Source organism: Oncorhynchus mykiss, chromosome 24 (assembly GCF_057628025.1).
Source record: "Oncorhynchus mykiss isolate SJ-2025 chromosome 24, ASM5762802v1, whole genome shotgun sequence".
In the NCBI taxonomy this organism is placed as follows: Eukaryota; Metazoa; Chordata; class Actinopteri; order Salmoniformes; family Salmonidae; genus Oncorhynchus; species Oncorhynchus mykiss.
Genome location: NC_143045.1, coordinates 12715393 through 12838253, shown reverse-complemented (window position 1 = coordinate 12838253; position 122861 = coordinate 12715393). Strand labels below are relative to the sequence as shown.

The window sequence follows — 122861 nt, the reverse complement described above, 5'->3', positions numbered from 1 at the left end:
TGGTGTAGTATGATTCAATCTTAGCCCTGTATTGACGCTTTGCCTGTTTGATGGTTTGTCGCAGGGCATAGCAGGATTTCTTGTAAGCTTCCAGGTTAGAGTCCCGTACCTTGAAAGCGGCAGCTCTACCCTTTAGCTCAGTGTGAATGTTGCCTGTAATCCATGGGTCTGGTCGGGGTATGCACTTACAGTCACTGTGGGGACAACGTCCTCGATGCACTTATTGATAAAGCCAGTGACTGATGTGGTCTACTCCTCAATGCCATCGGAATAATCCCGGAACATGTTCCAGTCTGTGAAAGCAAAACAGTCCTGTAGTTTAGCATCTGCTTCATCTGACCACCTTTTTATTGACCGAGTCACTGGTGCTTCCTGCTTTAAGTTTAGCTTGTAAGCAGGAATCAGGAGGATATATTTGTGGTCGGATTTACCAAATGGAGGGCGAGGGAGAGCTTTGTACGTGTCTTTGTTTGTGGAGTACAGGTGATCTAGAATTGTTTTCCCTCTGATTGCACATTTAACATGTTGATAGAAATTTGGTAGAACCGATTTAAGTTACCCTGCATTAAAGCCTCCGGCTACTAGGAGCGCCTCCTCTGGGTGAGTAGTTTCCTGTTTGCTTATTTCCTTATACAGCTGGCTGAGTGCGGTCTTAGTGCCAGCATCTGTCTGTGGTGGTAAATAAACAGCCACGAAAAGTGTAGCTGAAAACTTTCTAGGCAGGTAGTGTGGCCTGCAATTTATCACAATATACTCTACTTCAGGCAAGCAAAATCTAGAGACTTCCTTAGATTTTGTGCACCAGCTGTTGTTTACAAATATGCACAAACCGCCACCCCTCCCATCTTACGGAGTGTGCTGTTCTATCTTGCCGGTGCAGCGTATATCCCGCTACTTGAATATCCATGTCGTCATTCAGCCACGATTCCGTGAAACATAGGATATTACAGTTTATGATGTCCCGTTGGTAGGACATTCGTGATCGTACCTCGTCTAATTTATTGTCCAATGATTGCACGTTGGCGAGTAATATTGACGGTAACGGCAGCTTTCCCACTCGCCTCCTGCGGGTCCGGACGAGGCATCCCGCTCTGTGTCCTCTATACCTGCGTCTCCTCCTCTGGCAAATAACGGGGATGTTGGCCATGTCAGATGTTTGGAGAATGTCCTGTGCTTCCTGCTTGTTGAAGAAAAAATATTTGTCTAATCCGAGGTGAGTGATCGCTGTCCTGATATCCAGAAGCTCTTTTTTTGCCATAAGATACGGTTGCAGGCCAGGGGAAGCTCGGGCGGGTAGCAGTGAACCAGGAACTGAGGCTGGGGCAAGGGGAGTAGGTCTGGAGCAGAATTCAAGGAAGCAGTAGAGTGGGGGCAGGGAAGCTGGACTGACGAGACGAGGGACTGGAGACAGGGACCAGAGTCAGAGCAGACGGAACTGTAGTGGAGAGAAAAGCAGCATCAGGCTAGGGAAACAGGCACAAGAGGATAACATGATCTATGCAGGAACAAACGGCTTGAACCGCAGACTGACTGAGCAGAGGCTACGGTCTGGCCGCGTGGAAGTGGCAATCACATACACCCACACAGAGAGAGAAAGGGAGAGAGCACTAGGGGAGACACAGGATGAAAATAGTGCCCCCTACCCTACAGAAGTTAGGGAGACACCGGATGAGAAGTAGAGGGCGTGGCAGGAGCAGATGTAACAAAGTCCAACAGGTCATCAGGTGTACTGTGATTCATATAACATTTGTTATGTTCATGGGGAAGGAAAACTGGGGGGGCACAAATTCTATCTGGGGGGGTCCATGCCCGGCTTTGCCACCTTGTAGAGTCGGCTCTGTGTACAGTGTTGTTCCCTGAGGTAAAAAAAGTCAAAAAGGTACACATATGAACTCACATGGTACAACCTCAAGTGAATCTTCCAGCAAGACAATATCCCCAAGTACAAATCAAAATCCCCCAAAAAGGGTTAATTGACCACAAAATCTACATTTTGCAATGGCCATCTCAGTCTCCAGAAATCAATCTGTGGTTTCAATTGATAAGGAAAGTCCATAAGCACAGATGAAGGATATCAAGAATCGGGAAACATTCTGTATGGAGGAATGGTCTAAGATACCTCCCAATGTGTTCTCCAATCTCATAAGGCGAGGGTGCTGGATTATTGAAAACAGGGAATCCAATCCTTTTCACCCTTATCTTTTTGAGATGATTGGTATTACTTGTTAAACAAAATATATTTCTCTGAACAATTGTATTAGTATAAAATAATATAATTGTTTAAAAAAAATGCTTACCATATACAGTTGCGAGAAAAAGTATGTGAACCCTTTGGAATGACCTGGATTTCTGCATAAATTAGTCATACAATTTGATCTGATCTTCATCTTAGTCACAACAGTAGACAAACACAGTGTGCTTAAACTAATAACACACAAATTATTGTATTTTTCTTGTCTATATTGAGTACATCATTTAAACGTTCACAGTGTAGGTTGGAAAAAGTATGTGAGTCCTGTCAATGAGAAGAGATTGGAGATGTTGGTTAGAGCTGCCCTGTGCTATAAAAAAATACTCACAGAATTTGAGTTTTCTATTCACAAGAAGCATTGCCTGATGTGAACCATGCCTCGAACAAAAGAGATCCCAGAATAATTGTTGACTTGCATAAAGCTGGAAAGGGTTACAAAATGATCTCTAAAAGCCTTGATGTTCTTCAGTCCACGGTAAGACAAATTGTCTATAAATGGAGAAAGTTCAGCACTGTTGCTACTCTCCCTAGGAGTGGCTGTCCTGCAAAGATGACTGCAAGAGCAAAGGGCAGAATGCTCAATGAGGTTAAGAAGAATCCTAGAGTGTCAGCTAAAAACGTACAGAAATCTTTGGAACATGCTAACATCTCTGTTGACAAGTCTACGATAAGTAAAACACTATACAAGAATGGTGTTCATGGGAGGACACCACGTAAGAAGCCACTGCTGTCCAAAAAAAAACATTGCTGCACGTCTGAATTTTGCAAAAGAGCACCTGGATGTTCAACTGTGCTTCTGGCAAAATATTCTGTGGACAGATGAAACTACAGTTGTGTTGCTTGGAAGGAACACACAACACTATGTGTGGAGAAAAAAGACACTGCGCTCCAACATCAAAACCTCATCCCAAATGTAAAGTATGGTGGAGGGAGCATCATGGTTTGGGGCTGCTTTGCTGCCTCAGGGCCTGGACAGCTTGCTATCATCGACGGAAAATTGAATTCCCAAGTTTATCAAGACATTTTGCAGGAGAATGTAAGGCTATCTGTCCGCCAATTGAAGCTCAACAGAAGTTGGGTGATGCAACAGGACAACGACCCAAAACACAGAAGTAAATCATCAACAGAATGGTTTCAACAGAAGAAAATACACCTTCAGGAGTGGCCCAGTCAGAGTCCTGACATCAACCCGATTTAAAATGCTGTGGCATGACCTCGAGAGCAGTTCACATCAGACATCCTAAGAATACTGCTGAACTGAAACAGTTTTGTAAAGATGGATCGTCCAACATTTCTCCTGACCGTTGTGCAGGTCTGATCCGCAACTACAGAAAACGTCTGGTTGAGTTTATTGCTGCCAAAGGAGGGTCAACCAGTTTTTAAATCCAAGGATTCACATACTTTTCCCACCCTAAACTGTGAATTTTTACACGGTGTGTTCAATAAAGACATGAAAACGTATAGTTGTTTGTGTGTTGTTAGTTTAAAAAGACTGTCTGTCTAGTGTTGTGACTTAGATGAAGATCAGATCAAATTTTATGACCAATTTATGCAGAAATCCAGGTAATTCCAAAGGGTTCACATACTTTTTCTTGCCACTGTAGCTCAATGTTTGTAATATTTATTTATATTATTTTTATTTATAGTCTTTTTTGCTCATCTTTATCAAGAGATCCAATCATTTTTGAACCCACTGTATATTATAAAGGGGCGGCAGGTAGCCTAGTGGATAGAGCGTTGGGTCAGTAACCGAAAGGTAGCAGGATTGAATCCCCGAGCTGATAAGGTACAAATCTGTCATTCTTCCCCTGAACAAGGCAGTTAAACCACTGTTCCCTGGTAGGCCATCATTGTAAATAAGATGTTCTCAACTGACTTGCCAAGTTAAATATATATAGATATATTTTTAATATGGACTAAGTAAAAAACAGGCATTGCATGCAAACTATTGAGATGTAATCAGGTCATAGTGCAAGCCAATGTCCTGCACTGTACTGTAAGTATATTGATGGTGCATGTGTAGTCTCCATGCCAGAGAATCTGTCAATCACTGAAAATCACTGTTGTTGACACAAATTGGTCAAACATTCACAAGACTTTAACTTCAATCATTCCTCCTGGCTACACCAGTTCCCCTGCTTGTACTCTACACAGTGCAGTAGGGAAGTCTTGCCAGTAGGAATACTGGGACATAGGCTGACTTTTTATTTCTCTCATTGAGTCATGGTTCCTTCTGGGCTTCATGTTTGGAGATGGATACTATTTGCCTGCTTTCACTGGCTTTGTTTCTGTCAAGAAACTCCAAGACCGTAAGTAAACCTGCACAGTCAGTTAGACTTTAGTAATCAGATGTGGCGTCTCGTCCTGAGCAAATGTAGAACTGTTTTTCATCTACCCTTTCTGCAGATATTTGTTCTGTGTATTTCACCTATACGTATAGGCTTTTTAAAAAGGAATCTTTATTTTTTTATCTTAATTATTATTATTATTTTTTTGGCCCGCCCCTCCTCTTTGGAGGACAAAATAAAGGTTTTTATTTTGTTGTTACATGTACTCTGTACACACATTTTACTTGCATGGCGCCGCAGGAAATGCAGACGAGCATTGTGTTTGACATAAATTAATTGAAAACCTGCACTAACACATATTATGTGTTAGTGCATTGCACTTTTCATGCAACCTGTCTACTTTTGTCCAGATAATTGCGGAATCACATATCAAGCAACATTATGGACAAAACATTCAAATCGTGTTGCTGCAGGATTATTTTTGCTATAACAATACTTGTGAAATTAAGATTCTACATCTGTAGTTTCTTGTTTAGAGGTGCACTCTCATTTTGTACTGATTTTCCTGTATGTTTGCTGCTGTGCTGGCATATGTTCTCTCTAGGGTTTACATGGTAGCCATTCCTGCAGTGATCCAGGCAGGCTCAGAGGCCAAGCTTTGTGCCAGTCTTCTGCAGCCCAACGAGACCCTGGTCATGACCATATCTCTGATTGTTGATGAGCAGAGCAAAATTCTTCTCCAAGAGAGTTCTGACCAAGAGTTTCACCGCTGCTTCCAGTTTCAGGTCAGCCAGCACTGGTCGACATCCAGAACCATTCCAATAAGAGTACACAGTACTTCTCAGCTTTGTGATGCATCTCTTCATTTTAGTGCAATGCTATCTTATTTGATGGGAAATATCAATGTGGTGGCTTTTCTGGAATTCTGGCTGAAATTTGACATAAAAAGATGACATTAAGTACTAAAGAAAAATAATTTTAAAAACACACTGATGAAAGGAGAAGTGATTGAATCTTCACAACCTTGACATTGTTGCAGCACGTTCTTACCAACTAAGCCACACTGGATCATATGTCATTGGTTCATTGTCTCACTGACAGGCCCCTCAGGTGGAGAGTGACCAAGTGCAAAACTTTAAGGTGGAGGTTCGAGGTGAAACGTTTCTATCGACAGAGGAGAGAAAGGTCATGATCAAACCCTACAGTCCGATGACATTCATCCAAACGAATAAACCAATCTACAATCCAGGACAAACAGGTAATTTTACACAGAGCCAGGGACCTACACAATTAGTTTCCTTGCTAAGAAACAGGACAATTAGGTGGGAGCATGTTTCTATGATGGTTTGCTCTGTCATCCCAGAGACACTTGAAACAGCACCATCAGGTGCAGATCAAGAACAAATCCGCTGTGGGTTCACTCAGAATATGTACACTGGCATTTGAGGCAACATCACATGTTACAAACTGTTCTTCTCCTGGACATTATCCGTTGATTCCAATTGGCTCATTCATCACTCCTACTCTCCCCTGTAACTATTCCCCAGGTCGTTGCGGTAAATGAGAATGTGTTCTCAGTCAACTTATATTGACAGTGTAAATATTTTCAGCGAACTCAGTGCAGTTTTCCTTTAACTGCAATTGATTGAATTGGGGCCTTAGTACCAACAGTGTAAAATACTATCCAGAGTAGCTGTCAAAAGTTTGTCTTGCAAAATTCTGGTAACTTTCACAAAAATCCCAGGTTTTACAGAAATCCTGGTTGAAAGATTCCTGGAATCTGGGAATCCTTCAACAGGGATTTCTGGAGAATCTGGGAAATTTAGCTAAATTATGCTTCTAAATTTCTCATTGAGTGCTTGTCTTTGTCTTTTCATTGTCTTTTTACAGTGCAGTTTAGAGTGATCACCTTGGATACCAATTTTAGCCCTGTCAATCAGCTGGTGAGTCTTGAAAATGATTGAATATTGAAAACAATGACATCTATTTCATCTTCATTTGGATCAGTATCTCAACTACTTAAAAAAAATGACAAATACAGAAGAATCTCAAGGATTGTTTCACATTACTGTCTGATAGATGTAGCAATCAGGTATCATGTAACACTATGTATGATATTGTCCAACCAACTCAACTCTACGGCCTTGTGGTTAGTGTCCTCCTTGAGAATGGAAGATTTAGGGTGTCAAGCCTTACCAAAGAACGGGATCAGATGCCTCTCTACTTGGCACTGAACATTAAGGAGATGGATTGAGGTTAATGCCCAGCAATAGACTAGCATCCTGTCCAGGCTCCTTCACTCTACAGAAACAGGACATAGGCTCCTGCCTTATGGACAGGGACAAGGCTTATGATGGACAATATACTGTAAATGATTATTTTAATTCAGTAATCAACTAGCCACAACATGTTATACACATCTCGTTAGTACTCCATGAACAATAAGACTTTGGAAATGGGAAATGTTTTGAACAACTATGGGGCAAAATCCAAATCTTTAGGCCATGTTTGTTTGATAAGGCTACACAAACATTTGAGACCCATAGCACTCAGTGCAAAGGTTCTGCAGAGGTTCTCTAAATAAACCTGCGTGTGTGTATTTTAGGGTCCTCAAACATTCACCACAGGACATGGGATTTTCAATTAATTTACTGTAGGTCAGATTGGAATGTATGGGATTTTTTTCCTGAGATTGAATTAATCTACTGAATTTATTTTAAAGTCCCAGTGCAAATACTACTTGTGATATTTAGTTGAGGAGACAAACCCAAGCACCTGCCTAATTCCTATAGTTGCATACAGCTTTGTTCCTCAGTTCATTTTGGGGGAATTTTAGTTATTCATAAAACATTAACCAACCTTTTGTCTTTGTCCTTCACAGTACAATGTTGTGGAACTTGAGGTAAGACCCTTATTAGTCTGTCAAAAATACTACAACATGATAAGACGATGACTCCACCAGCTAGGTAGGTCATCATTCATTTCCACATGGCAGTTACCAGAAGACTCCATATCAGCTTTATGTGAACACATCTGGGCCACCTTCAGAAAGCAAACTTCAGAACATTGCAGATAGAAATGTCATGAATAGAACTGACGTGACTCCTTATTCTACATGTCAGACAGGCATGTTTGGCTTACATAACATGTTTGTATCTGAACGTTCCACAGTCTTGTGCCCTGCTAAATGTGTCCCTTGTTCTATGAATAAACAGGATATTCGTCAGAACAGGATTGGACAGTGGGTCAATACATCATCTAGCGGCAACATTCTGCAGCTTTCACACCCCCTGAACTCTGAAGCACCCGTAGGATTATATGCTATTGTAGTGTGGATTGGTGATAACAAAATATACCATAACTTCAAGGTAGAAAAATATGGTAAGTTGAGCTTCTTTATTTACCTTTCATGCTCGGTAATATTATGGATATGGCAGTTGAATCATTAAATCACTATCCAGGAACATTCATGAGTTAACTGCTGTTCTATTATATCTAGTTTTGCCAAAGTTTGAGATCAAAATGAACTTCACCGATGAGATCAGCATTGTTCAAGAGGAGTATAAATTAGAAGTGTGTGCAACGTGAGTCTACACTATCGCCGTTTTGCAATGCACTGTTGTTATGTGTAACTCCACTCATGTCACTGTCTAATTAATCGCATTGCGCAAATGCAGACTTTGAGTCAAATACTAATTTAATTATTTGAATTACTTTTGCATACATCTCAAAATAAGTATTTACCGAGTGGCGCAGTGGTCTAAGCCATTGCATGTCAGTGCAAGAGGTGTCACTGCTGTACCTGGTTCAAATCCAGATTGCATCACATCTGCCTGTGATTGGTCCCATAACGTGGAGCACAATTGGTCAGGGTAGGCAGTCATTGTAAATAACAATTTGTTCTTAACTGACTTGCCTAGTTGAATAAAAAGTAATTCAGTATTGGAATGTATTTGGAAATACAAACATTTTAATCCTCCATACATTTGTCTGTTTGGTCCTAGGGGTATTTAAAATAGTGTATTTGGAAACAAATACTTAAATATGCATGTATTTGGGCCTCTCGGGTGGTCTAGAGCACTGCACTGCAGCGCTAGCTGTGCCACCAGAGACTCTGGGTTCGCGCCCAGTCTCTGTCGCAGCCGGCAGCGACTGGAGGTCCGTGGGGCGACGCACAATTGGCCTAGCGTCGTCCGGGTTAGGGAGGGTTTGGCCGTTAAGGATGTCCTTGTCTCATCGCGCACCAGCGACTCCTGTGGCGGGCAGGGCGCAGTGCACGCTAACCAAGGTTGCCTGGCGCACGGTGTTTCCTCCGACACATTGGTGCGGCTGGCTTCCTGGTTGGAGGTGCGCTGTGTTAAGAAGCAGTGCAGCTTGGTTGGGTTGTGTTTCGGAGGACGCATGACTTTCGGCCTTCGTCTCTCCCGAGCCCTTACGGGAGTTGTAGCGATGAGACAAGATAGTAACTACTAACAATTGGATACCACGAAATTCTGGAGAAAAGGGGATCATATTTAAAAAATAAACTATAAATATGCATGTATTTGAACCCAGATCTGTGCTAATGACAAAAACTAAATGAAGACCTACAATGCTACTACTGCTCAAAGTTATAAATTGCTTCTAATAATTTAAAAGTTTGAGACAGTGGCATTTACATGAACAGCTGGGCCTTTAGTAATAAAGCATCTCAGAGTAGGATTGCTGATCTAGGATCAGGTCTCCCCCTATACATGTGACACAAACGATTACACTGATCCTAGATCAACACTCATACACTGAGAGGCTTTATCTTTACAGGTCTAGATGCATTGACAATGTTGAAAGTACTTGACTTAAAGAAAGCCTGCAGGTATAATGCATTTGAACTTGTTGTAAGCAGCATGTATGAGCCTTTGTAATGTCTCATATGAGGTTTATAATATACTATGTCTCTCTAAGTAGGAAATCTGTTGTTTTTGATGCTTTTCATTATGAAATAAAATCAGATACACGTATGGACAGCCTGTACCTGGAAAAGCAGACTTAGAGTTGTGCCGACCTTTAAGGAACGATGTATTCATATCAATGAGAATTGATGAGGAAACTCATCGAGTAGTTCCTGATTATACAGCCCCCTGCCACAAAGAGTCAATAGAGGTCTGTATGCTTTCCTGAAGAAACTATCATCAGTATAATTGTTTTTACCAACATATTACATTTGAATGTGATGTGGTTAAATGTATTTAAATCAGTTCTTAATGTCTGTGGTTTTGCTTGCTTTTCCCAGATGGACCAAACTGGCTGTGCTTCTCATGTCTTCAACATGTCCATTTTCACAAAGAATGGTGGAGAGAAAATGCTCATAGACAGGTTTAGTTTTAATGCAAAAGTAGAGGAGGAGGGGACAGGCAAGTAATTTATCACAAGAATTTGGAGTTGGGAAAAGTGATGACAACATTTGCCTGCAATCACATGAAAACACATTTTTTGAATTGAGAGTGAAAGGCATGATGTCAATATGTTTAATAAGATTGTGGAGACCTGTGTTTGACCTTCGGTGCTACACCATAATGTTATATACAGTGGGGCAAAAAAGTATTTAGTCAGCCACCAATTGTGCAAGTTCTCATACTTAAAAAGATGAGAGAGGCCTGTAATTTTCATCATAGGTACACTTCAACTATGACAGACAAAATGAGAAAAAAAAATCCAGAAATCACATTGTAGGATTTTTTATGAATTTATTTGCAAATTACGGTGGAAAATAAGTATTTGGTCACCTACAAACAAGCAAGATTTCTGGCTCTCACAGACCTGTGTACCTCTTCTTTAAGAGGCTCCTCTGTCCTCCACTCGTTACCTGTATTAATGGCACCTGTTTGAACTTGTTATCAGTATAAAAGACACCTGTCCACAACCTCAAACAGTCACACTCCAAACTCCACTATGACCAAGACCAAAGAGCTGTCAAAGGACACCAGAAACAAAATTGTAGACCTGCACCAGGCTGGGAAGACTGAATCTGCAATAGGTAAGCAGCTTGGTTTGAAGAAATCAACTGTGGGAGCAATTATTAGGAAATGGGAGACATACAAGACCACTGATAATCTCCCTTGATCTGGGGCTCGACGCAAGATCTCACCCCGTGGGGTCAAAATGATCACAAGAACGGTGAGCAAAAATCTCAGAAGCACACGAGGGGACCTAGTGAATGACCTGCAGAGAGCTGGGACCAAAGTAACAAAGCCTACCATCAGTAACACACTACGCTGCCAGATACTCAAATCCTGCAGTGCCAGATGTGTCCCCCTGCTTAAGCCAGTACATGTCCAGGCCCGTCTGAAGTTTGCTAGAGAGCATTTGGATGATCCAGAAGAAGATTGGGAGAATGTCATATGGTCAGATGAAACCAAAATATATATTTTTGGTAAAAACTCAACTCGTCGTGTTTGGAGGACAAAGAATGCTGAGTTGCATCCAAAGAACACCATACCTACTGTGAAGCATGGGGGTGGAAACATTATGCTTTGGGGCTGTTTTTCTGCAAAGGGACCAGGACGACTGATCCGTGTAAAGGAAAGAATGAATGGGGCCATGTATCGTGAGATTTTGAGTGAAAACCTCCTTCCATCAGCAAGGGCATTGAAGATGAAACGTGGCTGGGTCTTTCAGCATGACAATGATCCCAAACACACCGCCCGGGCAATGAAGGAGTGGCTTCGTAAGAAGCATTTCAAGGTCCTGGAGTGGCCTAGCCACCAACCCCATAGAAAATCTTTGGAGAGAGTTGAAAGTCCATGTTGCTCAGCAACAGCCCCAAAACATCACTGCTCTAGAGGAGATCTGCATGGAGGAATGGGCCAAAATACCAGCAACAGTGTGTGAAAACCTTGTGAAGACTTACAGAAAACGTTTGACCTCTGTCATTGCCATAAAATGATATATAACAAAGTATTGAGAAACGTTTGTTATTGACAATACTTATTTTCCACCATAATTTGCAAATAAATTCATACAAAATCCCACAATGTGATTTTCTGGATTTTTTTTCTTCTCATTTTGTCTGTCATAGTTGAAGTGTACCTATGATAAATTACAGGCCTCTCATCTTTTTAAGTGGGAGAACTTGCACAATTGGTGGCTGACTAAATAATGTTTTGCCCCACTGTATATATGTTTTTAATCATGTTTTAAAATATTGTGTAAACTGCACTGCAATTGACTTCTGCATTGTGAACAGTCATTGTGCATCATGGTGGCATGTGTTCTTGTTAAATAAACCATCCTATTCTCATTTGTTTTCCTTTGACAGGTATTACACGGTCAGAGGAAAAACACATAGCGGTCTCCTATGTGATTGGAAAACTCACGTTTGTCGACACACCCAAAATCTATGAGCATGGATCAATTATCGAGGGCAAGGTAAGTCCAGATCCAGTGTTATTGTTCCTTGAACTTTGTTGAATTGTGGATGCCATTTGTTCTTTGACATTCCTGTTTACTTAACTACTAATGGTAGGTAACAGTGACAAACAGATGTAGCATGACATTACTCCTTTTTTCCTCAGATAAACGTTGTTCACTTCAACAACACACCTATCTCTGACATGTTAGTCTACCTGTTGGAGAAGAAAGGCTGGTCCTCACATCATCTCCAGAACCTAACCACGGACAGTCATGGTATTGCCAGTTTCTCCCTCAACACAACCACTATGCCCAAAGAGGATATTAACCTCATAGTAAGTATGATTCCTTCTAAGGGTTTGAAAGATTCTGAGACTCTTTATGCTCCATCCCAAATCACCCCATTGACCCTACACCCTGAGGTCTATCATGCTCTTGTGAAGATCTGAGAAGATTCCATTGGTATAATAAGCAATATGGTGAAACTTCCACCTATCCTATCAGAGGGTGAGGTGGAGCTCTAAGGGTCGATTTGGGATTGGGCCTTTCGTTATACTCTCTCGTCCCTCTGTTGCTTTCCAGGTTAGCAACACACCAGAAGCAGAGAACACTAGATACAGGGTCCCCTATTTCAACAGGGGGCACCACGTACTCTCACTGATCCAGCCCACTGCCCCTCACAGTAAAACATCCAGCTCTCTGGCTATTCAGAAGACGGAGAAACCACTGGCATGTGGGGAGGAAGTGTCAATCACCATCCAGTATGCTATCGTAGGGGAGACCGTCCCAAAGGGCTCCGTGGATGTCATCTACCTGGTGAGTAGAACCAGAAACAAGTTGTGACAAGCTGCAAACCCAGGGTGCATCCGAAATGGCACCCTATTCCATAGTGCACTATTTTGAACAGGGCCATTTCAGACATAGTCCCAGCCTCTCACCTTTGAAGGAAGGATGTCCCTATACAACACCAATACTCCTCATCATCTCCTTATTCCTGACTTGATGGGAAAACTGTTTTTCCCTCCTCCAGGCCTTATCCAGAGGGGCGATACTTCAGCATGGACATATGAAGGTTACTGTACAGCAGGGGAGTCCTGGTGAGGATGATTTATTAAGTAAGTATGGACCTACTGAGAGGTGCTTGATGACAATGACAGTGTGTAAGGTTACATACGCACAATAATGCGATTATTGTGGCTAGACAGATTAATATAACACTTAGATTAAAACGTTTACATGCTTTGCAAGAAGAACACTTTCCCTAATAATCCTGTTAACATGGAAGTCTGAAATCAGGCTACTGATAAATAAACGTTCAGCCAAGTTTAAAATAAACTTTTTACCACAGCCACCATGCTATTTTTGGGAAGCATATTTGATTCTGAGTTCGGACATTTATAGTGTGTATGTGAAAACGACTTAGAAAACACATACATTCAAACTCACTTCCCTTGCGCTAAAGAAGGCAGATCGCTCGGCTGGTGCTAGCAAATGAGCAGATCAAATACACTGCTGGAACACCATTAAGGTGTTTACATGTTTGCATCACCGAATAAGGTATTTATAAATACTAATAATTTGAATGATTGTACAGAAAACCAGGGGCCTCATTCATAACCGTTGCGTAAATTTAACACTAAATATCTGCGTGCACCATTTCTGAAAAGACTGCACATACACACACAAATATTGAGATACATAAACTTGGTGCATGCCATACATAAGCATGTTTCTGATTATACATCAGACCTGTTATAAAACTGTGCGCGCATCAACGAGCATTATAACTCCTCCTAGAAAACGCTCATCGTTCATCTTTTAAGGTATTGGAATTAGGCCAAGACAGTAGCTACAGGAAATAGTAATGTTGAACTTGATCAAATGTCTTTGGAGGTGTTGCCAGAATTATTTATTTTGCAGTGACATTTGCTGTAATCTACCAGGCCATTTCTGAAAGACAAAACCAATTGAAAATTGTTGTGGACCTCTAGAGAGATCACAGGTCGCAGTTGTAAATGAGAACTTGTTTTCAACTGGCATACCTGGTTAAATAAAGGTTAAATTTAAAAAATATTGTTTGAATGCATCAATGTTTTGCATAATTTTTTCCCTAAACATAAATATGCTGCACTGCTCACGAATTCTGAAACATTGTCTAAAATGAAAACAGTAGGCCTACTTAGTGGTAGCCTACACACTTCAATACAAACAATCAACTGCTGTTCACCTGTTAAATACTGTATGGTATAAACTTCGCTCCCTGTCCAATGCGAAAGTTAAAAAACGTGAAATTACAGTATAATAGCCTATCTAATAAGCCCAATTACATGTGCGATGCACATGGTAACTTCTTGTGTGGCTACTTCGGGAATATGAACTCATTATGGCCAGAAAATGTGATGAATTTATTCTGCATGATTATTGTATTGTGTTTGAGAAATTCAAGTAGCCTATCCTAGGCCTATAGGCTATTTCGTGGGTAGCCTATGAAACCATCACAGCCAGAAAAGGTGAGGATTTATTCTGCAATGATCATGGTAATGAAATTAATCATTAGAAATAGGCATCTTTCAGAACACAAAGATAAAATACATCGATTTTCGCTCTTCTCGCTAAGGGAAAATTATTATTATTAGTAGTATTATTATATTTAGCTACCTGTTTTTTGTTATGAATAAGAGTCATATATTCCTGCACGAGGCTACTTTTGCCATCTTGCAATGCAGTACTTCAACCACTAGAAACTGTGCGTACGCATGGTCTGAAGTTTACAGGAGGACAGGCACATTCCCACTTCAACTTTTGAGTGAAAACTGGGCATGCATGTTTAGGGGCATATTTTGTGCATACCCAACGTTTTATATGCCCCTGGTGTTTTAATCGGTTATTGAAGGAATTTAATTCCTCTGTTTTAATTCCCAATTAAAATTAAACACTCTGTCAATTCATAAGAATTTGTATGATCCTTATTTTATAGAAATAGACAGAGCCCGGTCTTAAAGTCAAATAGCAGCCTTTATTCACGAGAGTACTGCCCCTTACACATTTTACTACAGGTTATAAACTGAAAATGACGTCAGCGTTTACTAAATTTTCCGTCTCTTCTTGACACTGGTAGAAAGGCTCTATAGTTCTCAAGAGTTCCCTCCTCGCCTAGAGCCAAGGTCAGCCAGTGTATTTAAGCATTCTAGTCAGTCTGGAGATATAGTTAATTCATTTCTACCAAGGAACAGACTGTCATTGATCTCATTCTTGATTATTTGCACACATTATATTCAGAACTAAGATTAAAAAGAAAGTTCATACATATACAGTAACATAATAGTATTCTGATTAGTACATATACAGTAACATAATATTATTCTGATTAGTACATATGCAGTAACATAATAGTATTCTGATTCGTCAGGCCTGGTTGAAATGTATACATAATTAGTCATCATTGATAAAAATCCCCTTAACATCGGTGTATGCTTTCTTTGAGTTTGGCTTCACACCGATTAAGATAAAGAGTAAGGTGACTATTGCATAATCTGTTTTCAGCCATAATCCGTTTAATATCGAATTATTACGGTGCATGTAAACGTACTCAGTGTGATATGCTCTTGCTTTGCAGTAACTGAGGGTGAAGTCACCTTGAAGTTGGCCGTGGTTCCAGAGATGACGCCGTTGGTACAGGTCCTGGTGTACAGTATGCTACCCAGCGAGGCTATAATCGCCCACAGCATGAACTTCCCCACTGAGAAATGCTTCAGACACAAGGTGTGTGTGTGTGTATGTATGTGAAAAATATGGGTTGTTTATGAATTCGAAGAACCAATAAAAAAACGTAGGTGCTGGATTTTAGGCTGGAAGCAACCACCACAGGTGTCCGTTCAGAACACGAGCAGGAAGCAGTAGTTCTAGTTCTAGGGTTTAATGAAGATCCACACAGAAATACAACACCACCCTCTCTGATTCTAACGTTAATTGTGGTTTTGTAATAGAACATATAGGACAACTTAGGCTATAGCACAGTATGGGAAAAATATGCCTATTTGCATGTCAACAAACTAAACTGGACCCAAACACATGCTAGATGCACAAATAAACAATGGAGCAATGTAGAAAGATCAACACATTATAAAACATAATAAGCATGAGCGACCTACAACCGAAAATTGCCTAGCACAACAGACAAAAGCTAACACATGCTAATCGCTAATAAGCATGCTAAATAGTAATGCATTCCCGACGACAATGCTCATGCTGACGCTAAAGGGAGTACACAAGCTAGCTAGCGACCATTTTAACACAAATGGTACATATTTACAACAGACACTAAAGGTGTATCATGTACACCTATGCATGTCCTGTGTGCCAGGTGTTTGTGGAGTTCTCACCCTCAAAAGCAGTCCCAGGGGAGGAGACCACCCTGCAGCTCTCGGCCCAGCCCGGCTCCCTCTGTGGCCTCAGTGCTGTGGACAAGAGTGTTCACATCATGGAACCAGGGAAGAGGCTGGATGCTAACAAGGTAACAGAGCTTACTGAAGTGAATGTCAACAGTCATACCACCATATAAACAGCTTTTGTGGTGCTGGCCACAACAACCAGCTTCAGGGGAATAAGAAGTGACTACAGCAGATATGGAGTGGGTGTGTTCACAGTGGGCCATTTGGTGTGCTGGAAAGCATATCCATATTGGTACTTAAAGTGGAAATGTGAGTTATAGATCTACGTGAATGCAAGTCTAAGAAGCAGTATATCTGTTCTGTGTGCTATTTCTTTTTTACTTTTGGTTTTGTACACCATCTTCAAACAGCTGAAACACCAATATTTCACAGTGGTTTAGATGGTACAATGATTCTCTACACTATACTCACATGAGTCAGCGGCATACACTACCGTTCAAAAGTTTGGGGTAACTTAGAAATGTCCTTGTTTTTGACAGAATCACTTTTTTGTCCATTAAAATAACATCAAATTGATCAGAAATAGAATGTAGACATTGTTAATGTTGTAAATGACTATTGTAGCTGGAAACGGCAGATTTTTTTATGGAATATCTACATAGGCGTACAGAGGCCCATTATCAGCAACCATCACTCCTGTGTTCCAATGACACGTTGTGTTAGCTAATCCAAGTTTATCATTTTAAAAGGCTAATTGATCATTAGAAAACCCTTTTGCAATTATATTTGCACAGCTGAAAACTGTTGTGCTGATTTATTTATTTATTTTTATTTCACCTTTATTTAACCAGGTAGGCTAGTTGAGAACAAGTTCTCATTTACAACTGCGACCTGGCCAAGATAAAGCATAGCAGTGTGAACAGACAACAACACAGAGGTACACATGGAGTAAACAATAAACAAGTCAATAACACAGTAGAAAAAAAAGAAACAATAAAACGTGTCTTCTTTAGACTAGTTGAGATTGAGAATCTGTAGCATCAGCATTTGTGGGTTTGATTACAGGCTCAAAATGGCCAGAAACAAAGGACTTCTGAAACTCATCAGTCTATTCTTGTTCTGAGTAATGAAGGCTATTCCATGCGAGAAATTGCCAAGGAACTGAAGATCTCGTACAAAGCTGTGTACTACTCCCTTCACAGAACAGCGCAAACTGGCCCTAACCAGAATAGAAAGAGGAGTGGGAGGCCCCGGTACACAGCAAGAGGACAAGTACATTAGTGTCTAGTTTGAGAAACAGACACATCACAAGTCCTCAACTGGCAGCTTCATTAAATATTACCCGCAAAACACCAGTCTCAACATCAACAGTGAAGAGGCGACTCCGGGATGCTGGTCTTCTAGGCAGAGTTCCTCTGTCCAGTGTCTATATTCTTTTGCCCATCTTAATATTTTATTTTTATTGGCCAGTCTGAGATATGGCTTTTTCTTTGCAACTCTGCCTAGAAGGCCAGCATCCCGGGGGTTGCCTTTTCACTGTTGACATTGAGCATTTCTTATTAGACAAGTCCAAGTAGTCACTGCCTTCTGTTTGGTGCCCAATGAACAAGGTCATTTCATGTCTCCTTATTATCTCATTCCAGATATTTGATTTGTTACCAGTCAAGGAGACAACACACATTCCCTACGAGCTTGAAGATCCAGTGTCATGTTTACGTGTAAGACCAAGGAGATATGTAATACCATACCCAGATGGACCAACTGACAGAAAAAATGAACCTTTTGAAGTTTTTCAGGTAACTTCTGCCTTGTTTTCTCTTAACTTGAAGCCTGTTTTCACCTCTCATAAGAATCAGTTACCATTCCGTTACCATGCATTCATCTTCTTAAATTATACATTTCTAAAATAGCCTTTTTGAGGCAAAAAATACATATAGAATAGAAAAATTAAACGGAGACATTCATTAATATTGAACTCTCTTGTTTGTGATTCTGATATTTCTAGAACCTAGGACTGAAGCTGGCAACTAACTTGGTTATAAGAGTACCTTCCTGCCTAAGTTACAAGGGGAATGAGTACCATCACTCCTATGGTGAGATGTTCTCCTTACCACATCTTTGGTGAATCTTGGGAAATGTATGGTTTTTGTTATTCTAACATAGCTTGTGTTAGGTTCTAAACAACAGAGTAAAAACGGACAACTATGAAAAGCTCAAGCCAAGTTTCAGCCATAGGGTCAGACAGCTGAACAGACAAAGACATAGTCACACAAATCAAATCAAACTTTATTTATCACATGCGCCGAATACAACAAGTGTAGACCTTACCGTGAAATGCTTACTTGCAAGCCCTTAACCAACAGTGCAGTTCAAGAAGAGTTAAGAAAATATTTACCAAATAAACTAAAATAAAAAATGATAAAGTAACACAATAACATAACGATAATGAGCTATATACACAGGGTACCGGTACCGAGTTAGTGTGTGCGGGTACAGGTTAGAGGTAATTTGTACATGTAGGTAGGGGTGAAGTGACTATGCATAGATAATACGCAGCGAGTAGCAGCAGTGTACCAATCAGATGGGGGGGTCAATGTAATAGTCCGGTGGCCAATTGATTAATTGTTCAGCAGTCTTATGGCTTGGGGGTAGAAGCTGTTAAGGAGCCTTTTTGGTCCTAGACTTGGCACTCCGGTACCGCTTTCTGTGCGGTAGCAGAGAAAAGTCTATGACTTGGGTGACTGGAGTCTCTGACAATTTTATGGGCTTTCCTCTGACACGCCTATTATATAGGTCCTGGATTGCAGGAAGCTTGGCCCCAGTGATGTACTGAAGATGCCGAGAAGTTGCCATACCAGGCGGTGATGCAACCAGTGCTTTCGATGGTGCAGCTGTAGAACTTTTTCAGGATCTGGGGACTCATGCCAGATCTTTTCAGTCTCCTGAGGGGGAAACGGTTTTGTCGTGCCCTCTTCACGACTGTCATTGTGTGTTTGGACCATGATCGATCGTTGGTGATGTAGACACCAAGGAACTTGAAACTCTTGACCTGCTCCACTACAGCCCCGTCGATGTTAATGGGGGCATGTTCGGCACCCCCCTTTTCTTGTAGTCCATGATCGGCTCCTTTATCTTGCTCACATTGAGGGAGAGGTTGTTGTCCTGGCACCAGTTCTCTGACGACCTCCCTATATGCTGTCTCATCGTTGTGATCAGGCCTACCACTGTTGTGTCATCAGCAAACTTAATGATGGTGTTGGAATCGTGTTTGGCCACGCAGTCGTGGCTGAACAGGGAGTACAGGAGGGGACTAAGTACATACCCCTGAGGGGCCCCAGTGTTGAGGATCAGCATGGTGGATGTGTTATTTATTGCCTACCCTTACCACCTTGGGGTGGCCCGTCAGGAAATCCATGATCCAGTTACAGATGGAGGTGTTTAGTCCCAGGGTCCTTAGCTTAGTGATGAGTTTTCATGGGCACTATGGTGTTGAACGCTGAGCTGTGGTCAATGAACATCATTCTCACATAGGTGTTCCTTTTTTTCCAGGTGGGAAGGGGCAGTGTGGAGTGCGATTGAGATTGCTTCATCTGTGGATCTGTTGGGGCGGTATGCAAAATGGAGTGGGTCTAGGGTATCCGAGAGGATGCTGTTGATGTGAGCCATGACCAGCCTTTCAAAGCACTTCATGGCTACGACGTGAGTGCTACAGGTGGTAATTATTTAGGCAGCTTACCTTCGCTTCCTTGGGCACAGGGACAATGTTGGTCTGCTTGAAACATGTTGGGATTACAAACTCAGTTAGGGAGAGGTTGAAAATGTCAGTGATGACACTTGTCAGTTGGTCAGTGCATGCTTTGAGTACACGTCCTGGTAGTCCATCTGCACCCGCTGCTTTGTGAATGTTGACCTGTTTAAAGGTCTTGCTCGCATCGGCTACTGAGAGCGTTATCACACAGTCATCCGGAACAGCTGGTGCTCTCGTGCATGCTTCAGTGTTACTTGACTCGAAGCGAGCATTAACAGCATTCAGCTAGTCTGGTTGGCTCGCGTCACTGGGCAGCTCGAGTCTGGGTTTCCCTTTGTTGTCCGTAATAGTTTTCAAGCCTTGCCACATTCGACGAGCGTCAGACCCGGTGTAGTAGTATTCAATCTTAATCCTGCTTTGACGCTTTGCTTGTTTGATGGTTCGTCTGAGGGCATAGCAGGATTTCTTATAGGTGTCCGGATTAGTGTCCCGCTCCTTGAAAGCGGGACTCTACAGTCCTGTAGAGTAGCATCTGCGCCATCTGACCACTTCCATATTGACCGAGTCACTGGTACTTCCGGCTTTAGTTTTTGCTTGTAAGCAGGAATCAGGAGGATAGAAGTATGGTCAGATATGGCAAATGGAGGGCGGGGGAGAGCTTTGTATGCATCTCAGTGTGTGGAGCAAAGGTAGTCTAGAGTTTTTTCCCCCCCTCTGGTTGCACATGTGACATGCTGGTAAAAATGTGTTAAAACTGATTTAAGTTTGCCTGCATTAAAGTCCCCGGCCACAATGAGCACCGCTTCTGGGTGAGCATTTTCTTGCTTGCTTATGGCCTTATAGTTGGTTGAGTGTGGTCTTAGTGCCAAGATCAGTCTGTGGTGGTAAATAGATGGCTACGAATAATACAGATGAGAACTCTCTTGGTAGATAGTGTGGTCTACAGCTTATCATAAGGTACTCTACCTCAGGCGAGCAATACGTTAAGACCTTAATATTAGACATCGCGCACCAGCTGTTAATGACAAAAAGACACACACCCCTACCCTTTGTCTTACCAAAAGTAGCTTCTCTGTTCTGCCGGTGCAGAAGTGAAACATAATATATTATAGTTCTTAATGTCCCGTTGGTAGGATAATCGTAATCATAGGTCATCCATTTTTATTTTCCAAAGATTACATGTTAGCAAGAAGAATTGATAGAATTGGGAGTTTACTCGCTCGCCTACGGATTCTCAGAAGGCAACCTGATCTGCGTCCTCTTTTCCTCTGTCTTTTCTTCATACAAATGACGGGGATCTGGGTCTGTTCCCAGGAGAGCAGTATATCTTTCTCGTTCGACTCGTTAAAGGAAAAAGCATCTTCCAGTCCGTGGAGAGTAATCCCAGTTCTGATGTCTATAAGTTATTTTTGGTCATAAGAGAAGGTAGCAGCAACATTATGTACAAAATAAGTTAAAGCATAAATTACAAACGCGAAAAAATGAACGAAATCGCACAATCAAATCAAATCAAAGTTTATTTGTCACGTTCGCCGAACAGTGAAATGCTTACTTACAGGCTCTAACCAATAGTGCAAAAAAGGTATTGGGTGAACAATAGGCAAGTAAAGAAATAAAAACAACAGTAAAAAGACAGTGAAAATAATAGTAGTGAGACTATATACAGTAGCGAGGCAATAAAAGTAGCGAGGCTACATACAGACACCGGTTAGTCTAGATTGAGGGCATGTAAAACGTCAAACATCCTCTTCGGCACCACAAGCATTGGTATTTAACCCTTCCTCCTATGCTGGGTCTCCTCCTTACACATCGGAACAGCCAGTTGCTAGACAGAACTTTAGTGATATTTGTTCTTACTCAATTCATCTGACCTGATCTCAGCCCAAATACCTCACTCCTCCCCAACTCACGGCTGTCCTGTTGACTTGTACCAGACTGTGGCCCTTCTCCTTCCCATGGGATTCCTGATGTCAAACAATAACATATTCTCACAGAATGGAAATGTTCTACATTCCCCTCTCTCCCTCAGTGATATGGATATTTCATTTTTTCAAGTTTAGAAGTCAGAACCCATCACCTGATTAAACCAGTCCGAACACTCTACGCATCACCGTTGAAAGCGGCATTCAGTCTGGTTTGACCAGGCTGACTCTAACACGAGAATGACTGTTTTGTTTTAGAAGTATCCTACAGACAGTACTCCGATCCTATAGCCATGTACAGCCTTGTGGATCAAGTTGGACTTGGTGGAGTACCCGGTGATGGATTTAGTGCCGCTCCAGCTCCACCACCCATACAGACAGTCCGTACGTTCTTCCCCGAGACATGGATATGGGATCTTATGGAAGTTGGGTAAGAGCACTGCACAGTGAGGCTGTTGCCTTATAGATTGGATGGCAGGACATCACAAAAAATAATGCTTGTGCATCGTTGAGGCAGAAGGCTGTGTGATGTTATCATTCTGAACGGTCAGATAGTTAGCAACAATGACAAGATGCTGCCATGTGGGGAATAGTCGGTGGCTCGTTTTAGCTCGTTGTATCTTGTTATTGATACCATGTTTTGAGTCATGTCATGTCTATGCTAATATGGCAAAAATTATTTAGCTAGCTAACCAACAACTGTAACGATGCATTTGAGATACAACAAGTTCTCATTGTACAAATGTATTTACGTTTTCAATAAACATTTGGAGGCAAAATATAGTTTACTTGTTGTCAACAATCTAAGCCAACACCGTCTGCTTTGCCCCATAGTTGCGTACGTGTCGGTTTTGTTGCAAAACAACCAACCCGCCTATATCAAAACATACATTAGTGGTCCAGATTAGGAACCTGTACCTCATTAAACTGCAGTACAGAGTAGGGGTGCGTGGTGTAAATTTATACATTTTTTACATTCAACATCACTCCGTAAAGGGACATCTAGTATTCTTTCTACCAAAGATATCTTCATATATTTCAGGATGTTGTGTATCCCTGGAAATAATCAGAATGAATGTAAACATTAGAGTATTGAAAACAAAGCTTGTCCCCCAAAAAATGTACTCTTGGCACAATTTACCCCACAGTACAGGGTAAGTAAGCTGCCTACACATTTCTGTACTGAACAAAATATTACCACTACCTTTTTAAAACCATAGCTAGGTTTCCATCCGATTGGGGACAGATTTCCATGCAAATATTTTAAAAACTCTGCATAAAAACAACATGCATATTTGCCCACCAGAGATGTTTCCATCAAATGTACTATATGATGAGATTATTATGGACATTATTTTTATTTGTCAAATGACGGCCAAGCATCGATCATCATGTCACCAGAATAAAACCCTCAATATTTATTGTAAAAGAGCATCAACCCCATCACCATTTTATGAAGTTCTTCATAATTTATTTCATCTGTAGCCTAATACTTTCCCTAGTCGTAGTGGGAGGACCGCGTGATTCCAAGTTTTACTTAGATATGATGGTTATTATATCAATATTTGCGCATAAAAGCGTTTCTACCGCCATTTCTCGCATAATTTGTTTTACTGACACAAAAAGGTCCCACCTTGTCTAGCATATTTATTTGGGTCAACAATTTAACATTTTTACAGACAAATGATCTGTTTCCATCAGGCCATACATTTTTTTATCCGACGTACTTTATGCGCGCAAGACGGTTGGATGGTAACTTGGTTCATATCTCTCTATTTCCGAAACACAATTCAACACAAACACAACATCTTTGTCTTTTAAGCGTTTTAAGCATTTTTTAAAACCTAACAAACGCTTTGTACTTTAAAAAAAACAAACACTTTTAACACAGGCCAGGCCTGTTACGTCATATCCCAGCGATAATCTTGCATTAAGGTTTGGGCGGATTACTTGAAAAATGGAGTCCGTTACAGTACTTGAAAAATAAATTCATCAGCAATGTAATCGATTACTCAAAATGAGTAACGTAATCCGATTGCCTTTTAATTACTTTTGGATTACTTTCACTCCTAACACCAGATATTTTAAAACGTTTAAAAACATTAATCTAATACAGCATTATTTTATTTATTAATGTGAGTATTTCCAAATTGGGAACTAGTGTGCTATATATTCGATGTAGCTTGTAGAGACCCCAAATTATGTATAGAACAATCTTAATTATCTGCTTTAGATACAAGGATCATGAAACCTATAACACAATAAATTAATATATGTTTTTTTGACATAAGTTGCTTGCCACTTTTTCCATGTGGTTTCTTCCTTTACAGACTCCATCAAATGATTACCTCTTACTAAATATTTGGTCAAATTATACATTTGGTGTATGGGTTCCTAGAAACAAGTGTGCCTCAATTTACCCATTTGGCTAAATGTTTCTATTTTCACTTAGTGGCTTTCTGTTTGACCTTTGACTTCTTTATTACAGGGAATCTGGAACACTAGACATTCCCCTTACAGTCCCAGACACTATCACCACCTGGGAGACAGAGGCATTCTGCCTGGCCCCTGACGGCTTCGGTCTGGCTCCTCCTGTGGAGATCACTGTCTTCCAGCCTTTCTTCCTAGAGCTCACCCTGCCCTACTCCATCATCCGTGGAGAGCATTTTGAGCTGAAGGCCACTGTGTTCAACTACCTGTCCAAATGCATCATGGTACGGCACTGCATCATGATCGTTTCTTGAGTTGTTTCATGAGTTTCTCAAGTTGTATAAAATGTTGTGTTTTGTTGCAGTTTGCCTAGTCAGTGTTTATTCATGTTTTATTACACCCAGTGTATCAGTCTTAGGTTTTCCATGTTTTCTTACAAGTGTTCCTCTTGGGCAGGTTTCTGTGACTCCGGCTCCTTCCTTAGACTACACTCTCACACCCCTGAATGATGTCCAGTATTCATCATGCTTGTGTGCCAATGGACGAAAGACCTTCAGTTGGACAATGGCACCCTCTGTACTGGGTAAGTCACCAGTCTCCATTCAACTGTTCAAACAGCTGAATGGATGTTAATCTGAGTTGTGTACTCTCAGTCACCGTATTGGATGTTGTGTAACCTGTGTTGTGCTCTGTTTGTCAATGTGTGTGTAGGGGATTTGAATGTGTCCGTTAGTGCAGAGGCTGTCCAGTCCCACACTGCATGTGACAATGAGATTGTGAACGTACCAGAGAGAGGACGTATCGACACAGTTACAAAGAGCCTGCTAGTGAAGGTATGTAGTCTACTGCTGTTATGGAACTTACTGATGTACAGATACCATCTAGTGCCTTTGACTGAAAACAATCTCCTCTCCTCTCAGGCAGAGGGAACAGAGAAGACCGACACCTACAACTGGTTGCTGTGTCCAACTGGTCAGTAATGCATGAATGTTGAATGTTCACTTTGATTGAACTGATCATCTCCATTCATCTTATCATCTGTGTCCACAGGAGAAACTCTGACAGAGAAGGTGGAACTGCAACTCCCCAAGAATGTGGTAGATGGTTCTGATCGAATTTCTCTCTCAGTCCTGGGTAATATACCATTGTATCATTTAGAGGTGTAGTGAGTTTTTTGAGGCATAGTGGTGGGAAAAGCAACCCTTCTCCAGCGATAATGCTGCTGTTTGCTAAAGAGGTCAGTCTTACAGAAGTCCCATGTTTCTCTGTAGGGGACATCCTGGGTCGGGCCCTCAAGAACCTGGATGGACTGCTGCAGATGCCGTATGGGTGTGGAGAGCAGAATATGGCCCTCCTCGCCCCCAATATCTACATACTCGAGTACCTGAGGAACACAGAGCAGCTCACTCCAGCAATTCGAGACAAGGCTAACAAGTTCCTCACTAGTGGTAAGAGTCCCTCAACATATAGATCGTATTGATTAGACACCAAACGGAAGAAAACTGACTGAAACAGGGCTGGATTTGTCCAATCAGAACCTTTTTTTTAAAAATTGAATAAAAAAAAATTACGTTTCACCACAGTGTGCCCTAATGACTGTGACCCTGCTATCATGTAAATGATAGAGCTCCAGCAGAGATGACATCACAGTGTCTTATCGACAGTGCCTCACTGACCCAGCACATGTAGGGACTTCGGGATGTTTTCCCACTGAAATAATTTGATCAGAGAATATTGAGGATGCATCCCAAATGGCACACCCAGGGTTGGGGAGTAACTGATTACATCTATAATCTGTTCCTTGTAATCTGATGACCAAAAAAAACAGTCACTGTAATCAGCTACCAGCTAAAATATTGTAATCAGATTACAGATACTTTTCAAAATCTAGATTATTACCAATTTAAATTCAGAAAGAATGTCTGCTGAAAAACACATTGACACCTTCCTGTTTCCTCAATGACATTCAATTCAGCATTGAAAAGGCTGTTTGAGTTTGTTCCACCTGAGCATGTCTGACCACAAGTCACCAAATGTGTTTGATGGATACTTTATCTTCTATGCTTCTTAAGGGGAAAGTCATCCAAAAGTAACAAAGTAATCAGATTACGTTACTGAGTTTGGGTAATCCACAATTTATGTTACTGATGACAATTATGGACAGGTAACTAGTAACTGTAACGGATTACCTTTTAGAAAGTAATCTACCCTACCCTGCCTATTCCCTACATAGTGCACTTATTTTTTCCTGGCAAAAGTAGTGTACTATATACGGAATAGAGTGCTACTTAGGGCAGACACTCAGTGACTATAAAAAACATTTGGTCACTTTATTGTTCACTCTAAAAACACACCGACAGGTTACCAAAGGCAGCTGAACTACAAGCATTTTGATGGTGCATACAGCACATTTGGACAAGGCTCGGGGAATACTTGGTGAGTATAGTGTTTTTCAACTACTGGTAAACACATTATAACTGTTTGTTTCAATTAAGTATTGACCAATCAAATGGCATTGTCTCTGACAGACCATGGATGTGACATCAGTTCAAATAAGCTGTCATTGCATGTAATGTCAAGCTCTAAGTCATGTTATTGACAACCTTATGTGGGTATTATGACGGGACATTCAAATCAAGTTTTCTTTCCTCAGGCTGACTGCTTTTGTCTTGAGATCCTTTGGCAAAGCACAGTCTTTCATTTATATTGACCCGGCGCAAATGACAGATTCCACGAGTTGGTTGGAAAGTCAGCAAGGCAAACATGGGTGTTTTGTCAGATTGGGGAAACTCTTTAATAACAGAATGAAGGTACTTATTGATATCAAATGTATAATTGATAATAAACTGAAGGAAGATGGAAGAAGATGTAGTTGTGTGTCTCATCAGACCAGCCATGAAGTTGTGAATGATGCTTTCAACAGAATTGTAGTTTAATACACATTGTAGTATTTTGACATTGTTTTATAGGGTGGGGTGACGGATGAAGTCACACTGACGGCCTACATCACTGCTTCAATGCTGGAGCTCAACATGTCAGTGTCGGTAAGTAGCATCTCCACAAAATATTTTTAATCTGGAAATAGCCAAAGAAATAAGCATAAGAATAGGTGTTACCGTTAGCAGATCTGAGACCAGGCTAACATGTCTCTTAATGTGCTGCTCTGTTATTTTGTGCTCCAGGATCCTGTTTTGTACGGCAGTTTGTCTTGCCTGAAGAACTCCACCAGTGATTTGTCCAACACCTACACTACTGCTCTGCTGGCCTACACCTTTACCCTGGCAGGGGACATGGAGACCCGGGCCCAGCTTCTGCAGCACCTGGACACGGTCGCAATACGAGAGAGTGAGACATATCCTTTTTTTGGGGGGGGGGGGGGGGGGGGGGTAGATCAGCTTACAGATAGATTGTAGCTTCCATCAATGTAATTGTCTGCATTATTTCCAATCCCCTATATATTGTTTTGTAAATATATAAAGTACCAGTCAAAAGTTTGGACACACCTACTCATTCAAGGGGTTTTCTTTTTGTTGTTGTTATTTTCTACATTGTACAATAATAGTGAAGACGTCTTCAAAGCTGAGGAGTTCACTTCTAGTGGATCGTGTTGATACTAAGTAGAATGTAGAATAATAGTGAAGACATCAAAACTATGAAATAACACGTATGGAATCATGTAGTAACCAAAAAAGTGTTAAACAAATCTAAATATATTTTATATTTGAGATTCTTCAAAGTAGCCACCCTTTGCCTTCATGACAGCTTTGCACACTTGGTATTCTCTCAACCAGCTTCATGAGGTAATCACCTGGAATGCATTTCAATTAACAGGTGTGCCTTGTTAAAGTACATTTGTGGAATTTCTTTCCTTAATGTGTAGTTTTTTTAATCAATTAGTATATTTGAGTTTAACCACAGTATTTGTTGTATTATATGTTCTGTCTATTCTGGTGGTTTAAACTGAAATTACAAACAACTTTCTATGGCTTGTTTTAAAAATTGTGATATTTTGGAGATTTATTTAATTTTCAAATAACCGAAAGTGAGAGGTTGTAATCTGAATAAAGGGAATAGGCCATTATTGAACATGGGGTGAGACATCCTTACTAATCTGATAGAGAACCAGTTCGGAACAAAGTATAACTTTTGTATGACTGACGCCTTTAATGAGAGGTTTGATGCTTTGATATTTAATCATTTCTGTCCTCCGAATTCATATTCATTATATACAGTGCCTTCGGGAAGTATTCAGACCCCTTGACTTTCTCCACAGTTTGTTAGGTTACAGCCTTATTCTAAAATTGATTAAATCATTCCCACCCACATCAATCTACACACAATACCCCATAATGAAAAAGCAAAAACAATTTTTTAAATATTTTTGCTGAAATTAGAAATAGAAATTAATTAGATATCACATTTACATAAGTAGTCAAACCCTTTAATCAGTACTTTGTTGAAGCATGTTTGGCAGCGAGTACAGGCAAGAGTATTCTTGGGTATGACGTTACAATCTTGGCACACCTGTATTTGGGGAGTTTCTAACATTCTTCTCTGCAGATCCTCTCAAGCTCTGTCAGGGTGGATGGGGAGCGTCGCTGCACGGCTATTTTCAGGTCTCTCCAGAGATGTTAGATCGGGTTCAAGTCCGGGCTCTGGCTGGGTCACTCAAGGACATTCAGAGACTTGTCCAGATGCCACTCCTGCGTGCTTAGGGTCATTGTCCTGTTGGAAGGGGAAACTTCACCCCAGTCTGAGGTCGTGACTACTCTGGAGCAGGTTTTCATTAAGGATCTCTCTGTACTTTGCTCCATTCATCTTTGCCTCGATCCTGACTAGTCTCACATTCCCTGCCGCTGAAAAACATCCCCAAAGCATGATGCTGCCACTACCATGCTTCACCGTATGGATGGTGCCAGGTTTCCTCCAGACGTGACACTTGGCATTCAGGCCAAAGAGTTCAATCTTGGTTTCATCAGACCAGAGAATCTTGTTTCTCATGGTCTGAGAGTCTTTAGGTGCCTTTTGGCAAACTCCATGCGGGCTGTCATGTGACTTTTACTGAGGAGTGGCTTCCGTCTGGCCACTCTACCATAAAAGCCTGATTGGTGGAGTGCTGCAGAGATGGTTGTCCTTCTGGAAGGTGGCCAGCTCTAGGAAGAGTCTTGGTGGTTCCAAACTTATTCCATTTAATATTGATGGAGACTACTGTGTTCTTGGGGACATTCAATGCTGCACAGATGGTTGTCCTTCTAGAAGGTTCTCCCATCTCCACAGAGGAACTCTGGCGTTCTTTCAGTGACCATCGGTTTCTTGGTCACCTCCCTGACCAAGGCCCTTCTTCCCCGATTGCTCAGTTTGGCCGGGCAGCTAGCTCTAGGAAGGGTCTTGGTGGTTCCAAGCTTCTTCCATTTAAGAATGATGGAGGTCACTGTGTTCTTGGGGACCTTCAATGCTGCAGACCTTTTTTTGGTACGCTTCCCCAGATCGGTGCCTCAACACAATCACGTCTTGGAGCTCTACAGACAATTCCTTCGACATCATGGCTTGGTTTTTGCTCTGACATGCACTGTCAACTGCGGAACCTATTATAGACAAGTGTGTGTGCCTTTCCAAATCATGTCCAATCAATTGAATTTACCACTGGTGGAATACAATCAAGTTGTAGAAACATCTCAAGGACGGTCAAGGACGGTCAAACAGAATGCATCTGAGCTCAATTTCGAGTCTCATAGAAAAGGGTCTGAATACATACATAAGGTATTTCTGTTTATTTTTAATAGATTTGCAAAAATGTCTAAACCTGTTTTCGCTTTGTCATTATGGGGTATTTTGTGTAGATTGCTGTAGTGTAACAACATTTGGAAAAAGTCAAGGGGTCTGAATACTTTCCAAAGTCTGGCTTGCCATTTCAAATAATATTGAATTTATTTTGCTAATAATTTTAAAGACAGGTCACTAGGTATAGGCAAGACCATAAGCAAATAGGTTAACTGGGATATGACTGAAGAGTTAATCAGGGTTATTTTTCCACAAATAGACAGGTATTTTCCTTTCCATGGTAGCAAGATCTTATCTATTTTTGCAAACTTTCTATAAACATTTATTGGAGTGAGAATTTCTTTCTTTCTGGATATGTATACCGAGTATATGTTTTTTAGTGGTTACTGGAGGTTGATCTGAAGAATGAGTTCCACATCATCGTCAGACCATTTTATTGGTAAACTACCCAGTAATGTAAAAGTTGTATTTTTTTAGGGATGAAATATGTAATATAGTTCACATAATTTGGTTGTAATCCAGAGAGGTTTGTGCTGTCTTGCCTTGATTGATATTACCTGGGCAATGGAGTAATCACAAAAGTGCAAACCATCCGCAAATCTGGCACATTAGTCTCAATTAAATTAGTATTTCAAAGAACTCAGGTGTCTGTCATATTATGTATAATGATGAATAAGCTAGGCTCTGTGTCTCTCTCTGTCTCTGTGTGTTCCTCATCCCTCAGGGGGTCTCCTGCACTGGACTCAGACCTCCTCAGAGACCTCAGCCTCCCTGGCAGTGGAGATCAGCTCCTACGTTCTGCTGGCTTCCCTCAGTGCCTCCCCTCTGTCTACCACTGACCTGGGCTATGCCTCCCACATCGTCAGGTGGCTGGTGAGGCAGCAGAACGCCTACGGAGGCTTCTCTTCCACACAGGTATACTTCCAAAACACATTTGGTCCGAAATGGCACCCTGTGCTGTGCACTAGTAATGAGGCATTATTACCTTGATTTCACCACAGGCATGTTATGTGCTTCTTGTCATGTCAAGCCAGGTGGAACTAACTTCCGCTGAAATGGAGGCAATAAATGATAATGAATGGATATGAGAAATAGCCACTCTTGAACTGAACTAATGTTTAAATGAACCTTTCTGTAAAATGGGATAGCGCCATTCATTTTGAACACATTTGTCTGTTGTTTGTGTTTAGGACACAGTGGTAGCCCTCCAGGCCCTGGCTCTCTACTCCACCAGGGTGTTCAGTAGAGAGGGCACCAGCACAGTGACAGTACAGTCTCCCAGTGGGGGACAGCACCTCTTCAATGTGAACCAAAACAACAAGCTTCTCTACCAGGAGAGTGCGCTGCAGGACACAGAAGGGAAGTACACGGTGGAAGTGAAGGGCAGTGCTTGTGCATCAGTGCAGGTCAGTGAAGACACTCCTCCCAATCCTATGTTGCAAGATCTGATTTATATATTACTGTGAAGTCCAAACATTAAAGAAGCTTTGTCTGGCTTGATATCTAGTTTATGAAAAGTTTTAAAAAATCAAGCTTGTAAAATGTATATTTTTAGACAACCTTGTTCCCCTGACCACTTCTTCCCTCTTTCCCAGGTGGCGCTCCACTACAACATCCCTACTCCTACTGACAGCACAACGCTCAGCATCCAGGTGAAGACAGAGGTGGACTGCAACAGCAACTCTTTAAGACCCAGAGTCACGCTGAACCTCGAGTCTCAGTAAGAATGAATGACACATTTGCGTTTACTGAAGCTTTATTTCAATCAGGTCATTGATGACACTTCAAAGTGTTATTATAGAGCATGTCTAAAAATGTTTTTGACCCAATTCTATTGGTGTTTTTATACCTACAGTGCCCTTCATAATTATTGCGACTAAGAAACATGTTTTTCTTATTTTGGCTCTATAATCCAAAAGTGTGGATTTGAAGTCAGGGTATTTACAGCACTTTTTGTACATAGTCCACCTATTTTAGGACACCAAAAGTATTGGGACAAATTCACTTATGTGTATTAAAGTAGTAAAAAATGAAGTACTTGGTCCCATATTCACTCTACAAATTCGTTGGATGCATTTTCTGTTGGTTTCAGATTATTTTGTGCCCAATAGAAATGAATGGTAAATAATGTATTGTCATTTTGGAGTCACTTTTATTGGAAATAAGAATAGAACATGTTTCTAAAAACGTGCATATTAATGTGGATGCTACCATGATTACAGATAATCCTGAATGAATAGTGAATGATGATGAGTGAGACCGTTACAGACGCACAAATATCATACCCCCAAGACATGCTAACCTCTCACCATTACAATAACAGAAGAAAAAATGGGGGGGTGATATTTTAGCATCTGTAACTTTTGTGTCTGTAATATAGATGTGTTTAGAAAAAATATTATATTCTTATTTGTAATTAAAGTTACTCTAAAATGACACAATACATTTCTATTGGGCACAAAATAATATGGAACACAACCAAAACAAACAGCAAATGAATCCAACACATTTGTTGTGACAAGGTTGATGTAGTCATTATATGCTCTGAATATGGGACCAAATACTTAACTTTATGCTACTTTAATACACATATGTACATTTATCCTAATAGCCTACATTTGGTCCCCTAAAATGGGGGGACTATGTAGAAAAAATGCTGTAATTTCCAAACGGTTCACCCGGTATGGATGCAAATACACTGAAATTAAAGATGACAGTCTGCACTTTAACCTCATAGTCATTGTTTGTTAAAAAAATGCTTCACTGTCCCAATAATTAGAGGGCACTATATGTATAGGTTATTTAATTTCTAGTTTGTACCTAACAGTAAGAAAACATCAGGAAACCTGGTATTTTTATTGGTAAAATAATCAAAGTATCCATTCATTTGATTTTTACAAGCACTTGTCAAAATCAAACTTTGATGTCAGGGGCCTCTTTTCTTTCACAGATATTCTGGAAAGGAGCTGACCACCAATATGATTATTGTGGATTTGAAAATGCTGTCTGGATTTGCTCCAGACCCAGACTCTTTGGAGAGGGTAAGTTTTTTTTTTGTCATAACATACTTTTATGGTGTTACCTGTGGCCTTTTTCCATGTATTGTAGCTCTTGCCTCTTTCACATGAAAATGAACTTTGTTGTCAATGCAAGATGAATAACATGTATGGCATGTCTTCACAGCTGAGGAGGTCATTTCTAGTGGATCGTGTTGATACTGAAGATGACCATGTGTTAATGTACTTGACAGAGGTGAGACCAAAACCAAAATATCCATTCTATCAACTTTGCACAACTCTTAGGGCAACATATGTTCATTGTTGTTGTCAAAATTGGTCAAGATCAGTAAATTTGGTTGTGAATTTTCTTTCACTTTGGAAATGTGATTGTTTTCAATTAAAATGGTCAATAAAATAATTGCTTCTTAGAAAATAGCAGATTCTCAAGCAAGAAAATACAGAGCAAGAAAGAGGTTAAACCTGCACAAAAAGTTTAATGTATTCGTTTTTGTTTTAGTGTATGTGTTCTCTCTCTCTTGGAAAATTTGGCAAGGATAGGAAAAAATCTAATATAAGGCAGCAAAATGTGCAAGGAGTGTGTAGACTTTCACTAGTCACTGTATATATATTTTGATGTACTTGTGGTGACATACAGTGCATTTGGAAAGTATTGACTTTTTCCACAGTTTATTACAGCCTTTTTTTTCCTACCCTATAATGACAAAGAGAAAACAAGTTTTTAGAAAATGTTGCTAATTTATTAAAAATTGAAATACCTTATTAACATAAGTATTCAGACCCTTTGCTCTGAGACTCAAAATTGGAGCTCAGGTGCATCCTGTTTCTATTGATTATCCTTGAGATGTTTCTACAACTTGATTGGAGTCCACTTGTGGTAAATTCAATTGATTGGACATGATTTGGAAAGGCACACACTTGTCTATAGTAGGTTCCGCAGTTGACATTGCATGTCAGAGCAAAAACCAAGCCATGAGGTCGAAGGAATTGTCCATAGAGCTCCGAGACAGGATTGTGTTGACGCACCGATCTGGGGAAGGGTACCAAAAAAAGTCTGCAACATTGAAGGTCCCCAAGAACACAGTGACCTCCATCATTCTTAATTGGCCACCTGGCCAAACTGAGCAATCGGGGGAGTAGGGCCTTGGTCAGGGGGGTGACCAAAAATCCGATGGTGACTCTGAAAGAACGCCAGAGTTCCTCTGTGGAGATGGGAGAACCTTCTAGAAGGACAACCATCTGTGCAGCACTCCACCAATCAGGCTTTTATGGTAGTAGCCAGACAGAAGCCACTCCTCAGTAAAAGGCACATTTCAGCCCTCTTGGAGTTTGCCAGAAGGCACCTAAAGACTCTCAGACCATGAGAAACAAGATTCTTTGGTCTGATGAAACCAAGATTGAACTGTTTGGCTAAGACTAAGAAGTCACTACAAAGTGATAATTATAACAATTGAAATGCTAATCCTTTGCACATGAATGCTCACTCATTCGGGAACAATTGCAATCAATATATATTTACGCTATCTGTGTCGCCTTGATCGCTGGTGAAAAGTTAATTTATTTTGTAGAATTGTCCATCTCTCTCCCTCTCTCTCTTGTTTGTGGTTAGAGGGTATTGTTCAGAGTGACATTTGTTATAGAATGGATGTTTTGGCGGTTGTCGTTCTTCACGTTCAATGATACCGAATTCCTAGCTGCAGACTAGTAATTAATATCAAAGACTTGTTCTTATTCTGTCGGTATCGATAGTCTAAGAGTTTAACCACGTGGTATGGTTAAAAGATTCAGCAATGGTCTACAACCTTTGTCCTCCTAATGGAGAAAAACATGGTCTGCAACCTTTAGCCATCTCGTAATTGAGGTAAGGTCGGTCTGCTGATCGAAAACCCGAGTGGGGTTTTTATTGGGAATGGCAGAAAAGGCTGTCCCAGGATGTCTGACCCAAACTGGGCTCAGGGGCGGTCCTCTGATTTAGTTCAAATCAAAAGGGAATTGTATTTTTCTTCATTTAAACAGTCCAAAATCATACAACACAATTATACAAACAGTATCATACTCACTCATTCATCTTATACAACATTAGATGTAAACCTCATATCTGAGGCTATTATATAAACAGTGTTATGGTAATGTGGCCACACCGTCTCCCATGAGCTTTCCCAAGTTGTGACAAACGGACCAGTTCGTAGCTGGATTCTTCACCGATCTTTTATACTTTCTCCAGAACATGACATTTGTTCGTACCTCAAGTTCTGTGAGGTGGAAGGATTTCCTTTGTCCTCTATGAACGTTTACTCTCTCTCGACTATGTGTCCATGTGGAGATCCTCTCAGGAATTTACAACCTCTGACCACAGCAGCCTAGTTGAAGGAGGCAGGGAGAGGGGGATGGGGTTGCAATACCCAAAGAGGCCAACGTCATGACAAGTGGCTTTGGGACAAGTCTCTGAATGTCCTTGAGTTGCCCAGCCAGAGCCCGGACTTGAAGCCAATCAAACATATCTGGAGAGACTTGGTAATAGCTGTGCAGCCACACTCTCCATCCAACCTGACATAGCTTGAGAGGATCTGCAGAGAGGAACGGGAGAAACTCCCCAAATACAGGTGCGCCAAGCTTGTAGCGCCATACCCAAGAAGACTCAAGGCAGTAGTTGCTGTCAAAGGTGCTTCAACAAGTAAAGGGTCTGAATACACTTACACATTTATTCACATTAGTGTTTTCCCTGCCAAGATGTTTCCTTTCGTTTTAAGTTTGTTTCTTAAATCCTTTGTTGTTGTAATGAATTCTTTACAGCCACTTTCATCATATTTTACATAACTTGCTCTTGAAACCTACTCCTGCATTCATCCCAGTTATCAGCAACAGAGCAATTACAACTACAATAATACTGTCAATTAAAAAGTATATAACATAAACATGCAGTTGACATGGAGGCTATAGTGTAATGGAATGTTTTGCCATATGTGGTAGGTTTTGTGGGTAATACTATTAACACGCTGGGTGTCAAGTAGAGTGTTACTGAAACAGAAACTTCTGCTCAGAGCATTTCAATAATTGTGACCCAATATGTTTTTTTCGTGTTTAAAAAATAAATAATTTAATCTCTCGACAGTTACCATCACTATTGCCTTTGAAACACACCCTGGACATCATACGGGAGCTCCCAGTACAAAATCTAAAGCCAGCGGTGGTCAAGATCTACGACTACTACCAGCCGAGTAAGTTTAAATCTAACCTTCCCCAATATGTATTTTTCCCTCTCATTTTTAGTAACATTTAGTTCATTTACAGAGACTTACCTGTCTTATGGTTTTATTCAGGTGACCAGGCAGAGACAGAATATGTCTTCCCCTGCAAGTAGAGGTTACAAACTGGTGTCCTATTTGAAATCTAGAATGATTGGTGATGTTGAATTAGTCATTTTATTTAGCTGGCCTGACCCTTATACTATATGTAATATTCCTTTATTAATTGACCTAAATGCTGGCTATTGTTGTTAGAGAATTCTTTACATTCATTGTATATGCCGCTTTGAAGATGTAAGAAGAAAATGACATTAACAGAGGTCACACATGCAACCCTTGAGGCATCTTTCAAGCTCTAAAGTAAAGGATGTAAAATTACTGGAATTAAAGTTTTTAATGAAATCCCTATTCTTGAGCATTTTTTCCAGATCGTTTTGCGTGTAGGTTTTGATGTCACACTATGGCAAGAAATTAGTGTCCAAGGTGTAGGCTCAGGAGACAAGGGGGATATTGAAAGGCTTTATGTAAGACAGTGAGTCTCTTCCTGGGCAATTAGTACCTGTGGGTGTACCTGTCCTATCCAACCATATCAAAGAGTGTTTTTGTTAAGTTCCAGAGAGCTGCAATATGCTGTTTTGCATGTTATTTTTTTCATACGTGTCACATCAGTTTGCAAACAATTAAAAAAATATATATATCATTGAGTTCATAAAGCCGCTTACAGGAAGCTTCCAAATGCAGGTGTTTCAGCCTTGCTCAGTGATTTCTGTGGTGGTTGGGCAGGCCTCCAGAAAATAGTAGCATTGCACCGTGATTGGCTCAGTGTTCTGTCACTCATGGGGACACTACATCACCCGCCTTTAAGGGTAGACATCAGGAATGTGAGCCCTTTGGGACCTGCCATAGACTTAGATTAGAAATGCCCTTCCAAGAAGGCTCAAGGTCATTGCACACAGATAAAATTATGTCAAATCATGTTATATCTACAGTTGCTTTGATTGGACTGATCATCATCAACGTCTTACTTTCAAAATCTTAGCTAGCAGTCATCATCATAAATCAAGTAAAAAATCTACTGGCAAATCCTTTCTAATCCTTGTCATATGAAGATAAATAATAAATTGAAATTATAGATAAAACATATCGGTGGTCATCAGCCATTGGACATAAACATTACACAACAAGTTGAGTTGTTTGGAAAGAATTGGTGACCGTGGCTAACCTTGGAAGTTGGGAATAAACGCCTCTCAGACTGAGAAAATACGTTTTGAACGGTCATCCAACTCGGAATTGTAAATCTTTCTCTTTCTTTGAAGACAACATTTGCCAACAAAGGACCGCCACGCACAACAGGGTGAGTCCCAAAATGTCTTATATGCTGCTGCATAAATGATGTAATATTCCAGGGAGATATGTATACTGTAATGCCTCACCCTAATAATTTGGTCTATTTTCACCACTTAATTTAGCCTAACATTACTGTTCTGACTCGGTGGTGCTGCACATATAACCTGTTTTTCAGAAATGTCATCATCTAATATTGTAAGAGGTTTCATTGATTATATGCTTATTTATCCTATGGTTCTGACTCCGAGTACAGGGAAAATACTGTAAGAGCAGCCCATGTTCTGCATTCTGTCACTGTACATTTCAAAAGTGCTGAACACATAGTTATACTGACTACGTCTGTCGTCTCTCACTCATTAATGTCTTAATCGAAATAACGGAATGCCTCATCCGCTCATCATTCCCTTATGCCATAGTTTGTACATTTCAATTGTCAGTAAAAACCACATTTGTTTAAGCAAGTCAACCATATCAGCTATGTTTTTAAAAAGGCAGTAAACGAGGCTGAATTGATTGTTTTGCTGCCAGACAAGGCTCCGCTGATGTAGCGGTGTTAAGGATTCAGCCAGGTGTAATGGTGTTAAGGATTCAGCCAGGTGTAGCGGTGGTAAGGATTCAGCCAGGTGTAGCGGTGGTAAGGATTCAGCCAGGTGTAGCGGTGGTAAGGATTCAGCCAGGTGTAGCGGTGGTAAGGATTCAGCCAGGTGTAGCAGTGGTAAGGATTCAGCCAGGTGTAGCGGTGGTAAGGATTCAGCCAGGTGTAGCGGTGGTAAGGATTCAGCCAGGTGTAGCGGTGGTAAGGATTCAGCCAGGTGTAGCGGTGGTAAGGATTCAGCCAGGTGTAGCGGTGGTAAGGATTCAGCCAGGTGTATTGGTGTTAAGGACTCACTCCATTGTGCTGGAAAGAAAGCTCTGCTGTTTGGACAGCTTTATGTAGGCCCTAACAGTTTGTAGGCACCGCTTGTCACTGTTATAGTGCAATTAATGTGTTATTTAGTGTAGTGTCTTTGGTGGCAATTGTTTTTGTTTGCCCCACCAAGATTTACATGCTAAAATCACCACTGGTCCTGGCTATAATCTCCATTATGAATATCTCCTAATAATTTATTGAGCTAATGTAGATGTAGTCAAACACAAATCCATTTAGAGAAAGAGTAACAGAACCATCAAGATAACACAAACAGATACACCGACAAGACAGATACTATAGAGCCCTGTCGTTGACAACACACACAAAAAACATGAAAACATTCATAATGAGATGATGAACAGATGAGTATACTGTGAAAAATAATCCTCATGACCTAACAATGAGAAAGAAAATACATACGTATTGCATTGCTGAAGCTAGAACCAAGTGAACATCGAAGACAGCCCTGAAATACAGTCAACAGTGACAACGGTAAGATAAGACATTTCCCTCTTGAAATATTGCATGGAAATAAACCTGTAAACCTATATTGCCTTGCATTATGTCTAGGAAGCTCAACTTACCACATGGCGATCGACTCAACTTAACCCAAGACATATTTTGACTATATTAGCCCACACAGCCACAATGATGCACTTTCATGCTAGGTTTAGGACATCAAATTGAAGTTTATAGAGATCCCAACTGATGTATAGAACAATATTGCAATTATCTACTTTGGTTTAGATACGAACATAGTGAAACCGCTAACACAATGAATTTGACCTGGTGAAAATCTGTTTTTTGGAACCAACTTTTTCCATGTGGTTTCTTCCTTCACAGACTCCATGAAATGATGTCCTCTTCCTAAAGATTTGGTCAAATGATTCATTTTGTGTATGGTTTCCTAGAAACAAGGGAGGCTCAATTTACCCCTTTGGCTCAACTTGGCCCACTTTTCCCTCGGCCAGATTTCTCTTAGGAAAGAGGTCCTCAATGGAGCAAGCTTAAATACATTTTAAAAATCTAAAGAAACATTGTTCAAAGAATTTGTAAGTCATACTCCATTGTTCTCTATGGGACACTTAGTGGCTTTCTGTTTGAACTCTGACCTCTGCATTACAGGGAGTCTGGATCAGCAGATGTGCCCCTTAAGGTTCCAGACACCATCACCTCCTGGGAGTCAGAGGCATTCTGCCTGGCCCCTGGTGGTTTCGGTCTGGCTGCTCCGGTAAAACGTACAGTTTTACAGCAATTCTTCCCGGAACTCCCCTTGCCTTACGCCATCATCCGTGGAGAGCATTTTGAGCTGAAGGCCACTGTGTTCAACTACTGGTCCAAGTGCATCATGGTACGGCACTGCATCATGATCGTTTCTTGAGTTGTTTCATGAGTTTCTCGAGTTGTATAAAATGTTGTGTTTTGTTGCAGTTTGCCTAGTCAGTGTTTATTTATTTTTTATTACACCCAGTGTATCAGTCTTGGGTTTTCCATGTTATCTTACAAGTGTTCCTCTTGGGCAGGTTTCTGTGACTGCGGCTCCTTCCTTAGACTACACTCTCACACCCCTGAATGATGTCCAGTATTCATCATGCTTGTGTGCCAATGGACGAAAGACCTTCAGTTGGACAATGGCACCCTCTGTCCTGGGTAAGTCACCAGTCTCCATTCAACTGTTCAAACAGCAGAATGGATGTCAATCTGAGTTGTGTACTCTCAGTCAGGTATTGGATGTTGTGTAACCTGTGCTGCACTCGGTCTGTCAATGTGTGTGTAGGGGATTTTAACATCCAGAGCCTGTCCAGTCCCACGCTGTGTGTGACAATGAGATTGTGAAAGTAAAGGAGAGAGGACGCATCTACAAAGTCACACAGAGCCTGCTGGTGAAGGTATGTAGCCTATTGTTGTGGTGGAACTTAGTGTTAGGTTGTACATATACCATTTTGTGTAACTGCCTCTGACTGAAAAGTATCTCCCTCTCTATTCATCTCCTCCAATTCTCTACTTTCTCTCCTCTCTCTGTGCTCTATCACTCTCTCTCAGGCGGAGGGAAGAGAGAATAACTGGTTGCTGTGTCCAACTGGTCAGTAATGCATGAATGTTGAATGTTCACTTTGATTGAACTGATCATCTCCATTCATCTTATCATCTGTGTCCACAGGAGAAACTCTGACAGAGGAGGTGGAACTGCAACTCCCCAAGAATGTGGTAGATGGGTCTGATCGAATTTCTCTCTCAGTCCTGGGTAAAATAAACCCTTCTATTGTTTAGAGAGACATAGTGAGTTTAGAGAGGCGTAGTGGTGAGATAAGCCATGAGGTCAAAGGAATTGTACGTTCAGCTCCGAGACAGGATTGTGTCGAGGCAAAGATCTGGGGAAGGGTACCAAAAATTTTCTGCATTATTGAAAGTCCCCATCATTCTTAATACATGGAAGAAGTTTAGAACCACCAAGACTCTTCCTAGAGCTGGCTGCCCGGCTAAACTGAGCAATTGGGGTAGAAGGGCTTTGGTCAATGAGGTGACCAAGAACCCGATGGTCAATCTGACAGAGCTCCGGAGTTTGTCTGTGGAGATGGGAGATACCTTCCAGAAGGACAACCATCTCTACAGCACTCCTTGGCCTGAATTCCAAGCGTCACGTCTGGAGGAAACATGGCACCATCCTTACGTTGAAGCATGGTGGTGGCAGCATCATACTGTGGGGAAGTTTTTCAGCAGCAGGGACAAAGCGCCTAGTCAGGATTGAGGGAAAGATAAATGGAGAGAGATCCTTGATGAAAACCTGCTCCAGTGTGCTCAGACCTCCGACTATGGGGACGGTTCACCTTCCAACAGGACAATGACCCTAAGCACACAGCCAAGACAACGCAGGAGTGGCTTCGGGACAAGTCTCTGAGTCTCCTTCCAACCTGGCAGAGCTTGAGGGGATCTGCAGAGGAGAATGGGAGAAACTCACCAAATACAGGTGTGCCAAGCTTGTAGCAACATAACCAAGAAGATTTGAGGTTGTAATCACTGCCAAAGGTGCTTCAACAAAGTTCTGAGTAAAGGATCTGAATACTTATGTTAATGTTTTTCATTTTAAAAACATTTGCAAAAAAATTCTAAAAACCTGTTATTGCTTTGTTATTATAGGCCATTCTGTGTCGATTGATGATGGGGGAAAAAAAAACATTTAATACATTTAAGAATAAGGCTATAACGTAACAAAATGACAAATGTCAAGGGGTCTGAATACTTTTCAAATGCACTGTATACTCAGGAATGAAAGTAGATTAAATTTCTTCCCATTACGGGACCTCCTATGTACGCACGTGCTTATGGGCCTAATCAAGTATCGTGTCTTTACTATCATTTAATTGAAGTTTTATATTTATCAAAGATTCTCTGTAATTAGTATTACGCGATCAACTTATTAATCATGTAACTGTAATTAACTAGGAAGTCGGGGCACCAAGGAAAAATATTCAGATTACAAAGTTATAATTTCCTAAAATAACTTTTCAGATATTTTATCTGATCAATTAGTCTTCGAATTAATAAATTATTTACTTTACCTCACGTTAGTCTCATTCCAAACGTCGTAAATTGTTGGTTATCTGCACGAACCCAGCCTTCACTATGAGTCATCCATACATCAATTGTCTTAGTAATAAATAAATAATTGAACTAAGTAATTCACAGAAATGCATAAACAAACAGTAAATATGGTTACAAGAAATGATAGGAGATTGTTAGACAAAAGGGGAAGTGGGGGTTGACTAAGAAGTCACTACAGAGTGATAATTATAACAATTGAAATGCTAATCCTTTGCACATGAACGCTCTCTTATTCGGGAACAATTGCAATCAATATATATATTTACGCTACGTGTGTCGTCTTGATCGCTGGTGAAAAGTTAATTTATTTTGTAGAATTGTCCATCTCTCTCCCCCTCTCTCTCGTTTGTGGTTAGAGGGTATTGTTCAGAGTGACATTCGTTATAGAATAGATGTTTTGGCGGTTGTCGTTCTTCACGTTCAATGATACCGAATTCCTAGCTGCAGACTAGTAATTAATATCAAAGACTTGTTCTTATTCTGTCGGTATTGATAGTCTAAGAGTTTAACCACGTGGTATGGTTAAAAGATTCAGCAATGGTCTACAACCTTTGCCCTCTCCTAATGGAGAAAAACATGGTCTGGTTGATAATTTCTCAAAGTTGGGTTTTATTCGGAATTGCAGACAGGGCTGACCCAGGATGCCAGACCCTAACTGGGCTCAGGGGCGGTCCTCTGATTTAGTTCAAATCAAAAGGGAATTGTATTTTCCTTCATTAAACAGTCCAAAATCATATTACACAATTTTACAAACAGTATCATACTCACTCATTCATCTTATACAACAATTAGATGTAAACCTCATATCTGAGGCTATTAGCGTTATACTTTTATACTTTCTCCAGAACATGACATTTGTTCGTACCTCAAGTTCTGTGAGGTGGAAGAAATTCCTTTGTTCTCTATGAAAATTTGCTCTCTCTGTACTGTGTGGCCATGAGGAGATCCTCAGGAATTTACGACGTCTCTCTGACCACAGCGGTCTGGAGGAGAGGTGCTGGGTACCGGTGGGGGACATTCTGGACCCTTCACTCCTGAGAGACTTCCACCGCCTCCACCCGGATCACCCGGCGCCTCGCCCTCCAGGCCGGTGGCGGCGCGCTGCGGGAGCCGGGGGGGGGGTTCTGTCACGACTCCCGAAGTTGGCTCCCCTGCCTGTTCGGACGGTGCTCGGCGGTCGTCGTCACCGGCCTACTAGTCGCCACCGATCCCTTTTCCTGTTTGTTTTGTCTTATTATTTGCACCTGTGTCTAATTGTGTTTTCCTGATGTGCTTCCTTAATTTAAGCCTAGTAAACCCACCCTTGTTTTGTGCGGGATTAATTATGTGTTACGTGTTGTGTCGTTGGGTGTGTTAGTGCTCCGGACCGTGTACCCTGTGTTTTGGGCGTTGTATTTTGGTGCCAGATTAAAGTGCACTTCTCCCTTTGGAACTCTCTGTGCCTGATTCTTACCTCACACACCCAGTCCCTCGTGACACCTAGAATATGTGGACAACTACAAATACCTAGGTGTCTGGTTAGACTGTAAACTCTCCTTCCAGACTCACATCTCCAATCCAAAATTAAATCTAGAATCGGCTTCCTATTTCACAACAAAGCCTCCTTCACTCATGCCACCAAACATACCCTCGTAAAACTGACTATCCTAACGATCCTTGACCTCGGCGATGTCATTTACAAAATAGCCCCCAACACTCTACTCAGGAAACTGGATGTAGTTTATCACAGTGCCATCCATTTCATCACCAAAGCCCCATATACTACCCACCATTGCAACCTGTATGCTCTCGTTGGCTGGCCCTCACTACATATTTGTTGCCAAACCCACTGGCTCCAGGTCATTGAAAAGTCTTTCCTAGGTAAAGCCCCGCCTTATCTCAGCTCACTGGTCACCATAGCAACACCCTAGCACATGCTCCAGCAGGTAAATTTCACTGGTCATCCCCAAAGCCAACTCCTGCTTTGGCTGTCTTTCCTTCCAGTTCTCTGCTGCCAATGACTGGAACGAATTGCAAAAATCACTGAAGCCAGAGACATCTTGTCACGTTCGTTGAATGGAGGAGACCAAGGCACAGCGTGATATGAATACATGTTACTTTTAATAAAGACGGACACAAAACAAACTATACAAAATAACAAAACGAACGTGAAGCTATCATACAAAAGTTCAGACACAGGCAACTAGACAAAGACAATAACCCACGAATTACCCAAAGAATATGGCTGCCTAAATACGGTTCCCAATCAGAGACAACGATAAACAGCTGCCTCTGAGAACCAATCCAGGCAACCATAGACATACAAAACACCTAGATAGTAAACAACCCCATAAACATACAAATCCCCGAGAAAGTACAAAAACACATACATCACCCATGTCACACCCTGACCTAACCAAAATAATAAAGAAAACAAAGAATACTAAGGTCAGGTCGTGACACATCTCTCTCACTAACTTTAAGCATGAGCTGTCAGAGCAGCTTACCGATCATTTTACCGGTACACAGCCCATCTGTAAATAGCCCACCCAACTACCTCATCCCCATATTGTTATTTCTTTGTTGCTCTTTGCAACCCAGTATCTCTACTTGCTCATCATCTTCTGCACATCTATCACTCCAGTGTTAATGTTAAATTGAATTGAAATTATTTCACCAGTATGGCCTATTTATTGCCTTACCTCCCTAATCTTACTACATTTGCAAACACTGAATCTAGATTTTTCTAGTGTGTTTTTCACTCTACGTTTGTTTATCCCATGTGTAACTCTGTTGTTTGTGTCACACTGCTTTGCTTTATCTTGGCCATGTTGCACTGGCCTACTTGGTTAAATAAAGGTGAATTAAAAAGTCTGTTTACTTTACTCACTCTTATCTCACATAGCCCTGAGCTATCCCACCCAGACCCAGCTACCTCACACTCTCACACTTTAATATTTAAACCCACACATACAAATGGTCTTACACAAACCAATACATACATACATATTTAACCTGAGTGTGTACTAGACACATAATCACACACACATTTGTTTAGAATATACATATACAGTACATCAATCAACACTCACATTCTTGAGTAAAGAAATATACTTTTCACCAAACACATTCGCCTGCTCCTCTATCTCCACCATACACATGTACATATATATCTATAACGTATATGTACGTACAGTTGAAGTCGGAAGTTTAAATGTATTTGGCTAAGGCGTATGTAAATTCAGTTTTTCACAATTCCTGACATTTAAGCTTAGTAGAAATTCCCTGTCTTAGGTCAGTTAAGACCACTTTATTTTAAGAATGTGAAATGTCAGAATAATATTAGAGAGGATGATTTATTTCAGCTTTTATTTCTTTCATCACATTCCCACTGGGTCAGAAGTTTACATACACTGACAGTGACACATGGACAGACAGTCATTAGGCCAATAGCTGCAAACAGTTTCTATTGGACAAATTCAGGTATGTTTATCCCCTGTTTTGGTATGTTGATCCCAGTTTCGTTCCATTTGCTTTCGTTTAAAAAATGTTTTACAACAGAATCGGAGGAATGAATAAACCCCTGGTCACGTGTGAACACAGTTCACATTCATAGCAGCCATGTTATATTCCTTCTTGCATCTATGCGCTCTCCTCTCACCTTTTCCCTTAGTTTGTAGATTTCAATACACAACAGATCAGCTGTATGTGACCAGGCGAAAAAAGCTTTCCAAGTCAAACCATGTCATAACCACTACACAGCCTACATCGTTGTCCCCATATTAGCTAAAGTAACGTCATAGTCAACATAGCTAATAGAACTAATGTGTTCGTAAACCCGCTACAATCATGCAGTAACTTTACAGTGTATAGTCAGTTATCAGTTCAGCAGTTACACCTGTGCGCCCAAGTGGCAATAAATTAGTAACACCAAAAGCTTACCTCGACTTGGAAGAGTTCCAGTGTTGTGTTGGATAGTCATAGCCAGCTAGCTACCATAGCATCCCTCTGAGGGTGTTTTGAGTAGGCTATACTAGCTAGCTGCATTTGCTTGCTAAGTAAGTGAAACCTACTTGCTTCTCCTTCATTTGATTAAGTTAATTTCTTCAAAACTTTTCAACTATTGTCTCTCTCTCTCTTTAAGTCTCTGATCCTTTGGTTGGGTCGACAACATGTCAGTTCCTGCTGCAAGAGCTCTGATAGGTTGGAGGACGTCCTCTGGAAGTTGTCATAATTACGGTGTAAGTCTATGGAAGGGGGTGAGAACAATGAGCCTCCAAGGTTTTGTATTGAAGTCAGTGTACCCAGAGGAGGACGGAAGCAAGCTGTCCTGTTGAGGCTACTGTGGACATTCATTGCAGAACAGTGTGTTTTAATACCTTATTTGGTGACGTGAATATATTTCGTAACATTTTATCTAAACAGGATAACTTTTGTAATGTTTTACCATTTTTATTTGTATGAAATTCCCCTTCCTCCTCTGGATATTCTCCCCTGGTGTACGTGACCTTTAACATTTAGGTCGTAAATCATGGTCATAAACCGTTCGTGTGTAGATTCTGTTACTACTACAGTGGTTCTAAACTTTTGTGTTTACTGTATCACCAATCACATATTGCACTGCCCATGAGTCTTCCCAAGTACCCCCTGTGGATAGGCCAGGTACCCCAGGATGAGACCCACTGTCTTACACAAAGCCTTTCACTATTCACCTTGTCTCCTGAGCCTGCACTTGCTTGCCATAGTGTCACAAAACTGTCTGGAAAAAATGCTCAAGAATAGGGTTATAATGGAAAACTTTAATTCCAGTTACATATTTTACTTTTGATCTTGAAAGATATGTCAAGGTTTGCAGGTGTGACTTCTGTGAATGTCATGTTCTTCTTACATCTGCAGAGGAGTGAATATATACTGTACATGTAAGGAATGAATGCTTTAACAAACTGACCAACTTTTGGTAGAAGGAATATCAACATAGTTAAACTAAATAATGTATAGAGTATGCATGTATAGTATATGGATCAGTTATTTTAAATCTAATAATTCAACATCAATATTTTCACAATTAAAATAGCTCACCAGTTTGTAACCCCTACTTGCAAGGGAAGACATATTCTGTTTCTGCCTGGTCACCTGAATGAAACCATAAGACAGATAAGTCTCAGTAAATGAATACAAGTAACCAAATGTTACTAAAAAGGAAAAATACATATTGGGGAAGGTTAGATTTAAACTTACTCGGCTGGTAGTAGTCGTAGATCTTGACCACCGCTGGCTTTAGATTTTGTACTGGGAGCTCCCGTATGATGTCCAGGGTGTGTTTCAAAGGCAATAGTGATGGTAACTGTCAAGAGATTAAATTATTTATTTTTAAACACGAAAAAAACATATTGGGTCACAATTATTGAAATGCTCTAAGCAGAAGTTTCTGTTTCAGTAACACTCTACTTGACACCCAGCGTGTTAATAGTATTACCCACAAAACCTACCACATATGGCAAAACATTCCATTACACTATAGCCTCCATGTCAACTGCATGTTTATGTTATATACTTTTTAATTGACAGTATTATTGCAGTTGTAATTGCTCTGTTGCTGATAACTGGGATGAATGCAGGAGTAGGTTTCAAGAGCAAGTTATGTAAAATATGATGAAAGTGGCTGTAAAGAATTCATTACAACAACAAAGGATTTAAGAAACAAACTTTAAAAGGAAAGGAAACATCTTGGCAGGGAAAACACTAATGTGAATAAATGTGTAAGTGTATTCAGACGCTTTACTTGTTGAAGCACCTTTGACAGCGACTACTGCCTTGAGTCTTCTTGGGTATGGCGCTACAAGCTTGGCGCACCTGTATTTGGGGAGTTTCTCCCGTTCCTCTCTGCAGATCCTCTCAAGCTATGTCAGGTTGGATGGAGAGTGTGGCTGCACAGCTATTACCAAGTCTCTCCAGATATGTTTGATTGGCTTCAAGTCCGGGCTCTGGCTGGGCAACTCAAGGACATTCAGAGACTTGTCCCAAAGCCACTTGTCATGACGTTGGCCTCTTTGGGTATAGCAACCCCATCCCCCTCTCCCTGCCTCCTTCAACTAGGCTGCTGTGGTCAGAGGTTGTAAATTCCTGAGAGGATCTCCACATGGACACATAGTCGAGAGAGAGTAAACGTTCATAGAGGACAAAGGAAATCCTTCCACCTCACAGAACTTGAGGTACGAACAAATGTCATGTTCTGGAGAAAGTATAAAAGATCGGTGAAGAATCCAGCTACGAACTGGTCCATTTGTCACAACTTGGGAAAGCTCATGGGAGACGGTGTGGCCACATTACCATAACACTGTTTATATAATAGCCTCAGATATGAGGTTTACATCTAATTGTTGTATAAGATGAATGAGTGAGTATGATACTGTTTGTATAATTGTGTTGTATGATTTTGGACTGTTTAAATGAAGAAAAATACAATTCCCTTTTGATTTGAACTAAATCAGAGGACCGCCCCTGAGCCCTGTTAGGGTCAGACATCCTGGGACAGCCTTTTCTGCCATTCCCAATAAAAACCCCACTCGGGTTTTCGATCAGCAGACCGACCTTACCTCAATTACGAGATGGCTAAAGGTTGCAGACCATGTTTTTCTCCATTAGGAGGACAAAGGTTGTAGACCATTGCTGAATCTTTTAACCATACCACGTGGTTAAACTCTTAGACTATCGATACCGACAGAATAAGAACAAGTCTTTGATTTGAATTACTTGTCTGCAGCTAGGAATTCGGTATCATTGAACGTGAAGAACGACAACCGCCGAAACATCCATTCTATAACAAATGTCACTCTGAACAATACCCTCTAACCACAAACAAGAGAGAGAGGGAGAGAGATGGACAATTCTACAAAAGAAATTCACTTTTCACCAGCGATCAAGACGACACACGTAGCGTAAATATATACAGTGCCTTGCAAAAGTATTTGGCCCCCTTGAACTTTGCGACCTTTTGCCACATTTCAGGCTTCAAACATAAAGATATAAAACTGTATTTTTTTGTGAAGAATCAACAACAAGTGGGACACAATCATGAAGTGGAACGACACTTATTGGATATTTCAAACTTTTTTAACAAATCAAAAACTGAAAAATTGGGCGTGCAAAATTATTCAGCCCCTTTACTTTCATTGCAGCAAACTCGCTCCAGAAGTTCAGTGAGGATCTCTGAATGATCCAATGTTGACCTAAATGACTAATGATGATAAATACAATCCACCTGTGTGTAATCAAGTCTCCGTATAAATGCACCTGCACTGTGATAGTCTCAGAGGTCCGTTAAAAGCGCAGAGAGCATCATGAAGAACAAGGAACACACCAGGCAGGTCCGAGATACTGTTGTGAAGAAGTTTAAAGCCGGATTTGGATACAAAAATATTTCCCAAGCTTTAAACATCCCAAGGAGCACTGTGCAAGCGATAATATTGAAATGGAAGGAGTATCAGACCACTGCAAATCTACCAAGACCTGGCCGTCCCTCTAAACTTTCAGCTCATACAAGGAGAAGACTGATCAGAGATGCAGCCAAGACGCCCATGATCACTCTGGATGAACTGCAGAGATCTACAGCTGAGGTGGGAGACTCTGTCCATAGGACAACAATCAGTCGTATATTGCACAAATCTGGCCTTTATGGAAGAGTGGCAAGAAGAAAGCCATTTCTTAAAGATATCCATAAAAAGTGTTGTTTAAAGTTTGCCACAAGCCACCTGGGAGACACACCAAACATGTGGAAGAAGGTGCTCTGGTCAGATGAAACCAAAATTGAACTTTTTGGCAACAATGCAAAACGTTATGTTTGGCGTAAAAGCAACACAGCTGAACACACCATCCCCACTGTCAAACATGGTGGTGGCAGCATCATGGTTTGGGCCTGCTTTTCTTCAGCAGGGACAGGGAAGATGGTTAAAATTGATGGGAAGATGGATGGAGCCAAATACAGGACCATACTGGAAGAAAACCTGATGGAGTCTGCAAAAGACCTGAGACTGGGATGGAGATTTGTCTTCCAACAAGTCAATGATCCAAAACATAAAGCAAAATCTACAATGGAATGGTTCAAAAATAAACATATGCAGGTGTTAGAATGGCCAAGTCAAAGTCCAGACCTGAATCCAATCGAGAATCTGTGGAAAGAACTGAAAACTGCTGTTCAAAAATGCTCTCCATCCAACCTCACTGAGCTCGAGCTGTTTTGCAAGGAGGAATGGGAAAAAATGTCAGTCTCTCGATGTGCAAAACTGATAGAGACATACCCCAAGCGACTTACAGCTGTAATCGCAGCAAAAGGTGGCGCTACAAAGTATTAACTTAAGGGGGCTGAATAATTTTGCACGCCCAATTTTTCAGTTTTTGATTTGTTAAAAAAGTTTGAAATATCCAATAAATGTCGTTCCACTTCATGATTGTGTCCCACTTGTTGTTGATTCTTCACAAAAAAATACAGTTTTATATCTTTATGTTTGAAGCCTGAAATGTGGCAAAAGGTCGCAAAGTTCAAGGGGGCCGAATACTTTCGCAAGGCACTGTATATTGATTGCAATTGTTCCCGAATGAGTGAGCATTCATGTGCAAAGGATTAGCATTTCAATTGTTATAATTATCACTTTGTAGTGACTTCTTAGTCTTAGCCAAACAGTTCAATCTTGGTGTCATCAGACCAAAGAATCTTGTTTCTCATGGTCTGAGAGTCTTTAGGTGCCTTTTGGCAAACTCCAAGAGGGCTGAAATGTGCCTTTTACTGAGGAGTGGCTTCTGTCTGGCTACTACCATAAAAGCCTGATTGGTGGAGTGCTGCAGAGATGGTTGTCCTTCTAGAAGGTTCTCCCATCTCCACAGAGGAACTCTGGCGTTCTTTCAGAGTCACCATCGGTTTTTTGGTCACCCCCCTGACCAAGGCCCTACTCCCTCGATTGCTCAGTTTGGCCAGGTGGCCAATTAAGAATGATGGAGGTCACTGTGTTCTTGGGGACCTTCAATGCTGCAGACATTTTTTGGTACCCTTCCCCAGATCGGTGCGTCAACACAATCCTGTCTCGGAGCTCTATGGACAATTCCTTCGACCTCATGGCTTGGTTTTTGCTCTGACATGCACTGTCAACTGCGGAACCTACTATAGACAAGTGTGTGCCTTTCCAAATCATGTCCAATCAATTGAATTTACCACAAGTGGACTCCAATCAAGTTGTAGAAACATCTCAAGGATAATCAATAGAAACAGGATGCACCTGAGCTCCAATTTTGAGTCTCAGAGCAAAGGGTCTGAATACTTATGTTAATAAGGTATTTCAGTTTTTAATAAATTAGCAACATTTTCTAAAAACTTGTTTTCTCTTTGTCATTATAGGGTAGGAAAAAAAGGGCTGTAATAAACTGTGGAAAAAGTCAATACTTTCCAAATGCACTGTATGTCACCACAAGTACATCAAAATATATATACAGTCACTAGTGAAAGTCTACACACTCCTTGCACATTTTGCTGCCTTATATTAGATTTTTTCCTATCCTTGCCAAATTTTCCAAGAGAGAGAGAACACATACACTAAAACAAAAACTAATACATTAAACTTTTTGTGCAGGTTTAACCTCTTTCTTGCTCTGTATTTTCTTGCTTGAGAATCTGCTATTTTCTAAGAAGCAATTATTTTATTGACCATTTTAATTGAAAACAATCACATTTCCAAAGTGAAAGAATTCACAACCAAATTTACTGATCTTGACCAATTTTGACAACAACAATGGACATATGCTGCCCTAAGAGTTGTGCAAAGTTGATAGAATGGATATTTTGGTTTTGGTCTCACCTCTGTCAAGTACATTAACACATGGTCATCTTCAGTATCAACACGATCCACTAGAAATGACCTCCTCAGCTGTGAAGACATGCCATACATGTTATTCATCTTGCATTGACAACAAAGTTCATTTTCATGTGAAAGAGGCAAGAGCTACAATACATGGAAAAAGGCCACAGGTAACACCATAAAAGTATGTTATGACAAAAAAAAACTTACCCTCTCCAAAGAGTCTGGGTCTGGAGCATATCCAGACAGCATTTTCAAATCCACAATAATCATATTGGTGGTCAGCTCCTTTCCAGAATATCTGTGAAAGAAAAGAGGCCCCTGACATCAAAGTTTGATTTTGACAAGTGCTTGTAAAAATCAAATGAATGGATACTTTGATTATTTTACCAATACAAATACCAGGTTTCCTGATATGTTTTCTTACTGTTAGGTACAAACTAGAAATTAAATAACCTATACATATAGTGCCCTCTAATTATTGGGACAGTGAAGCATTTTTTTAACAAACAATGACTATGAGGTTAAAGTGCAGACTGTCATCTTTAATTTCAGTGTATTTGCATCCATACCGGGTGAACCGTTTGGAAATTACAGCATTTTTTCTACATAGTCCCCCCATTTTAGGGGACCAAATGTAGGCTATTAGGATAAATGTACATATGTGTATTAAAGTAGTATAAAGTTAAGTATTTGGTCCCATATTCAGAGCATATAATGACTACATCAACCTTGTCACAACAAATGTGTTGGATTCATTTGCTGTTTGTTTTGGTTGTGTTCCATATTATTTTGTGCCCAATAGAAATGTATTGTGTCATTTTAGAGTAACTTTAATTACAAATAAGAATATAATATTTTTTCTAAACGCATCTATATTACAGACACAAAAGTTACAGATGCTAAAATATCACCCCCCCCCCCCCATTTTTTCTTCTGTTATTGTAATGGTGAGAGGTTAGCATGTCTTGGGGGTATGATATTTGTGCGTCTGTAACGGTCTCACTCATCATCATTCACAATTCATTCAGGATTATCTGTAATCATGGTAGCATCCACATTAATATGCACGTTTTTAGAAACATGTTCTATTCTTATTTCCAATAAAAGTGACTCCAAAATGACAATACATTATTTACCATTCATTTCTATTGGGCACAAAATAATCTGAAACCAACAGAAAATGCATCCAATGAATTTGTAGAGTGAATATGTGACCAAGTACTTCATTTTTTACTACTTTAATACACATAAGTGAATTTGTCCCAATACTTTTGGTGTCCTAAAATAGGTGGACTATGTACAAAAAGTGCTGTAAATACCCTGACTTCAAATCCACACTTTTGGATTATAGAGCCAAAATAAGAAAAACATGTTTCTTAGTCGCAATAATTACGAAGGGCACTGTAGGTATAAAAACACCAATAGAATTGGGTCAAAAACATTTTTAGACATGCTCTATAATAACACTTTGAAGTGTCATCAATGACCTGATTGAAATAAAGCTTCAGTAAACGCAAATGTGTCATTCATTCTTACTGAGACTCGAGGTTCAGCGTGACTCTGGGTCTCAAAGAGTTGCTGTTGCAGTCCACCTCTGTCTTCACCTGGATGCTGAGCGTTGTGCTGTCAGTAGGAGTAGGGATGTTGTAGTGGAGCGCCACCTGGGAAAGAGGGAAGAAGTGGTCAGGGGAACAAGGTTGTCTAAAAATATACATTTTACAAGCTTGATTTTTTTAAACTTTTCATAAATTAGATATCAAGCCAGACAAAGCTTCTTAAATGTTTGGACTATATAAATCAGATCTTGCCAAATAGGATTGGGAGGAGTGTCTTCACTGACCTGCACTGAGGCACAAGCACTGCCCTTCACTTCAACCGTGTACTTCCCTTCTGTGTCCTGCAGCGCACTCTCCTGGTAGAGAAGCTTGTTGTTTTGGTTCACATTGAAGAGGTGCTGTCCCCCACTGGGAGACTGTACTGTCACTGTGCTGGTGCCCTCTCTACTGAACACCCTGGTGGAGTAGAGAGCCAGGGCCTGGAGGGCCACCACTGTGTCCTAAACACAAACAACAGACAAATGTGTTCAAAATCAGCTATCCCATTTTACAGAAATGTTCATTTAAACATTAGTTCAGTTCAAGAGTTGCTATTTCTCATATCCATTCATGATAATTTATTGCCTCCATTTCAGCAGAAGTTAGTTTCACATGGCTTGACATGACAAGAAGCACATACATGCCTGTGGTGAAATCAAGGTAATAATGCCTCATTACTAGTGCACAGCACAGATTGCCATTTCGGACCAAATGTGTTTTGGAAGTATACCTGTGTGGAAGAGAAGCCTCCGTAGGCGTTCTGCTGTCTCACCAGCCACCTGACGATGTGGGAGGCATAGCCCAGGTCAGTGGTAGACAGATGGGAGGCACTGAGGGAAGCCAGCAGAACGTAGGAGCTGATCTCCACTGCCAGGGAGGCTGAGGTCTCTGAGGAGGTCTGAGTCCAGTGCAGGAGACCCCCTGAGGGATGAGGAACACACAGAGAGAGACAGAGCCTAGCTTATTCATCATTATACAGAATATGACAGACACCTGAGTTCTTTGAAATACTAATTTAATTGAGACTAATGTGCCAGATTTGCGGATGGTTTGCACTTTTGTGATTACTCCATTGCCCAGGTAATATCAATCAAGGCAAGACAGCACAAACCTCTCGGGATTACAACCAAATTATGTGTACTATATTACATATTTCATCCCTAAAAAAATACAACTTTTACATTACTGGGTAGTTTACCAATAAAATGGTCTGACGATGATGTGGAACTCATTCTTCAGATCAACCTCCAGTAACCACTAAAAAACCTATACTCGGTATACATATCCAGAAAGAAAGAAATTCTCACTCCAATAAATGTTTATAGAAAGTTTGCAAAAATAGATAAGATCTTGCTACCATGGAAAGGAAAATACCTGTCTATTTGTGGAAAAATAACCCTGATTAACTCTTCAGTCATATCCCAGTTAACCTATTTGCTTATGGTCTTGCCTATACCTAGTGACCTGTCTTTAAAATTATTAGCAAAATAAATTCAATATTATTTGAAATGGCAAGCCAGACTTTGGCTTCGGAAAGTATTCAGACCCCTTGACTTTTTCCAAATGTTGTTACACTACAGCAATCTACACAAAATACCCCATAATGACAAAGCGAAAACAGGTTTAGACATTTTTGCAAATCTATTAAAAATAAACAGAAATACCTTATGTATGTATTCAGACCCTTTTCTATGAGACTCGAAATTGAGCTCAGATGCATTCTGTTTCCATTGACCGTCCTTGAGATGTTTCTACAACTTGATTGTATTCCACCAGTGGTAAATTCAATTGATTGAACATGATTTGGAAAGGCACACACACTTGTCTATAATAGGTTCCCGAAGTTGACAGTGCATGTCAGAGCAAAAACCAAGCCATGATGTCGAAGGAATTGTCTGTAGAGCTCCAAGACGTGATTGTGTTGAGGCACCGATCTGGGGAAGGGTGCCAAAAAAATGTCTGCAGCATTGAAGGTCCCCAAGAACACAGTGGCCTTCATCATTCTTAAATGGAAGAAGCTTGGAACCACCAAGACCCTTCCTAGAGCTGGCTGCCCGGCCAAACTGAGCAATAGGAGAAGAAGGGCCTTGGTCAGGGAGGTGACCAAGAAACCGATGGTCACTCTGAAAGGCAACCATCTCTGCAGCACTCGACCAATCAGGCTTTTATGGTAGAGTGGCCAGACGGAAGCCAATCCTCAGTAAAAGTCAGTCATACAAAAGTTATACTTTGTTCCGAACTGGTTCTCTATCAGATTAGTAAGGATGTCTCACCCCATGTTCAATAATGGCCTATTCCCTTTATTCAGATTACAACCTCTCACTTTCGGTTATTTGAAAATGAAATAAATCTCCAAAATATCACAATTTTTAAAACAAGCCATAGAAAGTTGTTTGCAATTTCAGTTTAAACCACCAGAATAGACAGAACATATGATACAACAAATACTGTGGTTAAACTCAAATATACTAATTGATTAAAACAACTACACATTAAGGAAAGAAATTCCACAAATGTACTTTTTAACAAGGCACTCCTGTTAATTGAAATGCATTCCAGGTGATTACCTCATGAAGCTGGTTGAGAGAATGCCAAGAGTGCAAAGCTGTCATGAAGGCAAAGGGTGGCTACTTTGAAGAATCTCAAATATAAAATATATTTAGATTTGTTTAACACTTTTTTGGTTACTACATGATTCCATACGTGTTATTTCATAGTTTTGATGTCTTCACTAATATTCTACATTCTACTTAGTATCAACACGATCCACTAGAAGTGAACTCCTCAGCTTTGAAGACGTCTTCACTATTATTGTACAATGTAGAAAATAACAACAAAAAAAAGAAAACCCCTTGAATGAGTATGTGGGTCCAAACTTTTGACTGGTACTTTATATATTTACAAAACAATATATAGGGGATTGGAAATAATGCAGACAATTACATTGATGGAAGCTACAATCTATCTGTAAGCTGATCTACCCCCCCCCCCCCAAAAAAAGCATATGTCTCACTCTCTCGTATTGCGACCGTGTCCAGGTGCTGCAGAAGCTGGGCCCGGGTCTCCATGTCCCCTGCCAGGGTAAAGGTGTAGGCCAGCAGAGCAGTAGTGTAGGTGTTGGACAAATCACTGGTGGAGTTCTTCAGGCAAGACAAACTGCCGTACAAAACAGGATCCTGGAGCACAAAATAACAGAGCAGCACATTAAGAGACATGTTAGCCTGGTCTCAGATCTGCTAACGGTAATACCTATTCTTATGCTTATTTCTTTGGCTATTTCCAGATAAAAAATATTTTGTGGAGATGCTACTTACCGACACTGACATGTTGAGCTCCAGCATTGAAGCAGTGATGTAGGCCGTCAGTGTGACTTCATCCGTCACCCCACCCTATAAAACAATGTCAAAATACTACAATGTGTATTAAACTACAATTCTGTTGAAAGCATCATTCACAACTTCATGGCTGGTCTGATGAGACACACAACTACATCTTCTTCCATCTTCCTTCAGTTTATTATCAATTATACATTTGATATCAATAAGTACCTTCATTCTGTTATTAAAGAGTTTCCCCAATCTGACAAAACACCCATGTTTGCCTTGCTGACTTTCCAACCAACTCGTGGGCTCTTTCATTTGCGCCGGGTCAATATAAATGAAAGACTGTGCTTTGCCAAAGGATCTCAAGACAAAAGCAGTCAGCCTGAGGAAAGAAAACTTGATTTGAATGTCCCGTCATAATACCCACATAAGGTTGTCAATAACATGACTTAGAGCTTGACATTACATGCAATGACAGCTTATTTGAACTGATGTCACATCCATGGTCTGTCAGAGACAATGCCATTTGATTGGTCAATACTTAATTGAAACAAACAGTTATAATGTGTTTACCAGTAGTTGAAAAACACTATACTCACCAAGTATTCCCCGAGCCTTGTCCAAATGTGCTGTATGCACCATCAAAATGCTTGTAGTTCAGCTGCCTTTGGTAACCTGTCGGTGTGTTTTTAGAGTGAACAATAAAGTGACCAAATGTTTTTTATAGTCACTGAGTGTCTGCCCTAAGTAGCACTCTATTCCGTATATAGTACACTACTTTTGCCAGGAAAAAATAAGTGCACTATGTAGGGAATAGGCAGGGTAGGGTAGATTACTTTCTAAAAGGTAATCCGTTACAGTTACTAGTTACCTGTCCATAATTGGCATCAGTAACATAAATTGTGGATTACCCAAACTCAGTAACGTAATCTGATTACTTTGTTACTTTTGGATGACTTTCCCCTTAAGAAGCATAGAAGATAAAGTATCCATCAAACACATTTGGTGACTTGTGGTCAGACATGCTCAGGTGGAACAAACTCAAACAGCCTTTTCAATGCTGAATTGAATGTCATTGAGGAAACAGGAAGGTGTCAATGTGTTTTTCAGCAAACATTCTTTCTGAATTTAAATTGGCAATAATCTAGATTTTGAAAAGTATCTGTAATCTGATTACAATATTTTAGCTGGTAGCTGATTACAGTGACTGTTTTTTTTGGTCATCAGATTACAAGGAACAGATTATAGATGTAATCAGTTACTCCCCAACCCTGGGTGTGCCATTTGGGATGCATCCTCAATATTCTCTGATCAAATTATTTCAGTGGGAAAACATCCCGAAGTCCCTACATGTGCTGGGTCAGTGATGCACTGTCGATAAGACACTGATGTCATCTCTGCTGGAGCTCTATAATTTACATGATAGCAGGGTCACAGTCATTAGGGCACACTGTGGTGAAACGTATTTTTTTTAATTCAATTTTTTTTAAAAAAGGTTCTGATTGGACAAATTCAGCCCTGTTTCAGTCAGTTTTCTTCCGTTTGGTGTCTAATCAATACGATCTATATGTTGAGGGACTCTTACCACTAGTGAGGAACTTGTTAGCCTTGTCTCGAATTGCTGGAGTGAGCTGCTCAGTGTTCCTCAGGTACTCGAGTATGTAGATATTGGGGGCGAGGAGGGCCATATTCTGCTCTCCACACCCATACGGCATCTGCAGCAGTCCATCCAGGTTCTTGAGGGCCCGACCCAGGATGTCCCCTACAGAGAAACATGGGACTTCTGTAAGACTGACCTCTTTAGCAAACAGCAGCATTATCGCTGGAGAAGGGTTGCTTTTCCCACCACTATGCCTCAAAAAACTCACTACACCTCTAAATGATACAATGGTATATTACCCAGGACTGAGAGAGAAATTCGATCAGACCCATCTACCACATTCTTGGGGAGTTGCAGTTCCACCTTCTCTGTCAGAGTTTCTCCTGTGGACACAGATGATAAGATGAATGGAGATGATCAATAAAAGTGAACATTCAACATTCATGCATTACTGACCAGTTGGACACAGCAACCAGTTGTAGGTGTCGGTCTTCTCTGTTCCCTCTGCCTGAGAGGAGATGAGATTGTTTTCAGTCAAAGGCACTAGATGGTATCTGTACATCAGTAAGTTCCATAACAGCAGTAGACTACATACCTTCACTAGCAGGCTCTTTGTAACTGTGTCGATACGTCCTCTCTCTGGTACGTTCACAATCTCATTGTCACATGCAGTGTGGGACTGGACAGCCTCTGCACTAACGGACACATTCAAATCCCCTACACACACATTGACAAACAGAGCACAACACAGGTTACACAACATCCAATAGGCTGACTGAGAGTACACAACTCAGATTAACATCCATTCTGCTGTTTGAACAGTTGAATGGAGACTGGTGACTTACCCAGGACAGAGGGTGCCATTGTCCAACTAAAGGTCTTTCGTCCATTGGCACACAAGCATGATGAATACTGGACATCATTCAGGGGTGTGAGAGTGTAGTCTAAGGAAGGAGCCGCAGTCACAGAAACCTGCCCAAGAGGAACACTTGTAAGACAACATGGAAAACCCAAGACTGATACACTGGGTGTAATAAAAAATAAATAAACACTGACTAGGCAAACTGCAACAAAACACAACATTTTATACAACTCGAGAAACTCATGAAACAACCCAAGAAATGATCATGATGCAGTGCCGTACCATGATGCACTTGGACAGGTAGTTGAACACAGTGGCCTTCAGCTCAAAATGCTCTCCACGGATGATGGAGTAGGGCAGGGTGAGCTCTAGGAAGAAAGGCTGGAAGACAGTGATCTCCACAGGAGGAGCCAGACCGAAGCCGCCAGGGGCCAGGCAGAATGTCTCTGTCTCCCAGGTGGTGATGGTGTCTGGGACTGTAAGGGGAATGTCTAGTGTTCCAGATTCCCTGTAATAAAGAAGTCAAAGGTCAAACAGAAAGCCACTAAGTGAAAATAGAAACATTTAGCCAAATGGGTAAATTGAGCCACACTTGTTTCTAGGAACCCATACACCAAATGTATAATTTGACCAAATATTTAGTAAGAAGTAATTATTTGATGGAGTCTGTAAAGGAAGAAACCACATGGAAAAAGTGGCAAGCAACTTATGTCCAAAAAACATATATTAATTTATTGTGTTATAGGTTTCATGATCCTTGTATCTAAAGCAGATAATTAAGATTGTTCTATACATAATTTGGGGTCTCTACAAGCTACATCGAATAGATAGCACACTAGTTCCCAATTTGGAAATACTCACATTAATAAATAAAATAATGCTGTATTAGATGAATGTTTTTAAACGTTTTAAAATATCTGGTGTTAGGAGTGAAAGTAATCCAAAAGTAATAAAAGGCAATCGGATTATGTTACTCATTTTGAGTAATCGATTACATTGCTGATGAATTTATTTCTCAAGTACTGTAACGGACTACATTTTTCAAGTAATCCGCCCAACCCTTAATGCAAGAGGTTATCGCTGGGATATGACGTAACAGGCCTGGCCTGTGTTAAAAGTGTTGTTTTTTTAAAGTACAAAGCGTTTGTTAGGTTTTAAAAAATGCTTAAAACGCTTAAAAGACAAAGCTGTTGTGTTTGTGTTGAATTGTGTTTCGGAAATAGAGAGATATGAACCAAGTTACCATCCAACCGTCTTGCGCGCATAAAGTACGTCGGATAAAAACATTCATGGCCTGATGGAAACAGATCATTTGTCTGTAAAAATGTTCAATTGTTGACCCCAATAAATATGCTAGACAAGGTGGGACCTTTTTGTGTCAGTAAAACAAATTATGCGAGAAATGGCGGTAGAAACGCTTTTATGCACAAATATTGATATAATAACCATCATATCTAAGTAAAACTTGGAATCATGCGGTCCTCCCACTACGACTAGGGAAAGTATTAGGCTACAGATGAAATAAATTATGAAGAACTTCATAAAATGGTGATGAGGTTAATGCTCTTTTACAATAAATATTGAGGGTTTTATTCTGGTGACATGATGATCGATGCTTGGCCGTCATTTGACAAATAAAAATAATGTCCATAATAATCTCATCATATAGTAAATTTGATGGAAACATATCTGGTGGGCAAATATGCATGTTGTTTTTATGAGTTTTTTAAATATTTGCATGGAAATCTGTCCCCAATCGGAGGGAAACCTAGCTATGGTTTTAAAAAGGTAGTGGTAATATTTTGTTCAGTACAGAAATGTGTAGGCAGCTTACTTACCCTGTACTGTGGGGTAAATTGTGCCAAGAGAAAAAAAATTTGGGACAAGCTTTGTTTTCAATACTCTAATGTTTACATTAATTCTGATTATTTCCAGGGATACACAACATCCTGAAATATATGAAGATATCTTTGGTAGAAAGAATACTAGATTTCCCTTTACGGAGTGATGTTGAATGTAAAAAAATGTATAAATTTACACCACGCACCCCTACTCTGTACTGCAGTTTAATGAGGTACAGGTTCCTAATCTGGACCACTAATGTATGTTTTGATATAGGCGGGTTGGTTGTTTTGCAACAAAACCGACACGTACGCAACTATGGGGCAAAGCAGACAGGGTTGGCTTAGATTGTTGACAACAAGTAAACTATATTTTGCCTCCAAATGTTTATTGAAAACTTAAATACATTTGTACAATGAGAACTTGTTGTATCTCAAATGCATCGTTACAGTTGTTGGTTAGCTAGCTAAATAATTTTTGCCATATTAGCATAGACATGACATGACTCAAAACATGGTATCAATAACAAGATACAACGAGCTAAAACGAGCCACCGACTATTCCCCACATGGCAGCATCTTGTCATTGTTGCTAACTATCTGACAGTTCAGAATGATAACATCACACAGCCTTCTGCCTCAACGATGCACAAGCATTATTTTTTGTGATGTCCTGCCATCCAATCTATAAGGCAACAGCCTCACTGTGCAGTGCTCTTACCCAACTTCTACAAGATCCCATATCCATGTCTCGGGGAAGAACGTACGGACTGTCTGTATGGGTGGTGGAGCTGGAGCGGCACCAAATCCATCACCGGGTACTCCACCAAGTCCAACTTGACCCATGCTCTTCACAGGTTGGGGTTCTTCTCTGTAGTATACTAAAACAAAACAGTAATTCTCGTGTTAGAGTCAGCCTGGTCAAACCAGACTGAATGCCGCTTTCAACGGTGATGCGTGCAGTGTTCGGACTGGTTTAATCAGGTGATGGGTTCTGACTTCTAAACTTGAAAACATGAAATATCCACATCACTGAGGGAGAGAGGGGAATGTAGAACATTTCCATTCTGTGAGAATATGTTATTGTTAGACATCAGGAATCCTGTGAGAAGGAGAAGGGCCACAGTCTGGTACAAGTCAACAGGACAGCCGTGAGTTGGGGAGGAGTGAGGTATTTGGGCTGAGATCAGGTCAGATGAATTGAGTAAGAACAGATATCACTAAAGTTCTGTCTAGCAACTGGCTGTTCCGATGTGTAAGGAGGAGACCCAGCATAGGAGGAAGGGTTAAATACCAATGCTTGTGGTGCCGAAGAGGATGTTTGACGTTTTACATGCCCTCAATCAGCCCGACTAACCGGTGTCTGTATGTAGCCTCGCTACTTTTATTGCCTCGCTACTGTATATAGTCTCGCTACTATTATTTTTCACTGTCTTTTTACTGTTGTTTTTATTTCTTTACTTGCCTATTGTTCACCCGATACCTTTTTTGCACTATTGGTTAGAGCCTGTAAGTAAGCATTTCACTGTTCGGCGAACGTGACAAATAAACTTTGATTTGATTGTGCGATTTCGTTCATTTTTTCGCGTTTGTAACTTATGCTTTAACTTATTTTGTACATAATGTTGCTGCTACCTTCTCTTATGACCAAAAATAACTTCTAGACATCAGAACTGGGATTACTCTCCACGGACTGGAAGAAGCTTTTTCCTTTAACGAGTCGAACGAGAAAGATATACTGCTCTCCTGGGAACAGACCCAGATCCCCGTCATTTGTATGAAGAAAAGACAGAGGAAAAGAGAACGCAGATCAGGTTGCCTTCTGAGAATCCGTAGGCGAGCGAGTAAACTCCCAATTCCATCAATTCTTCTTGCTAACATGTAATCTTTGGAAAATAAAAATGGATGACCTATGATTACGATTATCCTACCAACGGGACATTAAGAACTATAATATATTATGTTTCACTGATGTTTCACTTCTGCACCGGCAGAACAGAGAAGCTACTTTTGGTAAGACAAGGGGTAGGGGTGTGTGTCTTTTTGTCATTAACAGCTGGTGCGCGATGTCTAATATTAAGGTCTTAACGTATTGCTCGCCTGAGGTAGAGTACCTTATGATAAGCTGTAGACCACACTATCTACCAAGAGAATTCTCATCTGTATTATTCGTAGCCATTTATTTACCACCACAGACCGATCTTGGCACTAAGACCACACTCAACCAACTATAAGGCCATAAGCAAGCAAGAAAATGCTCACCCAGAAGCGGTGCTCATTGTGGCCGGGGACTTTAATGCAGGCAAACTTAAATCAGTTTTAACAAATTTTTACCAGCATGTCACATGTGCAACCAGAGGGGGGGGAAAAACTCTAGACAACCTTTGCTCCACACGCTGAGATGCATACAAAGCTCTCCCCCGCCCTCCATTTGCCATATCTGACCATACTTCTATCCTCCTGATTCCTGCTTACAAGCAAAAACTAAAGCCGGAAGTACCAGTGACTCACTCAATATGGAAGTGGTCAGATGGCGCAGATGCTACTCTACAGGACTGTAGAGTCCCGCTTTCAAGGAGCGGGACACTAATCCGGACGCCTATAAGAAATCCTGCTATGCCCTCAGACGAACCATCAAACAAGCAAAGCGTCAATGCAGGATTAAGATTGAATACTACTACACCGGGTCTGACGCTCGTCGAATGTGGCAAGGCTTGAAAACTATTACGGACAACAAAGGGAAACCCAGACACGAGCTGCCCAGTGATGCGAGCCAACCTGACTAGCTGAATGCTGTTAATAATCGCTTCGAGTCAAATAACACTGAAGCATGCACGAGAGCACCAGCTGTTCCGGATGACTGTGTGATAACGCTCTCAGTAGCCGATGCGAGCAAGACCTTTTGAACAGGTCAACATTCACAAAGCAGCGGGTCCAGATGGATTACCAGGACGTGTACTCAAAGCATACACTGACCAACTGACAAGTGTCATCACTGACATTTTCAACCTCTCCCTAACTGAGTTTGTAATACCAACATGTTTCAAGCAGACCACCATTGTCCCTGTGCCCAAGGAAGCGAAGGTAAGCTGCCTAAATGATTACCACCTGTAGCACTCACGTCGGTAGCCATGAAGTGCTTTGAAAGGCTGGTCATGGCTCACATCAACAGCATCCTCTCGGATACCCTAGACCCACTCCAATTCGCATACCGCCCCAACAGATCCACAGATGAAGCAATCTCAATCGCACTCCACACTGCCCTTTCCCACCTGGAAAAAAAGGAACACCTATGTGAGAATGATGTTCATTGACCACAGCTCAGCGTTCAACACCATAGTGCCCACAAAAACGCATCACTAAGCTAAGGACCCTGGGACTAAACACCTCCATCTGTAACTGGATCATGGATTTCCTGACAGGCTACCCCAAGGTTGTAAGGGTAGGCAATAACACATCCACCACGCTGATCCTCAACACTGGGGCCCCTCAGAGGTGTGTACTTAGTCCCCTCCTGTACTCCCTGTTCAGCCACGACTGCGTGGCCAAACACGCTTCCAACACCATTATTAAGTTTGCTGATGACACAACAGTGATCACAACGATGAGACAACCTATAGGGAGGTCGTCAGAGAACTGGTGCCAGGACAACAACCTCTCCCTCAATGTGAGCAAGATAAAGGAGCCGATCATGGACTACAAGAAAAGGGGGGTGCCGAACATGCCCCCATTAACATCGACAGGGCTGTAGTGGAGCAGGTCAAGAGTTTCAAGTTCCTTGGTGTCTACATCACCAACGATCGATCATGGTCCAAACACACAATGACAGTCGTGAAGAGGGCACGACAAAACCGTTTCCCCCTCAGGAGACTGAAAAGATTTGGCATGAGTCCCCAGATCCTCAAAAAGTACAGCTGCACCATCGAGAGCATCCTGCCTGACTGGTTGCATCACCGCCTGGTATGGCAACTTCTCGGCATCTTCAGTACATCACTGGGGCCAAGCTTCCTGCAATCGAGGACCTATATAATAGGCGGTGTCAGAGGAAAGCCCATAAAATTGTCAGAGACTCCATTCACCCAAGTCATAAACTTTTCTCTGCTACCGCACAGAAAGCGGTACCGGAGTGCCAAAACTAGGACCAAAAGGCTCCTTAACAGCTTCTACCCCCAAGCCATAAGACTGCTGAACAATTAATCAATTGGCTACTGGACTATTACATTGACCTCCTCCATCCCCTTCCATTTGATTGGTACACTGCTGCTACTCGCTGCGTATTATCTATGCATAGTCACTTCACCCCTACCTACATGTACAAATTACCTCTGACCTGTACCCGCACACACTAACTCGGTACCGGTACCCTGTGTATATAGCTCATTAACGTTATGTTATTGTGTTACTTTATCATTTTTTATTTTATTTGGTAAATATTTTCTTAACTCTTCTTGAACTGCACTGTTGGTTAAGGGCTTGCAAGTAAGCATTTCACGGTAAGGTCTACACTTGTTGTATTCGGCGCATGTGATAAATAAAGTTTGATTTGATTTGTGTGACTATGTCTTTGTCTGTTCAGCTGTCTGACCCTATGGCTGAATAAACTTGGCTTGAGCTTTTCATAGTTTAGAACCTAACACAAGCTATGTTAGAATAACATAAACCATACATTTCCCAAGATTCACCAAAGACGTGGTAAGGAGGACATCTCACCATAGGGGCGATGGTACTCTTTCCCCTTGTAACTTAGGCAGGAAGGTACTCTTATAACCAAGTTAGTTGCCAGATTCAGTCCTAGGTTCTAGAAATATCAGAATCACAAACAAGAGAGTTCAAAATTAATGAATGTCTCCGTTTAATTTTTCTATTCTATATGTATTTTTTGCCTCAAAAAGGCTTTTTTAGAAATGTATAATTTAAGAAGATGAATGCATGGTAACGGAATGGTAACTGATTCTTATGAGAGGTGAAAACAGGCTTCAAGTTAAGAGAAAACAAGGCAGAAGTTACCTGAAAAACTTCAAAAGGTCCATTTCTGTCAGTTATTCCATCTAGGTATAGTTTTACATATCTCCTTGGTCTTACACGTAAACATGACACTGGATCTTCAAGCTCGTAGGGAATGTATGTTGTCTCCTTGACTGGTAACAAATCAAATATCTGGAATGAGACAATAAGGAGACGTGAAATGACCTTGTTCATTGGGCACCAAACAGAAGGCAGTGACTACTTGGACTTGTCTAATAAGAAATGCTCAATGTCAACAGTGAAAAGGCAACCCCCGGGATGCTGGCCTTCTAGGCAGAGTTGCAAAGAAAAAGCCATATCTCAGACTGGCCAATAAAAATAAAATATTAAGATGGGCAAAAGAATCCAGACACTGGACAGGGGAACTCTGCCTAGAAGACCAGCATCCCGGAGTCGCCTCTTCACTGTTGACGTTGAGACTGGTGTTTTGCGGGTAATATTTAATGAAGCTGCCAGTTGAGGACTTGTGATGCGTCTGTTTCTCAAACTAGACACTAATGTACTTGTCCTCTTGCTGTGTACCGGGGCCTCCCACTCCTCTTTCTATTCTGGTTAGAGCCAGTTTGCGCTGTTCTGTGAAGGGAGTAGTACACAGCTTTGTACGAGATCTTCAGTTCCTTGGCAATTTCTCGCATGGAATAGCCTTCATTACTCAGAACAAGAATAGACTGATGAGTTTCAGAAGTCCTTTGTTTCTGGCCATTTTGAGCCTGTAATCAAACCAACAAATGCTGATGCTCCAGATTCTCAATCTCAACTAGTCTAAAGACGACAAGTTCTATTGTTTCTTTTTTTTCTACTGTGTTATTGACTTGTTTATTGTTTACTCCATGTGTACCTCTGTGTTGTTGTCTGTTCACACTGCTATGCTTTATCTTGGCCAGGTCGCAGTTGTAAATGAGAACTTGTTCTCAACTAGCCTACCTGGTTAAATAAAGGTGAAATAAAAATAAATAAATAAATCAGCACAAGTTTTCAGCTGTGCAAATATAATTGCAAAAGGGTTTTCTAATGATCAATTAGCCTTTTAAAATGATAAACTTGGATTAGCTAACACAACGTGTCATTGGAACACAGGAGTGATGGTTGCTGATAATGGGCCTCTGTACGCCTATGTAGATATTCCATAAAAAAAATCTGCCGTTTCCAGCTACAATAGTCATTTACAACATTAACAATGTCTACATTCTATTTCTGATCAATTTGATGTTATTTTAATGGACAAAAAAGTGATTCTGTCAAAAACAAGGACATTTCTAAGTTACCCCAAACTTTTGAACGGTAGTGTATGCCGCTGACTCATGTGAGTATAGTGTAGAGAATCATTGTACCATCTAAACCACTGTGAAATATTGGTGTTTCAGCTGTTTGAAGATGGTGTACAAAAAAAAGTAAAATAGAAATAGCACACATAGAACAGATATACTGCTTCTTAGACTTGCATTCACGTAGATCTATAACTCACATTTCCACTTTAAGTATCAATATGGATATGCTTTCCAGCACACTAAATGGCCCACTGTGAACAGACCCACTCCAAGTCTGCTGTAGTCACTTCTAATTCCCCTGAAGCTGGTTGTTGTGGCCAGCACCACAAAAGCTGTTTATATGGTGGTATGACTGTTGACATTCACTTCAGTAAGCTCTGTTACCTTGTTAGCATCCAGCCTCTTCCCTGGTTCCATGATGTGAACACTCTTGTCCACAGCACTGAGGCCACAGAGGGAGCCGGGCTGGGCCGAGAGCTGCAGGGTGGTCTCCTCCCCTGGGACTGCTTTTGAGGGTGAGAACTCCACAAACACCTGGCACACAGGATACATGATACACCTTTAGTGTCTGTTGTAAATATGTACAATTTGTGTTAAAATGGTTGCTAGCTAGCTTGTGTACTCCCTTTAGCGTCAGCATGAGCATTGTCGTCGGGAATGCATTACTATTTAGCATGCTTATTAGCGATTAGCATGTGTTAGCTTTTGTCTGTGGTGCTAGGCAATTTCCGGTTGTAGGTCGCTCATGCTTATTATGTTTTATAATGTGTTGATCTTTCTGCATTGCTCCATTGTTTATTTGTGCATCTAGCATGTGTTTGGGTCCAGTTTAGTTTGTTGACATGCAAATAGGCATATTTTTCCCATACTGTGCTATAGCCTAAGTTCTCCTATACTTTCTTTTACAAAACCACAATTAACGTTAGTATCAGAGAGGGTGGTGTTGTATTTCTGTGTGTGGATCTTCATTAAACCCTAGAACTAGAACTACTGCTTCCTGCTCGTGTTCTGAACGGACACCTGTGGTGGTTGCTTCCAGTCTAAAATCCAGCACCTACGTTTTTTTATTGGTTCTTCGAATTCATAAACAACCCATATTTTTCACATACATACACACACACACACACACCTTGTGTCTGAAGCATTTCTCAGTGGGGAAGTTCATGCTGTGGGCGATTATAGCCTCGCTGGGTAGCATACTGTACACCAGGACCTGTACCAACGGCGTCATCTCTGGAACCACGGCCAACTTCAAGGTGACTTCACCCTCAGTTACTGCAAAGCAAGAGCATATCACACTGAGTACGTTTACATGCACCGTAATAATTCGATATTAAACGGATTATAGCTGAAAACAGATTATGCAATAGTCACTTTACTCTTTATCTTAATCGGTGTAAAACCAAACTCAAAGAAAGCATACACCGATTAAAACACCAGGGGCATATAAAACGTTGGGTATGCACAAAATATGCCCCTAAACATGAATGCCCAGTTTTCACTCAAAAGTTGGTATTTATAAAAACTGAATTTGAAGTGGGAATGTGCCTGTCCTCCTGTAAACTTCAGACCATGCGTACGCACAGTTTCTAGTGGTTGAAGTACTGCATTGCAAGATGGCAAAAGTAGCCTTGTGCAGGAATATATGACTCTTATTCATAACAAAAAACAGGTAGCTAAATATAATAATACAACTACTAATAATACTTTTCCCTTAGCGAGAAGAGCGAAAATCGATGTATTTTATCTTTGCGTTCTAAAAGATGCCCATTTCTAATGATTAATTTCATTACCATGATCATTGCAGAATAAATCCTCACCTTTTCTGGCTGTGATGGTTTCATAGGCTACCCACGAAATAGCCTATAGGCCTACAGCAAGTTAGGATAGGTTACTTGAATTTCTCAAACATAATACATATATCATGCAGAATAAATTCCTCACATTTTCTGGCCATAATGAGTTCATATTCCCGAAATAGCCACACAAGAAATTACCATGTGCATCGCACACGTAATTGGGCTTATTAGATGTGAAATTACAGTATAATAGCCTGTTTTTTTTACTTTTCGCATTGGACAGGGAGCGCGGTTTATACCATACAGTATTTAACAGTTGATTGTTTGTATTGAAGTGTGTAGGCTACCACTATAAGTAGGCCTACTGTAGTTTTCATTTTAGACAATGTTTCAGAATTCGTGGGCAGTGCAGCATATTTATGTTTAGGGAAAAAAATATGCAAAACATTGCATTCAAACGATATTTTTTATTTAAGCTTTATTTAACCAGGTATGCCAGTTGAGAACAGGTTATCATTTACAACTGCGATCTGTTTAAAGGTCCACAACAATTTTCAATTGGTTTTGTTTTTCAGAAATGGCCTGGTAGATTACAGCAAATGTCACTGCAAAAATCATTCTGGCAACACCTCCAAAGACATTCGATCAAGTTCAACATTACTATTTCCTGTAGACTGTCTTGGCCTAATTCCAATACCTTAAAAGGTGAACGAGGAGCGTTTTCTAGGAGGAGTTATAATGCTTGTTGATTCGCGCACAGTTTTATAACAGGTCTGATGTACAATCAGAAACATGCTTATGTATGGCATGCACCAAGTTTATGTATCTCAATATTTGTGTGTGTATGTGCAGTCTTTTCAGAAATGGTGCACGCAGATATTTAGTGTTAAATTTACGCAACGGTTATGAATGAGGCCCCTGGTTTTCTGTACAATTATTCAAATTATTAGTATTTGTAAATACCTTATTCGGTGATGCAAACATGTAAACACCTTAATGGTGTTCCAGCAGTGTATTTGATCTGCTCATTTGCTAGCACTATCCGAGCGATCTGCCTTCTTTAGCGCAAGGGAAGTGAGTTTGAATGTATGTGTTTTCTAAGTCGTTTTCGCATACACACTATAAATGTCCGAACTCAGAATCAAATATGCTTCCCAAAAATAGCATGGTGGCTGTGGTAAAAAGTTTTATTTTGAACTTGGCTGAACGTTTATTTATCAGTAGCCTGATTTCAGACTTCCATGTTAACAGGATTATTAGGGAAAGTGTTCTTCTTGCAAAGCATGTAAACGTTTTAATCTAAGTGTTATATTAATCTGCCTAGCCACAATAATCGCATTATTGTGCGCATGTAACCTTACACACTGTCATTGTCATCAAGCACCTCTCAGTAGGTCCATAATTACTTAATAAATCATCCTCACCAGGACTCCCCTGCTGTACAGTAACCTTCATATGTCCATGCTGAAGTATCGCCCCTCTGGATAAGGCCTGGAGGAGGGAAAAACAGTTTTCCCATCAAGTCAGGAATAAGGAGATGATGAGGAGTATTGGTGTTGTATAGGGACATCCTTCCTTTAAAGGTGAGAGGCTGGGACTATGTCTGAAATGACCCTGTTCAAAATAGTGTACTATGGAATTAGGGTGCCATTTCGGATGCACCCTGGGTTTGCAGTTTGTCACAACTTGTTTCTGGTTCTACTCACCAGGTAGATGACATCCACGGAGCCCTTTGGGATGGTCTCCCCTACGATAGCATACTGGATGGTGATTGACACTTCCTCCCCACATGCCAGTGGTTTCTCCATCTTCTGAATAGCCAGAGAGCTGGATGTTTTACTGTGAGGGGCAGTGGGCCGGATCAGTGAGAGTATGTGTTGCCCTCTGTTGAAATAGGGGACCCTGTATCTAGGGTTCTCTGCTTCTGGTGTGTTGCTAACCTGGAAAGCAACAGAGGGAAGAGAGAGTATAACGAAAGGCCCAATCCCAAATCGACCCATAGAGCTCCACCTCACCCTCTGATAGGATAGGTGGAAGTTTCACCATATTGCTTATTATACCAATGGAATCTTCTCAGATCTCCACAAGAGCATGATAGACCTCAGGGTGTAGGGTCAATGGGGTGATTTGGGATTGAGCATAAAGAGTCTCAGAATCTTTCAAACGGAATCATAGGAATACTTACTATGAGGTTAATATCCTCTTTGGGCATAGTGGTTGTGTTGAGGGAGAAACTGGCAACGCCATGACTGTCCGTGGTTAGGTTCTGGAGACGATGTGAGGACCAGCCTTTCTTCTCCAACAGGTAGACTAACATGTCAGAGATAGGTGTGTTGTTGAAGTGAACAACGTTTATCTGAGGAAAAAAGGAGTAATGTTACATAGTACATGCTACATCTGTTTGTCACTGTTACCTACCATTAGTAGTTAAGTAAACAGGAATGTCAAAGAACAAATGGCATCCACAATTCAACAAAGTTCAAGGAACAATAACACTGGATCTGGACTTACCTTGCCCTCGATAATTGATCCATGCTCATAGATTTTGGGTGTGTCAACAAACGTGAGTTTTCCAATCACATAGGAGAGCGCTATGTGTTTTTTCTCTGACCGTGTAATACCTGTTAAAGGAAAACAAATGAGAATAGGATGGTTTATTTAACAAGAACACATGCCACCATGATGCACAATGACCGTTCACAATGCAGAAGTCAATTGCAGTGCAGTTTACACAATATTTTAAAACATGATTAAAAACATATATACAGTGGGGCAAAAAAGTATTTAGTCAGCCACCAATTGTGCAAGTTCTCCCACTTAAAAAGATGAGAGGCCTGTAATTTATCATAGGTACACTTCAACTATGACAGACAAAATGAGAAGAAACAAAATCCAGAAAATCACATTGTAGGATTTTTTATGAATTTATTTGCAAATTATGGTGGAAAATAAGTATTGTCAATAACAAAAGTTTCTCAATACTTTGTTATATATCCTTTTATGGCAATGACAGAGGTCAAACGTTTTCTGTAAGTCTTCACAAGGTTTTCACACACTGTTGCTGGCATTTTGGCCCATTCCTCCATGCAGATCTCCTCTAGAGCAGTGATGTTTTGGGGCTGTTGCTGGGCAACATGGACTTTCAACTCTCTCCAAAGATTTTCTATGGGGTTGGTGGCTAGGCCACTCCAGGACCTTGAAATGCTTCTTACGAAGCCACTCCTTCGTTGCCCGGGCGGTGTGTTTGGGATCATTGTCATGCTGAAAGACCCAGCCACGTTTCATCTTCAATGCCCTTGCTGATGAAAGGAGGTTTTCACTCAAAATCTCACGATACATGGCCCCATTAATTCTTTCCTTTACACGGATCAGTCGTCCTGGTCCCTTTGCAGAAAAACAGCCCCAAAGTATAATGTTTCCACCCCCATGCTTCACAGTAGGTATGGTGTTCTTTGGATGCAACTCAGCATTCTTTGTCCTCCAAACACGACGAGTTGAGTTTTTACCAAAAATATATATTTTGGTTTCATCTGACCATATGACATTCTCCCAATCTTCTTCTGGATCATCCAAATGCTCTCTAGCAAACTTCAGACGGGCCTGGACATGTACTGGCTTAAGCAGGGGGACACATCTGGCACTGCAGGATTGTAGTCCCTGGCAGCGTAGTGTGTTACTGATGGTAGGCTTTGTTACTTTGGTCCCAACTCTCTGCAGGACATTCACTAGGTCCCCCCGTGTGCTTCTGAGATTTTTGCTCACCGTTCTTGTGATCATTTTGACCCCACGGGGTGAGATCTTGCGTCGAGCCCCAGATCGAGGGAGATTATCAGTGGTCTTGTATGTCTCCCATTTCCTAATAATTGCTCCCACAGTTGATTTCTTCAAACCAAGCTGCTTACCTATTGCAGATTCAGTCTTCCCAGCCTGGTGCAGGTCTACAATTTTGTTTCTGGTGTCCTTTGACAGCTCTTTGGTCTTGGTCATAGTGGAGTTTGGAGTGTGACTGTTTGAGGTTGTGGACAGGTGTCTTTTATACTGATAACAAGTTCAAACAGGTGCCATTAATACAGGTAACGAGTGGAGGACAGAGGAGCCTCTTAAAGAAGAGGTACACAGGTCTGTGAGAGCCAGAAATCTTGCTTGTTTGTAGGTGACCAAATACTTATTTTCCACCGTAATTTGCAAATAAATTCATAAAAAATCCTACAATGTGATTTCTGAATTTTTTTTCTTCTCATTTTGTCTGTCATAGTTGAAGTGTACCTATGATGAACATTACAGGCCTCTCTCATCTTTTTAAGTATGAGAACTTGCACAATTGGTGGCTGACTAAATACTTTTTTGCCCCACTGTATATAACATTATGGTGTAGCACCGAAGGTCAAACACAGGTCTCCACAATCTTATTAAACATATTGACATCATGCCTTTCACTCTCAATTCAAAAAATCTGTTTTCATTTGATTGCAGGCAAATGTTGTCATCACTTTTCCCAACTCCAAATTCTTGTGATAAATGACTTGCCTGTCCCTTCCTCCTCTACTTTTGCATTAAAACTAAACCTGTCTATGAGCATTTTCTCTCCACCATTCTTTGTGAAAATGGACATGTTGAAGACATGAGAAGCACAGCCAGTTTGGTCCATCTGGGAAAAGCAAGCAAAACCACAGACATTAAGAACTGATTTAAATACATTTAACCACATCACATTCAAATGTAATATGTTGGTAAAAACAATTATACTGATGATAGTTTCTTCAGGAAAGCATACAGACCTCTATTGACTCTTTATGACAGGGGGCTGTATAATCAGGAACTTCTCGATGAGTTTCCACATCAATTCTCATTGATATGAATACATCGTTCCTTAAAGGTCGGCACAACTCTACCTCTGCTTTTCCAGGTACAGGCTGTCCATACGTGTATCTGATTTTATTTCATAATGAAAAGCATCAAAAACAACAGATTTCCTACTTAGAGAGACATAGTATATTGTAAACCTCATATGAGACATTACAAAGGCTCATACATGCTGCTTACAACAATTTAAAATGCATTATACCTGCAGGCTTTCTTTAAGTCAAGTACTTTCAACATTGTCAATGCATCTAGACCTGTATTGATAAAGCCTCTCAGTGTATAAGTGTTGATCTAGGATCAGTGTAATCGTTTGTGTCACATGTATAGGGGGAGACCTGATCCTAGACCAGCAATCCTACTCTGAGATGCTTTATGACTAAAGGCCCAGCTGTTCATGTAAATGCCACTGTCTCAAACTTTTAAATTATTAGAAGCAATTTATAACTTTGAGCAGTAGTAGCATTGTAGGTCTTCATTTAGTTTTTGTCATTAGCACAGATCTGGGTTCAAATACGTGCATATTTATAGTTTATTTTTTAAATATGATCCCCTTTTCTCCCCAATTTCGTAGTATCCAATTGTTAGTAGTTACTATCTTGTCTCATTGCTACAACTCCCGTACGGGCTCGGGAGAGACGAAAGCCGAAAGTCATGCGTCCTCCGAAACACAACCCAACCAAGCTGCACTGCTTCTTAACACAGCGCGCCTCCAACCAGGAAGCCAGCCGCACCAATGTGTCGGAGGAAACACCGTGCGCCAGGCAACCTTGGTTAGCGTGCACTGCGCCCTGCCCGCCACAGGAGTCGCTGGTGCGCGATGAGACAAGGACATCCTTAACGGCCAAACCCTCCCTAACCCGGACGACGCTAGGCCAATTGTGCGTCGCCCCACGGATCTCCCGGTCGCTGCCGGCTGCGACAGAGCCTGGGCGCGAACCCAGAGTCTCTGGTGGCACAGCTAGCGCTGCAGTGCAGTGCTCTAGACCACCCGAGAGGCCCAAATACATGCATATTTAAGTATTTGTTTCCAAATACACTATTCTAAATACCCCTAGGACCAAACAGACATGGGTTGAAATGTATGGAGTATTAAAATGTTTGTATTTCCAAATACATTCCAATACTGAATTACTTGTATTTTTTTATTCAACTAGGCAAGTCAGTTAAGAACAAATTGTTATTTACAATGATTGCCTACCCTGACCAATTGAGCTCCACGTTATGGGACCAATCACAGGCAGATGTGATGCAATCTGGATTTGAACCAGGTACAGCAGTGGCTTAGACCACTGCGCCACTCGGTAAATACTTATTTTGAGATGTATGCAAAAGTAATTCAAATAATTAAATTAGTATTTGACTCAAAGTCTGCATTTGCGCAATGCGATTAATTAGACAGTGACATGAGTGGAGTTACACATAACAACAGTGCATTGCAAAACGGCGATAGTGTAGACTCACGTTGCACACACTTCTAATTTATACTCCTCTTGAACAATGCTGATCTCATCGGTGAAGTTCATTTTGATCTCAAACTTTGGCAAAACTAGATATAATAGAACAGCAGTTAACTCATGAATGTTCCTGGATTGTGATTTAATGATTCATCTGCCAGATCCATAATATTACCGAGCATGAAAGGTAAATAAAGAAGCTCAACTTACCATATTTTTCTACCTTGAAGTTATGGTATATTTTGTTATCACCAATCCACACTACAATAGCATATAATCCTACGGGTGCTTCAGAGTTCAGGGGGTGTGAAAGCTGCAGAATGTTGCCGCTAGATGATGTATTGACCCACTGTCCAATCCTGTTCTGACGAATATCCTGTTTATTCATAGAACAAGGGACACATTTAGCAGGGCACAAGACTGTGGAACGTTCAGATACAAACATGTTATGTAAGCCAAACATGCCTGTCTGACATGTAGAATAAGGAGTCACGTCAGTTCTATTCATGACATTTCTTTCTTAATGTTCTGAAGTTTGCTTACTGAAGGTGGCCCAGATGTGTTCACATATAGCTGATATGGAGGATTCTGGTAACTGCCATGTGGAAATGAATGATGACCTACCTAGCTGGTGGAGTCATCGTCTTATCATGTTGTAGTATTTTTGACAGACTAATAAGGGTCTTACCTCAAGTTCCACAACATTGTACTGTGAAGGACAAAGACAAAAGGTTGGTTAATGTTTTATGAATAACTAAAATTCCCCCAAAATGAACTGAGGAACAAAGCTGTATGCAACTATAGGAATTAGGCAGGTGCTTGGGTTTGTCTCCTCAACTAAATATCACATGTAGTATTTGCACTGGGACTTTAAAATAAAATCAGTAGATTAATTCAATCTCAGGAAAAATATCCCATACATTCCAATCTGACCTACAGTAAATTAATTGAAAATCCCATGTCCTGTGGTGAATGTTTGAGGACCCTAAAATACACACACGCAGGTTTATTTAGAGAACCTCTGCAGAACCTTTGCACTGAGTGCTATGGGTCTCAAATGTTTGTGTAGCCTTATCAAACAAACATGGCCTAAAGATTTGGATTTTGCCCCATAGTTGTTCAAAACATTTCCCATTTCCAAAGTCTTATTGTTCATGGAGTACTAACGAGATGTGTATAACATGTTGTGGCTAGTTGATTACTGAATTAAAATAACCATTTACAGTATATTGTCCATCATAAGCCTTGTCCCTGTCCATAAGGCAGGAGCCTATGTCCTGTTTCTGTAGAGTGAAGGAGCCTGGACAGGATGCTAGTCTATTGCTGGGCATTAACCTCAATCCATCTCCTTAATGTTCAGTGCCAAGTAGAGAGGCATCTGATCCCGTTCTTTGGTAAGGCTTGGCACCCTAAATCTTCCATTCTCAAGGAGGACACTAACCACAAGGCCGTAGAGTTGAGTTGGTTGGACAATATCATACATAGTGTTACATGATACCTGATTGCTACATCTATCAGACAGTAATGTGAAACAATCCTTGAGATTCTTCTGTATTTGTCTTTTTTTTTAAGTAGTTGAGATACTGATCCAAATGAAGATGAAATAGATGTCATTGTTTTCAATATTCAATCATTTTCAAGACTCACCAGCTGATTGACAGGGCTAAAATTGGTATCCAAGGTGATCACTCTAAACTGCACTGTAAAAAGACAATGAAAAGACAAAGACAAGCACTCAATGAGAAATTTAGAAGCATAATTTAGCTAAATTTCCCAGATTCTCCAGAAATCCCTGTTGAAGGATTCCCAGATTCCAGGAATCTTTCAACCAGGATTTCTGTAAAACCTGGGATTTTTGTGAAAGTTACCAGAATTTAGCAAGACAAACTTTTGACAGCTACTCTGGATAGTATTTTACACTGTTGGTACTAAGGCCCCAATTCAATCAATTGCAGTTAAAGGAAAACTGCACTGAGTTCGCTGAAAATATTTACACTGTCAATATAAGTTGACACATTCTCATTTACCGCAACGACCTGGGGAATAGTTACAGGGGAGAGTAGGAGTGATGAATGAGCCAATTGGAATCAACGGATAATGTCCAGGAGAAGAACAGTTTGTAACATGTGATATGTTGGCTCAAATGCCAGTGTACATATTCTGTCTGAGTGAACCCACAGCGGATTTGTTCTTGATCTGCACCTGATGGTGCTGTTTCAAGTGTCTCTGGGATGACAGAGCAAACCATCATAGAAACATGCTCCCACCTAATTGTCCTGTTTCTTAGCAAGGAGACTAATTGTGTAGGTCACTGGCTCTGTGTAAAATTACCTGTTTGTCCTGGGTTGTAGATTGGTTTATCCGTTTGGATGAATGTCATCGGACTGTAGGGTTTGATCATGACCTTTCTCTCCTCTGTCGATAGAAAAGTTTCACCTCGAACCTCCACCTTAAAGTTTTGCACTTGGTCACTCTCCACCTTAGGGGCCTGTCAGTGAGACAATGAACCAATGACATATGATCCAGTGTGGCTTAGTTGGTAAGAACGTGCTGCAACAATGTCAAGGTTGTGAAGATTCAATCACTTCTCCTTTCATCAGTGTGTTTTAAAAATGCTTTTTCTTCAGTAGTTAATGTCATCTTTTTTATGTCAAATTTTAGCTTGAATCCCAGAAAAGTTTTGGTAGGCCACCACATTGATATTTCCCATCAAATAAGATAGCATTGCACTAAAATGAAGAGATGCATCACAAAGCTGAGAAGTACTGTATACTCTTATTGGAATGGTTCTGGATGTCGACCAGTGCTGGCTGACCTGAAACTGGAAGCAGCGGTGAAACTCTTGGTCAGAACTCTCTTGGAGAATAATTTTGCTCTGCTCATCAACAATCAGAGATATGGTCATGACCAGGGTCTCGTTGGGCTGCAGAAGACTGGCACAAAGCTTGGCCTCTGAGCCTGCCTGGATCACTGCAGGAATGGCTACCATGTAAACCCTAGAGAGAACATATGCCAGCACAGCAGCAAACATACAGGAAAATTAGTACAAAATGAGAGTGCACCTCTAAAAAAGAAACTACAGATGTAGAATCTTAATTTCACAAGTATTGTTATAGCAAAAATAATCCTGCAGCAACACGATTTGAATGTTTTGTCCATAATGTTGCTTGATATGTGATTCCGCAATTATCTGGACAAAAGTAGACAGGTTGCATGAAAAGTGCAATGCACTAACACATAATATGTGTTAGTGCAGGTTTTCAATTAATTTATGTCAAACACAATGCTCGTCTGCATTTCCTGCGGCGCCATGCAAGTAAAATGTGTGTACAGAGTACATGTAACAACAAAATAAACACGTTTATTTTGTCCTCCAAAGAGGAGGGGTGGGCCAAAAAAAATAAATAATAATAATTAAGATAAAAAAATAAAGATTCCTTTTTAAAAAGCCTATACTTATAGGTGAAATACACAGAACAAATATCTGCAGAAAGGGTAGATGAAAAACAGTTCTAAATTTGCTCAGGACGAGACGCCACATCTGATTACTAAAGTCTAACTGACTGTGCAGATTTACTTACGATCTTGGAGTTTCTTGACAGAAACAAAGCCAGTGAAAGCAGGCAAAGAATATCCATCTCCAAACATGAAGCCCAGAAGGAACCATGACTCAATGAGAGAAATAAAAAGTCAGCCTATGTCCCAGTATTCCTACTGACAAGACTTCCCTACTGCACTGTGTAGAGTACAAGCAGGGGAACTGGTGTAGCCAGGAGGAATGATTGAAGTTAAAGTCTTGTGAATGTTTGACCAATTTGTGTCAACAACAGTGATTTTCAGTGATTGGCAGATTCTCTGGCATGGAGACTACACATGCACCATCAATATACTTACAGTACAGTGCAGGACATTGGCTTGCACTATGACCTGATTACATCTCAATAGTTTGCATGCAATGCCTGTTTTTTACTTAGTCCATATTAAAAATATATATATATATTTAACTTGGCAAGTCAGTTGAGAACATCTTATTTACAATGATGGCCTACCAGGGAACAGTGGTTTAACTGCCTTGTTCAGGGGAAGAATGACAGATTTGTACCTTATCAGCTCGGGGATTCAATCCTGCTACCTTTCGGTTACTGACCCAACGCTCTATCCACTAGGCTACCTGCCGCCCCTTTATAATATACAGTGGGTTCAAAAATGATTGGATCTCTTGATAAAGATGAGCAAAAAAGACTATAAATAAAAATAATATAAATAAATATTACAAACATTGAGCTACAGTGGCAAGAAAAAGTATGTGAACCCTTTGGAATTACCTGGATTTCTGCATAAATTGGTCATACAATTTGATCTGATCTTCATCTAAGTCACAACACTAGACAGACAGTCTTTTTAAACTAACAACACACAAACAACTATACGTTTTCATGTCTTTATTGAACACACCGTGTAAACATTCACAGTTTAGGGTGGGAAAAGTATGTGAATCCTTGGATTTAAAAACTGGTTGACCCTCCTTTGGCAGCAATAAACTCAACCAGACGTTTTCTGTAGTTGCGGATCAGACCTGCACAACGGTCAGGAGAAATGTTGGACGATCCATCTTTACAAAACTGTTTCAGTTCAGCAGTATTCTTAGGATGTCTGATGTGAACTGCTCTCGAGGTCATGCCACAGCATTTTAAATCGGGTTGATGTCAGGACTCTGACTGGGCCACTCCTGAAGGTGTATTTTCTTCTGTTGAAACCATTCTGTTGATGATTTACTTCTGTGTTTTGGGTCGTTGTCCTGTTGCATCACCCAACTTCTGTTGAGCTTCAATTGGCGGACAGATAGCCTTACATTCTCCTGCAAAATGTCTTGATAAACTTGGGAATTCAATTTTTCGTCGATGATAGCAAGCTGTCCAGGCCCTGAGGCAGCAAAGCAGCCCCAAACCATGATGCTCCCTCCACCATACTTTACAGTTGGGATGAGGTTTTGATGTTGGAGCGCAGTGTCTTTTTTCTCCACACATAGTGTTGTGTGTTCCTTCCAAGCAACACAACTGTAGTTTCATCTGTCCACAGAATATTTTGCCAGAAGCACAGTTGAACATCCAGGTGCTCTTTTGCAAAATTCAGACGTGCAGCAATGTTTTTTTTTGGACAGCAGTGGCTTCTTACGTGGTGTCCTCCCATGAACACCATTCTTGTATAGTGTTTTACTTATCGTAGACTTGTCAACAGAGATGTTAGCATGTTCCAAAGATTTCTGTACGTTTTTAGCTGACACTCTAGGATTCTTCTTAACCTCATTGAGCATTCTGCCCTTTGCTCTTGCAGTCATCTTTGCAGGACAGCCACTCCTAGGGAGAGTAGCAACAGTGCTGAACTTTCTCCATTTATAGACAATTTGTCTTACCGTGGACTGAAGAACATCAAGGCTTTTAGAGATCATTTTGTAACCCTTTCCAGCTTTATGCAAGTCAACAATTCTTCTGGGATCTCTTTTGTTCGAGGCATGGTTCACATCAGGCAATGCTTCTTGTGAATAGAAAACTCAAATTCTGTGAGTATTTTTTTATAGCACAGGGCAGCTCTAACCAACATCTCCAATCTCTTCTCATTGACAGGACTCACATACTTTTTCCAACCTACTGTCATGTATTGTCATGTTGTGTCTTGTTTCTGTCCTTTCCCTTCACCCTGTCTCCCTCTGCTGGTCGTTATTAGGTTACCTTTTCTCCCCCTCTTTCCCCCAGCTGTTCCTTGTCTCCTCCTAACTACCTCGTCACCCCTTTCCCACCTGTTCCCTTTTTCCCTCTGATTAGTCCTCTATATCTCTCTCTGTTTTTGTTCCTGTCTTTGTCGGATTCTTGTTTGTGTTATTCATGCCTGAACCAGACTATCGTCGTGTTTGCTGCAACCTTGTCCTGTCCTGTCGGAATCTGCCTGTCCATCTGAGCCTACGTATGTTTTGTTATTAAAGAAGCTCTGTTTACGTTAATTCGCTTTTGGGTCCTCATTCACGCACCGTAACACCTACACTGTGAACGTTTAAATTATGTACTCAATATAGACAAGAAAAATACAATAATTTGTGTGTTATTAGTTTAAGCACACTATGTTTGTCTACTGTTGTGACTAAGATGAAGATCAGATCAAATTGTATGACTAATTTATGCAGAAATCCAGGTCATTCCAAAGGGTTCACATACTTTTTCTCGCAACTGTATATGGTAAGCATTTTTTTTAAACAATTATATTATTTTATACTAATACAATTGTTCAGAGAAATATATTTTGTTTAACAAGTAATACCAATCATCTCAAAAAGATAAGGGTGAAAAGGATTGGATTCCCTGTTTTCAATAATCCAGCACCCTCGCCTTATGAGATTGGAGAACACATTGGGAGGTATCTTAGACCATTCCTCCATACAGAATGTTAGTAGTCAAATGGCCATCCAGACTATTTACAGTGCCCCCCCCCCCCCCCCCCCCCCCCCCCTCACACACACCCTCTTTACACCACTGCTACTCTCTGTTGTCTTCTATGCATAGTCACTTTAATAACTCTACCTACATGTACATACTACCTCAAATAACCGGTGCCCCCACACATTGACTCTATAACGGTACCCCCCTGTACATAGTCTCGCTATTGTTATTTCACTGCTGCTCTTTAATTACTTGTTACTTTTAGCTCTTATTCTTATCTGTATTTTTTTAAACTGCATTGTTGGTTAGGGGCTCGTAAGTAAGCATTTCACTGTAAGGTAAGGTGTAAGGTTGTATTTGGCGCATGTGACTAATAGCATTTGATTTGATTTGAACTAGACAAAAACATCAAGAGGACCATGACAAAACGTTCTAAGAACGTCCTAAAAACATTCTTGGGAACGTCCCTGGAACAAACCTGGGACTGCAAAAAACTTGGACCATGACTGTTTAAATTGAATTAATGTAAATTATGCATTTTAAAGTAAAGTATTCTCATTGATGTGATCACGTGAATTTCATGGTTTTTTTTCGTAACGGAACCACAGATCAAGCAACATTATGGACTAAACGGTCAAATCCTGTTGCTACAGGATAATTTTTCTTGACAATACTGGTCAAATTAAGATCCTACATTACATCTGTAGTTTCTTGTTTAGAGGTGCCCTATCATTTTGTACAGATTTTCCTTTGTGTGTATGGTCTCTGTAGTGTTTACATGGTAGCCATTCTTGCAGTGATCCAGGCAGGCTCAGAGGCCAAGCTTTGTGCCAGTCTTCTGCAGCCCAACGAGACCCTGGCCATGACCATATCTCTGATTGTTGATGAGCAGAGCAAAATTCTTCTCCAAGAGAGTTCTGACCAAGAGTTTCACCGCTGCTTCCAGTTTCAGGTCAGCCAGCACTGGTCGACATCCAGAACCATTCCAATAAGAGTATACAGTACTTCTTAGCTTTGTGATGAATATCTTCATTTTAGTGCAATGCTATCTTATTTGATGGGAAATATCAATGTGGTGGCCTACCAAAACTTTTCTGGGATTCAAGCTGAAATTTGACATAAAAAAGATGACATTAACTACTGAAGAAAAAGCATTTTTAAAACACACTGATGAAAGGAGAAGTGATTGAATCTTCACAACCTTGACATTGTTGCAGCACGTTCTTACCAACTAAGCCACACTGGATCATATGTCATTGGTTCATTGTCTCACTGACAGGCCCCTCAGGTGGAGAGTGACCAAGTGCAAAACTTTAAGGTGGAGATTCGAGGTGAAACGTTTCTATCGACAGAGGAGAGAAAGGTCATGATCAAACCCTACAGTCCGATGACATTCATCCAAACGGATAAACCAATCTACAACCCAGGAGAAACAGGTAATTTTACACAGAGCCAGTACACAGTCTGCTGGACTGGTTTGCTCTGTCATCACATGTTGCTCCTAAAAGACATTTGAAACAGGACAGTAAAGGTCCAGATGACAAAAAGATTCACTGCAGGTTCACTCAGATTATGTACCCTGGAGTTTGTACCAACATACCCCATGTTACAAGCTGTTCCTCTCCTGGACATTATCATTGGATATTGATAGTGTAAATATTTATATTTTTTCATGAACAATAAGGCTTTGGGAATGGGAAATGTTTTGAACAATATTGGACAAAACTTTAGCTCATGTTATCTGTTTGATAAGGCTACACAAACAGTTGAGGCATAGCACTCAATGCAAACAAACTGTGCATGTTTGCAGAGGTAAGTAAACATGTATGGGCTGATTTGAAGGTCCTCAAACATTTACCACAGGACATGGGGTTTTCCATTCATACAGGTCAGATTGGAATGTATGATAATGTTTTTCCTGAGATTGAGTTAATCTACTGAATTGACATTAAAGTCCCAGTGCTACTTGTGATGTTGAAGAGACAAAGACAATCACCTGCCTAGTTCATATAGTTGTATACATTTGCTAAATGCGGAATACACATTTCAGTTGAAGGCATTCAGTTGTACAACTGACTAGGTGTCCCCCAATCCCTTTCTGTTGATTTTTGGGAATATGAGAGTTATTCATTAAACATTAGCCAATCTTTTGTCTTGATTTTCACAGTACAACATAGTGTAACTTGAGGTAAGACCCTTATTAGTCTGTCAATTTATGATGATTGTCACTAAATAATACAACACGATAAGACGATGACTCCACCAGCTAGGTAGGTCATCATTCATTTCCACATGGCAGTTACCAGAAGCCTCCATATCAGCTTTATGTGAACACATCTGGGCCACCTTCACATCTGGGCCACCTTCAGTAGAACATTGCAGATAGAATTGTCATGAATTGAACTGACGTGACTCCTTATTCTACATGTGAGACAGGCATGTTTGGCCTACATAACATGTTTGTATCTGAACAGTCCACAAGGTTGTGCCCTGCTCAATGTGTCTCTTGTTCTATGAATAAACAGAATGTTCATCAGAACAGGATTGGACAGTGGGTCAGTACTTAATCCAGTGGAATCATTCTGCAGCTTTCGAGTAAAGAAGACCACACCCATGGAAAACGTCACCGAACTTGTCAGTTCCCATCCTCCTTGGTCATGACTGCCCACTCTTCCATGGGTTGTGGACCAATACGGAGAAGCATGAGAGGGGCCGACAAGAGAAGAAGAGCTCACAGCACCGCATGGGCCTGGCACATAACCTGGTTTCCCGCCATAAACTCCGGGGGGAAAAAGTAAACCACATGGGGCGACTAGACGGTCTACTAAGGGAACAGGAAGCAGGATGAGGAGTCCACATGATTGCTGCGGCGGGTCTTCGAAGAGACGTTCAGTGATGAGACATGCCATGGAATCGAGAGCCAAGGGTAAGAGGGATCCAGCCAGGCAGACGAGGATAGGAGGAAAGAGAACTGCTTTGACAGATCTTCCCAGAGTCCACACCAGAGGAGTCCTGACCGGGGTTTGGCATGGAGACCAACGACCCCCACCCTGTCCGACAGTTTCCCTTACCGAAGACCTTATGAGTCAGTTTGGCACGGCCCAACAGCGAGATCCGGAGGTGCAAAGGCTTGTGGACAAAGTGGCAGCTATTGATGGGAAGAGGCTACAGGATGAGGGTGAGTTACATTTCCCATATTTTGCCATACATAACGGCCTATTATATTGGGTATGTAGGAGAAGGGAGGGGGAGTTTGAACTATTGGTAGTACGGAGGTCATATCAAGACACTGTGCTGCACTTGGCCCTCTCCCATGTCTTGGGGGACATTTAGGATGGGAGAAAACGGCTGAGCGGGTACTCGCCCTGTTCTACTGGCCGGGGGTGACCAGAGACTTAGCCAAATATTGCAGGTCATGCGACAGGTGTCAATTTACGGCCCCCAGGGCCCATTTTCGCAATCCCCTGGTATCTCTTCCCATTATAGAAACCCCATTCAAAACTATTGCCATGGACCTAGTGGGGCCACTGCCACGGTCAGCCAGAGGACACAATACATCCTCGTAGTAGTGGACTACGCGACCAAATATCCCGAGGCTATTCCATTACGCACCATGGCGACAAAAGGCATAGCCAAGGAGCTGGTTATGTTTTTGCGAGTAGGATTACCCTCAACTATTTTAACAGACCAAGGCACTCCCTTCATGTCCCGGCTCATGAAAGACCTACAGTTGAAGTCGGAAGTTTATATACACTGAGCCAAATACATTTAAACTCAGTTTCTCACAATTCCTGACATTTATTCCAAGTAAAAATTCCCTGTCTTAGGTCAGTTAGGTTCACCACTTTATTTTAAGAATGTGAAATGTCAGAATAATGGTAGAGAGAATAATTTATTTCAGCTTTTATTTATTTCATCACATTTTTGGCCTCCTTGCTCACACATGCTTTTTCAGTTCTGCCCACACATTTTCTATAGGATTGAGGTCAGGGCTTTGTGATAGCAACTCCAATACCTTGACTTTGTTGTCCTTAAGCCATTTTGCCACAACTTTCGAAGGATGCTTGGGGTCATTGTCCATTTGGAAGACCCATTTGCGACCAAGCTTTAGAGGTGTTGCTTCAATATGTCCACATAATTGTCCTTCCTCATGTTGCCATCTATTTTGTGAAGTGCACCAGTCCGTCCTGCAGCAAAGCACCCCCATAACATGATGCTGCCACGCCTGTGCTTCACGGTTGGGATGGTGTTCTTCGGCTTGCAAGCCTCCCCCTTTTTCCTCCAAACATAACGATGGTCATTATGGCCAAACAGTTATATTTTTGTTTATTCAGACCAGAGTACATTTCTCCAAAAAGTACAATCTTTGTCCCCATGTGCAGTTGCAAACCTTAGTCTGGCTTTATTATGGCTGTTTTGGACCAGTGGCTTCTTCCTTGCTAAGTGGCCTTTCAGGTTATGTCGATATACCAATAGTGGATATAGATAGTGGATATAGATACTTTTGTACCCGTTTCCTCCAGCATTTTCACAAGGTCCTTTGCTGTTGTTCTGGGATAGATTGGCACTTTTCGCACCAAAGTACGTTCATCTCTAGGAGACAGAACGAGTCTCCTTCCTGAGCAGTATGACGGCTGCGCTGTCCCATGGTGTTTATACTTGCATACTATTGTTTGTACAGATGACCGTGGTACCTTCAGGCGTTTGGAAATTGCTCCCAAGGATGAACCAGACTTGTGGAGGTCTACAATCTGTTTTCGGGGGTCTTGGCTGATTTATTTTTATTTCCCCATGATGTCAAGCAAAAGAGACACTGAGTTTGAAGGTAGGCCTTGAAATACATCCACAGGTACACCTCCAATTGACTCAAATGTTATCAATTAGCCTATCTGAAGCTTCTAAAGCCATGACATCCTTTTCTGGAATTTTCCAAGCTGTTTAAAGGCACAGTCAACTTAGTGTATGTAGACTTCTGACCCACTGGAATTGTGATACAGTGAATTAGAAGTGAAATAATCTGTCTGTAAACATTTGTTGGAAAAATTACTTATGTCATGCACGAAGTAGATGTCCTAACCAACTTGCCAAAACTATAGTTTGTTGACAAGAAATTTGTGGAGTGGTTGAAAAACGAGTTTTAATGACTCCAACCTAAGTGTATGTAAACTTCTGACTTCAACTGTATGTAAGCTATACAGTGTATAGCAGATTAGAACGAGTGTTTATCACCCCCAGACAGACGGACTGTGCGAGAGGCTGAATAAAACCATCTTGAGCATGTTAAGATGTGTTGTGGATAAGGACGGAAAATTTGGGACATGCTGTTGCCCCACCTTATGTTTGCCCTGCGCCAAGTTCCTCAAGCCTCTACCAGGTTCTCCCCCTTCGAGTTGTTGTATGCAGAGGCATTTTGGATTTAGCAAAAGAAGCCTGGGAGAACCAACCAATTCCCTACCGCTCGTTCATTGAGCACGTAGTCCTAATGTAGAATAGGGTAGTATTATATGTAGTAAATGTATTATGTAATAAATACTACAGTAATGTCCACAAAAACACAACAGTTTTTATACCACAGAATTTAATTAGCATTTACCCTGCTCATTCCCCTCCCCCATATCACATTTGTACCACCCTTAAGTGAGAAACCTACCATATATTGTGTTCCTGTCACGTTCTGACCTTGATTTTCCGTTGTTTTGTATTTATTTAGTATGGTCAGGGCGTGAGTTGGGTGGGCAGTCTGTTTGTTTTTCTATGTTTTGGGGCTTTTCTATGTTTTCGGCCTAGTATGGTTCTCAATCAGAGGCAGGTGTCATTAGTTGTCTCTGATTGAGAATCATACTTAGGTAGCCTGGGTTTCACTGTGTGTTTGTGGGTGATTGTTCCTGTCACTGTGTTTGTTGTCACAGGATAGGCTGTATAGGTTTTTCACGTTCCGTTTGTTGTTTTGTAGATTTAAGTTATTTCATGTATCGTTCATTTTCCATTAAAGAACATGAGTAACCACCACGCTGCTTTTTGGTCCGCTTCTCCTTCTACAGACGAACGTCGTTACAGTTCCCTACAGGTTATAGTTCAGAGCTTCTGCTCTTCTCTATAACCTATCTGTTCAGACCCCAGTCCTACCGACCTACAGGTTATGGAATATTTGCTCTTGTTGTATTTCTCCCGTAGGTTTCCTAGCCTGCAACCGTATCTTACGGCAAAAAAAGAGCTTCTGGATATCAGGACAGCGATCACTCACCTCGGATTAGACAAAGATTTTTTTCTTCAACAAGCAGGAAGCACAGGACATTCTCCAAACATCTGACATGGCCAACATCCCCGTTATTTGCCAGAGGAGGAGACGCAGGTATAGAGGACACAGAGCGGGATGCCTCGCCCGGACCCGCAGGAGGCGAGTGGGAAAGCTGCCGTTACCGTCAATATTACTCGCCAACGTGCAATCATTAGACAATAAATTAGACGAGGTACGATCACGAATGTCCTACCAACGGGACATCAAAAACTGTAATATCCTATGTTTCACGGAATCGTGGCTGAATGACGACATGGATATTCAAGTAGCGGGATATACGCTGCACCGGCAAGATAGAACAGCACACTCCGTAAGATGGGAGGGGTGGCGGTTTGTGCATATTTGTAAACAGCTGGTGCACGAAATCTAAGGAATCTCTAGATTTTGCTTGCCTGAAGTAGAGTATATTGTGATAAATTGCAGGCCACACTACCTGCCTAGAGAGTTTTCAGCTACACTTTTCGTGGCTGTTTATTTACCACCACAGACAGATGCTGGCACTAAGACCGCACTCAGCCAGCTGTATAAGGAAATAAGCAAACAGGAAACTACTCACCCAGAGGAGGCGCTCCTAGTAGCCGGAGACTTTAATGCAGGGTAACTTAAATCAGTTCTACCAAATTTCTATCAACATGTTAAATGTGCAACCAGAGGGAAAACAATTCTAGATCACCTGTACTCCACACACAGAGACACGTACAAAGCTCTCCCTCGCCCTCCATTTGGTAAATCCGACCACAAATATATCCTCCTGATTCCTGCTTACAAGCAAAACTTAAAGCAGGAAGTACCAGTGACTCGGTCAATAAAAAAGTGGTCAGATGAAGCAGATGCTAAACTACAGGACTGTTTTGTTTTCACAGACTGGAACATGTTCCGGGATTATTCCGATGGCATTGAGGAGTACACCACATCAGTCACTGGCTTTATCAATAAGTGCATCGAGGACATTGTCCCCACAGTGACTGTAAGTGCATACCCCGACCAGAAGCCATGGATTACAGGCAACGTTCACACTGAGCTAAAGGGTAGAGCTGCCGCTTTCAAGGTATGGGACTCTAACCTGGATGCCCACAAGAAATCCTGTTATGCCCTGCGACAAACCATCAAACAGGCAAAGCGTCAATACTTGGCTAAGATTGAATCATACTACACCAGCTCCGACGCTCGTCTTATGTGGCAGGGCTTGCAAACTATTACAGACTATAAATGGAAGCACAGCCATGAGCTGCCCAGTGACACGACCCTACCAGGACAGCTAAATCACTTCTATGCCTGCTTCGAGGCAAGCAACACTGAGGCATGCATGAGAGCATCAGCTGTTCTGGACGACTGTGTGATCACGCTCTCTGTAGCCGATGTGAGTAAGACCTTTAAACAGGTCAACATACACAAGGCTGTGGGGCCAGACAGATTACCAGGATGTGTGTTCCGGGCATGTGCTGACTGGCAGGCGTCTTCACTGACATTTTCAACATGTCCCTGATTGAGTCTGTAAAACTAACATGTTTCAAGCAGACCACCATAGTCCCTGTGCCCAAGAACACATAGGCAACCTGCCTAAATGACTACAGACCCGTAGCACTCACGTCCGTAGCCATGAAGTGCTTTGAAAGGCTGGTAATGGCTCACATCAACACCATTATCCCAGAAACCATAGACCCACTCCAATTTGCATTCCGCCCAAACAGATCCACAGATGATGCAATCTCATTGCACTCCACACTGCCCTTTCCCACCTGGACAAAAGGAACACTTATATGAGAATGCTATTCATTGACTACAGCTCAGCGTTCAACACCATAATACCCTCAAAGCTCATCACTAATCTAAGGATCCTGGGACTAAACACCTCCCTCTGCAACAGGATCCTGGACTTCCTGACGGGCCGCCCCCAGCTGGTGAGGGTAGGTAGCAACACATCTGCCATGCTGATCCTCAACACTGGAGCTCCCCAGGGGTGCGTGCTCAGTCCCCTACTGTACTCCCTGTTCACCCGCGACTGCATGGCCAGGCACGACTCCAACACCATCTTTACATTTACAGACAACTTAACAGATGTAGGCCTGATCAACGACGAGACAGCCTATAGGGAGGAGGTCAGAGATCTGGCCGTGTGGTGCCAGGACAACAACCTTTCCCTCAACGTGATCACGACAAAGGAGATGATTGTGGACTACAGGAAAAAGAGGACCAAGCACGCCCCCATTCTCATCGACGGGGCTGCAGTGGAGCAGGTTGAGAGCTTCAGGTTCCTTGGTGTCCACACCACCAACAAACTAACATGATCCAAGAACACCAAGACAGTCATGAAGAGGGCACGACAAAACCTATTCCCCCTCAGGAGACTGAAAATATTTGACATGGGTCCTCAGATCCTCAAAAGGTTCTTCAGCTGCACCATCGAGAGCATGGTTGAATCACTGCCTGGTATGGCAACTGCTCGGCCTCTGACCACAAGGCACTACAGGGGGTAGTGTTGTATTTCTCCCGTAGGTTTCCTGAAGGAGAAAGACTCCACTTTTATATGTTGTGATAATTGCGTTGTTAGCTCTATAAGCAGTTAGTTCAATTGCCTTGACACTGTGATAGGCCGAGACAATAAGAAATCAATTCAACCACGCCTTCGTTTGATCACAAAACTGGAGAGCAACCTCTGTCCAGTGAAGTCCACAAAGCATATTGCATGTAACAAACAGTTGAATGATCAAGCAACTTAATGTTTCTGACATTTTCGGACTACTAAACAACTATTGATTTAGAATCAGAGTTACAGCAAGTCACAAAGAAAACAGGAGCTGCCTCCACTATTCCAGCACCACTTCAACATCGTCAAATCACCTCTGCTTAGTCTCATACAATTACCAATCAAATAAACCAAAAAGCGATTTAGTCCAATCAACGTAAGGTAAATATTAAGGTAAATATGATGTGGCTGTCCATGGTTCCGATTTCTGTCTTTGTGTGTGCTCCTTGTCCCTCAGGGGGTCTCCTGCACTGGACTCAGACCTCCTCAGAGACCTCAGCCTCCCTGGCAGTGGAGATCAGCTCCTACGTTCTGCTGGCTTCCCTCAGTGCCTCCCCTCTGTCATTGCCACTGACCTGGGCTAGTCACTCTAGTAACTGATCAATGTAAACATCTACCCTTTCTGTAAATGGGGTATTTTCTTTAATTTTGAACTGATTTACCTGTGATCTGTTGGAGTATAGCCCTCCAGGCCCTGGCTCTCTACTCCACCAGGGTGTTCAGTAGAGAGGGCACCAGCACAGTGACAGTACAGTCTCCCAATGGGGGACAGCACCTCTTTAATGTGAACCAAAACAACAAGCCTCTTTACCAAGAAAGGGCGCTGCAGGACACAGAATGGAAGTGAAGGGCAGTGCTTGTGCCTCAGTGCACGTCAGTGAAAACACATCTCTCCTCCCAATCCAGTTGTGTATATATTACTGTGAATTTCAAACATAAAGATCTTTTCTGGCTTGATTTCTAGTTTATGAAATTGTTATTGTTTTTCTATCTTATAAAATTGTTATTTTTAGGCAACCTTGTTCCCCTGACTACTTCTTCCCTCTTTCCCAGATGGCGCTCCACTACAACATCCCTACTCCTGCTGACAGCACAACGCTCAGCATCCAGGTGAAGACAGAGGTGGACTGCAACAGCAACTCTTTGAGACCCAGAGTAACGCTGAACCTCGAGTCTCAGTAAGAATGAATGACACATTTACAGAAGCATTCTTTCAATACGTTTATTTATGACACTACAAAGTGTTATTATGGAACATGTCTAACAGAATGGACTTGACCCAAATCACTTGGCTTCATTATGCCTATGTAGATTATTTCACTTCTAATTTGTAGCTAGGCTTGGATCAGTAACAGTAATAAAACAGATCTGGTCTTTTTATGGCGAAAATTATCAAAGTATCCATTCATTTGATTATTACAAGCACTTGTCAAAATCTAACCTTGATGTCAGGGGCCTCTTTTCTTTCACAGATATCATGGAAAGGAGCTGACCACCAATATGATTATAGTGGATTTGAAAATGCTGTCTGGGTTTGCAGACACAGAGACTTTGGGGAGTGTGAGTTTTATTTTGATAACATATGTTTATGGTGTTACCTGTGACCTTTTCCATGTAGCTCTTGCCTCTTTCATCTGTGAACCTTTCTGAAACTGAACGTTTTTGTCCATGCAATATGAATAATCAGTGAACGGCTTGTCTTCAAAGCTGAGGAGTTATTGGATCGTGTTGATACTAAAGATGACCATGTTTTAACGTACTTGACAGGGGTGAGACCAAAACCACCTGTCAGTTTGAAACAGTGTACATAGTACTCGCAATGGAATTAATTTGAAATAATATATACAGTACCAGTCAAAGGTTTGGACACACCTACTCATTCCAGGGATTTTCTTTATTTTTACATTTTCTACATTGTAGAATAATAGTGAAGACATCAAAACTATGAAATAACACATATGGAATAATGTGGTAACCAAAAAAGTGCTAAACAAATTTGAGATTCTTCAATGTAGCCACCCTTTGCCTTGATGACAGTTCAGAGGAGACTGTGAATCAGTCCTTCATGGTTGAATTGCTGCAAAGAAACCACTAGTAAAGGACACCACTAAGAAGAGACTTGCTTGGGCCCAGAAACACCAGCAATGGACATTAGACCGGTGGAAATCTGTCCTTTGGGCTGATGAGTCCAAATTTGAGATTTTTGGTTCCAACCGCCATGTCTTTGTGAGACGCAGAGTAGGTGAATGGATGATCTCTGCATGTGTGGTTCCCACTGTGAAGCATGGAGGAGGAGGTGTGATGGTAAGGGGGTACTTTGCTTGTGACACTGTCTGATTTATTTAGAATTCAAGGCACACTTAACTAGCATGGCTACCACAGCATTATGCAGCGATACGGCATCCCATCGGGTTTGCACCTATTGGGACTTTCATTTGTTTTTCAACAGGACAATGATCCAACACACCTCCAGGCTGTGTAAGGGCTATTTGACCAAAAAGGAGAGTGATGGAGTGCTGTATCAGATGACCTGGCATCCACAAACACCCGACCTCAACCCAATTGAGATGGTTTGGGATGAGTTGGACCGTAGAGTGAAGGAAAAACAACCAACAAGTGCTCAGCATATGTGGGACCTCCTTCAAGACTTTTGGACAGGAATTCCAGGTGAAGCTGGTTAAGAGAATGCCAAGTGTGTGCAAAACTGTCAAGGCAAAGGGTGGCTACTTTGAAGAATCTATAATATATTTTGTTAAACACATTTTTGGCTGCTACATGTTTTCATGTGCTATTTCGTAGTTTTGATGTCTTCACTATTATTCTACAAAATAAAGCATAACTCTTGAATGAGTAGGTTTGTCCAAACTTTTGACTGGTACTGTATATTTTGATGTACTTGTCATGACATACTGTGGGGCAAAAAAGTATTTAGTCAGCCACCAATTGTGCAAGTTCTCCCACTTAAAAAGATGAGAGAGGCCTGTAATTTTCATCATAGGTACACTTCAACCATGACAGACAAAATGAGAAAAGAAAATCACCTTGTAGGATTTTTAATGAATTTATTTGCAAATTATGGTGGAAAATAAGAATTTGGTCACCTACAAACAAGCAAGATTTCTGGCTCTCACAGACCTGTAACTTCTTCTCTAAGAGGCTCCTCTGTCCTCCACTCATTACCTGTATTAATGGCACCTGTTTGAACTTGTTATCAGTACAAAAGACACCTGTCCACAACCTGAAACAGTCACACTCCAAACTCCACTATGGCCAAGACCAAAGAGCTGTCAAAGGACACCAGAAACAAAATTGTAGACCTGCACCAGGCTGGGAAGACTGAATCTGCAATAGGTAAGCAGCTTGGTTTGAAGAAATCAATCAAGTAACAAAGCCTACCATCAGTAACACACTACGCCGCCAGGGACTCAAATCCTGCAGTGCCAGACGTGTCCCCCTGCTTAAGCCAGTACATGTCCAGGCCCGTCTGAAGTTTGCTAGAGAGCATTTGGATGATCCAGATTGGGAGAATGGGAGAATGTCATATGGTCAGATGAAACCAAAATATAACTTTTGGGGAAAAACTCAACTCGTTGTGTTTGGAGGACAAAGAATGCTGAGTTGCATCCAAAGAACACCATACCTACTGTGAAGCATGGGGGTGGAAACATCATGCTTTGGGGCTGTTTTTCTGCAAAGGGACCAGGACGACTGATCCGTGTAAAGGAAAGAATGAATGGGGCCATGTATCGTGAGATTTAGAGTGAAAACCTCCTTCCATCAGCAAAGGCATTGAAGATGAAACGTGGCTGGGTCTTTCAGCATGACAATGATCCCAAACACACCGCCCGGGCAACGAAGGAGTGGCTTCGTAAGAAGCATTTCAAGGTCCTGGAGTGTCTTAGCCAGTCTCCAGATCTCAATCCCATAGACAATCTTTGGAGGGAGTTGAACGTCTGTGTTGCCCAGCAACAGCCCCAAAACATCACTGCTCTAGAAGAGATCTGAATGGATGAATGGGCCAAAAACCAGCAACAGTGTGTGAAAACCTTGTGAAGACTTACAGAAAACGTTTGACCTCTGTCATTGCCAACAAAGGGTATATAACAAAGTATTGAGATAAACTTTTGTTATTGACCAAATACTTATTTTCCACCATAATTTGCAAATAAATTCATTAAAAATCCTACAATGTGATTTCCGGATTTTTTTTCTTCTAATTTTGTCTGTCATAGTTGAAGTGTACCTATGATGAAAATTACAGGCCTCTCTCATCTTTTTAAGTGGGAGAACTTGGCTGACTAAATACTTTTTTGCCCCACTGTATCTCTACTCTGAAATTATTTGTGTAGAATGTCCTTCAGTCAGCAAAACTGAAATTACACCTCTGCATAGAGCGTTTAAATAATTGTGGCCAATCCCTATTCCTACTTTTCAACCACACCCTGGACATCATACAGGAGCTCCAAGTACAAAATCTAAAGCCAGCGGTGGTCAAGCTCTACGACGTCTAACAAACTGCTGTCCTATCTAACAAACTGTCCTATTTTAAATCTAGAATCGTTGGTCATCGTTTATAGCTGACCCATATACTATACATGTACTATAAATTATTTTATTTAACTGAGTCAATATTCCTTTTACCTAAATGCTGGTCAGTTTGTTAAAGCATTCATTCCTTACATGTATCCATCTATCATTGTATTTACCCCTCTGCAGTTATAAAAATAATTACATTCACAGAGGTCACACCTGCAACCCCTGAGACATAATTTAAACTCTAAAGTAAAATATGTAATTGGAATTAAAGTTTTGTCACACTATGGCAAGCAATGAGTGAAGACATCAAAACTACGAAATAGCACATGAAAACATGTAGCAACCAAAAATGTGTTTAACAAAATATATTTTAGATTCTTCAAAGTAGCCACCCTTTGCCTTGACAGTTTTGCACACACTTGGCATTCTCTTAACCAGCTTCACCTGGAATTCCTGTCCAAAAGAGTGCAGGCTCAGGAGACAAGGTGAATAGTGAAAGGCATTATGTAAGACAGTGGGTCTCATCCTGGGGTACTAGTGCCCATGGGGGTACCTGGCCTATCCACAGGGGGTACTTGGAAAGACTCGTGGGCAGTGCAATATGTGATTGGGGGTACAGTAAACAAGAGGTTGAGAACCACTGAGCTAGACCACATCAAAGGGCAAAAAAACTATCCCTTCTGAAACAAATTATTGCAGCTCTGAATCTTAACAAATATAATGTGCTGTTAATCGGTGTTGCCAAATATACAAAGGTGTGTGGACCAATGCTCTTTCTCAATTTTGCAGGTTCTCATCTTTTTTCTTCCTCCATCTGTTATCATCATGGACCCCCTGTAGTTCTCATCTTTTTTCTTCCTCCATCTGTTATCATCATGGACCCCTGTAGTTCTCTTTTATTTCTCATCAGGGAATGGGATCCAGGAAATCCACTCACTCTAAATTCCATCAACAAGGGGATGTGTCCTGTACTGATCAAACCCATAATGAGTCCTGGCTATAATCTCCATTATGAATTTCTCCTAATAATTTATTGAGCTAATGGTGTGGACAAGGCAGCATGGAAAGATGTAGTCGAAAACACAAATCCATTTAGAGAAAGAGTAACAGAACAATCGAGAACACAAACATATACACCCACAAAACAGATATTATAGAGCCCTGTTGTTGATAACACAGCTCACAAAACATTTCAAAACTTATACTGAGAATTATGGACATATGAGTACGCTGTGAAAAACAGTACTTTTGAAGAGCAGCAAGACTCTTCATGACCTAACAATGGGGAAATTACAAACGTCCTTGTTATGGGTTAACAAGTGTACCTGCTGAGCTGATATCAAGAAAGAGTATTCAATCACACTCCACTTTAGATGTCAATACAATACATCCTGTTTTTTTGCTCAGAGAAGATGCAACTCAAGCCCACTTGATTGGACAGTAGCTCTTTAAACCCCCCCCCCCCCCCCCCCCCCTCCCAACTCCTCTTATTTTTCCTCCTGCTCTCTTAATTTGTGCCCTGCCCAGCCTACAACAGTGATTCTCAGATTTCTGTGCTCTTATATTGCCATTGCTGAAGCAAGAACCACATGAACATCGAAGACAACCCTGAAATACAGTCAACAGTGACAACGGTAAGATAAGACATTTCCCTCTTGAAATATTGCATGGAAATAAACCTGTAAACCTATATTGCCTTGCATTATGCCTAGGAATCACAACAAATCAAATGTATTTATAAAGCCCTTCGTACATCAGTTGATATCTCAAAGTGCTGTACAGAAACCCAGCCTAAAACCCCAAACAGCAAGCAATGCAGGTGTGGAAGCACGGTGGCTAGGAAAAACTCCCTAGAAAGGCCAAAACCTAGGAAGAAACCTAGAGAGGAACCAGGCTATGTGGGGTGGCCAGTCCTCTTCTGGCTGTGCCTGGTGGAGATTATAACAGAACATGGCCAAGATGTTCAAATGTTCATAAATGACCAGCATGGTCGAATAATAATAAGGCAGAACAGTTGAAACTGGAGCAGCAGCACGGCCAGGTGGACTGGGGACAGCAAGGAGTCATCATGTCAGGTAGTCCTGAGGCATGGTCCTAGGGCTCAGGTCCTCCGAGAGAGAGAAAGAGAGAATTAGAGAGAGCACACTTAAATTCACACAGGACACCGAATAGGACAGGAGAAGTACTCCAGATATAACAAACTGACCCTAGCCCCCCGACACATAAACTACTGCAGCATAAATACTGGAGGCTGAGACAGGAGGGGTCAGGAGACACTGTGGCCCCATCCGAGGACACCCCCGGACAGGGCCAAACAGGAAGGATATAACCCCACCCACTTTGCCAAAGCACAGCCCCCACACCACCATCTTCAACCACCAACTTACCATCCTGAGACAAGGCTGAGTATAGCCCACAAAGATCTCCGCCACGGCACAACCCGAGGGGGGGGGGGGGGGGCGCCAACCCAGACAGGATGACCACATCAGTGAATCAACCCACTCAGGTGACGCACCCCCTCCAGGGACGGTATGAGAGCCCCAGTAAGCCAGTGACTCAGCCCCTGTAATAGGGTTAGAGGCAGAGAATCCCAGTGGAAAGAGGGGAACCGGCCAGGCAGAGACAGCAAGGGCGGTTCGTTGCTCCAGAGCCTTTCCGTTCACCTTCCCACTCCTGGGCCAGACTACACTCAATCATATGACCCACTGAAGAGATGAGTCTTCAGTAAGGACTTAAAGGTTGAGACTCTGACATGGGTAGGCAGACCGTTCCATAAAAATTGAGCTGTATAGGAGAAAGCCCTGCCTCCAGCTGTTTGCTTAGAAATTCTAGGGACAGTTAGGAGGCCTGCGTCTTGTGACCGTAACGTACGTGTAGGTATGTACGGCAGGACCAAATCAGAGAGATAGGTAGGAGCAAGCCCATGTAATGCTTTGTAGGTTAGCAGTAAAACCTTGACATCAGCCCTTGCTTTGACAGGAAGACAGTGTAGGGAGGCTAGCACTGGAGTAATATGATCCATTTTTTTGGTTCTAGTCAGGATTCTAGCAGCCGTATTTAGCACTAACTGAAGTTTATTTAGTGCTTTATCCGGGTAGCCGGAAAGTAGAGCATTGCAGTAGTCTAACCTAGAAGTGACAAAAGCATGGATTAATTTTTCTGCATCATTTTTGGACAGAAAGTTTCTGATTTTTGCAATGTTACGTAGATGGAAAAAAGCGGTCCTTGAAATGGTCTTGATATGTTCTTCAAAAGAGAGATCAGGGTCCAGAGTAACGCCGAGGTCCTTCACAGTTTTATTTGAGACGACTGTACAACCATTAAGATTAATTGTCAGATTTAACAGAAGATCTCTTTGTTTCTTGGGATCTAGAACAAGCATCTCTGTTTTGTCCGAGTTTAAAAGTAGAAAGTTTGCAGCCATCCACTTCCTTATATCTGAAACACATGCTTCTAGCGAGGGCAATTTTGGGGCTTCACCATGTTTCATTGAAATGTACAGCTGTGTGTCATCCGCATAGCAGTGACATTATGTTTTCGAATGACATCCCCAAGAGGTAAAATATATAGTGAAAACAATAGTGGTCCTAAAACGGAACCTTGAGGAACACCGAAATTTACAGTTGATTTGTCAGAGGACAAACCATTCACAGAGACAAACTGATATCTTTCCGACAGATAAGATCTAAACCAGGCCAGAACTTGTCCGTGTAGACCAATTTGGGTTTCCAATCTCTCCAAAAGAATGTGGTGATCGATGGTATCAAAAGCAGCACTAAGGTCTAGGAGCACGAGGACAGATGCAGAGCCTCGGTCTGATGCCATTAAAAGGTAATTTACCACCTTCACAAGTGCAGTCTCAGTGCTATGAAAACCAGACTGAAGCATTTCATATACATTGTTTGTCTTCAGGAAGGCAGTGAGTTGCTGCGCAACAGCCTTTTCTAAAAAATTTGAGAGGAATGGAAGATTCGATATAGGCCGATAGTTTTTTATAATTTCTGGGTCAAGGTTTGGCTTTTTCAAGAGAGGCTTTATTACTGCCACTTTTAGTGAGTTTGGTACACATCCGGTGGATAGAGAGCCGCTTATTATGTTCAACATAGGAGGGCCAAGCACAGGAAGCAGCTCTTTCAGTAGTTTAGTTGGAATAGGGTCCAGTATGCAGCTTGAAGGTTTAGAGGCCATGATTATTTTCATCATTGTGTCAAGTGATATAGTACTAAAACACTTGAGCGTCTCTCTTGATCCTAGGTCCTGGCAGAGTTGTGCAGACTCAGGACAACTGAGCTTTGAAAGAATACGCAGATTTAAAGAGGAGTCCGTAATTTGCTTTCTAATAATCATGATCTTTTCCTCAAAGAGGTTCATGAATTTATCACTGCTAAAGTGAAAGCCATCTTCTCTTGGGGAATGCTGCTTTTTAGTTAACTTTGCGACAGTATCAAAAAGGAATTTCGGATTGTTCTTATTTTCCTCAATTAAGTTAGAAAAATACGATGATCGAGCAGCAGTAAGGGCTCTTCGGTACTGCACGGTACTGTCTTTCCAAGCTAGTCGGAAGACTTCCAGTTTGGTGTGGCGCCATTTCCGTTCCAATTTTCTGGAAGCTTGCTTCAGAGCTCGGGTATTTTCTGTGAACCAGGGAGCTAGTTTCTTATGAGAAATGTTTTTAGGGGGGCAACTGCATCTAGGGTATTGCGCAAGGTTAAATTGAGTTCCTTAGTTAGGTGGTTAACTGATTTTTGTCCTCTGGCGTCCTTGGGTAAACAGAGGGAATCTGGAAGGACATCAAGGAATCTTTGGGTTGTCTGTGAATTTATAGCACGACTTTTGATTTTCCTTGGTTGGGGTCTGAGCAGTTTATTTGTTGCAATTGCAAATGTAATAAAATGGTGGTCCGATAGTCCAGGATTATGAGGAAAAACATTAAGATCCACAACATTTATTCCATGGGACAAAACTAGGTCCAGAGTATGACTGTGACAGTGAGTAGGTCCAGAGACATGTTGGACAAAACCCACTGAGTCGATGATGGTTCCGAAAGCCTTTTGGAGTGGGTCTGTGGACTTTTCCATGTGAATATTAAAATCACCAAAAATTTGAATATTATCTGCTATGACTACAAGGTCCGATAGGAACTCAGTGAGGAACGCTGTATATTTCCCAGGAGGCCTGTAAACAGTAGCTATAAAAAGTGATTGAGTAGGCTGCATAGATTTCAAGACTAGAAGCTCAAAAGACGAAAACGTCATTTTTTTTTTGTTGTAAATTGAAATTTGCTATCGTAAATGTTAGCAACACCTCCGCCTCTGCGGGATGCACGGGGGATATGGTCACTAGTGTAGCCAGGAGGTGAGGCCTCATTTAACACAGTAAATTCATCAGGCTTAAGCCATGTTTCAGTCAGGCCAATCACATCAAGATTATGATCAGTGATTAGTTCATTGACTATAATTGCCTTTGAAGTAAGGGATCTAACATTAAGTAGCCCTATTTTGAGATGTGAGGTATCATGATCTCTTTCAATAATGACAGGAATGGAGGTGGTCTTTATCCTAGTGAGATTGCTAAGGCGAACACCGCCATGTTTAGTTTTGCCCAACCTAGGTCGAGGCACAGACACGGTCTCAATGGTGATAGCTGAGCTGACTACACTGACTGTGCTAGTGGCAGACTCCACTATGCTGGCAGGCTGGCTAACAGCCTCCTGCCTGGCCTGCACCCTATTTCATTGTGGAGCTAGAGGAGTTAGAGCCCTGTCTATGTTGGTAGATAAGATGAGAGCACCCCTCCAGCTAGGATGGAGTCCGTCACTCCTCAGCAGGTCAGGCTTGGTCCTGTTTGTGGGTGAGTCCCAGAAAGAGGGCCAATTATCTACAAATTCTATATTTTGGGAGGGGCAGAAAACAGTTTTCAACCAGCGATTGAGTTGTGAGACTCTGCTGTAGAGCTCATCACTCCCCCTAACTGGGAGGGGGCCAGAGACAATTACTCGATGCCGACACATCTTTCTAGCTGATTTACACGCAGAAGCTATGTTGCGCTTGGTGACCTCTGACTGTTTCATCCTAACATCGTTGGTGCTGACGTGGATAACAATATCTCTATACTCTCTACACTCGCCAGTTTTAGCTTTAGCCAGCACCATCTTCAGATTAGCCTTAACGTCGGTTGCCCTGCCCCCTGGTAAAAAGTGTATGATCGCTGGATGATTCGTTTTAAGTCTAATACTGCGGGTAATGGAGTCGCCAATGACTAGAGTTTTCAATTTGTCAGAGCTAATGGTGGGAAGCTTCGGCGTCTCAGACCCCGTAACGGGAGGAGTAGAGACAAGAGAAGGCTCGGCCTCTGACTTGCTGCTTAATGGGGAAAACCGGTTGAAAGTTTCTGTCGGCTGAATGAGCGACACTGAGCATTCCTACAGCATTTCCTTCCAGAAACCGTGAGAAAGTTGTCCGGCTGCGGGGACTGTGCCAGGGGATTTATACTACTATCTGTACTTACTGGTGGCACAGACGCTGTTTCATCCTTTCCTACACTGAAATTACCCTTGCCTAACGATTGCGTCTGAAGCTGGGCTTGTGGCACAGCTATCCTCGCTGTAAGGCGATCGTTCTCCTGTATATTATGAGAACAGCGACTGCAATTAGAAGGCATCATGTTAATGTTACTACTTAGCTTCGGCTTTTGGAGGTCCTGACGAACCGTGTCCAGATAAAGCGTCCGGAGTGAAAAAGTTGAGGGAAAAAACAAAAATATAAACGGTAATTAAAAACTAAAAACTGTAAAGTTGTCAGGTAGCAAAATAGGTTGGCAACAAAACGCACAGCAACACGTAAACAAGTCTGCAAGTTGTGACCGGAAAAAAGCTCAGTTTACCACATGGCGATCGACTCAACTTAACCCAAGTCAAATATTTTGACTATATTAGCCCACACAGCCACAATGATGCACTTTCATGCTAGGTTTAGGACATCAAATTGAAGCTTATAGAGATCCCAGCTGATGTATAGAACAATATTGCAATTATCTACTTTGGTTTAGATACGAACATAGTGAAACCGCTAACACAATGAATTTGACCTGGTGAAAATCTGTTTTTTGGAACCAACTTTTTCCATGTGGTTTCTTCCTTCACAGACTCCATGAAATGATGTCCTCTTCCTAAAGATTTGGTCAAATGATTCATTTTGTGTATGGTTTCCTAGAAACAAGGGAGGCTCAATTTACCCCTTTGGCTCAACTTGGCCCACTTTTCCCTCGGCCAGATTTCTCTTAGGAAAGAGGTCCTTAATGGGGCAAGCTTAAACACATTTTAAAAATCTAAAGAAACATTGTTCAAATAATTTGTAAGTCATACTCCATTGTTCTCTATGGGACACTTAGTGGCTTTCTGTTTGAACTCTGACCTCTGCATTACAGGGAGTCTGGATCAGCAGATGTGCCCCTTAAGGTTCCAGACACCATCACCTCCTGGGAGTCAGAGGCATTCTGCCTGGCCCCTGGTGGTTTCGATCTGGTTGCTCCGGTAAAACTTACAGTTTTACAGCAATTCTTCCCGGAACTCCCCTTGCCTTACGCCATCATCCAGTGGAGAGCATTTTGAGCTGAAGGCCACTGTGTTCAACTACCTGTCCAAGTGCATCATGGTACGGCACTGTATCATGATCGTTTCTTGAGTTGTTTCATGATCTATTGTGTTACTTCCCCATTGGAAGTTGTATAAAATGTTGTGTTTTGTTGCAGTTTGCCTAGTCAGTGTTTATTTATTTTTTATTACACCCAGTGTATCAGTCTTGGGTTTTCCATGTTGTCTTACAAGTGTTCCTCTTGGGCAGGTTTCTGTGACTCCGGCTCCTTCCTTAGACTACACTCTCACACCCCTGAATGATGTCCAGTATTCATCATGCTTGTGTGCCAATGGACAAAAGACCTTTAGTTGGACAATGGCTCCCTCTGTCCTGGGTAAGTCACCAGTCTCCATTCAACTGTTCAAACAGCAGAATGGATGTTAATCTGAGTTGTGTACTCTCAGTCAGCCTATTGGATGTTGTGTAACCTGTGTTGTGCTCTGTCTGTCAATGTGTGTGTAGTAGTGCAGAGGCTGTCCGGTCCCACGCTGTGTGTGACAATGAGATTGTGAAGGTACCAGAGAGAGGACGCATCGACACAGTTACAAAGAGCCTGCTGGTGAAGGTATGTAGTTTAGTGCTGTTATGGAACGTACTGTTAGGTTGTAGAGATATATGACCAAGATTATGTGGACACCTGCTCATCGAACATCTCATGGGCATTAATATGAAGTTGGTCCCCCCCTTTGCTGCTATAACAGCCTCCACTCGTCCAGGAAGACTTTTCAGTACTTGTTGGAACACTTGCTTCCATTAAGCCACAATAGTATTAGTGAGGTCAGGCACTGATGTTGGGCGATTAGGCCTGATTCCAATTCATCCCAAATGTGTTCAATGGGGTTGAGGTCAGGGCTCTGTGCAGGCCAGTCAAGTTCTTCCACACCGATCTCGACAAACCTATTCTGTATGGTCCTCGCTTTGTGCAAAGGGGCATTTTCCTGCTGAAACAAACTGTTGACACAAAGTTGGAAGCACAGAATCGTCTAGTACATAGATTAATAATGAGGAGCGTCCACAATGTGTTTTCTGTGGTGAAGTGCTTAGTAATGAGTCTCTCAAAACGAACAAATTAATAAAACGACCAACGATGACCAAACATCCAGGCACAACATGACGGTACACCCAGGGAGTTCTTTCAGAACAGAGCAGAATGCTTCAGGAAACAGTGCTTCGAAAGTGGAAGAGTAAGTCAACTAGCAAGGCATTGTTGTCACTTTATAACAGGTGATGATAAGCATAAATAAGGGAGTACAGTCTCTCATAGTAGCATATGTGATTTTCTCTTTTGTACCGTGTAACGGTACACAGCTAATATTTCACGTTTGCCAAAGCAAGCTAACTAGCTACTGAGAAACAGTACAGATGAAGATGAAACATTATCAGGTCTACTGTACATTTTACTGTAGAAAGTATTGTTGAAAACAAGTCTAGGTTGGAACTGTTGCTGTTACAAGTCATCATTTATATTCTGAACTGGAATAAAGTGATTGAAGCAAGATGCTTTTTGAGACAAACACTCACACAGGTCTGGGTTGCTCATCTGCAGCAGGAAGCTGTCTCCTGCCTGTCTGAGAAAGCAGTAGATGTTCTGGTCCAGCTTGACACCACATACAAGTCAGTGTTCTCAAGTACAGAAACAGTGTCAATGCTGAGCATGACCTCAGTGTTGCACTGTGAAAAACTGAGCCCAGAATAGACATGCTTGTGTTTTCTGGTCTACACCTGTGTGATGTGATCAATCAGTTTATTCCAGTTCAGAATTAAAAATATATATTTTAAGAGCAACAGTTCCAACCTAGACTTTCTATCAGCAATAATGTATACTGTAAGATGTACAGTATAAAATATAATTGATCTGTAATGTTACTTAGGGTTGCACGATCAAAAAGCCTGTGTGTGTGTGTGTTCTGTTGTACATCTGTGGGATGTGATCAATCTGTTTATTCCAGTTCAGAATGAAATTATTTATTGTATTTTACAGCAACAGTTCCAACCTAGACAGGTATGTAATAGTGTTTTTAATGGGGGAAAATGGACATTAAAATATATTTATGGGTATTTCATTGTTATTTGTTTTTGTCTACATTACATTTCTTTTTGGCATAAGGGCAATGAAATGTACCGATATTTACGTATAGTTGCATATTTTCCTAAGCTTGGGTCCCAGGAAAACACAGCATTTCTGATTTGGGTCCCAGGCTGAAAAAGTTAAAGAACCCCTGGTCTAGAATGACATTGTATGCTGTAGCGTTAAGATTTCCCTTCACCGGAACTAAGGGGCCTTGCCCAACCATGAAAAACAGCCTCAGACCATTATTCCTCTTCCACCAAACTTTACAGTTGTCACTATGCATTCGGGCAGGTAGCGTTTGTCATCCGCCAAACCCAGATTCGTCCGTCGGACTGGCAGATGGCAAAGCTTGATTCATCACTCCAGAGAACGCGTTTCCACTGCTTCAGAGTCCAATGGCGGCGAGCTTTACACCACTCCAGCCGACGCTTGGCATTAGGCTTGTGTGGGGCTGCTTCGCCATGAAAACCCATTTCATGAAGCTCCCGACGAACAGTTCTAGTGCTGACGTTGCTTCCAGAGGCAGTTTAGAACTCGGTAGTGAGTGTTGCAATTGAGGACAGATGATTTTTACATGCTTCAGCGCTCAACTATCACGTTCTGTGAGATTGTGTGGCCTACCACCTCGCGGCTGAGCCGTTGTTGCTCCTAGACGTTTCCACTTCACAATAACAGCACTTAAAGTTGCCCGGGGCATCTTTAGCAGGGCAGAACTGACAAACTGACATGTTGGAAAGGTAGCATCCTATGACGGTGCCACGTTGAAAGTCACTGAGCTGTTCAGTAAGGCCATTCTATTGTCAATGTTTCTCTATGGAGATTGCATGGCTGTGTGCTCGATTTTATACACCTTTCAGCAACGGGTGTGGATGAAATAGTGTAACTGCCTCTAACTGAACATTCTCTCTTTTTTTTCTCTCTTCTCTCAGGCAGAGGGAACAGAAAAGACCAAAACCTACAACTGGTTGCTGTGTCCAACTGGTCAGTAATGCATGAATGTTGAATGTTCACTTTGATTGAACTGATCATCTCCAGTCATCTTATCATCTGTGTCCACAGGAGAAACTCTGACAGAGGAGGTGGAACTGCAACTCCCCAAGAATGTGGTGGATGGATCTGATCGAATTTCTCTCTCAGTCCTGGGTAAAATGTACCATAGTGTTGTTTGGAGACGTAGTGAGTTTAGAGTGTGTGTAGGTTCTTATATTTGTCCTATTTCACATGTGTGAATTGGAAATGTGTTTTCTGCATATCTCACTCTCCCTGAGACACCCTTGGAGCGTGGGGTCATGGCCAGGGTCTGACATGATTAATGCTAATTAGGGTTAATTAGGAGCAATTAGGGTTAAGTGCCTTGCTTAGGGCCACATCAACAGATTTTTCACCTTGTCGCTCAGGGATTTCAACTACCCACTGGACACACGACGTCATTTCAAAGTGGACATTTTAGTAAAATTTAGCTGAGGCCATAAGACTGCTGAACAATTAATCAAATGGCCACCTGGACTATTTGCATTGACCCCCTCCCCCTTATTTTTTACACTGCTGCTACTCACTGTTTATTATCAATGCATCCGAGGGGCACAGCGGTCTAAGACGGCACTAGAGGTCCTGGTTCGCTCCCAGGCTGTGTCACAACTGGCTGTGATCGGGAGTCCCGTAGGTTGGCGCACAATTGGACCAGCGTCGTCCGGTTTAGGGTAGGGTTTGGCCGGGGGGGTAGTCCGTCATTGTATATAAGAATTTGTTCTTAACTGACTTGCCTAGTTAAACTTAAAAAAATATGCATAGACACTTTACCCCTACCTACATGTTTAAATTACCTCGACTAACCTGTACCCCCTCACATTGCCTCGGTACCGGTACCCCCTGTATATAGCCTTGTTATTCTATTGTGTTACTTCCCCATTGGATAGAAACACTTTGAAGTGTGTAGAAATGTTATGTATGAGACTATAACATAATTGATATGGTAGGAAAAAATCCAAAGAAAAACCAACCAGAATCTTTTTTTTGTTGAGATCCCATGCTCTTACAATGGAAATCTATGCAAGTCCAGGTCCCAGATTGCAATTCCTGTGGCTTCCACTAGATGTCAAGTCTTGTTCAAGGTTTCAGGCTTGTTTCTTCCAAAACGGAGAAGAATTGAGTTTTGGTACTGGGAGTCACAGTTGGAAATCAGTCTGTGGGCGCGCAACGAACAGGACGCGCACTTGCTAATTGTACATTTCTATTGAACATACTTCTTTCTGTATGAAATATTATAGTTTAATTACATTTTAGGGTACCAGGGGATTACATAGACACGTAGTTTGACTTGTTTTAACAAAGTTTAGCGGTAGCTTTTTGGATTCCTTTGTCTGCATGTTGAACTCAAATCGATGGCGCCAACTAAAAATACTTTTTGGGATATAAAGAAGGATTTTATCTAACAAAACAACCATGCATGTTGTAGCTGGGACCCTTTGGATTGCAAATCACAAAGTAAGTGATTATTTAATCGCTATTTGTGATTTTATGAAGCCTGTGCTGGTTGAAAACTATGTTGATGTGGGGCGCCTTCCTCAAACAATCGCATGGCATGCTTTAGCTGTAAAGCCTATTGTAAATTGGACAATGCAGTTAGATTAACAAGAATTTAAGCTTTTAACCGATATAAGACACTTGTATGTACCTACATGTTTAATATCCATAATTTCTATGATTATTTATTTGAATTGAGCGCCCTCCAATTTCACCGGAAATTGTCGACAGGTGTCTGGTAGTGGTAATATTTCATTCAGTACCGAAATTTGTAGGTGGCTTAATTTAAGATGTGCCAAGAGACCACTTTCTGTGGGGACAAACAATGTTTTCAAAACTGTAATGTTTACATGAATTCTGGTTATTTCCAGGGATACACAACATCGTGAAATATATGTACATCTTTGTTAGAAAGAATACGATATTTGCCTTGACGGAGTAATGCTGAATGTAAAAAAAGGCTCAACTTACTCCACTCTCTCCTACTTTGTAATACAATTGAAAGAGATCCTGGTTCCTAAACCACACCAATACTGTATGTTTTGTTACATTAGTATTACTTTATTACAAAAGGTTGACAACGCACCCAAATATCAACATTTAAAAGATATGTATCTTTTGTGCCACTGATTTATTCTGGCCATAATTCCAGTTTGCTTACAAATTAATAATTGATATGTTGGATTCACGTCTCCATTTCAAAGTTAAAGAATAGGACTAAATCAAATCAAACGTTATTTAAAGTGAATTTAAAGTTTAATTTGATTTAGTCCTATTCTTTAATTTATATTTTTGGTTGCGATAGAGACGTGAATCCAAAGTATTAATTATTCATTTGTAGACAACATTGACTTTTTGGTTGAGATGGAGACGTGAATACAACATTAATAATTAATTATTCACTTAAAGATTACATTTGAAACCATAGGTTTATATGTATTGTCTATTTTTAGTTGAACCCTGAATTGAATTTAAAACTAAATCTGTTGAGGACTTCATAAATGCTATAAGGGCTTAAATAGTATCTTTAATGACATGGAGTATGGTTACATTTGATTTGCTCTGTTAAACCTACACTTTGATATGACTACGATATCAGCAGTGAATCTATTTAGTTAATAAGAGATTTCTCAATAAGCATTCTGACAATAGGACATTGGTAGCCAATGACAAATATAAAAGCTAAGCAGAACTGCACTTGATTACAACCCTGGATGGGAGACCAAATGGATATCTGTAGATAGATTAACTCTCCACTAGGATATGCAGCCAGTCTTAGAATTTTTTTCTGATAGTGGATATAACGTTGGAAGATCTGACATGGTTTCAAATATAGAAATTCAACATATTTTATACAAGGTTTGATTATGTTGAAAATTGGTTACCATGATGATGATGATATATTAACAGTTTCCCAAGTAGATTCCACATCACAATACATTGACAAATTAAGTTGAACCAATGTTTTTTCAACCAGTTTGTGCCCAATGGGTAGCAACCTTTCGGTAACTGGTCCAACACTCTAATCTCTAGGCTACCTGGTAGAGGCATAGTGGTGGGAAAAGCAACCCTTCTCCAGCGATAATGCTGCTGTTTGCTAAAGAGGTCAGTCTTACAGAAGTCCCATGTTTCTCTGTAGGGGACATCCTGGGTCGGGCCCTCAAGAACCTGGATGGACTGCTGCAGATGCCGTATGGGTGTGGAGAGCAGAATATGGCCCTCCTCGCCCCCAATATCTACATACTCGAGTACCTGAGGAACACAGAGCAGCTCACTCCAGCCATCCGAGACAAGGCCATCCAGTTCCTCACTAGTGGTAAGAGAGTCCCTCAAAATGTGGACAGTATTCATTGGGCATCAACTGGAAGAAAACTGTCAAACATCTGGATCTGTCCAGAATGAGCCCTTTTTTTTCATTTTCCATTGAAGAACATTTTAAAATGTTTCACCACGGTATGTTCTAATGACTACGACCCTGCTGTTAATCAAAATCTAATTTTATTGGTCACATACACATGGTTAGCAGATGTTAATGCAAGTGTAGTGAAATGGTTGTGCTTCTAGTTCCGACAGTGCAGTAATATCTAACAAGTGATCTAACAATTCCCCAACAACTACCTAATAAACACAAATCTAAAAGTGGTGAATTAGAATATGTCTAATAGTTGGTATAAAATACAGTATATGCATATGAGATGAGTGATGTAAGATATGTAAACATTATTCAAGTGTCATTATTTAAAGTGGCATTGTTTAAAGTGACTATTGATCCATTTGTTAAAGTGGCCAGTGATTGGGTCTCTATGTAGGCAGCAGCCTCTTTGAGTTAGGGATTGCTGTTTAGCAGTCTGATGGCCTTGAGATAGAAGCTGTTCAGTCTCTCGGTCCCAGCTTTGATGCACCTCTACTGACCTCGCCTTCTGGATGGTAGCGGTGTGAACAGGCAGTGGATCGGGTGGTTGATGTCTTTGAGGATCTTTTTGGCCTTCCTGTGACACCGGGTGCTATAGGTGTCATGGAGGGCAGGTAATTTGCCCCCGGTGATGCGTTGTGCAGACCTCACTACCCTCTAGAGAGCCTTGCGGTTGAGGGAGGAGCATTTGCAGTACCAGGCTGTGATACAGCCCGACAGGATGCTCTCGATTGTGGATCTGTAAAAGTTAGTCAGGGTTTTGGGTGAAAAGCCACATTTCTTCAGCCTCCTGAGTTTGAAGAGGCACTGTTGCACCTTCTTCACCACACTAACACGTGTGGGTGGACCATTTCAGTTTGTCGATATGTACGCTGAGGAACTTAAAACTTTCCACCTTCTCCACTGCTGTCCCTTCGATGTGGATAGGGGCGTGTTCCCTTTACTGTTTCCTGAAGTCCACGATCATCTCCTTTGTTTTGTTGACATTGAGTGAGAGGTTGTTTTCCTGACACCACACTCCAAGTGTCCTCACCTCCTCCCTGTAGGCTGTCTCGTCGTCGTTGGTAATCAAGCCCACTACTGTTGTGTCGTCTGCAAACTTGATGATTGAGTTGGAGGCGCGCATTGGAGGCGTGTGGTAGAACAGGGAGTACAGGTGTGGGGCTGTTCACGCACCCTTGTGGGGCCCCAGTGTTGAGGGTCAGCGAGGTAGAGATATTGTTTCCTACCTTCACCACATGGGGTTGGCCTGTCAAAGTCCAGGAGCCAATTGCACAGGGCGGGGTTGAGGCCCAGGGCCTACAGCTTGATGATGAACTTGGAGGGTACCATGGTGTTGAATGCTGAGCTGTTGTCAATGAACTGCATTCTTACTTAGGTATCCCTTGTCCAGATGGGATAAGGCAGTGTGCAGTGTGATGGCGATTGCATCGTCTGTGGACCTGTTAGGGAGGAATGTAAACTGAAGTGGGTCTAGGGTGGCCGGTAAGGTGGAGGTGATATGATCCTTGACTAGTCTGTCAAAGCACTACTGCCCAGTGAGTGGGCGGTAGTCATTTAATTCAGTTATCTTTTCCTACTTGGGTACAGGAACAGTGGTGGTCATCTTGAAGCATGTGAGGACAGCAGACTGGGATAGGGAGCGATTGAATATGTCCGTAAACACACCAGCCAGCTGGTCTGCGCATGCTCTGAGGACACGGCTAGGGATGCCGTCTGGGCCAGCAGCCCTGCGAGGGTTAACACGTATAAATGTTTTACTCACGTCACCCACGGAGAAGGAGAGGGGGGGGGGGTGCCGTTCTTGGTAGCGGGCCGCGATGGTGGCACTGTATTATCGTCAAAGCGGGCAAAGAAGGTGTTTAGTTTGTTTGGAAGCGTGATGTCAGTGTTCGTGACGTGGCTGGTTTTCTTTTTGTAGTCCGTGATTTCCTGTAGACCCTGCCACATACGTCTCGTGTCTGAGCATGACTGACCCAACACACGTAGGAACTTGTTTTCCCACTAAAATCATCCCAAATGGCACCCTAGTGCCTACATAGTAAACAGATTTTTCCTGGCCAAAGTAGTGTACTATACAGGGAATAGGGTGCCATTTGGGGCAGACACTCAGTGACTATAAAAAACATTTGGTCACTTTATTGTTCACTCTAAAAACACACCGACAGGTTACCAAAGGCAGCTGAACTACAAGCATTTTGATGGTGCATACAGCACATTTGGACAAGGCTCGGGGAATACTTGGTGAGTATAGTGTTTTTCAACTACTGGTAAACACATTATAACTGTTTGTTTCAATTAAGTATTGACCAATCAAATGGCATTGTCTCTGACAGACCATGGATGTGACATCAGTTCAAATAAGCTGTCATTGCATGTAATGTCAAGCTCTAAGTCATGTTTATGACAACCTTATGTGGGTATTATGACGGGACATTCAAATCTAGTTCTTTCTTTCCTCAGGCTGACTGCTTTTGTCTTGAGATCCTTTGGCAAAGCACAGTCTTTCATTTATATTGACCCGGCGCAAATGACAGATTCCACGAGTTGGTTGGAAAGTCAGCAAGGCAAACATGGGTGTTTTGTCAGATTGGGGAAACTCTTTAATAACAGAATTAAGGTACTTATTGATATCAAATGTATAATTGATAATAAACTGAAGGAAGATGGAAGAAGATGTAGTTGTGTGTCTCATCAGACCAGCCATGAAGTTGTAAATTATGCTTTCAACATAATTGTAGTTTAATACACATTGTAGTATTTTGACATTGTTTTATAGGGTGGGGTGACGGATGAAGTCACACTGACGGCCTACATCACTGCTTCAATGCTGGAGCTCAACATGTCAGTGTCGGTAAGTAGCATCTCCAGATAACCATTGTTTCTCAAGACAACAACGTCCATTACAGGAAACTGATTTTGCCTCCTGTATGAAGTCTGTTGTGTACCTCTTACATCAACTGTCATCTACAATGCAACGAGTTGTGTATTGTGTATTTAAAATTCAGTTAAATCATTTGTTTCTCTCAAAGTAGCCTATGCAATAAGTATAAGAATATGTGTTACCATAAGCAGATCTAAATGATATTGCGCTGTTAAAACTGAGTAGGCTTAGTTACTACAGTAAACTAAAAAACTAGATGGGCTTCAGCATGAATGTCTGTAGCCTAGTCCCAGATCTGTTTGTATTGGCTTGCCAGTCCAAACAGATCTGGGACCTTAATGTGCTGCTCTGTTATTTTGTGCTCCAGGATCCTGTTTTGTACGGCAGTTTGTCTTGCCTGAAGAACTCCACCAGTGATTTGTCCAACACCTACACTACTGCTCTGCTGGCCTACACCTTTACCCTGGCAGGGGACATGGAGACCCGGGCCCAGCTTCTGCAGCACCTGAACACGGTCGCATTACTAGAGGGTGAGACATAGCCTGGTCCAAGATATGTTTGTGCTGTCTTGACTTAATTGAGTTACTCAATGGAGTAATCCCAAAAGTGCAAACCCTCCGCCCGTCTCGCACTCCAAATAGAATCAAACACCCAAATATTTTATAGAATTTGAACTCAGGTGTCTGTAATAAAAGTCAGTTTTTGTCATAAAATTCATTGTGGAGGTCAGTGAAGAACTTTGAATCCTGTATAGTGATGAATAAGCAAGTCCCTATTTTCTGTGTGTGTGTGTGTGAATATGTGTGTGTGTGTACGTGTGCTCCTCATCCCTCAGGGGGTGTCCTGCACTGGACTCAGACCTCCTCAGAGACCTCAGCCTCCCTGGCAGTGGAGATCAGCTCCTACTGGCTTCCCTCAGTGCCCTCAGTGCCTCCCCTCTGTCTACCACTGACCTGGGCTATGCTTCCCGCATCGTCAGGTGGCTGGTGAGGCAGCAGAACGCCTACGGAGGCTTCTTCTCCACACAGGTATACTTCAAAACGCGGTGCTGTGCACTAGTAGTGAGGCATTATTACCTTGACTTTTACCAGATCACAGGCATGTGGGTGCTTCTTGACATGTCAAGCCTGGTGAGGCTAACTTCCACTGAAGTGGAGCCAAGAAATCATAATGGATGAAATGGGAATGTCACTCTAGGAACTGACCAATGTAAAATCTACTCTTTCTGTAAAATGGGATTGTTTCATTCATTTTGAACAGATTTGTCTGTGATCTGTTGGTGTTTAGGACACAGTGGTGGCCCTCCAGGCCCTGGCTCTCTACTCCACCAGGGTGTTCAGTAGAGAGGGCACCAGCACAGTGACAGTACAGTCTCCCAGCGGGGGACAGCACCTCTTTGAAGTTAACAAAAACAACAAGCTTCCAGGAGAGTGCGCTGCAGGACACAGAAGGTAAGTACACGGTGGAAGTGAAGGGCAGTGCTTGTGCCTCAGTGCAGGTCAGTGATTACACATCTCTCCTCCCAATCCTTCTGGTGCCAAAATACGGTTGAATCCATCACTAAAGCTACAGTCTGGGAATGTTTTTCTTCAGCAAAACAGCAACCATGTGCCACTTGATTTGGTATACAGCTGAGGCAGTGGATGCTGCTGAGGGGAGGACGGCTCATAATAATGGATGGAACAGAGCAAACCACGTGTTTGATGTATTTGCTACCATTCTACTTATTCTGCTCCAGCCATTACCACAAGCCTGTCCTCCCCAATTAAGCTGCCTTCAACCTCCTGTGAGCTGAGGGATGGGGCTGGGGAAAAGTAACTCCTCGTGAATCATTGTTATATTCATCAAGACTCAATGGTTATATAATTCAAGAATTTAATTAAACATTTTTCCAGAGCCCAGACTGTGGATTGAAGAAGCCTCTCCTGACTTTTTAAATGTTTTCTCTCCCAGATGGCGCTCCACTACAACATCCCTACTCCTACTGACAGCACAACGCTCAGCATCCAGGTGAAGACAGAGGTGGACTGCAACAGCAACTCGTTGAGACCCAGAGTAACGCTGAACCTTGAGTCTCAGTAAGAATGAATGACACATTTACAGAAGCATTCTTTCCATACGTTTATTTATGACACTACAAAGTGTTATTATGGAACATGTCTAACAGAATGGACTTGACCCAAATCACTTGGTTTCCTATTGGTTATTTCACTTCTAGTTTCTACCACAGGAGGTTGGTGGCAGCTTAATTGGGGAGGACAGGCTCATGGTAATGGCTGGAGTGGAATATTGGAATTGTATGAAATAGTTTGATGCCATTCTATTCCAGCCATTACTATGAGCCGTCCTCCCCTGTCACGATCGTTATAATAAGTGGACCAAAGCGCAGCGTGATCTGGGTTCCACATCTTTTTATTACTAAGTGAAACTCACAGCAAAATAAAACTTAAACAAAACGTGACGCTAATAATAGTGCTAACAAGCTACTGTCCATAGTCAAGATCTCACAAAGCACAAAGGGGAAATGGCTGCCTAAATATGATCCCCAATCAGAGACAACGATAAACAGCTGCCTCTGATTGGGAACCATACCAGGCCAACAGATCATTATTCACCTAGATAACCTACCCTAGTCACTGTCACGCCCCAACCAATAAGCAGCTCTCTATGGTCAGGGAGTGACATCCCCTCAGCAGCCTCCACTGGTTTCTACCTAGGCTTGGATCAGGAACAGTAAGAACCTGGCCTTTTTATGGCTTAAATAATCAAACTAGTTTAATTATCAAAATCAAACTTTGCTATCCCAGGTAGAGGTCGACCGATTATGATTTTTCAACACCGATACCGATTATTGGAGGACCAAAAAAGCCAATACCGATTAATCGGACGATTATTATATATATATTTGTAATAATGACAATTACAACAATACTGAATGAACAATGAATGCTTTTATTTTAACTTAATATAATACATAAATGAAATCAATTTAGTCTCAAATAAATAATGGAACATGTTCAATTTGGTTTAAATAATGCAAAATCACAGTGTTGGAGAAGAAAGTAAAAGTGCAATATGTGCCATGTAAAAAAGCTAACGTTTAAGTTCCTTGCTCAGAACATGAGAACATATGAAAGCTGGTGGTTCCTTTTAACATGAGTCTTCAATATTCTCAGTTTTAGGTTGTAGTTATTATAGGACTATTTCGCTCTATACCATTTGTATTTCATAGACCTTTGACTATTGGATGTTCTTATAGGCACTATAGTATTGCCAGCCTAATCTCAGGACTTGATAGGCTTGAAGTCATTAACAGCGCTGTGCTTCAAGCATTACGAATATCTGAGCCAGGTGGCCCAAACTGCTGCATATACCCTGACTCCGCTTACACTGAACGCAAGAGAAGTGACACAATTTCAGGCACCGCATTGGTTATAAATCAAATCAAATCAAATCTTATTTGTCACATACACATGGTTAGCAGATGTTAATGCGAGTGTAGCGAAATGCTTGTGCTTCTAGTTCCGAAAATGCAGTAATAACCAACAAGTAATCTAACTAACAATTCCAAAACTACTGTCTTATACACACAAGTGTAAGGGGATAAAGAATATGTACATAAAGATATATGAATGAGTGATGGTACAGAGCGGCATAGGCAAGATACAGTAGATGGCATCGAGTACAGTATATACATATGAGATGAGTATGTAAACAAAGTGGCATAGTTAAAGTGGCTAGTGATACATGTATTACATAAAGATGCAGTAGATGATATAGAGTACAGTATATACGTATACATATGAGATGAATAATGTAGGGTATGTAAACATTATATTAGGTAGCATTGTTTAAAGTGGCTAGTGATATATTTTACATCATTTCCCATCAATTCCCATTATTAAAGTTGTTGGAGTTGAGTCAGTGTGTTGGCAGCAGCCACTCAATGTTAGTGGTGGCTGTTTAACAGTCTGATGGCCTTGAGATAGAAGCTGTTTTTCAGTCTCTCGGTCACAGCTTTGATGCACCTGTACTGACCTCGCCTTCTGGATGATAGCGGGGTGAACAGGCAGTGGCTCGGGTGGTTGTTGTCCTTGTCCTTCCTTGTTGTCCTCGGGTGGTTGTTGTCCTCCTTTATGGCCTTCCTGTAACATCGGGGGGTGTAGGTGTCCTGGAGGGCAGGTAATTTGCCCCGGTGATGCGTTGTGCAGACCTCACTACCCTCTGGAGAGCCTTACGGTTGTGGGCGGAGCAGTTGCCGTACCAGGCGGTGATACAGCCCGCCAGGATGCTCTCGATTGTGCATCTGTAGAAGTTTGTGAGTGCTTTTGGTGGCAAGCCAAATTTCTTCAGCCTCCTGAGGTTGAAGAGGCGCTGCCGCGCCTTCTTCACGATGCTGTCTGTGTGGGTGGACCAATTCAGTTTGTCTGTGATGTGTATGCCGAGGAACTTAAAACTTGCTACCCTCTCCACTACTGTTCCATCGATGTGGATAGGGGGGTGTTCCCTCTGCTGTTTCCTGAAGTCCACAATCATCTCCTTAGTTTTGTTGACGTTGAGTGTGAGGTTATTTTCCTGACACCACACTCCGAGGGCCCTCACCTCCTCCCTGTAGGCCGTCTCGTCGTTGTTGGTAATCAAGCCTACCACTGTTGTGTCGTCCGCAAACTTGATGATTGAGTTGGAGGCGTGCGTGGCCACGCAGTCGTGGGTGAACAGGGAGTACAGGAGAGGGCTCAGAACGCACCCTTGTGGGGCCCCAGTGTTGAGGATCAGCGGGGTGGAGATGTTATTACCTACCTTCACCACCTGGGGGCGGCCCGTCAGGAAGTCCAGTACCCAGTTGCACAGGGCGGGGTCGAGACCCAGGGTCTCAAGCTTGATGACGAGCTTGGAGGGTACTATGGTGTTAAATGCTGAGCTGTAGTCGATGAACAGCATTCTGACATAGGTATTCCTCTTGTCCAGGTGGGTTAGGGCAGTGTGCAGTGTGGTTGAGATTGCATCGTCTGTGGACCTATTTGGGCGGTAAGCAATTTGGAGTGGGTCTAGGGTGTCAGGTAGGGTGGAGGTGATATGGTCCTTGACTAGTCTCTCAAAGCACTTCATGATGACGGAAGTGAGTGCTACGGGGCGGTAGTCGTTTAGCTCAGTTACCGTAGATTTCTTGGGAACAGGAACAATGGTGGCCCTCTTGAAGCATGTGGGAACAGCAGACTGGGATAGGGATTGATTGAATATGTCCGTAAACACACCAGCCAGCTGGTCTGCACATGCTCTGAGGGCGCGGCTGGGGATGCCGTCTGGGCTTGCAGCCTTGCGAGGGTTAACACGTTTAAATGTTTTACTCACCTCGGCTGCAGTGAAGGAGAGGCCGCATGTTTTGGTTGCAGGCCGTGTCAGTGGCACTGTATTGTCCTCAAAGCGGGCAAAAAAGTTATTTAGTCTGCCTGGGAGCAAGACATCCGGGTCCGTGACGGGGCTGGTTTTCTTTTTGTAATCAGTGATTGACTGTAGACCCTGTGTAACGACGTTCGTCTGTAGAAGGAGAAGCGGACCAAAAAGCAGCATGGTGGTTACTCATGTTTCTTTAATGGAAAATGAACGATACATGAAATAACTTAACTCTACAAAACAACAAACGGAACGTGAAAAACCTATACAGCCTATCCTGTGACAACAAACACAGGGACAGGAACAATCACCCACAAACACACAGTGAAACCCAGGCTACCTAAGTATGATTCTCAATCAGAGACAACCAATGACACCTGCCTCTGATTGAGAACCATACTAGGCCGAAACATAGAAAAGCCCCAAAACATAGAAAAACAAACAGACTGCCCACCCAACTCACGCCCTGACCATACTAAATAAATACAAAACAACGGAAATCAAGGTCAGAACGTGACACCCTGCCACATACCTCTTGTGTCTGAGCCGTTGAATAGAGATTCTACTTTGTCTCTATACTGACGCTTAGCTTGTTTGATTGCCTTGCGGAGGGAATAGCTACACTGTTTGTATTCGGTCATATTTCCGGTCACCTTGCCCTGATTAAAAGCAGTTGTTCGCGCATTCAGTTTCACGCGAATGCTGCCATCAATCCACGGTTTCTGGTTTGGGAATGTTTTAATCGTTGCTATGGGAACGACATATTCAACGCACGTTCTAATGAACTCGCACACCGAATCAGCGTATTCGTCAATGTTGTTGTCTGACGCAATACGAAACATATCCCAGTCCATGTGATGGAAGCAGTCTTGGAGTGTGGAATCAGATTGGTCGGACCAGCGTTGAACAGACCTCAGCGTGGGAGCTTCTTGTTTTAGTTTCTGTCTGTAGGCAGGGAACAACAAAATGGAGTCGTGGTCAGCTTTTCCGAAAGGAGGGCGGGGCAGGGCCTTATATGCGTCGCGGAAGTTAGAATAGCAGTGATCCAAGGTTTTGCCAGCCCTGGTTGCGCAATCGATATGCTGATACAATTTAGGGAGTCTTGTTTTCAGATTAGCCTTGTTAAAATCCCCAGCTACAATGAATGCAGCCTCAGGATGTATGGATTCCAGTTTGCAAAGAGTCAAATAAAGTTTGTTCAGAGCCATTGATGTGTCTGCTTGGGGGGGAATATATACGGCTGTGATTATAATCGAAGAGAATTCCCTTGGTAGATAATGCGGTCAACATTTGATTGTGAGGAATTCTAAATCAGGTGAACAGAAGGACTTGAGTTCCTGTATGCTTTTGTGACCACACCACGTCTCGTTAGCCATAAGGCATACGCCCCCGCCCCTCTTCTTACCAGAAAGATGTTTGTTTCTGTCGGCGCGATGCGTGGACTTGCTCGGATTTCACCCTTGCTCGGATTTCATCAACTTTGTTGTCAAGAGTCTGGACATTGGCGAGAAGTATACTGGGGAGTGGTGCACGATGAGCCCGTCTCCGGAGTCTGACCAGAAGACCGCTACGTTTCCCTCTTTTACGAAGTCGTTTTTTTGGGTCGCCGACTGGGATCCATTCCGTTGTCCTGGGTGAAAGGCAGAACACAGGATCCGCTTCGCGAAAGTCATATTCTTGGTCGTACTGATGGTGAGTTGACGCTGCTCTTATATTCAGTAGTTCTTCTCGACTGTATGTAATAAAACCTAAGAAGACCTGGGGTACTAATGTAAGAAATAACACGTAAAAAAAACAAAAAACTGCATAGTTTCCTAGGAACGCGAAGCGAGGCGGCCATCTCTGTCGGCGCCCTAATGAATGCGCCCTTATATGCAACGCAGGACAAGCTAGTTAAACTAGTAATATCATCAACCATGTGTAGTTAACTAGTGATTATGTTAAGATTGATTGTTTTTTATGAGATAAGTTTAATGCTAGCTAGCAATTTCCCATGGCTCCTTGCTGCCATAATCCTTGCGGCCATAATCGGTGTCCAAAAAATTAAGATTACCGATTGTTATGAAAACTTGAAATCGGCTCTAATTAATCGTTCAATACGATTAATCGGTCGACCTCTAATCACAGGCATCTCTTTTCTTTCACAGATATGTTGGAAAGGAGCTGACCACCAATATGATTATAGTGGATTTGAAAATGCTGTCTGGGTTTGCTCCAGACACAGAGTCTTTGGGGAGAGTGAGTTTTTGTTGTTGTTGATAACATACATTTATGGTGTTACCTGTGACCTTTTTCTATGTAGCTCTTTCCTCTCATCTGTGAACCTTACTGAAATATATATTTTTTGGTCTATGGAATAACTATCTTCAAAGTAATGACTCTAGACGTCGGTTGTAAGATGAAAGCTTATTTTAGTAATAATACTGGTTCACATGACATTTTACCACTTTAGATTCTACTAAACAATAAAAGAAAGTTGCTGGCGAAAGCCAGGATAATCACTTGTCACTTGTACATAACTGGCGCGTTCTTGTTTCTTTCATCCTGTCGCAAGGCATTCTGGTACTTGCAGTCAATACAACAGAAATATGTACATACTGTAGTTCGCTCAATCTCATCATAAGAATAATGATACAATAATACAATTACTCTTGTACATACAGTATGTAAATAACTGTAAAAGATACATATATTTATATACAGCTCAATTAATTAACTGTAAACATTAACTCTGTAACCTATTAATGTTACAACATTGTCGATGCAATATAAATAATCAGTGAATGACTTGTCTTCACAGCTGTCGGGTTCAGTTCTAGTGGATCGTGTCGATACTAAAGATGATCATGTGTTAATATACTTGAGAGAGGTGAGAACAAATCATCCATCAGTTTGAAACAGTACACATAACACTCTCAATATAATGGAATTAATCTCCTTCAAAGTCAGCAAAATCAAAATTACACTTCTGCTTGGAGGGTTTAAATATGTGTAGCAAAAATGTTTTTTTTTTCTTTCTCTCCCAACAGTTACCACTGTTCCCACCACTGTTTTTCCACCACACCCTAGACATCATACAGGAGCTCCCAGTACAAAATCTAAAGCCAGCGGTGGTCAAGATCTACGACTACTACCAGCCGAGTAAGTTTAAATCTAACCTTCCCCAATATGTATTTTTCCTTTTTAGTAACATTTGGTTACTTGTATTCATTTACTAAGACTTATCTGTCTTATGGTTTCATTCAGGTGACCAGGCAGAAACAGAATATGTCTTCCCTTGCAAGTAGGGGTTACAAACTGGTGATCTATTTTAATTGTGAAAATATTGATGTTGAATTATTAGATTTAAAATAACTGATCCATATGCATACTCTATACATTATTTAGTTTAACTATGTTGATATTCCTTCTACCAAAAAGTTGGTCAGTTTGTTAAAGCATTCATTCCTTACATGTACAGTATATATTCACTCCTCTGCAGATGTAAGAAGAACATGACATTCACAGAAGTCACACCTGCAAACCTTGACATATCTTTCAAGATTAAAAGTAAAATATGTAACTGGAATTAAAGTTTTCCATTATAACCCTATTCTTGAGCATTTTATCCAGACAGTTTTGTGACACTATGGCAAGCAAGTGCAGGCTCAGGAGACAAGGTGAATAGTGAAAGGCTTTGTGTAAGACAGTGGGTCTCATCCTGGGGTACTAGTGCCCATGGGGGTACCTGGCCTATCCACAGGGGGTACTTGGGAAGACTCATGGGCAGTGCAATATGTGATTGGTGATACAGTAAACACAAAAGTTTAGAACCACTGTAGTAGTAACAGAATCTACACACGAACGGTTTATGACCATGATTTACGACCTAAATGTTAAAGGTCACGTACACCAGGGGAGAATATCCAGAGGAGGAAGGGGAATTTCATACAAATAAAAATGGTAAAACATTACAAAAGTTATCCTGTTTAGATAAAATGTTACGAAATATATTCACGTCACCAAATAAGGTATTAAAACACACTGTTCTGCAATGAATGTCCACAGTAGCCTCAACAGGACAGCTTGCTTCCGTCCTCCTCTGGGTACACTGACTTCAATACTAAACCTTGGAGGCTCATTGTTCTCACCCCCTTCCATAGACTTACACCGTAATTATGACAACTTCCAGAGGACGTCCTCCAACCTATCAGAGCTGTTGCAGCAGGAACTGACATGTTGTCGACCCAACCAAAGGATCAGAGACTTAAAGAGAGAGCGAGACAATAGTTGAAAAGTTTTGAAGAAATTAACTTAATCAAATGAAGGAGAAGCAAGTAGGTTTCACTTACTTAGCAAGCAAATGCAGCTAGCTAGTATAGCCTACTCAAAACACCCTCAGAGGGATGCTATGGTAGCTAGCTGGCTATGACTATCCAACACAACACTGGAACTCTTCCAAGTCGAGGTAAGCTTTTGGTGTTACTAATTTATTGCCACTTGGGCGCACAGGTGTAACTGCTGAACTGATAACTGACTATACACTGTAAAGTTACTGCATGATTGTAGCGGGTTTACGAACACATTAGTTCTATTAGCTATGTTGACTATGACGTTACTTTAGCTAATATGGGGACAACGATGTAGGCTGTGTAGTGGTTATGACATGGTTTGACTTGGAAAGCTTTTTTCGCCTGGTCACATACAGCTGATCTGTTGTGCATTGAAATCTACAAACTAAGGGAAAAGGTGAGAGGAGAGCGCATAGATGCAAGAAGGAATATAACATGGCTGCTATGAATGTGAACTGTGTTCACACGTGACCAGGGGTTTATTCATTCCTCCGATTCTGTTGTAAAACATTTTTTAAACGAAAGCAAATGGAACGAAACTGGG

The 122861-nt window shown here is 41.5% G+C and overlaps 2 protein-coding genes and 1 pseudogene across 10 annotated transcripts; 2 read left to right on the top strand and 1 right to left on the bottom strand.

Annotated features, from left to right (window-relative positions):
- Positions 1-4067: 4067 nt before the first annotated feature.
- On the top strand, positions 4068-41077 carry LOC118936592 (alpha-2-macroglobulin). Of its 6 annotated transcripts, none has more exons than XM_036961977.2 (35): positions 4068-4560; positions 5144-5324; positions 5641-5797; positions 6430-6482; positions 7421-7441; positions 7755-7920; positions 8039-8123; positions 9528-9678; positions 9809-9929; positions 11834-11943; positions 12090-12260; positions 12508-12741; positions 12956-13022; positions 15542-15687; positions 16289-16438; positions 17960-18112; positions 18322-18409; positions 22245-22416; positions 24475-24700; positions 24873-24999; positions 25128-25249; positions 25337-25388; positions 25467-25550; positions 25688-25864; positions 26777-26852; positions 27070-27226; positions 27386-27460; positions 27599-27761; positions 30922-31112; positions 31388-31603; positions 31793-31917; positions 33148-33238; positions 33381-33449; positions 36327-36432; positions 36535-36861. In XM_036961977.2, exons 1-35 carry the CDS (start codon positions 4475-4477, stop codon positions 36573-36575), a joined length of 4410 nt encoding a protein of 1469 aa, XP_036817872.2. In that variant the 5' UTR covers positions 4068-4474; the 3' UTR covers positions 36576-36861. The 6 variants fall into 6 exon arrangements, with proteins under 6 accessions (XP_036817872.2, XP_036817871.2, XP_036817870.2 ...); XM_036961976.2 differs by having other exon boundaries at positions 4071-4560; positions 12956-13040; positions 22248-22416; XM_036961975.2 differs by having other exon boundaries at positions 4071-4560; positions 12956-13040.
- A 6000-nt stretch (positions 41078-47077) lies between these two features.
- Positions 47078-79854, bottom strand: LOC110503754 (alpha-2-macroglobulin). 3 transcript variants are annotated; one of them, XM_021582259.3, is made up of 36 exons: positions 79358-79854; positions 78592-78772; positions 78108-78264; positions 77424-77476; positions 76465-76485; positions 75987-76152; positions 75784-75868; positions 74238-74388; positions 73987-74107; positions 71971-72080; positions 71645-71815; positions 71166-71399; positions 70866-70950; positions 68790-68935; positions 68045-68194; positions 66375-66524; positions 66078-66165; positions 62089-62248; positions 59809-60034; positions 59510-59636; positions 59260-59381; positions 59121-59172; positions 58964-59047; positions 58650-58826; positions 57664-57739; positions 57290-57446; positions 57056-57130; positions 56755-56917; positions 54472-54662; positions 53987-54202; positions 53683-53807; positions 52354-52444; positions 52144-52212; positions 47537-47642; positions 47378-47431; positions 47078-47188 (listed from the first exon to the last, which is right to left on the bottom strand). In XM_021582259.3, the coding sequence occupies exons 1-35, from the start codon at positions 79441-79443 to the stop codon at positions 47391-47393; spliced, it is 4413 nt and encodes a 1470-aa protein (XP_021437934.2). In that variant the 5' UTR covers positions 79444-79854; the 3' UTR covers positions 47078-47188; positions 47378-47390. The 3 variants fall into 3 exon arrangements, with proteins under 3 accessions (XP_021437934.2, XP_036817873.1, XP_090074457.1); XM_036961978.2 differs by having other exon boundaries at positions 70884-70950; XM_090218331.1 differs by lacking the exon at positions 66078-66165 and having other exon boundaries at positions 70884-70950; positions 79358-79556.
- Positions 79855-81024: 1170 nt separating this feature from the next.
- LOC110503324 (alpha-2-macroglobulin-like) lies at positions 81025-121578 on the top strand (annotated as a pseudogene). Its single transcript, XR_016491249.1, has 26 exons — positions 81025-81041; positions 82979-83159; positions 83487-83682; positions 85269-85385; positions 91490-91624; positions 91716-91780; positions 92086-92210; positions 92505-92592; positions 102980-103220; positions 103410-103561; positions 103665-103767; positions 106203-106254; positions 106333-106416; positions 109436-109612; positions 111877-111952; positions 112172-112328; positions 112488-112562; positions 112960-113122; positions 113428-113620; positions 113880-114090; positions 114546-114670; positions 120134-120224; positions 120787-120855; positions 121016-121127; positions 121233-121286; positions 121468-121578. The product of XR_016491249.1 is annotated as an alpha-2-macroglobulin-like (transcript).
- Positions 121579-122861: the final 1283 nt, after the last annotated feature.

What these genes read in the sequence shown, in the direction of transcription:
- LOC118936592 (XM_036961975.2), top strand. Translation starts at nt 4,475, where the DNA reads ATGGTTCCTTCTGGGCTTCATGTTTGGAGATGGATACTATTTGCCTGC. An exon ending in TGGTGAGGATGATTTATTAA is followed by an intron (nt 13,041 to 15,541) that starts GTAAGTATGGAC and finishes CTTGCTTTGCAG; the next exon opens with TAACTGAGGGTGAAGTCACC. An exon ending in CTGGTTGCTGTGTCCAACTG is followed by an intron (nt 25,389 to 25,466) that starts GTCAGTAATGCA and finishes CTGTGTCCACAG; the next exon opens with GAGAAACTCTGACAGAGAAG.
- LOC110503754 (XM_021582259.3), bottom strand. Translation starts at nt 79,443, where the DNA reads ATGGTTCCTTCTGGGCTTCATGTTTGGAGATGGATATTCTTTGCCTGC. An exon ending in ACCGCTGCTTCCAGTTTCAG is followed by an intron (nt 78,265 to 78,591) that starts GTCAGCCAGCAC and finishes TCTCACTGACAG; the next exon opens with GCCCCTAAGGTGGAGAGTGA. An exon ending in CTTCAAGGTAGAAAAATATG is followed by an intron (nt 75,869 to 75,986) that starts GTAAGTTGAGCT and finishes TATTATATCTAG; the next exon opens with TTTTGCCAAAGTTTGAGATC.